The 122,993-nt window shown below is 43.6% G+C and overlaps 1 protein-coding gene across 1 annotated transcript; it reads right to left on the bottom strand.

The window, feature by feature from the left end:
- Window positions 1-28,244: 28,244 nt before the first annotated feature.
- LOC311144845 (BDNF/NT-3 growth factors receptor-like) lies at window positions 28,245-115,685 on the bottom strand (the record flags this gene model as incomplete). Its single annotated transcript, XM_084181002.1, has 18 exons — window positions 28,245-28,430; window positions 28,917-29,075; window positions 45,297-45,543; window positions 51,326-51,498; window positions 54,264-54,394; window positions 60,022-60,207; window positions 95,571-95,670; window positions 97,459-97,496; window positions 97,932-97,943; window positions 98,177-98,203; window positions 99,361-99,663; window positions 99,881-100,013; window positions 104,385-104,521; window positions 106,184-106,332; window positions 106,667-106,735; window positions 110,678-110,749; window positions 110,862-110,936; window positions 115,486-115,685. The coding sequence occupies 18 exons, from the start codon at window positions 115,683-115,685 to the stop codon at window positions 28,245-28,247; spliced, it is 2,397 nt and encodes a 798-aa protein (XP_084037128.1).
- Between the last annotated feature and the right edge of the window lie 7,308 nt (window positions 115,686-122,993).

Below are 122,993 nucleotides of genomic sequence, written 5' to 3'. Positions count from 1 at the left end.
AAACTATTTTGAATTTTACGCGGCATAGTTGTCAACCCTCTTGACCGTAAGGGAAACTGATACATTTTATGATTCATATTGGATATTTTAAGCCATTTATGATTTTTTATTGGTGGCAGACAAACTATACTGAAGAATATAAACGCAACATGTAAAGTGTTGAAATAAAAGATCCCAAGAAATGTTCCATATGCACAAAAAGTTCATTTTCCTCAAATTTTGTGCACAAATTTGTTTACATCCCTGTTAGTGAGCATTTTTCCTTTGCCAAGATAATCCATCCACCTGACAGGCGTGGCATATCAAGAAGCTGATTCAACAGCATGATCATTACACAGGTGCACGTTGTGCTTGGGACAATAGAAGGCCACTTTCAAATGTAAGGAGTATTTCTGTCTGTAATAAAGCCCTTTTGTGGGGAAAAACACATTCTGATTGGCTCAGCCTGGCTCCCCAGTCGGTGGGCCTATGCCCTCCAAAGCCCACCCATGGCTGCCCAGTCATGTAAAATCCATAGATTAGGGCCTAATTTATTTATTTCAATTGATTTCCTTATATGAACTGTAACTAAATAAAATCTTTGAAATTGTTGCATGTTGCGTTTATATTTTTGTTTAGTATATAAAAAACGTTAAAAAACTTTTTTCGTCATTCTCCATCAAATTTGCTTGTTTTTTAAGATAAATAAAACCAGATCTTTCCTGAATAAGTTCCTCGAACTCCTTTTATTTTGCGTCTAAACTATTCAGTACTTCTGGAGAACATTTTTCAACACCATTGATGTGCAATTTTAGTTATTCTATTTCTGCTGTAAGTATTTTCTCTGTTGACTGAATTTGTTTTTGTTTTTGGGATGAAAATGAAATTGAATGGCCCCTAAAGACACACTTAAAGGCATCCCATATTATAGATGGATCCGCTGAACCTGTATTATGCATGAAAAAATCTGTTGTGAACTCTTTAGTTGATTGATTGATTGAATTTATTTGACAATTTGTAAAATACATACATAAGGGCGCTCCAGCCGGTGACACCTCCACATACAATTTAAGAAAATCATCAAGGATAACACAATAAAGCTTAACAGCTTATTTCCATTGTGGTCCTTTTGAAGAGGGAAGGGGGAACAGGGAATGCAACAAGGTTAAGCAGCAATTGTAATGGCAACGGACAATGACAGACAAAAATTGATGTTTGTTTCATAACATTAGATAATTAGTACAATTTCCTTTCCTAATAAACAACTATGGACAGGTACATCTCCCTTGTCTCACATACCCTTAATATATAAAACAATCAATACCTAATATATACAAGACAATCACAATATATTAAACAGCAGGCACCAAAAGGCAGACCATATGCTATCCCGGGTATTTCCTTCTCAGCCACGTACTGTAATCTCTTTGAGTGCCAGAGTGTGATAATTGGTAGTATGTTTGCCTTTACGGTCTATTGATGTACTTAATACTGTGTTGTAGTTCCCTACCATTATAATAGAGTTATTAAAATTTTGGAGACTAAATCGATTATTGTAAATATTTTCAAAGAAGTTAGGATCGTCATTATTCGGTCCATATACAGTGGGGGAAAAAGTATTTAGTCAGCCACCAATTGTGCAAGTTCTCCCACTTAAAAAGATGAGAGGCCTGTAATTTTCATCATAGGTACACGTCAACTATGACAGACAAAATGAGAAAAAAAATGAATTTATTTGCAAATTATGGTGGAAAATAAGTATTTGGTCAATAACAAAAGTTTCTCAATACTTTGTTATATACCCTTTGTTGGCAATGACACAGGTCAAACGTTTTCTGTAAGTCTTCACAAGGTTTTCACACACTGTTGCTGGTATTTTGGCCCATTCCTCCATGCAGATCTCCTCTAGAGCAGTGATGTTTTGGGGCTGTCGCTGGGCAACACGGACTTTCAACTCCCTCCAAATATTTTCTATGGGGTTGAGATCTGGAGACTGGCTAGGCCACTCCAGGACCTTGAAATGCTTCTTACGAAGCCACTCCTTCGTTGCCCGGGCGGTGTGTTTGGGATCATTGTCATGCTGAAAGACCCAGCCACGTTTCATCTTCAATGCCCTTGCTGATGGAAGGAGGGTTTCACTCAAAATCTCACGATACATGGCCCCATTCATTCTTTCCTTTACACGGATCAGTCGTCCTGGTCCCTTTTCAGAAAAACAGCCCCAAAGCATGATGTTTCCACCCCCATGCTTCACAGTAGGTATGGTGTTCTTTGGATGCAACTCAGCATTCTTTGTCCTCCAAACACGACGAGTTGAGTTTTTACCAAAAACTTATATTTTGGTTTCATCTGACCAAATGACATTCTCCCAATCCTCTTCTGGATCATCCAAATGCACTCTAGCAAACTTCAGACGGGCCTGGACATGTACTGGCTTAAGCAGGGGGACGCGTCTTGCACTGCAGGATTTGAGTCCCTGGCGGCGTAGTGTGTTACTGATGGTAGGCTTTGTTACTTTGGTCCCAGCTCTCTGCAGGTCATTCACTAGGTCCCCCCGTGTGGTTCTGGGATTTTTGCTCACCGTTCTTGTGATCATTTTGACCCCACGGGGTGAGATCTTGCGTGGAGCCCCAGATCGAGGGAGATTATCAGTGGTCTTGTATGTCTTCCATTTCCTAATAATTGCTCCCACAGTTGATTTATTCAAACCAAGCTGCTTACCTATTGCAGATTCAGTCTTCCCAGCCTGGTGCAGGTCTACAATTTTGTTTCTGGGGTCCTTTGACAGCTCTTTGGTCTTGGCCATAGTGGAGTTTGGAGTGTGACTGTTTGAGAACTACTCTGAATGTAACAGGGATACGACTATGGACCTGACAGGGAAACAGGCTCTGGGCCTGACAGGAAAACTGACTGAGAGCTAGGTGAGCGGTAGAGCTCTGGACGTACTGGGGGAATCGGTACCTCTGAACCTAGCAGGGCAGGAGCCTGATGACCCACCTGTGCTAGTGACTGAGGACTGGCTAGGGCTGGAGACAGCGGACCTAGTACGGCTGAGGACTGAGGTCCTGGGGCTGAAGTCCAGAACAGGTAACTTGTGGCCTAGCAGGGCAGGAGGCTGAAAGCCTGGCTGGCTAGGGAGCTGCTGGCTGACTAGGTCAGGAGACAGCGAGCCTGGTGCAGCGAGCTTTGGGCCTAGTAGGGCAGGAAGCTCTAAACCTGGCAGGCTAGGCAACTGCCTACCAACTAAGACGGGAGGTTGCGATCTGAGCAGGGCAGGAGTCTACAGACCTGCAAACGGGGAAGCCAATTTAGGGCTTAGCATGGCAGGGGGCTATAACTGTGGCGGGATTAGGGAGCTGCATACCCGATAAACCAGGGGGCCGTGATCCGAGCAGGGCAGGAGACTGTAGACCTCCCGGCGAAGCAAACGTGGGGCCTAGCTGGGTAGGATACCTAGGGCCTGACAGAGCAGCAAACGTATAGGCTGCTAGCGCAGGGGACTGTGGACTGAGGACTGGGGCCCTATAACTAAGGCAGCAGTCCAGCGACCTAAGCCAGAAGCGTGTGAGCCTGCAACTGGGGCCAGGGACTGAGGGCTGGGTACGACCGGAAACTGAGCTTACTGGGGGGGGTGGGGGGGGGGGGGACTCTAGACCTACTGCGATGGTAGGATACACTGGATCTACTTTAGGGGCAGGACACTCTACACCTGGGCACTCTACACCTACCAGGTAGGCCAGAAACGGACATTCTAACCATACCATGGGGGCAGGGAACTCTGACTCTGACTGTAACCCTACCATAGGGGCAGGGAACTGGACATCTAGGTCAGGGGGGACATCAAGGGTGACTTCTGATGGGTCACCCGGGGTGATGTCTGACGGGTTCCCCATGGAGAGGATTGGAGGGTCCCTTGAGGCGAGGTCCGGAGCTAGAAGGGTGCTAGCAGGTGGGGCCAGCAGGGACCCCAGGCTTGGGACCGGCTGAACGTCGAAGGCAGGACGGGTCTGATCGAACCAGGCTGTGGCTGGAGAGGCCCCAACGTCCGGGCTGCACTTGACATCTGCAGGAGCTGCAGGCTGTGTCTCCAACCTAGGAGCCAGTTAAAAATCCACTGCTGGCTTGGGGTCTGGGCCAGGAGCAAGGAGGGGCTCCCGAGCGAGAGCAGGTTAAGTCGTATGGCTGCAGGTTCCAGGGCAGCAGACAGTCGAACCTGGGCCACCCGAGCGTCAGTCTCAACCAGCAGGGATTCCCACTGGAAGGAGAGGACGACTCCGCAACGGCAGCAAGTACAGACCCTATAGCAGCAGCTGGCTGTGGCTCCACAACTGGAGCGGGAGTCTCCTTAACTATGGCTAGTCAAGGCTGTAGCTGAGGGGGGTGCAGACCTTGGTGTGGTAAACTCTGTATTCTGGAGTTGTGCCAATCTGCTGGGGAGCTAGGTTGCTCTGGAAAGTAGAAGTGGACCCGGCGCTCTGGTGGCTCAGGCCGGGGGGGCCTAGCAGGACGTTGTTCGGTGGAGCAGCTGGCACTCCCAGCGCTCTCGTAGATATGACGTAGGCTCCTGCCAGAGGGCCTGGAGCAACAACGATCTGGTGAATAGTTGGGCCACCTCGGGACGTAGTGGAAGTCCCAACGGTCCCGTAGAGGTGGTGAATGCTCAGGCTGGGAGGGCATGGAGTTGTGTCTCTCAGGGGAGTAGCCGGGTCAACTTGGGGAGTATAGGCGGTGGTGGAGCTCCCGTGGCGGTGACGATGGCTCTAGCCGGGGAGGCCTAGAGCGGTGATGGTCAGGAGAGTAGCGGCGGTAATGGTGCTCCCGTGGCGGTGTCTCAGGCCATGAGGGCCTAGAATACGCCCTCCTGATCTCTTCCTGCTCATGACGCAGGTCCTCGTATTCCCTCTGCAGCTCCAAACTGGAAAGGGTGTGGTCACTCCATGACCACAGAGGAGGCCTGGAGCAGGGCTGGTAGTCTCTTAGATGAGAGAGGTGTGTAAGTCCTTGCAGTTCATCTTCCTCAGGTACATGACGGCTTCGTGTGGCGGTGTGGGCTGAGGTGGGTGATGACTCAACATCACAACTATAGTGATCTTAATCTGGCTCGAAGGACTATGAAAAAACAGCTAGCTGGAGCTCATCTGAGTGGTTGGCTTTGGATGCTCTCACCTGCTATGTACTAATGCTGATTATGAAAGGTTCTGACTTGCTACAGGCTGTTCGGCAAGAACAGTACGGATGCTTCTCAGTCCAGGACTTTTATTTGTCTTCATCATCACCACACATAGTATTAACCCCCACACACTCTTCAGTCACTCAGGAATTGACTTTTGTTTTTTCTTGGATGCACGCACAATGTTCCTAGAGTAAACAGTCAACTTGGTCATCAGCCAAAACTTGTGTCTTCTTCTTGTAATGACATAAACACTCTGGGCAGGTGCAATGTCCATGTGTGCATCCAAGCACGCTGACTGGCTGGAAATAATAACCTTTTTTACAGTCACCTATTCACATTTCTATCCCCCTCTCCACAAAAACGCACTTTCTGCTTTCTGTTGGAGTATTCTTGGCTTTCTCTGTACAATGTGGGATGAATCGCAGTCTGCAACACATGCACGCACACACACACACACAACGTTGGGAATGATGTCATGTTGCAGGTGCAGCTTGGGGGGATTAGGGCGTAAATAGAGGTTGTCATTGCGTTAATACCAACAATTAGAGCACATCATTATCAGCTTCTTCTCTGACTAGGATCTCAGTTGCAATTGTTTCATTGTGTGTATGCCTGTTATCCGTAATGACACATTTCCGCCAGGATATTTCCAACTTCTGTTATTCTCATTTGTTATGCAAATGCATCTGATTTATCCAGGATGTCTTTGAGATATCTCAAGTATCTCTGAATTTCACTGAAAGGTTACTTGAATTTCGGGATGAGAATAAACTAAGATTTGATGACAAATGAAAAAGTCAAATATTTGACTACATATGGATGAGTGGTGAATTGGTCACACTTACTGGTATGAGAACGTGAACCATGCTTCTATGAATGATAGTAAAAGATTGAGGAATACTTTCATAGTACTGATGACTTTTCACTTCAACCAACAGATGGCGTCTCTAACTTCCTCTCAACACAAAATGAACTTTTTGTTCTAGTTCCTTCTCCCAACACAAGTACGCACATGCCCATGCACGCACACACACGCACACACACACACACACACCACACACACACACACACACACACACACACACACACACACACACACACACACACACACACACACACACACACACACACACACACACACACACACACACACTTCTCTAGTCTGAAAACCATCAAACAAATGTTTCCATGGTGATGCTGTGAACATTCATTAAGCTGTCTCTCTTGAGCTCCAGTCAAACTGCCTTCATTAGCATTGGAGGCACCACATCTGCTAGGACACACATACACAAGTGCGCAAGCGCACACACACGTTCACACAAACGTACACACTACGCACATCATCTCAATGGAGAGGCACAGAGGTACAGGGGTGCTCTGTAGAAGAGAGGTTGAATGGGGACAAGAGGTCCTCGACTTCCCCCATTCATTTTCCTCCTCTCCCTCCACTTTGTCCTTCCTCTTCTTCCTTCCACTCCACCTACACTGTAAAAAAATTCAACTTAGAAAAGTCCATGTAGCTTATGTTGACTGACATGAAATTGCAGTGCACCGCGTTCTCAATGCAAATTTTTTAACAAACATCCATCTGTAATAATAGGCTTTAATCTGTTACATTCACTGATACAAATGTACTCTAAATTTGACCACTAAGATATTTTATATTATACAATTCTGTGACTCTGCGAATGGTTGTCCTCAAGAGCTTTTGACAGGGATTCGGTGGTCCCTGGAAATGAAAAGCTTGGGAACTGCTGCTCTAATCCAATGATTTCTGCTTAATGTGAGTTGAAAAACAATGTTGCATTAACTTAAATATTGAAGTTTGCATTTGCTACACATATACTGTATGTTAGCAGAACTTTCCTGCCCCAAAGTTGAGTAAAGTAGAAATTGTGTTGCAGCTGGTTGCCTTAATTTTTTTAATTGACTCAACTTCACATTTTTTACAGTGGATAGAAGCCCCCTAAAAGGAACATCCCAGTTCTCTGGCCATATTCAGCCAGAGTACAGTCGTGGTCAAAAGTTTTGAGAATGACACAAATACTAATTTTCACAAAGTCTGCTGCCTCAGTTTTGATGATTCAATTTGCATATACTCCAGAATGTTATGATCAGATGAATTGCAATTAACTGCAACGTCCCTCTTTGCCATGAAAATGAACTTAATCCCCAAAAAACATTTCCACTGCATTTCAGCCCTACCACAAAAGGACCAGCTGCCATCATGTCAGTGATTCTCTCATTAACACAGGTGAGATTGTTGACGAGGACAAGGCTGGAGATCACTCTGTTATGCTGATTGAGTTAGAATAACAGACTGGAAGCTTTAAAAGGAGGGTGGTGCTTGAAATCATTGTTCTTCCTCTGTTAACCATGGTTACCTGCAAGGAAACACGTGCCGTCATCATTGCTTTGCACAAAAAGGGCTTCACAGGCAAGGATATTGCTGCTAGTAAGATTGCACCTAAATCAACCATTTATCGGATCATCAAGAACTTCAAGGAGAGAGGTTCATTTGTTGTGAAGAAGGCATCAGGGCGCCCAAGAAAGTCCAGCAAGCGCCAGGACTGTCTCCTAAAGTTGATTCAGCTGCGGGAATGGGGCACCACCAGTGCAGAGCTTGCTCAGGAATGACAGCAGGCAGGTGTGAGTGCATCTGCACGCACAGTGAGGCGAAGACTTTTGGAGGATGGCCTGGTGTTAAGAAGGGCAGCAAAGAAGCCACTTCTCTCCAGGAAAAACATCAGGGACAGACTGATATTCTGCAAAAGGTACAGGGATTGGACTGCTGAGGACTGGGGTAAAGTCATTTTCTCAGATGAATCCCCTTGCCGATTGTTTGGGGCATCCGGAAAACACCATGTCTGGAGAAGACAAGGTGAGCACTACCATCTGTCCTGTGTCATGCCAACAGTAAAGCATCCTGAGACCATTCATGTGTGGGGTTGCTTCTCAGCCAAGGGAGTGGGCTCACTCACATTTTTGCCTAAGAACACAGCCATGAATAAAGAATGGTACTGTAATATCTGAACATTCCAGAACTTGGCTCTGCTTGTGGAAACATCTGGAAAACATTACTATAGGGGCCCCCTAAAACAGAGGAGAGTCTGCTATGTAGAGGCCAGGGATTGGTCTATTAAAACCACCCATATTATGTTACATGGATATAAATACCATGTTTTTGAGCAAAGGATGGAGAGAATAACATATTAGAGATTGGGTCAGTTGTTCTCCGGACTTCTGCAGGAGTCTGTAAATTGATACTGTAATCTTTGATGTAATAAACCGTTCTAATCAAGGACAGTGTCAGCGGATTTCTTGTCATCACAGCATATCAGCATCGTTGTCTCAACACCACAGAATGGCGACGAGGATCTTTGGGACGTGTTGCGTCTCTCCAGTGTTCCATTCCTGAGCTACGATGTGACTCCCGCTCAAGACGCCGGCAGGTAAGGTGAGATTTCTCACAATTTTGGGCGCTGGTCGGTTTGTGTGCTGTGTGTGTGCGTTGAGGAGATGTACCGTTTAAAAACTTGTGTGTGCACCTTGCTCTTATTTGCTGTGTGATGAGAATCCGTTCTAAGTTTCTAAATTTGTTTGCGTTGGGAACAACGCAAACAGGGGGGAGTGTCTATAGGAATTGATAACACTGGGCACAGGGATATTTGGCTTGAATACAATTAAAGGGAAAATGAATAGAATGAAGGAATAGAATAAGGAACTAAGGAAAAAAGTATACTTTTAGGACGTCGCTGATTTAAGGAAGCCCTCAAACGAGGCGATCATTAGGATGGGCCGAAAATCCTGAAAACTCACTTGGTTGATTTTTAAGGTCAGTTCTGGGAACTGGAGTTTGTGGTAGATACATTCCATTGTAAGTTACCTCTCGACAAATAGTTGACGAGGTATGTGTTTGAAGTAACCTCTCATTGTGGTCCTCTGTAGCTCAGCTGGTAGAGCACGGCGCTTGTAACGCCAAGGTAGTGGGTTCGATCCCCGGGACCACCCATACAGAAAAAATGTATGCACGTATGACTGTAAGTCGCTTTGGATAAAAGCGTCTGCTAAATGGCATATTATTTATTATTATTATTATTCATTGAATATCTGCAACTCGAGGTAGCAGAAATTTAGGAAGGAACGATGAGAAATAAGGAGCGACGGTAGCATGCTTTAGAGGACCGTATGAATGGATGCATTCTTTTCATGTGTGTGTGTTAGGAAAGAGAGTGTGTGTGTGCGCAAAAAACAAAAAAAAATAAAAATAAATAAAGACGTCTCTGTTGTGTTTCAGCTGTGTGTCGACTCATGTTATGATAAGATTTATGTTAGAGATATATACATATATATGTTTTGGTTGAGAACAGGGGTTTTAGTTTTTTGTAAGGAAATATGTTAGTTAAGGTTAAAATCTTATGAGTCTCTATAAAAGAGAATGTTTAATAATTGTTAAAAAACTATGAGCCCCCTGGGAGGACGTTAAGGTTAAAACCTTGTATGAGTCTCTATAAAAGAGAACATTTAATAAGTGTTAAAAGACTATGAGCCCCCAGGGAGGACATTATGATTGTATAGAGATGATTTGTTATGGATAAGAAAATAACTATAAATCTGCAGATTAGGATAAGTGAAGTTAAGAAACTTCGAAGTAGGATTTGTGTTCTATGTTCTGTGTTGGTTTGTGAGTTTTGTTAAGTGTTACTGTTTGTCTGTGTTGGAAATAATGGAGGGACAGCTGGTCTGTCTGCTTTCTGTTGTTTAGCTTGGAGAGAGCTGCTTGGGAGAGCTCCTCTCACTCTGAAATCGCACTGGTGAATGAGCTGCGCATGCGTGGGATTTTATGAGTTTAGAGTTACGCAGAGCAAATATACCACTCCCCTGCCTGCACTGAGCTGCTGTGACACCAGAATTAGTGCTACAGACAGAGAAGAAAGGGGGAGATTTTGAATACATACGGATAAAGTATTCTATTTGATAAGTGGCTGTTGCTTAACTATGAAACTATTTAATTGAGATCTATTGAATTTATAAATGAGAGATTTGTTGACGGATTAAAAATAAAAATAATTAAATAAATAAATAAAACAAAAATGTTATTGCGCTATTTATAATATTCCTGAGTTAAGCTGTTTGCTTATTTCTTAGCGCGAATGTGAACATAGGTATGCATAAAATACTAAATTGTTGTCTGTTTCCTTTGTTCTCCTGTCATGTGAGAGACGAGAAGGAGGAGACAGAGAGAGAGAGAAGGTGCTGACCAATGCGTCACGCGACAGTGTGTGCTGCCCCGGATCCAGTCCAATCAAGGCCAGTACTGCTCTGTTCACAAACTTACTTTCCCATACAGGATATTGTGTGTGCCTAGCATATTTCATGTTGTGACAATTTAACAGGGACTTGGCAACAGACTGATCAATTGATATAATTAAGAATTGCACATTGGTGTTTTTTTGTGCATGGGTTGGTTTGATTAGAGTTATGTTGGAAATCCAGCACTGACATTATTCTGTAAAATTAAGGTAATTGGGTGATTATTAAGCAATTGGTTTGTGAGTGCTGTAGTGTTGCTGGATTACAGGTCTTTCTTTTTTGGATTGCTCTGAAGTTGACTACTTTCCTTTACTTTTCCTGATCGGATGTGGTAAGATTGCCACTAATCAATAATTTGGTAAAATAAAATAAAATAAAAATGAATAAATAAATAAATAAATAAATAAATAAATAAATAAAAATAAATAACTATATTGATAAATTACTTAATTAATTAATTAATTAATTAATATACATTTAAAAAAAGGAGGGAAACATTAGCTACGTAGTCTAAAGTATTTTTTGGTTTACAAATTAATTGGTTTAAAATAATAATAATAATAATAATACAATAATTCACAATAAAGGAATATAAAAGAGTTGTTACAATGGGGAAAAAGGACATAAAAACTATGAAAGTAATTACTCCTGTTGATGTAGTACAAAATAGTAATCCTCTAGTTAATGGTATTGCAAGGTTTTCTGGAAAATTGAATAAACGTTGGCCTGACATTGAACAACCATGGCCAGTGGAAGGGACTCTTAACCCAGACGTCATCAAGATAATGAAAGTGCTTGTATCCACATATAAGGCATATCAAAAGAAGGGGAAAAAAGGGGAACAACGTAAAGAACATAGACAAAGAGAGCTGGGTGTTCTTAAGCTGTTTGAAAATGAAGGACAAAAACTGATAAAAGATACAAAAGATAAAAGAGACAGAGGTATAGAGAAAATGGTAAAAGAGGTGAAGGTGACAGAAAAACTAATGGCAGAAGTCAATACACCTTTCTCACGTACGGATTCAGCAAAAAGACCCCCACCTTACGAGGAAGAAGTAGAGTTTAAGGACGTCTATCCTCAGCTTCCAGTGATCATTCAGGAGGGTGATTATTGCATCAGAGATGAAGATGAACGAATAATAGAGAGAGGACAAGCAGAAACGACCATAAAGATGAATCCAAACTCCAAAAGTAAGAAGAAAACGAGATGTCTGGAAACTAAGGGTGGAGTGACGTTCAGGAGGATGGAACTTGAAGATGAAGAGGATGATGATCAGAGTGATTCAGAAGAGATCATGGGTGGATATGACCCTGTGATCAGACGGAGGTTGGCCAGAGCGGAAAGAAGGGGTGATGGAAGTTGGAAGGAGAAGAATACAAGAGATTCGAGTTCTGATGAAAGTGAAGATGAAGACAGCGATAAAGATTTGGATATTAAAGGTGCTTCATATTCAAGAGGATTTTATCCTACAATGACTAGCACAGAAGAAATAGAAAAAGATATAGACTGATGCGTATCATGCCTGGATAAGGCCAATAATTTAGAAGAAGTAAGAGAACTGGAAGAACAACTCAAGAAGCTGAAGATACAGAAGAAAAAACTGCTGAAAAAAGGATCAAAAGAATTGGAGAAGAGGTATACATTGAGGCCAAGACAAGGGAGCACAAGTAAGAAGATGATGCCAGTGATAATTTGAGGACAGAACCTGGAGTATAAGCCTTTGCAGAATACCGATATGTCAGATATACTTGAGAAGCTGCCTACTCTTCAAGATGGAGCATATCCTTGGATTTCAAAATTGGAAGAAATTACGGTGGGAACACAGTCTGCCATAGGAGACATTAAGAGACTTTTGGCTAATCTCCTTGGGATTCCAGGTATGGGAGAAATTTTTCAGGGAGCTGGACTTCGGTGAATGATCCTGAATTGTTGGCTGCAAGTAGAAATCGGCTGTGGAGAGCACTGAAAGATACGTTTCCAACAAATGTGCATCCTGACAACATTCTGATTGACCCACTAGGACAACAAGAAAATCCGAGAGCCTATGTGTCAAGAGTTCATCAAGTGTGGAGAAATATTACCGGAAATGATCCAGCTGTAAGTCAAATTGAGCAGTCAATTTTGAGAGCTAAACTGCAGATGGGACTGCCCTCACCAGTAAGGAGCAAACTGGCAGAGGTGGTTGGACTTGGAAGCATGACAAAAGGTGTCTATACAGATCATATAGCCCATCAAGTGGATCTGTACCGGAAAAAGGAACACAACCAGAAAGAACAGGACCAAGAAACTCTCAGAAAACTCAATCAAATACAACTGGTGGAGAATAAGAAGGAGAAGAAACAAGCTTTGGTTATGCAGAATCAGTGTGCACCAAATCAACAATCACTGCCACAGCTTCAACCGAACCAGTTCCAACCGCAATTGTTCCAGCCACCAATAGCGGTACCAGTTGTTTCATATCCACAGCCAGTTTCTGGACAGACACAGAATTGGAGAGGAAGAGGACGAGAAGGCTTAGGAAGAGGAAGAGGAGGAAGATTTAAGCCATACTTCCAGCAATCTTCAGAAGTGTGTTATAATTGTGGACAGGTTGGTCACTTTGCTCGTGAGTGTAATGGGCCAGGAGGAAACACCAGAGGGAATTTCAGAGGAAGATACAGGGGCCAGTCAAGATCATCTGGAGGACCGGTGAACCCTTATAGGGGCCCGGAGCAAGGATTCTAGGGGTGCCCAGAAGATCCGAAAGGGGGGTGTCAGCTGGTAACATCAGGACCGGAAAAAGATCCAACAATTGAGGTGAAAGTAAACAAACGACCATTGGAAGTGATGGCGGATAGCGGAGCTGCTTTTACCTGTGTTCGGCCTGAAGATGCTACACATCTCCCTATGTCCAATCAACTAATTAGGACAATCGGATTTGAGGGAGTGAAACAGCTGATTCCTCTTACGGAACCAATTGAGCTCTGCTATGAAAATCAGAAAATTACAATACCCATACTGGTATCAGAACATACACCTATTGCATTGTTGGGAAGAGATGCATTGTGTAAATTGAACTGTACAATAAAATGTACACCAGACGGCTGTCTGGTAGAAGTGCCAAAGGAAAAGGTTTACCAATTGTTGATGACGACAGAGATGGATTCTTCTTCAGTATTCTGGATTGGAAATCTCAGTGAAGATTTTTTGAAGCAGGCTAAGATATGGGAGAAATTCATTGTGGCAAACATGCCAGATGCGAGGCTTCCAGAATATCCATTTCATTGTACGCTCAAGTATTTCAAGAATGCTTCCCAATCGAACTCAGAGGAATGGTTGAGTCATCAACCAAAGAAAGTTCAACTCAGCTCATGTTGCATAATTTTAGGACCACAAGGAGCAGCTATGAAGATAAACTCAGACAATTATCTGGATAAAGAATTTGAGATTGAGAAGAGTGTGCCATATGTGACCTTGTTGGTTTCTGAAGGCTATGAGTAGAAGCAAATAGGAGAAATGATGACAGAAGCAGAGAAAGCTGTTTTCGTACAGATGAAAGAGAATTTGGCGATTTGGAGGAGTGAAGATCAGCGATTTCTCAAAATCATGATCATGTTGCAACAAATTCCAGAATGTTTGTGGTCTCAACACAGTACCGATATTGGACTTGTGAAATCAGCCCAACCGGTGAAAGTTGAACTTCGACCAGGAGCCAGACCTCCTTGGAAGAATCAGTATCCATTGAAAGATGAAGCAATCCAAGGGATCGAACCACAAATTGAAGGACTTTCGAAAGCAGGTGTTTTAAGGACAACAAAAAATCCTCAGAGTAACACACCTTTGTTCCCTGTGAAAAAACCAGATGAAACTTATTTTGTGGTTCATGATTTGAGAGCGGTGAATGAGGTAGTGACTGACTTTCCAGCAGAAGTGACAGACCCGCATACCTTGTTAGCCCAAATTCCTCCTGATGCGACACATTTTACGGTGTTAGACTTACAGTGGGGGAAAAAAGTATTTAGTCAGCCACCAATTGTGCAAGTTCTCCCACTTAAAAAGATGAGAGGCCTGTAATTTTCATCATAGGTACACGTCAACTATGACAGACAAAATGAGAAAAGAAAATCCAGAAAATCACATTGTAGGATTTTTTATGAATTTATTTGCAAATTATGGTGGAATATAAGTATTTGGTCAATAACAAAAGTTTCTCAATACTTTGTTATATACCCTTTGTTGGCAATGACACAGGTCAAACGTTTTCTGTAAAGTCTTCACAAGGTTTTCACACACTGTTGCTGGTATTTTGGCCCATTCCTCCATGCAGATCTCCTCTAGAGCAGTGATGTTTTGGGGCTGTCGCTGGGCAACACGGACTTTCAACTCCCTCCAAAGATTTTCTATGGGGTTGAGATCTGGAGACTGGCTAGGCCACTCCAGGACCTTGAAATGCTTCTTACGAAGCCACTCATTCGTTGCCCGGTCGGTGTGTTTGGGATCATTGTCATGCTGAAAGACCCAGCCACGTTTCATCTTCAATGCCCTTGCTGATGGAAGGAGGTTTTCACTCAAAATCTCACGATACATGGCCCCATTCATTCTTTCCTTTACACGGATCAGTCGTCCTGGTCCCTTTGCAGAAAAACAGCCCCAAAGCATGATGTTTCCACCCCCATGCTTCACAGTAGGTATGGTGTTCTTTGGATGCAACTCAGCATTCTTTGTCCTCCAAACACGACGAGTTGAGTTTTTACCAAAAAGTTCTATTTTGGTTTCATCTGACCAAATGACATTCTCCCAATCCTCTTCTGGATCATCCAAATGCACTCTAGCAAACTTCAGACGGGCCTGGACATGTACTGGCTTAAGCAGGGGGACACGTCTTGCACTGCAGGATTTGAGCCCCTGGCGGCGTAGTGTGTTACTGATGGTAGGCTTTGTTACTTTGGTCCCAGCTCTCTGCAGGTCATTCACTAGGTCCCCCCGTGTGGTTCTGGGATTTTTGCTCACCGTTCTTGTGATCATTTTGACCCCACGGGGTGAGATCTTGCATGGAGCCCCAGATCGAGGGAGATTATCAGTGGTCTTGTATGTCTTCCATTTCCTAATAATTGCTCCCACAGTTGATTTCTTCAAACCAAGCTGCTTACCTATTGCAGATTCAGTCTTCCCAGCCTGGTGCAGGTCTACAATTTTGTTTCTGGTGTCCTTTGACAGCTCTTTGGTCTTGGCCATAGTGGAGTTTGGAGTGTGACTGTTTGAAGTTGTGGACAGGTGTCATTTATACTGATAACAAGTTCAAACAGGTGCCATTAATACAGGTAACGAGTGGAGGACAGAGGAGCCTCTTAAAGAAGAAGTTACAGGTCTGTGAGAGCCAGAAATCTTGCTTGTTTGTAGGTGACCAAATACTTATTTTCCACCATAATTTGCAAATAAAATCATAAAAAATCCTACAATGTGATTTTCTGGATTTTTTCTTCTCAATTTGTCTGTCATAGTTGACGTGTACATATGATGAAAATTACAGGCCTCTCTCATCTTTTTAAGTGGGAGAACTTGCACAATTGGTGGCTGACTAAATACTTTTTTCCCCCACTGTATGTGGTGCATTTTTTAGTGTTCCACTTGGTGTAGAAAGTCAGGGTTTATTTGGGTTCACATATAAGGGACAGTTCTATGAGTACAGTCATTTGCCACAGGGGTACAAGCATAGCCCCCACATTTTCAATAAAGTACTGAAGGATGATTTGGTAGGGATAGATCAGATACTGCAAAGCACTGTCATTCAGTACGTCGATGATATAATTATCTGCTCACAGAATAAGGAAACATGTCATAGAGACTCAATTAAATTGCTACAGGTATTGGCAGAAATGGGGCATAAGGTTTCACAGAAAAAGTTGCAATATTGCCAGGAGAATGTTGTTTATTTGGGTCAGAAAATAACGCATGGACACAGAAGCATTTCGGACAGTCAATTGGAAGCTATTCGTAAGGCTCCGAAGCCTAGAACTGTCAGAGAGATGATGACATTTCTTGGTATTGCTGGTTATTCTTCAGCTTGGGTTGAGAGCTATACTATTTTGACGGGACCTTTGAGAGCTATGGTTAAGGATACTGGAAGTTGTCAACTCCATAGCAATCTTTCCTGGACACAGGAAGGCCATGTGGCATTTGAAACGATCAAACAGAGGTTGCAGGAGGCACCTGCACTCACACTACCAGACTACTCTAATCATTTTTTGCTATATGTGTCTACTTCTACTGGAGGTAAATATGCATGTGCAGTTCTTTGTCAGCTGACAGGCACAGGGACGAATCCTCAGCCTATTTCCTACTACTCTACTGCCTATTCAGAAGTAGAACTAGGGCTACCACTGTGCTACAGAGCAATGGTGGGAGTATATTCAATGTATGACAAAGCATCATTTGTTATGATGGGTTACCCAGTAACAATTCTTACCCATCATAGTCTCAGAAATCTTCTGAACTATGGGAAATATACATTGACAATGCCTAGGCTCAGAGACTATCATAGGCTTTTAGAGAAGGAAGATGTCACCCTAGTGAGGTGTGATATGGTGAATCCAGCCGAGAATTTGCCAACTTCAGAGGATGGTGAGCCACATGATTGTGTCCAAGAAGCAGAGAAATACTTGAGGCTTTGATCAGATTTGCAAGCCTTTCCATTACGTGAGGCAGACCTGAAGTATTGGACTGATGGGTCTTGTTATCGTGTGGGAGATAAATTGTGTGCTGGCTATGCAGTAGTTAAAGCCCAAGGAACTGGATTTGTTGTTGAAAAGGCTGAAGTAATACCACAGCCTGCGTCTGCACAACTTGCTGAACATGTTTGTTAGCAGAAGGAAAGCGAGTGACGATTTACACTGATTCAGCATATGCACATAGTGTATGTCATTTGTTTGGAGCAGTGTGGAAAGGTCGAGGGTTTAAGAAAACGGATGGTCCTCTGATACAACATCATGCGCAAATAATGAAACTGTTGCATGCTATGATGAAGCCTAAAGAGATAGCGATAGCTAAGTGTGCAGCTCATAAAACAGATGTGTCAAAAGTCACACAAGGGAACAAAGCTGCTGATGAAGCTGCAAAAGCCATCACAGGAGCGGACAAATTGGGAAAAGTTTTTCTGGTCACTCATGGAGTGGACTTGGAAGACAAAATTACGCTTAAGGATGTGATTTTGATGCAGGAAGCTGCTTCTGCGATCGACAAACAGTTATGGCTAGACCGAGGTGCCGTCAAAGATGCTACTGGTCTTTGGAGAAACCATGAGGGTTTGATAGTAGCGCCTCTAGACCGATTAGGTCTGATGATTCAGGAAGCACATGGGTTAGCTCATGTTGCAAGGGGGGAGGTTAGGAGAAAGATCACAAAGGAGTATGGTTTTTGGGCACCATATTTGCTTGAACAGGTTGACTATGTCATAGGGAGGTGCACAATCTGTCTGAAAAATAATGTTCACAGGGGTGTGACTGTTCTTCCTGGTCACATTCCTACACCGAGAGGTCCTATGCGTGAGTTGGTTATCGACTTTGTTGATATGATAAAACCAGTTGATGGGAAAAGATACATGTTGGTGGTTGTAGATAGATTTTCACGATGGCCGGAGGCCTGTCCAACCAAGCGAAAAGATGCTCAATCGGTTGCCAAGTTCTTGTGTAAAGAAGTCATAAGCAGGTGAAAAGGGAAATGGCGCAATTTCATAGTCTGGAATCCTACCATTGGAGGATAAGTCTAGGAAAGAAGTGGGGACTTGGACTTTTTCCATGGTATGGTGTAACATTTTTGGCAGATCACATTGATAATATTACCTATACTTTGCAGGGTTTTGCAAATGAAACGATACAAGGGTTTAACCTTCTGTCAAATACTCAAGGAAGTCACAGACTGACGCTGTTAAAACATGACATGGCTCTTGACTATATTTTAGCCAAACAAGGTGGCTTATGTTTGGCTATGAACTTGACGGGGGATGATTGTTATACTTTGATCCCCGAAAGTTCCGATAATATCACTAGTGTTAAAGATGCATTGAAGAATATAAGGGATGCGTTTGGTCGATCTGAAGGAGCTGGATGGTCAGCGAAGGCTTGGTTGCAAGATCAGTTAGGCCCAGCGGGAGCAGTGATAGTTCAGATTTTAGTAGCAGCTCTTGTAGCGCTGTGTGTGATGTTTTGCTTTTGTACTTTGTTATTGACTTTTGCGAAGGCTATGATATTGAGATGGGTTGGAATTGTGATGCCTGGAGACAACACTCAGATGCCGTTGTTAACTGTTACTGATCTAGATGGAGATAAACAAGTGGGACTGGATGGAGTATTGATGGATAGATATCCATTTTGAATATCCGATCATTTTTCACGTCTTTACATATTATTGTGATATTTAGTATTTTTTTATGAATCAAAGGGGGGAAATGGAATGTGATTCATTTTTATATATCATTTTTATATTATTGTTGAAATTGATGTTTTAATTTGCATGTGTTGTTTTGCAAAAGATACTGGTTGGTGTTTTATTTTCTTCCAGAAGCATATGGGGGAATGTGTAGAGGGGATTCAAATACTCAAACATGGACAATATGAATGGACTGGAGGAAGTGGAACAAGGAAGGTGTGAAAATGTTCAGATTCCATCATCGACGTTGCATTGAAAGTCGACACTGCTGAGGAGATGCAGTGTAGTGGACTACATTCCAGTGTCTGCAATGATATATATATATAGACATATTTGCATGTGTAATACATAATTTGTGTCATATTCTTTCTGTATTAATTTTTGAAGAATTATGTTTTCTGTTGTTGGGTACATGTGGGGACCTCAGATGTTTTTGTTTTTTTCGTGGATGCTTAGGGATATTGGGTCTAGGCAGGGACAGAGAGAATCCACAGGAGGGTCCGATGGGTCGACCAGCCTGAATGTGGACATTTTTGATTGTATTTTGTTTTCTGAGGCTTTCATGTGTATTCAATTGCATCATAGTTTAAAATGCATTGATAAAGATTTATAAATTGATCTGGAGTACTTAGGTGGTCGCCTGGGGCAGAGGGGCCGTGAGAGAATTTTACTGTCTTGATTGATTGATGGATATTTGGAAAGAAAGCTGCCAGACAGGTTTTTCGCTCTTACACTTCATAAAAATTTGTTCACACTACATACATTTTGTTTTATTGTTAAAGTTACACAAGATTTGTCATAATCCTATTCTTTTTGTTTTCGAGACTTAATTAGTCTCGAAGGGGGGAAATATGTAGTATCTGAACATTCCAGAACTTGGCTCTGCTTACGGAAACATCTGGAAAACATTACTATAGGGGCCCCCTAAAACAGAGGAGAGTCTGCTATGTAGAGGCCAGGGATTGGTCTATTAAAACCACCCATATTATGTTACATAAGATATGAATACCATGTTTTTGAACAAAGGACGGAGAGCATAACATATTAGAGATTGGGTCAGTTGTTCTCCGGACTCCTGCAGGAGTCTGTAAATTGATACTGTAATCTTTGATGTAATAAACCATTCTAATCAAGGACAGTGTCAGCGGATTTCTTGTCATCACAGCATATCAGCATCATTGTCTCGACACCACAGTACCAACAAATCCTCCGAGAGCAACTTCTCCCAACCATCCAAGAACAGTTTGGTGATGACCAATCCCTTTTCCAGCATGATGGAGCACCTTGCCATAAGGCAAAAGTGATAACTAAGTGGCTCGGGGAACAAAACATCGACATTTTGGGTCCATGGCCAGGAAACTCCCCAGACCTTAATCCCATTGAGAACTTGTGGTCGATCCTCAAGAGGCGGGTGGACAAACAAAAACCCACAAATTCTGATAAACTCCAAGCATTGATTATGCAAGACTGGGCTGCCATCAGTCAGGATGTGGCCCAGAAGTTAATTGACAGCATGCCAGGGCGGATTGCAGAGGTCTTGAAAAAGAAGGGTCAACACTGCAAATATTGACTCTTTGCATAAACGTAATGTAATTGTCAATAAAAGCCTTTGACACCTATGGAATGCGTGTAATTATACTTCAGTATACCATAGTAACATCTGACAAAAATATCTCATAACACTGAAGCAGCGAACTTTGTGAAGACCAATACTTGTGTCATTCTCAAAACGTTTGACCACGACTGTACATCAGATATTGTACACTACTGAATGGGAGTACAGTATGTCTGAATAAGTGTGTGGAGCTAGTATGGTGAATGATTATTTGGTTGTGGAGGATTTGCCATAGAGATATAGCAGTATGAGGACAGTGTGTGTTGACTATTTACTTGTTTGAATGATGTCCTGTATACATAGACAGCTTTTCCTCTGTGTCTCTCTGTGACATTGATTTGAGTTTATGGCCTCTCTCTCTGCCTCACTACACTGTGCACTGATTAAAAGTCTTCTTTATGAGGGCAGAGTGCTGAGTCCAGAGATTCAATGCTTTGCACACCATGGAGAATCGTACTATCCCTCACTCTTGCCCTTACACACAGCACATGCACGCGTCCGCACCTACACGCACACACGCACGCATGCAGCACACACACCGACACAGGGAAAGAGTTGACCCTTTATACATTTTCTCATTTAATTTTCGACAAAGGTTTTGTTCAATGTAAAAAGACAATAGAGCTACTTATTAGACACAAAAAAAATGGATTAGCCCAACTGTTTCTTAATTGCGTAAGGGATTTAGAAACTCTCTCGAAACTTCATCTGCACCTTGTCAGACCCCATTGTGATTACTGTAATTGGGTTGGCTCATGTGTATGTGAGAGCACAGGATCTAGAGGCTGGTCACACCTTAATAAACAAGCTAAAGCCGAAGCCTTCATTAGCCCTTTATAAGGTATCATAAGTATTTACATTTTGTTGCGTTACAAAGTGGGATTGAAATAGATTTAATTGTGATATTTTGTCATTGCTCTACACAAATTACTCCATAATGTCAAAGTCAAAAGAACATTTGGCACATTTTTACAAATTAATAAAAATTAAATAACTAAAATATAGTTATTGCATAAGTATTCACCCCCTTTGTTTTGGAAAGCCTAAATTAGTTCAGGTGTAAAACTTGGATTAACAAATCACACAATATGTTACATGGACTCACTCTGTGTGAAATAATAGGGGTTAACACAATTTTATAATGACTACCCCTTCCTCTGGACCACATACATACAACATCTGTAAGGTTCCTCAGTCAAGTATTGAATTTCAAGCACAGATTCAACTGCAATGACCAGGGAGCTGTTTGAAAGCCTCATAAAGAAGGGATGTGATTGGTAGATGTGTAACAATAGCAAATCAGACATTGAATATCTCTTTAAGCATGGTCAAGTTAATAATTATGTTGTGGATGATGTATTAAACCACCCAGACACTTCAAATATGCAGTTGTCCTTCTGAATTGAGCTGCAGGACAGGAAGGAAACCGCTCAGGCATGTCACCATGAGGCCAATAATGATTTTAAAACAGCTACAGAGTTCAATGGCTGTGATGGGATAAAACTGAGGATGGATCAACAATATTGTAGTGACTTGACAATAATGACCTAAATGGGTGAAAATAAAAATAAAAATATACAGAATAGAGATATTCCAAAACATGCAACAAGGCACTACAGTAATACTTTTAAAAAGGCAAAGCAAAGGAATACACTTTTTGGCCTCAATGCAAAGCCTTATGCTTACCAAGAAGACAGTTAGTGTTCCTGAGTGGCCAAGTTACAGTTTTGACTTAAATCTGCTTGGAAATCTATGGCAAGACTTGAAAATTGCTGTCTAGCCATGATCTCCAACACCTTGACAGCCTGAATAATTTTGAAAAGAATAATGAGCAAACATTGCACAATCCAGGTGTGCAAAGCTCTTAGGGTGGAATTTTGACCAGAGTTAAGTACGCATAACTGGAAAGTAATTCCCTTTTTATACACCTTTCTCTCTATGCATATTCTGACTTTGAACTTTAGCATGAGAATATCCTGCTATTCACCCGCTATTCGTTTGCGGTGGAGATCGAATAAATGAAGGTGTGGTGGAGGTCTGTCTACATATTCTGATCTTGACTTAATTCCCTAATAATTACACCACCTTTACGCACCAGGAAACCATGAATAAGGTCTAGCGAACCTACTGGTTCCAAGTTGAAAAAGCATCTAGCTTAGTGGGTAAGAGCGTTGTGCCAGTAACCGAAAGGTCGCTGGTTCTAATCCCCGAGCCGACTAGGTGAAAAATCTGTCGATGTGCCCTTAAGCAAGGCACTTAACCCTAATTGCTCCTGTAAGTCGCTCTGGATAAGAGCGTCTGCTAAATGACTAAAATGTAAATGTAAAATGAATCAAACCACCGCTTTCTTTCTTTCGTGCGTAAAGGCATCTACAAGATCAGAGTATTTTTAAATCTACCAATTGGTGCTGAAATGGAGACAAATATGCATATATTTAGATGGCTTTCTTAAATTGATCCCTAATATTCTGAACCCTTCGGAAAGTATTCAGACCCCTATACTTTTTCCATATTTTGTTAAATTACAGCCTTATTCTAAAATGGATTTAAAAAATAAAAATAAAATCTACACACAATACTCCATAAAGACAAAGGGAAAACAGGTTTTAAGAAATGTTTGCAAATGTATTCAAAATAAAAAACAGAAATACCTTATTTACATAAGTATTCAGACCCTTTGCTATGAGACTCGAAATTGAGCTCAGGTGCATCCTGTTTCCATTGATCATCCTTGAGATGTTTCTACAACTTGATTGGAGTCCACCTGTGGTATATTAAATTGATTGGACATGATTTGGAAAGGCACACACCTGTCTATATAAGGTCCCACAGTTGACAGTGCGTGTCAGAACAAAAACCACGCCATGGGGTTGAAGGAATTGTCCGTAGAGCTCCGAAACAGGATTGTGTTGAGGCACAGATCTGGGGAAGGGTACCAAACATTTCTGCAGCATTGAAGGTCCCCAAGAACACAGTGGCCTCCATCATTCTTAAATGGAAGAAGTTTGGAACCACCAAGACTCTTCCTAGAACTGGCCGCCTGGCCAAACTGAGCAATCGGGGGAGAAGGGCCTTGATCAGGGAGGTGACCAAGAACCCGATGGTCACTCTGACAGAGCTCCAGAGTTCCTCTGTGGAGATAGGAGAACCTTCCAGAAGGACAACTATCTCTGCAGCACTCCACCAATCAGGCCTTTATGGTAGAGTGGCCAGACAGGAGCCACTCCTCAGTAAAAGGAACATGACAGCCTGCTTGGAGTTTGCCAAAAGGCACCTAAAGACTCTCAGATCATGAGAAAGAAGATTCTCTGGTCTGATGAAACCAAGATTGAACTCTTTGGCCTGAATGCCAAGCGTCATGTCTGGAGGAAATCTGGCACCATCCCTACGTGAAGCATGGTGGTGGCAGCGTCATGCTGTGGGGATGCTTTTCAGCGGCAGGGACTGGGAGACTAGTCAGGATCGAGGCAAAGATGAACGGAGCGAAGTACAGAGAGATCCTTGATGAAAACCTGCTCCAGAGCACTCTGGACCTCAGACTGGGGCAAAAGTTCACCTTCCAACAGGACAATGACCCTAAGCACACAGCCAAGACAACGCAGGAGTGGCTTCGGGACAAGTCTCTGAATGTCCTTGAGTGGCCCAGCCAGAGCCCGGACTTGAACCCGATCGAACATCTCTGGAGAGACCTGAAAATAGCTGTGCAGCAACGCTCCCCATCTAACCTGACAGAGCTTGAGAGGATCTACAGAGAAGAATGGGAGAAACTCCCCAAATACAGGTGTGCCAAGCTTGTAGCATCATATTCAAGAAGTCTCGAGGCTGTAATTGCTGCCAAAGGTGCTTCAACAAAGTCCTGAGTAAAGGGTCTGAATACTTATGTAAATGTTGTGTTTCAGTTAAAAAATGTTTTTTATAAATAAGCAAACATTTATAAAAAACTGTTTTTGCTTTGTCATTATGGGGTATTGTGTGTAGATTGATGATGGGAAAAAACAATTAAATCAATTTTAGAATAAGGCTGTAACGTTCAAAATGTGGAAAAAGTCAAGGGGTCTGAATACTTTCCGAAGGCACTGTATTGTAGTGAGTCTGTCGACAAAATTCAAACTAAAAGGTACACCGTATTTAAAGGGATGTCTTAAGATAAATGTACTGAAAACCCTATTGAATAAAAACTCCAGGAGAAAATCTGTTGGACAGCAAGTGGGAGGGTTGTCAGTGGTTGAAGGAAATGTATTCCGAGTGAGCACGGTAGCCACAACTGCAGAGTGTGTTACGTGACTGAATAAGGTACATTTTAATACCAAATACTGAGAAGTGAGTAGGAAAGGCATAAATTCCTAAATCTGAATCAGCCCATTAGAAACTTTCACAGCTGTAACTGCTGCCAAAGGTATTTCTAACATGTGTTGACTCAGGGGGGTGAATACTTTTCTAATCAAGGTATATTAGTGTTTTATTTTTCATTTGATATTAGAGTATTTTGTGTAGACTGTTGACAAAAAATGACAAGTAAATCCATTTTAATCCCACTTTGTAACACAATACAAAAGTGAAGAAATCCAAGGGGGGTGAATATTTATGATAGGCACTGTACATACTTCTCAAATCATTTTTAAGCAAATGTCACAGTATAAAGGGTTGTATAAAGCTTATGCCACAGCTTATAAAGCTTATGCATAGATGTAAGGACCTGTTATATCACCCTTACTGTGACATTACAACTGATTTGTGAAGCCAGTTTATATACATAAATTATAGCTCTTTTAAAGTGTAATCTATAGGCTACTGTACGCAAACACTCCAACACACACTCATTGTGCTAACATTCCCTCATTCACACAGAGACACCAGATCTGCTCAGGATGAGGTAAGACATTACACTTTTATTAATGACACCGTATCACAACAGTCTGGTCCGTTCATCGAGAGAAGCAGATCACATTATTATTACACACGTTATGAGAAACTCCAGTCACAGCACTGAGACTAAAGCCTTCAGAGCTGGGTCATATACACACTCCTCTCACTGACCCATCAGGGATGTCACAGTTGGACAATGTAACCGCTGGGAGAGAACGAGAAAGAAAGAGAAGATACATTAGAGAGAGGAGAGGTTTGTAACTATACAGCAGGTCACTTGTTAAGGGTTGTGATTGTCAGTCCCTTTTGAGGTGTCAATTTTTTAGCAAAGAGATCGATAGCACTGCGATTGGTGCCGCCCATTGCCTAGAGCCTATTGGTAGGCGGAAATGGTTTGAACCTCCAACAGAAAGGATTCTGGGTAGGCTCCATAATTAGTCACAGCAACTTGTCCAGGATGTAGAGTAAACTCAGACTGGGTCCATTGTGATGGAAGAGAGCCACATAGAAATGTCTTCCAGTGCAGTTCTCTGATAGATAATTCACCATTGCCATATCCCACTTTAGCCTGTTCATGTAGGCTATTTCCACATAGCGCATTAAGAGTGGTTTGTTAGTTCGATGGACACATTTGTATTCACACAGTGCTCTTTCTCACACTGGCAGTTATTTCACTGCCAACTACACTCACACTGAAGGTCGTTGCACACAATGTTGCTTTGTTTTACACAACATTATTGTGTAACCAATATTGAATACCTGTAAAGCATTTTTCCATTTGCTCTTGCACAGAAAGACATCCATTCTCTTTGTGGAATGGATGGTATTTATTGGACCTAATGTATATTTCAAGTGGCAGGCAGGAAAATGCAACAAAGACTGTGTGCATGGGCCCAAACAGACACACACAGTCTACGTCTGAAATTACACCCTCTTCCCTATATAGTGCACTACTTTTGACCACAGCCCAATGTGGGCCCAAGTATTGCACTATTTCGGAGGCACACGCATAATCAATTAGATCACTCACTTTAAATTTGAGTCAGGCCTCGATTCAGACCAAATAATTGACTTAGACCTCAGAAACGTCTCATAAAAAATTTATAATTTTTTAATAACATAATAAATAAGAACACAAATATCAATACCATCAAGTACTGAGCATATGACCAAACCAGTAAAATGCAATCAGTTACAGAAACATATGACAATATCATGATACTCAAACAGTCTTGAATGAAGTTATTACATCTGAATAAGTCTGCTTATAGTGTGTCTATGATAATGACAGTGTAAACCACATGTAAGGTACTGTATGTGAGTGTAGGCTTTTGATCTTGAAAGTCTGTAGGTGAGCCTACAGTTGATATTGAATGTGTGTAAGAGAAGGTTTTGTGTGTGGTGCCCGTGTGTGTGTGTGTGTGTGTGTGTGGTTGAGGAACCCACCATAGGAATGCGAGGTGTGTGAAGTAAACAGCTGTGGATTCTAAAACCGACAAGACCGCACGATGATGGATGTTATCTCTCTATTTCCCTGCAGACATTCAGGCCTCCTCCCTCCCTCTCTCGCTCTCCACTCCTCTCCATCTCGCTGTCTCTCTCTCCTCTTCTCTACTTCCTCATCTCCTTTCCCTCTCTCCCATAAAACAATACGTCTTAAATGTCTGAGGGGAGACTGTGCTAATGTCCAACATTAGCTCCTTAATGAAATATACATTACACCATTACTGACGAGGGCTGGGGCTGCGTCGCTAAAGCACTGTGGGGCTAAAATAATAAAACATGCAAAATTCAATTTCCTTCAGAAGCCTTTTGAGTGTGTGTGTGTGTAGTAGGGGGTGGGGGATGTGTGTGTGTGAGTGCCATGATCCTACCACAGTTGACCCAACCACGCCTAAACGGAGATCCTCATCACTGACCATGAAAGGGCCATCTGACACAGACCCCGCCCATACTCTCTTTCTCAGTATTGTCAGAGAATGTTGGACACATAAATCGATAAATGACATGACATCAGCACTTGACATGGGAATTGAAACATCTTCATCCCCCAAAATGTATCAAATACCCTCTTTTGTGTACATAGTCACAGACAAAGACTACAGACAGACTGAGCTGAAGAACACCCATTGGGGAACAGCCCCAAATCTCCCTTTTAAGTTTACTTTCATCATTGCTTCAGTTATACAGTAGCATTTAATTTGTTGCTGCTCGTCAGCATGAGGGGAAATACTATATCTTGTTATGTCATGTCTTGTTGACATGAGGGGAAAATAATAGTCTGGTTGCTTCCATGTCTCCTTACATGGCGCAATGCATCGCAACTCTTTGCAGGACATTGCAGGGTCCGATGTCTGGTAGATGTATGTCCTCTATGTACAGAGAAGAATCCGCCTATCTGCAGTGGAGGCACCTCTTCTGGACCTAAGGGGTTTTATTTACAGAAGGAAGGAGTTTCCAGAAACCAGTTGGACCAAACGGCACTGCCTGCTCGTATAGAGCCCTCAGCCATTTACTGTGGAATATTTAGCCCCAGTTAAAAAGCCTTTGTAGCGATGGGAGAAGCCTTCCCACTGCAAACCATTCTTAACGTCTCTTGAGCAGGAAGATGGTGGGTAAAGAGATGCATGAAAGAGTAGAAGTAGGTGGAAAGTAAGAGAGAGAGAGAAAGGGGAGGGCACAAGGGAACAGTTGGGGAATCTTCTGATTGCCTTAAAGAGTTTGATCGTAGCTTTAAACACACACTCAAGGACAGGCGCATCAATAGACACACACGTACAGGCACACACTCATTCCCTCTTGTATTGTACAGCCACGTGCATGTTCGCACGCACGCACACACGCCACAACACACACGCACACACGCCACAACACACACGCACACGCACACCCGCTCAGCCCAGGATGTCCAGGTAGACAGGAGAAGCTTTGGCTAGGTTGAGCAGTAGGCTGTGGATCTCCTTGATGTGGTGTCTCATGTGAGGCTCTCTCTGCCAGCACCCCAGCATCAGGTCGTACACCTCTTTGGGACAGGTGCGAGGCCGCTGCAGGACACGCCCCTGTGTAATACACTCAATCACCTGTGGGTGGTGGGGGGGGGGCACAGGGGCAGATACATGGGGTCAGTGTCAGAATCACTTCAATTAGACCACAAGTAGACATACAAGCTCCATCTTGCCAGCTGATAGGCCAGATTTAATTGTCTTTACATTTCTTACTCTCCAATACTCTCAGACCTACACATATAGGCTTAGGCTAAAGCTTTACCAAAGGAATGGATGTGAGGGTTTAGAATAATATTCCAGTTAGGGAGTTAGGTTGGAGGTAGCCTGGTAGTCATACACAAAAATGTATGCACGCATGACTGTAAGTCGCTTTGGATAAAAGCGTCTGCTAAATGGCATATTATTATTATTATTATAGTCTGTTCTGCTTTTTGCCACCTCCTCATGGAACTGTTATAAGGAGGTGGCAAGAGAGCAGAAACAGACTGGCACCCAGGCTAGGATGGAGGTAGAGTATGGTCAGAGGGTTAGAGTTAAGGTTAGGTGAGAGGTGAGACTGACCTCGTTGTTGGAGAGCTGATACCAGGGCTGTTTGCCGTAGGTGAAGATCTCCCAGAGGACCACGCCCAGACTCCACACATCACTCTCTGTGGTGAACTTCCTGTACATGATGCTCTCTGGAGGCATCCAGCGGATGGGCAGCATGGTGTGACCGCCCACCTACACCAACACACACACATACACATACACACACAGTCAGCCTGGACACTGTTCTGCTGTACACACATTTTTTTTAACGGTACAGAGATGTGAATTTATTTGCTGTGAAACAACTTGTTAAAATGATCATTTAACATTAATGACCTGCAAATTACTTGTTTATTTCTTTGGAATTCATTAAATCAAGTGCAACTAGGCATCATTTGGTACCAAGTCACCAGTTGTGTTGAATTCTTTAAAGTACACTGAACAAAAATATAAACGCAACATGTAAAGTGTTGGTCCCATGATTCATGAGCTGAAATAAAATATCCCAGAAATGTTCCATTCGCACAAAAAGCTTATTTCTCTCAAATTGTGGCCACAAATTTGTTTACATCCCTGTTAGTGGGGTTATGGTATGGGCAGGCATAAGCTACGGACAACGAACACAATTGCATTTTATCGATGGCAATTGGAATGCACAGAGATACCGTGATGAGATCCTGAGGCCCATTGTCGTGCCATTCATCTGCCGCCATCACCTTATGTTTCAGTATGATAATGCACGGCCCCATGTCGCAAGGATCTGTACACAATTCCTGGAAGCTAAAATTTGTCCCAGTTCTTTCATGGCCTGCATACTCACCAGACATGTCACCCATTGAGCATGTTTGGGATGCTCTGGATCTATGTGTACGACAGCGTGTTCCAGTTCCCGCCAATTTCCAGCAACTTTGCACAGCCATTGAAGAGGAGTGGGACAACGTCCCACAGCACACAATCAACAGCCTTATCAATTCTATGCGAAGGAGATGTGTCACGCTGCATGAGGCAAATGGTGGTCACACTGACTGGTTTAAAATGATTATCCGTAATCATGGTAGCAAGTCTACATGAAAATGGTAAAAAGCAACAAAACCTGAAGTTTCGGAATGGCCTAGTCAAAGTCGAAATGAGCAGTTCATGCTTGAAAACCCACAAATATCGCTGAGTTAAAGCAGTTCTGCATGCAAGAGTGGGACAACATTCCTCCCCAGTGACGTGGGAGACTGATCAACAACTACAGGAAATGTTTGGTTGGAGTCATTGCAGCTATAGGTGGCACAACTAGTTATTAAGTGTAAGGGCGCAATTACTTTTTCACACAGTATGTCATTGTTGTGTTATTTGTTCACTCAGGTTCCCTTTTATCTAATATTATGTTTTGTTTGAAGATTTGATAACATTCAGTATCAAAAATATGCAAAAGTAGAGAAAATTAGAAAGGGGGCAAATACCTTTTCACAGCACTGTATAAGTGAATTTGTCCCAATACTTTTAAAATGGGGGGATTATGCACAAACATTTCTAAACGGTTCCTTCAAATTAAAGCTGACAGTGCAATTTAACCTCATAGTCATTGTCTCATTTAAAATCCAAAGTGCTGGAGCACAGAGCCAAAGCAACAACAAAATTGTCAATGTCCCAATACTTTTGGAGCTCACTGTATATACTGTAGTTCTACACACAATACCCCATAATGACAAAGCAAAAATAGGTTTTTAGAAATGTTTACAAATGTATAAAAAAAAAAACTGAAATATCACATTTACATAATTATTCAGACCCTTTACCCAGTACTTTGTTGAAGCACCTTTAGCAGCGATTACAGCCTTGAGTCTTCTTGGGTATGACGCTACAAGCTTGGCACACCTGTATTTGGGGAGTTACTCCCATTCTTCTCTGCAGATCCTCTCAAGCTCTGTCAGGTTGGATGGGGAGCATCGCTGCACAGCTATTTTCAGGTCTCTCCAGGATTGTTTGATCGGGTTCAAGTCCGGGCTCTGGCTGGGCCACTCAAGGATATTCAGAGACTTGTCCCAAAGCCACTCCTGCGTTGTCTTGGCTGTGTGCTTAGGGTTGTTGTCCTGTTGGAAGGTGAACCTTCGCCCCAGTCTGAGGTCCTGAGCGCTCTGGAGCAGGTTTTCATTAAGGATCTCTCTGTACTTTGCTCTGTTCATCTTTCCCTCGATCCTGACTAGTCTCCCAGTCCCAAAGAGTTCAATATTGGTTTCATCAGACCAGAGAATCTTGTTTCTCATGGTCTGAGTCCTTTAGGTGCCTTTTGGCAAACTCCAAGCGGGCTGCCATGTGCCTTTTACTGAGGAGTGGCTTCTGCACCATCGAGAGCATCCTGACTGGTTGCATCACTGCCTGGTATGGCAACTGCTCGACCTCCGACCGCAAGGCACTACAGAGGTAGTGTGTACGGCCCAGTACATCACTGAGGCCAAGCTTCCTGCCATCCAGGACCTCTATACCAGACTACTGAACATTTAATAAAATGGCTACCCAGACTATTTGCATTTTACTGCTGCTCTTTAATTATTGTTAATTTTTTTAATCAATTGATTTGATTTGATTTGTCTGGCCACTCTACCATAAAGGCCTGATTGGTGGAGTGCTGCAGAGATGGTTGTCCTTCGGGAAGGTTCTCCCATCTCCACAGAGGAACTCTGGAGTTTATCAGAGTGACCATCGGGTTCTTGGTCCCCTCCCTGACCAAGGCCATTCTCCCCCGATTGCTCAGTTTGTCCGGGCAGACAGTTCTAGGAAGAGTCTTGGTGGTTCCAAACTTCTTCCATTTAAGAATGATGGAGGCCACTGTGTTCTTGGGGACCTTCAATGCTGGTACCCTTTCCCAGATCTGTGCCTCGACACAATGCTGTCTCGGAGCTCTACGGACAATTCCTTCGACCTCATGGCTTGGTTTTTGCTCTGACATACACTGTCAACTGTGGGACCTTATGTAGACAGGTGTGTGCCTTTCCAAATCATGTCCAATCAGTTGAATTTACCACAGGTGGACTCCAATCAAGTTGTGGAAACATCTCAGGGATGGTCAATGGAAACAGGATGCACCAGAGCTCAATTACGAGTCTCATAGCAAAGGGTCTGAATAAGGTATTTCTGTTTTTTATACTTAATACATTTGCAAACATTTCTAAAAACCTGTTTTCGCTTTGTCATTATGGGGTATTGTGTGTAGATTGATGAGGAAAACATTTAATTTCATCCATTTTTGGATGAACATAACAAAATGTTGAAAAAGTGAAGGGATCTGAATACTTTCTGAATGCACTGTATGTCCATGGATTCATGGTCAAGAACAGTGTGGGGTTGAAGGCGAAGCCAACATCCAGTGAGTGTACTGTGTCGCATTTATTTATTGTTGTTTGTTTAACACATTCTAAAACGTGGAGTAGTTTGAAATATTAATGCTGCGCTCCTGATCTTAGTGACTGCAACTTTTTTTTACAGTTTCCTAACAGCAGTGTGTGTGTGCGTTTCCAACAGGGGTTGGAACAGGTTCTGAAAACTGGAAAATATTTTTACAAAAAAATGAGGAACAGAATCAGAACCGTGAACGAAAGTGAGCTATACTGTTCTGGCATGGGAACCGGTTAATAATGTTATTTTACATTCCTGGCATTTTTTTCCAGTCCCACAAAAAAAACGTACACAAAGCGCCTATGCAAAGCCCTCAGTCTGTCACTCAGAAACTTAATCCAGTGTCTGCCTGCCAGCTAAAAATCTTTGCCAGTGTGTGTCCGTGTGTAGGCTACGTGTCCCTCCCCCTCTGAAGCATAGCCTACTGACGTTACAAGCGTGATTCAGAAATTAGGGAAAGAGATTTTTAATTAGAGAAAAATTTATTAACTTTTTCAATTCTAGTGAAGGATACTATAGTTATCATGTTTCACAAAAATGTATTAACTACAAAAAGGTAAGACACACAATCTTGTTAGCTAGCCAGCTAGCTAGCTAGCTCTGGTCCAACGTTAAGCCAACTTTCTGAAGTTCAAAGACATTCAAAGTTTCTTTATAGAAGCCACTCCTCTGTAGGTATAATTCTGTGGGCTTAATTAAGATAATGCATGTCATGACAACAAGATGCCCAGTGCTTCAAGCCAATCCTACTCCTACACCCTCTTTCACTCTCTCCACACCCGCAAAATTTCAGTCAGATCTCTCACCCTACACTTGTCTGTCCAATGCATATAAATAGCTTGCCTGCTCCATAGCAAGCTGCTCTATCCGCACTTATTGGTGAAGTAATTTAATGTTGGTCTAAAGGTTTAAAAAGGAACAGGTTAAGACATTTATTTTGCTGGTCAGAACAGTGGAACGGAATTTTGGTTCCAACCCGTTGTGTGTACATGTGCATAAGTGAGTGTGTGTGTGCTTGTTTGTGTTTATATCTGTGTGAGCGTTTGAGTGTTTCTTTGTGAAGAAGCCCCTGATTAATTGTTGTTAACATCCTGGGTTCATCAAATATTAAGAAAAGCACTCTCTCTCTCTCTCTCTCTCTCTCTCTCTCTCTCTCTCTCTCTCTCTCTCTCTCTCTCTCTCTCTCTCTCTCTCTCTCTCTCTCTCTCTCTCTCTCTCTCTCTCTCTCTCTCTCTCTCTCTCTCTCTCTCTCTCTCTCTCTCTCTCTCTCTCTCTCTCTCTCTCTCTCTCTCTCTCTCTCTCTCTCTCCTGCTTGTCTGAGCCAGAAAACCTCAAAGAAGAAGAAAAAATGACGAATTGTGAGTTTAGTGGAGTGACCTCAGAGGCCGTGGTATCCATGGCAACCAGGCGGGTTTGAAAGAGCGCTTTTGGGATGCTTTAGGCCGGCTGCGTGGGAGGGGCTTCACTAGGAGGCCCCTCCCCCTCCTTTTTCCAGTAGACTGAATTGAGTTGCCCTGTGTTTCTATGGAGATCGTCATTCCAATGGGAATCACTGTGTTTCTTATACCCAGGAGTGGGTATAACGAGCCTTGTCTGTCAGTCTGTAATTAAAAAGCATACAGATTTGTGTAGTCATATGGATTAAAGAGAAATGATAAAAGAGGCTGCTCTTTAAGTACAATTCGGTAACTTTTTTTCTGAGTGTGTTCGTGCGTCTGAATTGCACTAGTGAATAGGGTGCCATTTCAGATGCAACCACTGTCAGGCATAATCTCTAGACAGGAAGCAACTTGTGCTGGTCCACCTTCTGATCCCTCCTATGACATCATTGGGGAGGGAGCAGCTCTCAGTCTATTTCTCAGCATCTCTCTTTCTATCATTGGCTCCTTTCTCTTTTCTAATTACTTTCTCTCCACACTCGGTCCCTTCTCTCAACCTCTTCACTCTAAAGCCCCTCTTCTCTTTTCTCCTGTACCCCTCCTCTCTTGCATCTTTATTTGTGTTGATTTCTTTGACTCACTCTTCATTTCGCCTCCCCCTCTCTCTCCCCATCTCTCTCTCTCTCTCTCTCTCTTTCCCTCTTTTTCTGTCTCTCTCTCGTTCTCTGTAGTATTGGAGCTGCATACTAATAGAGTTCTTTAATTACTTTTTGGATAGGGACTGTCTGATATAACTTAAGCTATGTGCTGCCTTTGCCCATTGCTATGGTGACACTCCAGTGGTTAATTGTACTGAGAGGAGTGTGTTTCTGAGGGGTGTGTGCAGGGGGATAGTAGTTGTATGTCGTCATACACTAACTAATAGATAGTGAAAGCAAAGAGACAGAGTAACACAGCACAAGCCAAGGTCAGCTCCTACAATATATCTCAGTGGCATGTTCTGGCACTTCATAGAGAGGTGACCAGACAGAGACAGACAGAGAGAGAGAGAGACGGGGTGAGAGAGATAGAGGAATGAAGAGAGGGATTAAGAGAGATCCAAAGACAGAGACAGGGAGACACTATTAGAGCCAAGGGTGGGTGTTGTTTAGGGCCCTTTTAGGATCCTGTCAATCATGTTAATCCATAGCAGAGCACAGACAGACAGAGCTCTCAGCTGTCCATCCGTCTGTCTGTCGGGGATATGTTACATACATTTGTGTACATCCATTTAGTATTATGTGTTACGTTACAAATTAAATAATGGTCTGGTTACTTAACATAGAAACGAAAGTAGATAGGTTGGTCGGGGAGGATGGGTGGCCGTATAATGCGTCCGTCCAGCGTGTTTGAGTCGTGTTGGGGACAACTGTAGCATTTTAGTTAACTCTTCCCTTAACCCTTTCCTAACTTAAACTTAATTATCCTAACCTGCTACGTAATTTCTCCTAACCAGCTATGTAATTCCTCCTAACCTGCTACGAAATTCCTCCTAACCTGCTACGTAATTTCTACTAACCTGCTACGTAATTCCTCCTAACCTGCTACGTTAATTATCCTAACCTGCTGCGTTAGTATCCTAACCTGCAGTGTTAGCCGCTAACGTTAGCCATAAATGCTTACATGCAACAAGCAGCCTGGCCTCAGGGCAAGACGTATAATACTATACATCCTCCAAGATGTATGATAAATTACATCATCCGATTCATATGATATTGTATGGCCGGGTAAGACATTTACATTACATTTTAGTCATTTAGCAGACGCTCTTATCCAGAGCGACTTACAGGAGCAATTAGGGTTAAGTGCCTTGCTCAAGGGCACATTTACGTCATTTAGCAAACGCTCTTATCCAGAGCGACTCACAAATTGGTGCATTCACCCTATAGCCAGTGGGATAACCACTTTACAATTTTTTTTTGGGGGGGGGGTAGAAGGATTACTTTATCCTATCCCAGGTATTCCTTAAAGAGGTGGGGTTTCAAATGTCTCCGGAAGGTGGTGAGTGACTCCGCTGTCCTGGCGTCGTGAGGGAGCTTGTTCCACCATTGGGGTGCCAGAGCAGCGAACAGTTTTGACTGGGCTGAGCGGGAACTATGCTTCCGCAGAGGAAGGGGAGCCAGCAGGCCAGAGGTGGATGAACGCAATGCCCTCGTTTGGGTGTAGGGACTGATCAGAGCCCGAAGGTACAGAGGTGCCGTTCCCCTCACTGCTCCATAGGCAAGCACCATGGTCTTGTAACGGATGCGAGCTTCAACTGGAAGCCAGTGGAGTGTGCGGAGGAGGGGGGTGACGTGAGAGAACTTGGGAAGGTTGAACACCAGACGGGCTGCGGCGTTCTGGATGAGTTGTAGGGGTTTAATGGCACAGGCAGGGAGGCCAGCCAACAGCGAGTTGCAGTAATCCAGACGGGAGATGACAAGTGCCTGGATTAGGACCTGTGCCGCTTCCTGTGTAAGGCAGGGTCGTACTCTCCAAATGTTGTAGAGCATGAACCTGCAGGAGCGGGTCACCGCCTTGATGTTAGCGGAGAACGACAGGGTGTTGTCCAGGGTCACGCCAAGGCTCTTCGCACTCTGGGAGGAGGACACAACGGAGTTGTCAACCGTGATGGCGAGATCATGGAACGGGCAGTCCTTCCCCGGGAGGAAGAGCAGCTCCGTCTTGCCAGGGTTCAGCTTGAGGTGGTGATCCGTCATCCATACTGATATGTCTGCCAGACATGCAGAGATGCGATTCGCCACCTGGTTATCAGAAGGGGGAAAGGAGAAGATTAGTTGTGTATCGTCAGCGTAGCAATGATAGGAGAGGCCATGTGAGGATATGACAGAGCCAAGTGACTTGGTGTATAGGGAGAAAAGGAGAGGGCCTAGAACTGAGCCCTGGGGGACACCAGTGGTGAGAGCACGTGGTGCGGAGACAGCTTCTCGCCACGCCACTTGGTAGGAGCGACCGGTCAGGTAGGACGCAATCCAGGAGTGAGCCGCGCCGGAGATGCCCAGCTCGGAGAGGGTGGAGAGGAGGATCTGATGGTTCACAGTATCAAAGGCAGCAGACAGGTCTAGAAGGACAAGAGCAGAGGAGAGAGAGTTAGCTTTAGCAGTGCGGAGAGCCTCCGTGACACAGAGAAGAGCAGTCTCAGTTGAATGACCAGTCCTGAAACCTGACTGGTTTGGATCAAGAAGGTCATTCTGAGAGAGATAGCAAGAGAGTTGGCTAAAGACGGCACGCTCAATAGTTTTGGAAAGAAAAGAAAGAAGGGATACTGGTCTGTAGTTGTTGACATCAGTGGGATCGAGTGTTGGTTTTTTGAGAAGGGGAGCAACTCTCGCTCTCTTGAAGACGGAAGGGACATGGCCAGCGGTCAGGGATGAGTTGATCAGCGAGGTGAGGTAGGGGAGAAGGTCACCGGAGATGGTCTGGAGAAGAGAGGAGGGGATAGGGTCAAGCGGGCAGGTTGTTGGGCGGCCTGCAGTCACAAGTCGCAGGATTTTATCTGGAGAGAGAGGGGAGAAAGAAGTCAAAGCATAGGGTAGGGCAGTGTGAGTAGGACCAGCAGTGTCATTAGACTTAACAAACGAGGATCGGATGTCGTCAACCTTCTTTTCAAAGTGGTTGACGAAGTCATCCACAGAGAGAGAGGAGGGGGGGGGAGGGGGGGAGGATTCAGGAGGGAGGAAAATGTGGCAAAGAGCTTCCTAGGGTTAGAGGCAGATGCTTGGAATTTAGAGTGGTAGAAAGTGGCCTTAGCAGCAGAAACAGATGAAGAAAATGTAGAGAGGAGGGAGTGAAAAGATGCCAGGTCGGCAGGGAGTTTAGTTTTCTTCCATTTCCGCTCCGCTGCCCGGAGCTCTGTTCTGTGAGCTCGCAATGAGTCATCAAGCCACGGAGCTGGAGGGGAGGACCGAGCCGGCCGGGAGGATAGGGGACACAGAGAGTCAAAGGATGCAGAAAGGGAGGAGAGGAGGGTTGAGGAGGCAGAATCAGGAGATTGGAGGGAGAAGGATTGAGCAGAGGGAAGAGATGATAGGATGGAAGAGGAGAGAGTAGTGGGAGAGAGAGAGCGAAGGTTGCGGCGGCGCATTACCATCTGTGTAGGGGCAGAGTGAGTAGTGTTGGAGGAGAGCGAGAGAGAAAAGGAAACAAAGTAGTGGTCGGAGACATGGAGGGGAGTTGCAGTGAGATTAGTAGAAGAGCAGCATCTAGTAAAGATGAGGTCAAGCGTATTGCCTGCCTTGTGAGTAGGGGGGGACGGTGAGAGGGTGAGGTCAAAAGAGGAGAGGAGTGGAAAGAAGGAGGCAGAGAGAAATGAGTCAAATGTGGACATAGGGAGGTTGAAATCCCCCAAAACTGTGAGGGGTGAGCCATCCTCAGGAAAGGAACTTATCAAGGCGTCAAGCTCATTGATGAACTCTCCAAGGGAACCTGGAGGGCGATAGATGACAAGGATATTAAGCTTAAATGGGCTAGTGACTGTGACAGCATGGAATTCAAATGAGGAAATAGACAGGTGGGTTAGGGGAACAATTGAGAATGTCCACTTGGGAGAGATGAGGATTCCTGTGCCACCACCCCTCTGACCAGATGCTCTCGGGGTATGCGAGAACACATGGTCAGACGAGGAGAGAGCAGTAGGAGTAGCAGTGTTTTCAGTGGTAATCCATGTTTCCGTCAGCGCCAGGATGTCGAGGGACTGGAGGTTAGCATAGGCTGGGATGAAGTCAGCTTTGTTGGCAGCAGAACGGCAGTTCCAGAGGCTGCCTGAGACCTGGAACTCCAGGTGTGGGGTGCGTGCAGGGACCACCAGGTTAGAGAGGCAGCAGCCACGCGGTGTGAGGCGTTTGTGTAGCCTGTGCAGAGAGGAGAGAACAGGGATAGGCAGAGGCATAGTTGACAGGCTGTAGCAAATGGCTACAATAATGCAGAGGAGATCGGAATGAAATGAACTAAACATCTGGAAGAGGAGAGAGCAGGGCCTCCCTCACCAAAACTTCCACCTCAGAAACTATAATTGTTTCACTGAACCACCCGAACAAAAACTCTCCCAACTTCCACCTTTAGAAATCAGAATTGTTGTGAACCACAGCGGTTCAATGTTTAAAGGAGTAGACTCAACCCACTTTATTCAGCTAGCTAACTATGACACCATAGCTAACTAGCATGCTAGCATCCAATAACACACAGTTTAGCACCAACACTTGGTCACAACAAACCACCAATAGTGTGTTAACACACTAAGCAGATAATTCGTGTCCGTGTCTAGTTCCTTTCATAACGCAGCAATAATTAAACGTTGGCTAGCTTAGCACAAATATATTGTATTTAGCTGCCACAGTACAGCATACAATGGCTACTGTGTTGACTCTGTTCGAAAAACGGCTAGCTAGCTAGCTTCGTGCTACACCGAAGACAATGCCAACCTACAGTAACTACCCACAACAGCCCACGATGCCTAACTATGACACCATAGCTAACTAGCATGCTAGCATCCAATAACACACAGTTTAGCACCAATACTTGGTTACAACAGACTACCAATAGTGTGTTAACACACTAAACAGATCATTCGTGTCCGTGTCTAGTTCCTTTCATAACGCAGCAATAATTAAACGTTGGCTAGCTAGCATAAGTATATTGTATTTAGCTACTACAGTACAGTTAGCTGGACACATGATACTATATGTCCTCTAATTCGTATTCCATTGGTAATGTAAAATATCCTACTAAAGCAAATCAAATTTACATTCCAATTCCTACGAATTGACCTGAGGCCGGGTTGAATAGTAACCACTCTACTACTGATATCTATACACTGACATCTATGAATAAGGCCTCTACAGTGTTGCTCAACCTCCCCATTGGGCACAGTCCATACAGGATGTTGCTGCTGACTGACCGATCCATCAGTTAGTTAGATACTTGATTAGTTAGTTCACTGCAAGCAAGAAAACCTACATCCAGAGGCTGCTTTTCTGGTTGCCGGCGATTTTAATTTTGCATCACTAAGACACGTGATGCCCAACTTCCAACAACATGTCTCCTTCGCCACTAGGGGCAATAAAGTCCTAGACCACTGTTATTCTACCCATAAGCAAGCATACAAGACCCTCCCTCGTCCGCCATTCGGCAAATCCGATCATGACTCCGTACACCTGCTTCCTGTTTACAAGCAGAAACTCAAACAGGAAGTACCCGTGACTTGAGAAATGGTCACCAGAATCAGAGATTATGCTACAGGACTGCTTTGCTAGCACTGATTGTAATATGTTTCGAGACTCCGCCGATAACATTTACAAGCTAACCGCCTCCGTCACCGGCTTCAGTAGAAAATGCATCGGCGACATTGTCCCCACGGTGAGGGCTCGCTGCTTCCCCAATCAAAAGCCCTGGATTAACATTGAGGTTGGTGCTAAACTAAAGGACAGGGTTACCGCACACAAAGCTATCGTAGACAACCCTGAGGCTACGGTTGAGGACAGGAATACGTACAAGAAGATCCGCTATGACCTCCGCAGTCATCAACCGAGCAAAAGGACAATATAGGAATAAGGTGGACTCTTATTACACAGGCTCTGCCGCCCGCCACATGTGATAGTGTGTAGTCCCCTGTAGCTCAGTTGGTAGAGCATGGCGCTTGCAACGCCAGGGTTGTGGGTTCGTTTCCCACGGGGGTATGCACTCACTAACTGTAAGTCGCTCTGGATAAGAGCATCTGCTAAATGACTAAAATGTAATGTAAATGTAGGGGCTACAGTCCATTACGGATTACCAAGAAAGACCCAACCGTGATCTGCCCAATGATGCCTCTCTACCAGACGAACTCAATGCATTTTATGCAAGATTTGACAACAATAACATTGGGCCGGGTGTGAGGGCCGTCACCGACCCAGAGGATTGGGTGATCTCCCTCTCAGAGGCCGACGTGAGAAAGGTCTTTCAATAGGTCAACACCCGCAAGGCCTGATGGGATTCCAGGGCGCGTTCTCAGAGCATGCGCAGAACAGCTGGCAGGCATATTCAAGGTAATTTTCAACCTCTCCTTACAGACTAGGGTCTGTAATCCCCGCTTGTTTTAAGATGACCACCATCATTCCTGTCCCCAATAACTCTAAGGCTTTATCCCACAATGCCTACTGCCCTGTAGAACTCACTTTTGTAATCATGAAGTGCGTTGAGAGGCTGGTTATGGCACACATTAACTCCACCATCCCAGACACCAATAGACACACTCCAATTTGCATACCGCCCCAACAGATCCATAGATGACGCAATCTCAATTGCTCTCCACACTGCCATCACCCACCTAGATAAGAGGAATACCTATGTGAGAATGCTGTTCATTGACTACCGCTCAGTGTTCAACATCATTGTCACCTTCAAGCTTGTCACCAAGCTTCGGACTCTGGGTCTGAACACCTCCCTCTGCAACTGGATCCTGGACTTCCTGACAGGCTGATCCCAGGTGGTGAGGGTAGGCAACATCACCTCCGCCACACTGACCCGCAACACAGGAGCCCCACAGGGGTGTGTTCTTAGTCCCCTCCTGTACTCCCTGTTCACCCATGATTGCGTGCCACGCATGACTCCAACACCATCATCAAGTTTGCTGACGACACGACGGTGGTAGGCCTGATCACCGGCGACGATGAATCAACCTACAGGGAGGAAGTCAGTGACCTGGCAGTGTGGTGCCAGAGCAACAACCTCTCCCTCAATGTCAGTAAGACCAAGGAGTTGATCGTGGACTACAGGAAACGGGGCGGGCGAGCACGCCCCCATCCACATCAACAGGGCTGCAGTGGAGCAGGTCGAGAGCTTCAAGTTCCTCAGTGTCCAAATCACTTAAGACTTAAAATGGTCCAAGCAAACATGCACAGTCGTGAAGAAGGCACGACAGCGCCTCCTCCCCCTCGGGAGGTTGAAAATGTTTGGCATGGGCCCTCAAATCTCTAAAAGTTATACAGCTGTACCATTGATAGCATCTTGACTGGCTGCATCACTGCCTGGTATGGCAATAGCACCACCCTAGATCCCCTGGGCAGTTCTTCCTGCCATCCAGGGCATCTATATCAGGCGGTGTGGAAGGAAGGCCCGGAAAATTGTTAAAGACTCCAACCACCTAAGCCATAGACTATTCTTTCTGCTTACGCACGGCAAGCGGTACCGGGTCATCAAGTTTGAAACAAACAGGCTCTTGAACAACTTCTATCCCCAAGCAATAAGACTGATAAATAGCTAACAAAATAGCTACATGGACTATCTGAGTTAACCTTGTATCTTTATTGACCTTCTATTTTTATTTTTGCACTGTCTCTATACACACTCACAGGGCCCTACACACTCACACACACACTCACTCCATCATCTGCTCACTCACACATAATATGCACATACTGTACATTTATACTGACTCTACACACACGCACACCCACTCACATACAAATCAAATCAAATCAAATTGTATTGGCCACATGCGCCGAATACAACAGGTGCAGACATTACAGTGAAATGCTTACTTACAGCCCTTAACCAACAGTGCATTTATTTTTAACAAAAAAGTAAAAAATAAAACAACTACAAAAAAAGTGTTGAGAGAAAAAGAGCAGAAGTAAAATAAAATAACAGTAGGGAGGCTATATATGCAGGGGGGTACCGGTGCAGAGTCAATGTGCGGGGGCACCGGCTAGTTGAGGTAGTTGAAGTAATATGTACATGTGGGCAGAGTTAAAGTGACTATGCATAAATAATTAACAGAGTAGCAGCAGCGTAAAAGGATGGGGTGGGGGGGCAGTGCAAATAGTCCGGGTAGCCATGATTAGCTGTTCAGGAGTCTTATGATCTGAGGACCCATGCCAAATCTTTTCAGTCTCCTGAGGGGGAATAGGCTTTGTCGTGCCCTCTTCACGACTGTCTTGGTGTGTTTGGACCATGATAGTTCGTTGGTGATGTGGACACCAAGGAACTTGACGCTCTCAACCTGTTCCACTACAGCCCCGTCGATGAGAATGGGGGCGTGCTCAGTCCTCTTTTTTTTCCTGTAGTCCACAATCATCTCCTTTGTCTTGGTCACGTTGAGGGAGAGGTTGCTGTCCTGGCACCACACGGCCAGGTCTCTGACCTCCTCCCTATAGGCTGTCTCATCGTTGTCGGTGATCAGGCCTACCACTGTTGTGTCGTCGGCAAACTTAATGATGGTGTTGGAGTCGTGCCTGGCCATGCAGTCATGGGTGAACAGGGAGTACAGGAGGGGACTGAGCACGCACCCCTGAGGGGCCCCCGTGTTGAGGATCAGTGTGGCAGATGTGTTGTTACCTACCCTTACCACTTGGGGGCGGCCCGTCAGGAAGTCCAGGATCCAGTTGCAGAGGGAGGTGTTTAGTCCCAGGATCCTTAGCTTAGTGATGAGCTTTGAGGGCACTATGGTGTTGAATGCTGAGCTGTAGTCAATGAATAGCATTCTCACGTAGGTGTTCCTCTTGTCCAGGTGGGAAAGGGCAGTGTGGAGTGCAATAGAGATTGCATCTGTGGATCTGTTGGGGCGGTATGCAAATTGGAGTGGGTCTAGGGTTTCCGGGATAATGCTGTTGATGTGAGCCATGACCAGCCTTTCAAAGCACTTCATGGCTACAGACGTCAGTGCTACGGGTCGGTAGTCATTTAGGCAGGTTATCTTAGAGTCCTTGGGCACGGGGACTATGGTGGTCTGCTTGAAACATGTTGGTATTACAGACTCAGTCATGGACATGTTGAAAATGTCAGTGAAGACACTTGCCAGTTGGTCAGCACATGCTCGGAGTACACGTCCTGGTAATCCGTCTGGCCCTGCGGCCTTGTGAATGTTGACCTGCTTAAAAGTCTTACTCACATCAGCTACGGAGAGCGTGATCACATAGTCATCCGGAACAGCTGGTGCTCTCATGCATGCTTCAGTGTTGCTTGCCTCGAAGCAAGCATAGAAGTGGTTTAGCTCGTCTGGAAGTCTTGTGTCACTGGGCAGCTCGCGGCTGTGCTTCCCTTTGTAGTCTGTAATAGTTTTCAAGCCCTGCCACATCCGATGGCTTCTGGTTGGGGTATGTACGTACGGTCACTGTGGGGACGACATCATCGATGCACTTATTGATGAAGCCAGTGACTGATGTGGTGTACTCCTCAATGCTATCTGAAGAATCCCGGAACATGTTCCAGTCTGTGCTAGCAAAACAGTCCTGTAGCTTAGCATCTGTGTCATCTGACCACTTTTTTATTAACCGAGTCACTGGTGCTTCCTGCTTTAGTTTTTGCTTATAAGCAGGAATCAGGCGTTTTCCTGTTGATTTATGGCCTTATACAGCTCATTCAGTGCAATCTTAATGCCAGCATGGGTTTGTGGTGGTAAATAGACAGCTATGAAAAATATAGATGAAAACTCTCTTGGTAAATAGTGTGGTCTACAGCTTATCATAAGATACTCTACCTCAGGCGAGCAAAACCTCGAGACTTCCTTAGTATTAGGATTTTGTGCACCAGCTGTTTTTTACAAATATACACAGACCGCCACCCCTTGTCTTACCGGAGTCAGACGTTCTATCCTGCCGATGTAGCGTATAGCCCGCTAGCTGTATGTTATCCATGTCGTCGTTCAGCCACGACTCGGTGAAACATAATATATTACCGTTTTTAAAGTCCCGTTGGTAGAAAACCGTAATCTTAGGTCATCCAATTTGTTCTCCAATGATTGAAGATTGGCTAATAGGATTGATGGGAGCGGCAGTTTACTCGCTCGCCGTCGGATCCTTACAAGGCACCCGGACCTACGTCCAAGATATCTCAGTCTCTTCCTCATGTGAATGACAGGGATTTGGGCCTTGTCGGGTGTCTGTAGGATATCCTTCGCGGCCGCCTCGTTGAATAAAAAATATTCGTCCAATACGAGGTGAGTAATCGCTGTCCTGATATCCAGAAGCTATTTTTGGTTATAAGAGAGACGATGGCAGAAACATTATGTACAAAATAAATTACAAATAACGCGGAAAAACACACATAATAGTACAATTGGTTAGAGGGCTGTAAAACGGCAGCCATCTTCTCCGGCGCTGCTGCTACTCTGTTTATCTTATATCCTGTTGCCTAATCACCTTTCCCTTATATATATATACCGCCATCAATCCAGTATCCCTGCACATTGTAAATATGGTATTGGAACTGACCCTGCATATAGTATGCTTACTTACTTATTGTGTTCTTCATATTTCTTATTATTTCTTGTGTGTTTTTTCTAGTATTACATTGTTATTGATTATTGCATTGTTGGGTTTTGAGTTTGCAAAAAAGGCAGTTAAGTGTACTTGTGCATGTGACATAAAAAATGTGAAACTTGAAATTCAATGAGTGCTCGAATACTTGTTTTTATTGTAGCAGTTCTGAGGAGGACGAAGACTATAGCCTGCTGGTCCTGTGGAACATAGAACATTCAGAAACACTGCTCTATACAGCTTCCATCTTCTAATCATCTCCTAGGTATTGAACATACCATGCCCAGGGCCTACTGATCGAGTCATGCCCATGCAGGGAGAGAGAGAGGCCCATGCAAAGGGGGTAATAGGAGGCCAAGAAAAAAGAGGGCGACACATACACTTACCCTGTAGTAGTCCGTACTGTACACGTCTCGGGACATGCCGAAGTCACCGATCTTCACCAGCAGGTTCTCTCCCACCAGACAGTTACGTGTGGCCAGGTCTCGGTGGACAAAGTGCTGGGAGGCCAGGTAAACCATGCCTGCAGCGATCTGCTGGGCGATGTGCAGCATCTGGGACTGGGTCAGCTCCACGGGTCGGTTTGTCGGACCGTCACCCATCATCACAGAGTCGGGACCGTGAGCCCTACAGAAGGAGAGGAGGGGAGAGAAAATACATTGAAATTACAAATCACCACCAGAAATGTGACATCCCATATGTTTCTTAGAACTTAGTGAGAGCATGGTTGTTCTATTGTTATTTTGCATACAACTTTCCCACAACTTCCTAGGAATGGTGCAGGATAGTTGCTTGGCTTAGAACATTCTCAGCATATGTAGCCCTTTTCTGCAGTCAATGGCTATTGGCATTACACACCTGGCTAAAAGATTGCTGTAGCTCTGTTGGAATCACTTTTATAGATAACTTTGACACCTTCTGGAAACAGAAGATACTCTACAGGAATGACGGAATCGATCCAAATCATCTTGGCTCCTGGACTCTGTCCACGCATTTCAAGGCTGCGTTGAGACAATGACTTATCAATGACCCAAGACCAGCTCAGTTAATCCCTACCATTGTGACGCTGAGTTGTCATAATGCTGTATCAAATGTACATTATCCTAGGGGCATTGGCAGACACAATGTAAGTAACTTAATGTATGTCCCCCTAACTGCCCTGAATACCTCTGTTGATCCTACAGCTATTGTATGCAGTAATCATGTGCCTATGAACTAGAGTTACACTGTTAGCACTGAGGCGGAGTGCCCTAGTAGGAAGTCCACTGTGTGCAGCTCACCGTGCACTATCAGCTCCAATACAAATAATGTGAGCAAGTCTACTTCTGATAAGCTTCCCAGTAAAGCATTAAAAACAATCAAGCAACCCAGAAAAGTCCTAAAAATAGCCCATACTACCATATGTAGCCTAAGAAACAAGGTTCATGAAGTCAATAACTTGCTTTTAACAGATGACATTCATATTCTGACTATCTCTGAAACTCACTTAGATAATACCTTTGATGATACAGTGGTAGCAATACATGGTTATAACATCTACATAAATGACAGAAATGCCAATGGGGGCGGTGTTGCGGTCTATATTCAGAACCACATTCCTGTAAAGCTTAGAGAGGATCTCAATGTTAAATACTGTTGAAGTAATATGGCTACAGGTTCATCTGCCTCACCTAAAGCCCATTCTTGTGGGAAGCTGCTATAGACCACCAAGTGCTAACAGTCAGTACCTGGATAATATGTGTGAAATGCTTGATAATGTATGTGAAATCAACAGAGAAATATATTTTCTGGGTGATTTAAATATTGACTGGCTTTCATCAAGCTGCCCACTCAAGAAAAAACGTTGAACTGTAACTAGTGCCTGCAACCTGGTTCAGGTTGTCAGTCAACCTACCAGGGTAGTTACAAACAGCACAGGAATGAAATCATCAACATGTATTGATCACATCTTTACTAATGCTGCAGAAATTAGCTTTAAAGCAGTATCCAAATCCATATGAGGTAGTGATCACAATATAGTAGCCATATCTAGGAAAACCAAAGTTCCAAAGGCTGGGCCTAATATAGTGTATAAGAGGTCATACAATATGTTTAGTAGTGATTCTTATGTTGATGATGTAAATAATATTTGCTGGTCTGTGGTGTGTGATGAGGAGCAACCAGACGCTGCACTTGACACATTTATGAAATTGTTTATTCCAGTTACTAATAAACATGCACCCATTAAGAAAATGACTGTAAAAACGGTTAAATCCCCTTGGATTGATGAGGAATTTAAAAATTGTATGGTTGAGAGGGATGAGGCAAAAGGTATGGCAAATAAGTCTGGCAGCCCAACCGATTGGCAAACGTACTGCAAATTGAGAAATCATGTGACTAAACTAAATAAAAAGAAACTATACTATGAAACAAAAATAAACGATTTAAAGAATGATAATAAAAAGCTTTGGAGCACCTTATATGAAATGTTGGGAAAAAAGGCAAACTCGGCTCCATCATTCACTGAATCAGATGGCTCATTCATCACAAAACCCACTGATATTGCCAACAAATTCAATGATTTTTTCATTGGCAAGAATAGCAAACTTAGGCATGACATGCCAGCAACAACTGCTGACACTACACATCCAAGTATATCTGACCAAATAATGAAAGTGAGTGTGGAAGAGGTGAACAAATTATTGTTGTCTATCAACAATGACAAGCCACCGGGGTCTGATAACCTGGATGGAAAATTACTGAGGATAATAGCAGACGATCTTGCCACTCCTATTTGCCATATCTTCAATTTAAGTATACTAGAAAGTGTGCCCTCAGGTCTGGAGGGAAGCAGAAGTCATTCTGCTACCCAATAATAGTAAAGCCCCCTTTACTGGCTCAAATAGCCGACCAATCAGCCTGTTACCAACCCTTAGGAAACCTCTGGAAAAAATTGTGTTTGACCAGATACAATGTTATTTTCCAGTAAACAAATTGACAACAGACTTTCAGCATGGACAGCACTTACACAAATGACTGATGGTTGGCTGAGAGAAATTGATGATAAAAAGATTGTGGGGGCTGTTTTGTTAGACTTCAGTATGGCTTTTGACATTATCGATCATAGTCTGCTGCTGGAAAAACGTATGTATTATGGCTTTACACCCCCTTCTATATTGTGGATAAAGAGTTACTTGTCTAACAGAACACAGAGGGTGTTCTTTAATGGAAGCCTCTCCAACATAATCCATGTAGAATCAGTAATTCCCCAGGGCAGCTGTTTAGGCCCCTTACTTTTTTCAATCTTTACTAATGACATGCCACTGGCCTTGAGTATAGCCAGTGTGTCTGTATGCGGATGACTCAACACTATACACGTCAGCTACTACAGCGACTGAAATGACTGCAACACTTAACAAAGAACTGCAGTTAGTTTCAGAATGGGTGGCAAGGAATAAATTAGTCCTAAATATTTCCAAAACTAAAAGCATTGTATTTGGGACAAATCATTCACTAAACCCTAAACCTCAACTACATCTTGTAATGAATAATGTGGAAATTGAGCAAGTTGAGGTGACTAAACTGCTTGGAGTAACCCTGGACTGTAAACTGTCATGGTCAAAACATATTGACACAACAGTAGCTAAGATGGGGAGAAGTCTGTCCATAATAAAGCGTTACTCTGCCTTCTTAACAACACTATCAACAAGGCAGGTCCTACCTGGATTACTGTTCGGTAGTGTGGTCAGGTGCCACAAAGAGGGACTTAGGAAAATTACAATTGTCTCAGAACAGGGTAAACATGAAATATGACATTTACATAAGCATTCAGACCCTTTACTCAGTACTTTGTTGAAGCACCTTTGGCAGCGATTACAGCCTCGACCCGTCTTGGGTATGACGCTACAAGCTTGGCACACCTGTATTTGGGGAGTTTCTCCCATTCTTCTCTGCAGATCCTCTCAAGCTGTGTCAGGTAGGATGGGGAGTGTCGCTGCACAGCTATTTTCAGGTCTCTCCAGAGATTTTCGATCAGGTTCAAGTCCGGGCTCTGGCTGGGCCACACAAGGACATTCAGAGACTTGTCCCGAAGCCACTCCTGCGTTGTCTTGGCTGTGTGCTTAGGGTCGTTGTCCTGTTGGAAGGTGAACCTTCACCCCAGTCTGAGGTCCTGAGCGCTCTGGAGCAGGTTTTCATTAAGGATCTCTCATTAAGGATCTCCCACCACCATGCTTCACCATAGGGATCGTGCCAGGTTTTCTCCAGACTTGACGCTTGGCATTCAGGCCAAAGAGTTCAATCTTGGTTTCATCAGATCAGAGAATCTTGTTTCTCATGGTCTGAGAGACTTTAGGTTTTGCAAACTCCAAGCGGGCTGTCATGTGCATTTTACTGAGGAGTGGTTTCCGTCTGGCCACTCTACCATAAAGGCCTGATTGGCAGAGTGCTGCAGAGATGAATGTCCTTCTGGAAGGTTCTCCCATCACCACAGAGGAACTCTGGAGCTCTGTCAGAGTGACCATCAGGTTCTTGGTCACCTCCCTGACCAAGGCCCTTCTACCCCGATTGTTCAGTTTGGCCGGGCAGCCAGCTCTAGGAAGCGTCTTGGAGGTTCCAAACTTCTTCCATTTAAGAATGATGGAGGCCACTGTGTTCTTCAATGCTGCAGAATTGTTTTGGGTACCCTTCCCCAGATCTGTGCCTCGACACAATCAAGTCTCGAAGCTCTACAGACAATTCCTTCGACCTCATGGCTTGGTTTTTGCTCTGACATGCACTTTCAACTGTGGGACCTAACATAGCAGGTGTGTGCCTTTCCAAAACATGTCCAATCAATAGAATTTACCACAGATGGACTCCAATCAAGTTGTAGAAACATCTCAAGGATGTTTAATGGAAACAGGATGCACAAAAATAGCTAAAAATCAGTTTTTGCTTTTTCATTATGGGGTATTGTGTGTAGATTGCTGAGGATGATATTTTATTTAATCAATTTTAGAATAAGGTTGTAACGTAACAAAATATGGAAAAAGTCAAGGGGTCTGAATACTTTCCGAAGGCACTGTACATTGTAATATTGTTGTATGGTGGTATTATACATTTTGTATCGTAGATATGTAGTGGTGTAATAATGTTATATGATGTACTGTTTTATCTTTTGTTTTATGTGTAATGTAAGTGCCTTAGACGGTCCAAATACTGCCTTAGCAACAGCTAACGGGGATCCCTAATAAATACAAATGACCAAAATCACCCTCTTTGGCCTCATGGGTGGACTGTTATTCATCTTTTTCATAATGTCATAATTCATCAAGATTATTTCCAAAAACCCGATAAAATCCGGTGTTTCTATGTCAAACAGTTTTGTTACATTTCAATCTTCTGTGATGTATATACAGTGTAATATTGGGATGCAAACTCAAAATGGAATATAAATAAATAAAATAAAATAAAATATATTTCAACTCTATATCTGACATGGTACAGGTGTCTTCTTTTTTTTTAACCATAACCATGTGTGTGAGGTGTATACTTTTGTTTCAAACTAAATTTGTTTAAGACTGCAGTAATTAAGGAACTTGACAAAAAAATATATATATATATTTGAACCAAACTTTTCCTAAAAGTTCAAACATGGTTACATTTATATTTCAATGAGGGTAATGTTCTAGAAACATTCTCCATCTGATTTGACATTGGGAATGTTCTCAAATAGTTCATAGAACGTTAAGAAACAACATTCTTCTGTGGGAATTTCAGTACTTCAGCATAATGTTTCATAAAGGTTTCCTCATGGTTCTATTTAAAGTCATGTTCCAAATTGTTCCGAGAACATTAAGAAAACTTTCCATAAAAACCACAAGGAACTTTGGTAACATTCAGAAAACGTTCTAAGAATGTTATTTAAAAACATATACATTCCGTTCTCAGAACGTTAAGAAAACTTTCCATAAAAACAACAAGGAAACTTTAGTAACGTTCAGAGAATGAGAAAAACATATATATTCTGTTCTCAGCAACAACAAAACTCTCTCTATCCTCTATCTTGTTAAGTGTGTTCAGGTATGTTGGCCGCGCCTGCCGCCCACTAATTGAGCGCTTTGTTTACTTTGAAATGGGGGCTGTTTGAATAGACTAAAATGAACAGCTTTGTATGTGTAAATTAACATGGCATGCTAGCTTCATCCTGGTGTCGCAGTGGACTAATTCCATCAATAGAGAACAGAATATTATAGGTTTGAATCTCACTGATGCCGTGTCACAATAAAAAATTAATTAGGCATGATTAATGCTAAGGAAATGAATTTCCATCTGTCCTATCTGTGCTTGGAGTTTAAAAAAGTTAACCCAAAATAAGCTAGCAGTGTCATTAAAAGTGGGCTTTTATGCAGTATATGCCTTATTTGAACATGCCCAAAGAATGGTTTACCTGAGGAACTTGTTGAGGTCCCCGTGCTTCATGTACTCAAACACCATGATGAGGGGATCGCTCTCCACACACACACCGTAGAAGGTGACGATGTGCTCGTGCTGCAGGTTGGTCAGCAACTCGGCCTCTCGGTGGAAGTCCTTCCTCGCATTCTCACTGGCCTCTTTCAGGGTCTGAACACACACACACACACAAAGGTTACTACCTACGTTTACTCAGAACTCACTACATGCACACTGAGTTTGAGAAATGTTTACTGAGAGGGTAATATTCTGCCATAAGATGTTTTTGGCTCAAGTGCAGACTTAAAGTAAAAATGAGTTAGAGAAACCTAACCATAGCCCACAATGTTAGCTTATTGGCAATGACCAAGCAGAGGTGATGTATCCTTGATTACTGTGACATTGTTTACAGAAGCAGTGTTGTTGGTTCTCGTGTTCTGATCTTTGCTATTTTCATGAAATCTGTCATAGCGATAATAGTGCAGAGGCAAATGCGAGAGAGAGAGAGAGAGAGAGAGAGAGAGAGAGAGAGAGAGAGAGAGAGAGAGAGAGAGAGAGAGAGAGAGAGAGAGAGAGAGAAACAGAGAGGGATGAAGAGAGAGAGTTTCAGGAAATGTAAGTGATATGGGCCAATATTCATATCTACAGAAATATATAGAAAATATCCTGAATGAATAATTTATTTGGTCCTACAGATAGTGGGTATATGAGTATATAGGGTGTTTTGTGCTTACAGAGAACTGAAGGGTCCGTTTACAAATAGGAACAGGAGAGAGCTAAGGAAGCCAAAGGCTGACCCTCTGTTCTGACCCCCAGCTTGAATACTGAGATGCCAGAAAAATTGGTTAATCCACCGCCATGTTCAACTAATTACATTCCAGGAAACAGGACTCATCATTATGATCAGAACAGAAATGGACTTGGGCAATGTTCCCTCAAATAAAATTGTCACTGAACAAATTTCAGGTCTGCTGAGCGCAAACCTGAACGTTGTGAAAATTCTGTAAAACTGAGGCTGTAGCTGCTTTAAGTTACAGTTTTAACAGTGGCCAAGTAGGCTACTCTGGCTTTTTTATCATAATGCAGGCCTACCAGAGTGGTCTACCATCAAAAACAATGGAGAAAATGCATCCCATAATATTTTAACATGGAAATAGCTGTTCTACCATTCAGCCTACAGTAGCTGCCAATGTGTGGTGTTCAATGTAGGCCTACATTCCATGAGACTTTAGAAAAAAAAAACATTAAGGGCTTGACATTAACCTGTTTATCCACTTGTTTGATGCAAGAAACCACTTTACAAAATAAAATGCATTATTATTCCCATACCATTATTACAGAGAATCAGACAAATTATGCTACCCTCTGCCTATTGGCTACTTAGCTTATTCAAGCCTGTCTCAAAATACAACACTGCCCCTTTAAGACAAAAAAAGCTCTTTAACTGACTCACTTTTCAAAGATGTCTAGAAATGTACACGTTTTGTGCTCTTGTAGGAAGCAATTACGCCCCTGTTGCTGACTACAAATTATCTATAACTGGGCTAATAGCTCACTAACTAGCAAAGGATATGAAATGTGCTACATGCAGCTCTTGCTTTGATCTCAAAACAAGCACATCTACTCACGACCACAGCTGTAAACACAGTCCAGTTCAAAGTAAATGGCACAGATCCATCACAGGAGGTTGGTGGCACCTTAATTGGGGAGAACGGGCTCGTGGTAATGACTGGAGCGGAATGGTATCATATACATCGAACACATGGTTTCCATGGTTCCCAGGTGTTTGATGCCATTCCATTTGTTCCGTTACGGCCATTATTATGAGCCGTTCTCCACTGAGATCCATATATGGTAATGTTGCATATAGGCCTTCTGCAGCTCTGATTGGTTATGCCGCACCGGTCTGTGTAGAGTACAGGATGAGTCTTGCACAATAGAATCCTAGTCCGATGCGTTCTGCCTACAACAAAATCTCTTGCATAGTTTGTTTTGTTTCAGTATGTTGCACTGAATGTGGCTAATATTACGTTGATTCGATCACAATTGCCACAGTAAAGGGGAACGTTGATAGTGTTAACTAACAGGGAAAACTCTAGAAAGTTGAGTGAAGTTCAATCTTGTGCTTCTCTCCGTGGGCTGATAGTTCTTCTGCGCTCTGCATGGCAGTCCCTGGGAGCGGCAAGGCAGTCTAGGGCTACTGCACGTCCGTGCACGAATGACCCAACATTGAAGTGCTTCTTTTTACGAATTCTGAAGTTTGTTCACACATACAGTAGAAGTTTGTTCACACATAGCTTTCAGGAAACTCACCCCTGAACGTGATTTACCTATGATATTGTATGACCGCGAGGACATTGGTGCGTTTGATTGCCTGTGTGACTTCTAGCATCTTTTCATGACTGCCAATGCATTAGCTAATATCACTAATATTACTGTTCTGTATCTTGATCGATGGCTCCCTTGTGTATTTTTCCATAAACATGGTAGCCTAGCCTATATTGCTGCATGCCTGTCCAATGTTTTCTTGTAAAACCATTACCATTAGTGGATATGAGTATGTTAGACCATAGAGACGGCAACTTGGAAAGTGCCAAGTCACATCTATCATCTTCAATGGCAGGTTGCTAGTATATACAGAAAAGCCCCACTTCACACTTAGAATACTGTGGGAGTCCCACAGTGGGACACAGAAAGGACAGGAAGTCAGGGGGAGGGGGTTTCTTTCCCATCATGTCATGTATTTTTTGTGAAAACTCTCCAATAAGATCTCGTTTCACCACAGACTTGGAATGCTGGAATTCTTGGTGGAAGCATGCTATTGGCAGATTTTCTTACAGGACTGTTAGGGGGTTAGGGGTTAGGAGTCCATTTGGAAATTGGCCAAACAATGTAGCCTACAGTAGGTTGTGATAGACAGTAATGAGCAGTGTTACCTTGACAGCCACCAGGATCTTGTCGAGCTCAGGAGACAAGTTATAGCACTCGGCCAGGAAAACCTTGCCAAATGCCCCTTCTCCCAACTCCCTCTTCAGCACTATATTGTGCCTCTTGATGTGCTGGACAACTGCAAGACAGAGAGAACCTTTATTACGGATATCAGTGTGACTTCCTAAAATGGATGTATCATAGATGGTAAGAGATGGCTGATGGTTGGATAAGGGGACTGGGAGCCATCATTGGTTGCACCGAATGATCTATCTACTATTTTATTTATATTTATGGTGGTGAGCTGTATTGTCTAATCACTGTATTTTCAACTGAAAGTGAGTTTTACTATAGTGGGAATCGTCAAAAATTTATGTTTGAAAGTCTATTTGAAACAGCGATTTTTGACTGAACAAATGCTGAGATCAGGCTGGTGGTAATAAAGTAGCAGGCTTTTCCCAGTGCTTTCTCCCAGAGCGGTTTTCATGCAGCCATATACTGTAGATGCTCTGCACCCACTTAACTCAACCAAGGCCTCCCTCTACAGCGCGAGGAAAGTGGAGAACACCAAAACATATTCATCAGCAGGTTACTGTCTTCAGAGAGAAAAATAGTGGACCCGGACACAAACCATCAAGATTTATTTCTGATCTGATTAAGAAATGCATTCGAAGGAAAGCTCACCACTCAGGCTATTGCATTACAGAGGGCTAGACTTTGAAGCTGCATCGATCTGCACTAACTTACTGACAACCATAACCCAATATTATGTAAAGAGACAGGGAGAGAAAGAGCCTAGGCCATTAGACCAGCACATACAGACTCAAGACCTGAGCACAGCTTTGTGTGTGTGTGAACCTGATGACATCACATCTGCCAAAACAACAGCTCAGGGAATTAATTACATGTAAGTTCCCACAGTTCCCAGAACATCTATCCACAAAAGCCACAACTCGTTACCATTGCTCACTAATTATCTTCTTTCCCAAACATAATAGCATGGTTACACAAATACTTTCAATTTAAAACTCACTTATTTTCACCATTACAACCATTACATCCATACAACTCAACAATTACCGCCAATTAATGTACAGTAAATGTGCATTTACACAACCAAACTCTACACATGTACTCTTTTATCATTCTCTGTAAGTATGTAATATATACATGTCAACAAGAGGCATGTTCCCTGTCCAAATCCACCCCACTTCCACTGTCTCTCATCCTCTCTAGTTTCAGCTAACTAGTTGTGCTTTTCCAAAGCCTCACTTCTGGATGGTGGGATAGGGGTTGGCTTTAGACTTTAGTCCCTGTGTTCTGATGTCATGGGTGAATGGGAGAATTTCCACAGGAGGACAGCCCTTCTGCAAGTAAACATCCTGGTAAAAATACATTTGTGAATCAAATTTTCCAGTACAATGTTAATCCTTCTAAACCCAGAGACCAGGATGGAGAGAACAAGAGGAAGAAACAGGGGTTGAGAGAAGAGTAGACTGCACTAGCAAAGGAGGAAACCTCTGTTGCGCCGGCCTTTAATCTTTCAGTTGCAAGACATGCAAGTTGACAGTGCATTTGTATCTGTGAGTGTGTCTATCAGCCGGTGTGTGTGTGTGTGTGTGTGTGTATGTGTCTCTCCCGTTCTTAATGAGCTCTGTCCACTCTAATGGAGTGGACAAACTAATGGAGGCCATTGATAATTTTCTAAGATATTAGAGTCACACCCACACCCCTGACAGAATACCTTACCTACACTGTTTATCTCTTCCTCATCAAAGTGAATACCACATTTACAGACACACATGCGCGCGCACACGACCACACACATATACTAAGTTGTACAGTATTGAGTGTCATTGACTGACATTTTATGAATCTATTTTTTGGGGCTGCAGAGACCAGTCAGACCACAGCCTTCTCTCCATTGACCCAGACAGGAGAAGAAACTGGAGACAGACATGCACATACATGCACACGTGCACACACACATACACACACACACGATTTGTTCTTCTATCCTCATGGGGACCTAAAATTAATTTCCATTCAAAATCCTAATTTCCCTAACCCTTACCCTAACCCTTTTCTTACCATAACCCTAACCCTAACACTAAACATAACCTTAACCTGTAACCCTCACTCAAACCCTAAACCTAACTCCTAACCCTAATTCTAACTCTAATTGCAACCCTAACACTAAACCTAACCCTTAATTTTAATATATCCTTTGTCCTCATGGGGAGGTGGGAAATGTCCCCACGAGGGAAAATTGTCCTTGTTTTACTATGTTTGTGGGGACTTTTGGAGATTTTAGGTCAAAAACTATAGATTCAATGGTTGTAAAGATGGGGAGAGGTCTGTCCGTAATAAAGAGACGCTCTGCTTTTTTGACACCACACTCCACAAAGCAAGTTCTGTAGGCTCTAGTTTTGTCTAATCTTGATTATTGTCCAGTCGTGTGGTCGAGTGCTGCAAGGAAAGACCTAGTTAAGCTGCAGCTGGCCCAGAACAGAGCGGCACATCTTGCTCTTCATTGTAATCAGAGGGCTGATATAAATACTATGCATGCCAGTCTCTCTTGGCTAAGAGTTGAGGAGAGACTGACTGCATCACTTCTTCTTTTTATAAGAAACATGAATGTGTTGAAAATCCCAAATTGTTCCATAGTCAACTTACACAAAGGTCTGACATACACACTTACCCCACCAGACATACCACCAGGGGTCTTTTCACAGTCCCCAAATCCAGAACAAATTCAAGAAAGTGTACAGTATTATATAGAGCCATTATTGCATGGAACTCCATTCCATCTCATATTGCTCAAATAAACAGCAAACCTGGTTTAAAAAAACAGATAAAACAACACCTCACAGCACAACGCCTCTCCCCTATTTGACCTAGATAGTTTGTGTGTATGTATTGATATGTACGCTACGTGTGCCTTTAAAAAAATGTATGTAGTTCTGTCCTTGAGCTGCTCTTGTCTATTCATGTTCTGTATTATGTCATGTTTCGTGTGGATCCCAGGAGGAGTAGCTGCTGCATTTGCAACAGCTAATGGGGATCCTAATAACATTCCAAATACCTTAGACCGCTGCGCCACTCGGGAGGCCAGCCAATAAATTTTTTGAAATAAAATGTCAGTCTGTACAACTTCGTGTGTTTGTGTGTGTTTGTCACACACACACAGAGAGAGAGAGAGAACGCGTCCTGTCCCACTCAACACATTTTATCAGCAGCTCCAAGGCCATTTCCATAGCAGCAGAGATGGTGTTGCTATGGCAACCCATGCATACGCACATTCAGGTGTGGGTTCTTAGATGGCATCTAAAATATGTGTTGGTGTAACAGATTCATGGTCACATCAGCACTCAGATCCCCTGAGATCTCCTAGTCTGCAGGTTACTCTTCTTCGCTACAAATCAAATAAAATTGTATGTCACATGCGCCGAATACAACAGGTGTAGACCTTACAGTCAAATGCTTACTTACAAGCCCTTAACCAACAATGCAGTTTTAAGAAAAATAAGTGTCAAGTAAAAAATAGATAACAAAAAATTATTAAAGAGCAGCAGTAAAATAACAGTAGCGAGGCTATATACAGGGGGTACTGGTACAGAGTCAATGTGCGGGGGCACATGTTCGTCGAGGTAATTGATCACATTAATGGAGAGGTTGTTATCCTGGCACCACACGGCCAGGTATCTGACCTCCTCCCTCTAGGCTGTCTCATCGTTGTTGGTGATCAGGCCTACCACTGTTGTGTCATCGGCAAACTTAATGATGGTGTTGGAGTCGTGCCTGGCCATGCAGTCATGGGTGAACAGGGAGTACAGGAGGGGACTGAGTACCCCTGAGGGGCCCCCGTGTTGAGGATCAGCGTGGCAGATGTGTTGTTACCTACTCTTACCACCTGGGGGCGGCCCGTCAGGAAGTCCAGGATCCAGTGTTTAGTCCCAGGGTCCTTAGCTTAGTGATGAGCTTTGAGGGCACTATGGTGTTAAACGCTGAGCTGTAGTCAATGAATAGCATTCTCACATTTGTCCAGGTGGGAAAGGGCAGTGTGGAGTGCAATAGAGATTGCATCATCTTTGGATCTGTTGGGGCGGTTTGCAAATTGGAGTGGGTCTAGGGTTTCTGGGATAATGGTGTTGATGTGAGCCATGACCAGCCTTTCAAAGCACTTCATGGCTACAGACGTGAGTGCTACTGGTCGGTAGTCATTTAGGCAGGTTACCTTAGTGTTCTTGGGCACAGGGACTATGGTGGTCTGCTTGAAACATGTTTGTATTACAGACTCAGTCAGGGACAGGTTGAAAATGTCAGTGAAGACAATTACCAGTTGGTCAGCGCATGCTCGGTGTACACGTCAAGGTAATCTGTCTGGCTCTGCGGCCTTGTGAATGTTGACATGTTTAAAGGTCTTACTCACATCGGCTACGGAGAGCGTGATCACACAGTCATCCGGAACAGCTGATGCTCTCATGCATGCTTCAGTGTTGCTTGCCTCGAAGCGAGCATAGAAGTAATTTAGCTAGTCTGGTAGGCTCGTGTCACTGGGCAGCTCGCGGCTGTGCTTCCCTTTGTAGTCTGTAATAGTTTGCAAGCCCTGCCACATCCGACGAGCGTCGGAGCCGGTGTAGTACAATTCAATCTTAGTCCTGTATTGACGCTGTGCCTGTTTGATGGTTCGTCGGAGGGCATAGAGGGATTTCTTATAAGCGTCCGGGTTAGAGTCCCACTCCTTGAAAGCGGCAGCTCTACTCTTTAGCTCAGTGCGGATGTTGCCTGTAATCCATGGCTTCTGGTTGGGGTATGTACATATGACGTCATCGATGCACTTATTGATGAAGCCAGTGACTGATGTGGTGCACTCCTCAATGCCATCAGAAGAATCCCGGAACATTTTCCAGTCTGTGCTAGCAAAACAGTCCTGTAGCTTAGCATCTGCATCATCTGACCACTTCCTTATTGATGAGTGCTTCCTGCTTTAGTTTTTGCTTGTAAGCAGGAATCAGGAGGATGGAGTTATGGTCATATTTGCCAAATGGAGGGCGAGGGAGAGCTTTGTACTCGTCTCTGTGTGTGGAGTAAAGGTGGTCTAGAGTTTTTTTTCCTCTGGTTGCACATTTAACATGCTGGTAGAAATTAGGTAGAACGGATTTAAGTTTCCCTGCATTAAAGTCCCCGGCCACTAGGAGCGCTGCATCTGGATGAGCGTTTTCCTGTTGATTTATGGCCTTATACAGCTCATTCAGTGCAATCTTAATGCCAGCATTGGTTTGTGGTGGTAAATAGACAGCTACGAAAAATATAGATGAAAACTCTCTTGGTAATAGTGTGGTCTACAGCTTATCGTGAGATACTCTACCTCAGGCGAGCAAAACCTCGAGACTTCCTTAATATTAGATTTCGTGCACTAGCTGTTTTTTACAAATATACACAGACCACCACCCCTTGTCTTACCGGAGGCATCTGTTCTATCTTGCCGATGCAGCGTATATCCCGCCAGCTGTGTGTTATCCATGTCATCGTTCAGTCACGACCGGGTAAAACATAAGATATTACAGTTTTTAATGTCCCGTTGGTAGGATATCCGTGATCGTAGTTAGTCTATTTTGTTATAGTAGGCTATGTCTGGTCAGAATATGTTGTTACCCATTGAAAGGAACTGGTGGTGAAAGAAAGCCATTCATATGGGTGTCGCATACTTGTCTCCGTGCGTGTGTGTGTGTGTGTAAGCCATGGTCTTGTTGTACTACTCACAGGTGTCTGATTTAAGCATGCTGTTGCTGCGGAAGTACTGAGGGTTCTCGATGACGGGGATCTTGGTCATGCCGATGATGACGGCGTCTGGGCCCATTTCAGAGGAGGACGGAGTGTTACTGCCGTTGGACACGTGGTGGAGAGGAGAGGCTGAGTCGTCATCGTTACTGATCACAGACGATGCACCTGAGAGAGGAGAGAAAGCGAGGAGAGTGGAATTAAGTGTGAGAGAGAAGGTAAAAGAGAGGAGAGAGATGAAGAGAAGAGATGAAGAGAGGAGGAGAAGAGAAGAGAAGAGAAAGGGAGAAGGGAGAAATGGTGTTTGAGGAAAATGAAAGTGGAAGAATGAAAGAAACAAATGGAAGGGGAGGCATGTTTTTGTCTTAGCAAAAAGCACAAATCTCAATTACATACCAATCACCACACCTGTCCTTGTTCATTGTCAAAACCCATATCCAAAGCACGTAATACAGGTTTAACGTCATTTTATATGCAATGTTACAAGAGGTAATAATCAAATATTGTTAAATAGTACATTCTGAGTACATTTTGAATTGTTACTGTCTAGGATTTCATTGGTCTCCTCTGACCCACCAACAGAAAAATTGTCTTTAAAAGGGAAATCTGTGGTTCAAACAACAACAGTGTATTCCCCACCACTGTTTCGGTAAACATTTTTAAGTTTTACATTCAGCAGACGCACTTATCCAGAGTGACTTACAGGAGCAATTAGGGTTAAGTGCCTTGCTCAATGGCACAGACAGACTTTTCACCTAGTCCACTCGGGGATTCGAACCAGCAACCTTTCGGTTACTGGCCCAACGCTCTTAATCACTAGGCAACTTTCCCCCTCCCGTAAACAGCTAAGGGATGGGGCTGGAGAAATGTAACCACTCTCAAATGCATAGACAGCTATGGATGCAAGATCAGACAATAGAACTAAGCTCATGAGGCATTTATAGTCAAGTTCCTCAAGATCATATATCATGAATTTACAAGTCTATGAATGGATTTGGCAATTGCAAATTACCTCTTTTAAAAAAAAAATTATTCAATTGTATTTATGTATCCCCTCATGGGCAATAAATGTACAGCAGTAGTTAAGGTCATGGTGACAGAAAGTGTGTTGATAGAGTACTTTGTGAATGTGGAGAGAGAATGATGGTCTGACGCTGAGCCTGTGCTCATTCCTTTGTTGTCCATCATTTCTCTGTGGACCAAACTTTGTTTCTTCTCTGGTTTCCACTTCCATCCCAAAAGAAATAATTAAGCTCTTATTCTCATACACCCAGTCTCAATCTCTAAACACGAACACATACACACGCCCAACAGTGTTGTTTTTGGAGCAGTAGAGTCATGGCAGTGGTGCATTCCTAAGAAGGAGGAGGCAGTTGAAAAGGACAGAGAAAACAAAGCAGGATTGTCTCTCAGCAGGCTTCTAAGGTTGTGTGTGTGTGTGTGTGTGTGTGTGTGTGTTTGTATGTCTGTGTGCTAGTGTGTGTGTGTGGGTTGATGCTTCCATGCATGCACCCTGATCATTGGATTGTGGTGAAAAATGACTGGTATGTTCCTACAAGTCAAAGCACAGGTCTGTCGAAAACAGTCACTGCATTGTGTTGGAAGGAAGCACAATAACCCCTGACACATGACAGCAGCACTCATGAAAAGTATTGTAGCGACCCTTACCAAGGTAATAAAGAGGCAGTTATGATCTCCCTCAAGAGGGTTAAGCCTAGTGGAGCAGTGGTTAGCAAGTTAACTATCCCGTAATGGGATGATTTACCCTATTTCATATTGACTAAGGCCAGGAGTTTTTCCTCACCATGACATCTGACCAGTAAAACCTCTATAGGGGTCCTAGTTTATGACTAAATGCGAGCCTTGCCTCCTGGCGGTTTGAGAATCCAACTAAACTTTCCAATCTCATAACACCGGACTTCTTTCGTCCTGCCTTTCTTTGCTGGGCTCCCGTGGCTTCTCTCTGCTACTTGAGGTTCAAGCAGGGCGAGGACACTAGCACTCTACAGAGGAGCTCTTTCATTCTCCACCACTAATGTGTTGAGTGGTTTCTCCGCAAACAGGCTTCTCTCTCCCATGTGGGTGCTCAAATTATGTGCCACCATTATGCCCCCCTCTCCACCTCCATCCTCAGGAAGAGCCATGACGCCACCATATTGTAAAGTAGTGGCTGCACTTCAATGCATTGTTGAGACTGGAGAGGCGTCCATCTTGGATCTGACTGGACCCCACTGTTCTGGGCAGTGGAGCCACTACTGCTCTGACTGAGAGCAGTGATCCTCTGAGCACGGCTGGTCTAATCAGGTTGACCTGCAGTGCACAGCCTGGTAGACGACAGGCAGTTGGATGATGTATATGACTTACCAGAGACCGTGACGTCAGGAGGCCCACATACAGGCCTCTCTGAACCCCACAGAAACACACTCTAGGCCTGACACAATCTGAGAGTAATGAACTTCTCCTCGTTCTGTATCTCAATCAAACGCCAGATACTACAGTAATTAGCGAGTTACGGTTTTCAGCCAAGACATTAGAGGGCATGTGCATAAAAAAAACACACACACAGCATCCCTAGCAGGTTATTGTCTGTAAGTGAGTGTGTATGTGGGGGGGCTGCTCACTTTTAATGTGAGGTCCGGGGTCAGATCGTTATAAATTCTATTTAGCCTGGAGGAGGGAGGGGAGGGGAGGGAATGGGGCCACAGAGCAGGTCGGTGGGCCGCGGGGAGTCGTTTGGGGCTGGGGGGTGTAGGTAAAAGCGTAAGTGGGGTCAGGTTCTGACCTAACACCATTTAACAGACAGAGAGCTGCTCCGCTGCTGGGGTGGGGTGGGCTGGCTGGCTGGCTGGACTGGGGGGTGACTCCATCACTATATCAACCAGCTCTCACAGTCTCACATCAGAATTAGACGTTCATCCATGTTTCTCAAACGTCAAATGTTGAAGTTGTTCCAAACGTCAAATTTCAAAGTGTTTAAGGTTAAGTTCAGGCATTAACTCCAAATTCTTAAGGTTAGGCATTAACTCTGATTGGTTAAGGTAAGCGTTAAGGTTTAGGATAGGCTTAAAACAAAAATCTCATAAACAACTTTCTATCGCTGGATTCGAACTTGCAACCTTTGGAATCAAAGGCAGATGCTTAGTGGCCGGTTTCCACATCATCTCCCGACGTCCTCAGACATGGACGGACGTCGAATACTAACTTGTATCACCGGTGACCTGGCTGACTATATTGATCTCCTCTGGCTCGCTGGGCGCGCTTCCTTAGACAGACAGACAGCAGCAGAACATTTATTGGACATGGGGTTTAAGGGCTGCTGGGGTTATGGACATGTGGAGTGTATTAAACGGTTTAAAATGGCATTATGTCTGGGTTGTTAAAATTAGGTGAGATGCTGAGGAGATTGAACGTCCATTTCAGACGTGCTCAGTGCTAACCGGCAGTGATGTCGAGTGACCGGCAAAGTGTCCTGTCACCACTCTGGTCCACTGACACTCCCCTATCAGCCACCCCCGTGCCCTCCAGCAGGGTAACACGATCATTTTGCTCTCTAAATGCACCTCTAACCCCGCTGAACACAGGAAGTGATCTATCAATCTCACATACACTAAGGAAAGGAGGGGTGGAGGGTGAGAGAAAAAAGGGTAAGGAGGAATGCGAGGAGAGGGGGAGGGATAGAGAAAGGAAGGTTATGAGCAGGGAGAGATGGAGGGAAAGGAGATAGGCAGGGGGTTGATGGGCAAATTAATGAATTGAATAGGGGGAGAGAGAGAAGACTAATGGAGATAGAAGGAAGGATACAATTTCATTTACACTGCAATTTAAATACAGGCTCTGAATCCAGCCCTCTCAGTACCTGCCAGAACAGGACCTAGCTGCAGTCAACAGCATATCAGATTCCTAACCAAACACCCCCTCCATGTAAAAATAGAGATTTCTCTTGCTCTCTTTCTCTGTCAGTGCTTTTCTATTTTTAATAAACAAACCACATTCACCTTCTCATATGCCACTAGGAAACCAGCTCACCTCCTCCCACTCAACACAAGCAAAGGTGACGAGAGAGAAGGAAAAGGAGGGAAAATGGAGTAGAGTGGAGGGAGGAGGAATAATGAAAAGGGAAGAGAAAGAGAGACAGGCAAAGAACATAAATTGTTCATCCCTATACTGTTTGACATTTTGACAATCCAGTCCGAGTGTCATTGAGGGCTTTGAATTGCCCCCTTTCAGCAACTGTGTGTGTGTGTGTGTGTCAGTCATGTCCATGCTGCGCTCATGGCCTGTGTGTGGTCGGAGTGTGTGGATGGGCTTCTACAAAACCCAAACACACACTCTGGAGAGGGGGAGGAAGGACAGAGAGGGAGGACACTTGAGAAAAAAGCATTCACTTCAATGATGTTAAGTGACTACTAATATACAGTTCCATTTGTTTTTATTGTCTACGAGTGAGCCTCAATATGCCTCTTGGATATGACGTAAAAACACTACAGAAATCAATCCCATAATGTATAGCACAACAACCACATAATACACTTACAAGAGGCTCTTGGCCCTGGATATTCCAGCAAGCAGCCTCTATAAAAACATATTTTATATTGTATATCGGAGTGTACACACATATTCCAATAGAAAAACAACCATAAAATGAAAAAAAGTGCAATCAAAAATGTGATTTTCCTATGTTTTATTTATATGTGATCCACCACCTCAATTCGGTCTTATGTAGCAACATTTTAAATGTTTTTTTTTTTTTACATTGGATAAAATTACAGACTTCAAAATGGTATATCATACACTGCAGTTGAGTAAGAATGGGAAAGTAATTCTGCTTTGAAAGTAGATAAACTTGTAACCCCACTTTTGAGAAAATGGCCCTTGAATGTTTTGGTACACCTACTGGAGAGCTCTTCTTTGTCTACACCCATTCAGCATCATTCACACCCTCTTAAACCTTAGCCCCACCCGTCTCTTTAAGGATTCACATGTGAGGCCATGTGCTAAACAGAGTAAGGTAGTGTAGTAAACAACCAAAAATGTCAAGACTAAAAGTGGTGAAAGTAGTAGCAAAAAGCAGTAGTAAAAATACACGTTATCTAGTACTTGGCCTATATCCTAATCTGACTTCGGTGCAGGTCATGTTGTTCTTTACATTACCGTCTGTGGTAAACACACATTATATCAAATAAAAGCTATGTTTATTTGTCAAATGCACAGGATACAAAAGGTGTAAATGGTACAGTTAAATGGTTACTTGCATATTTGCATAGTAGAAATATCAAAAATAGATAAAAATATTGTATAAATATTAGATGATGCTTACCCGACACACTTGCCTAAATTAATGGGTAATGTGAAATAAATGCTATAACCACTCCCCAGCCACATCTAGCTAAGTGGATGGGTCGCTATTATCTAGACATGTACACATGTTCATGAAATACAATAGATGGCCGTAATCACCCCCATGTAATCATCTGACGAAGTGAAATCTTATGTATAGACATGTAGCTAGCTAGCTAGCTTGCTAAACAACGAACATTAATCCAAACCCATATCTACAGTACAAACGGATTGTCATAGCTAGCCGCCATGCATGAAATGCTGTTGTATGAATCTGCAGGTAGCTAAATCTAACCAACTAGGTTCAATGTTAGCTAGCTAGCTAGCTAACATTAGGCTATAACTAGCAATACAAATGACTTTCTGAGATACAAACAATATTACTACACAGATCATACACGTAACCAATGTTCCCTCTAAGCTGCGGGCAGTAGCCCCGAGACTGCCGCGCAGCTCCCCCGGGACTGCTGCGCAGAAATATCGGCCCACAGAGAGAAGCACGAGATTTAACTTTACTCAACTTTCTAGAGCAATGGTCACCAACTGGTTGATCGTGATCAACTGGTCAATCTCCAAGGTATTCCTAGTCTATTGCCAAACATTTCTGTAAAAAAAACAACGGTAAAGCCTTGTGTTCCTATTTTGTTTATTTGTCTCAAGGCTGTTGGCGGTAGGCGCACCCGATTCAGCTGCCCTGCGTGCCGGGTAGGCGAACTGTTGCCATTTTGAACCATTGCATGTGTCTGAAGGTACAAAGTCTGCCTTCCTGGCGGGCCCAGAGAGCAAATTAAGTGCGCTATAGGCCTACCGCTAGCCAATTGGATGGCTCAGATGACCATGTCCGCAGTAACGTAGCAGGCATAAAAGAAAGCTACAGCAAAGTTGATACTGTGAGATTTCAAAACGTTTAAAACCATGACTAGAGAGAGACTGTCAACGAATACAGCAAAGAGATGCTGTTTCTATGAGTGAGTTTATGTTTAAGTTCTTACTCAGCAGTCAACACTTTGTATTCAACACTTTTATAAGTAATGCATGAGTAGGAAAGTGTATCTATAGGCTTGCATTGTTGTTATTATTGGTGGCTTTTTTAATATCGAGGAATATTTCACTTTCTTTGTTCATAGGAGTAACAACATGAATTTGTGTAGGAGGCAGAAATAATGCGGTGCGACTCGAATTTCACCAGATGTAAGATGGTGTCCCTTTTTGGTCAATGTCAGTGGAGGAAAGGGAGAGCGGAGGGATGTTGAGAGGCGGCCCCTCAGTCTGCTGCTCTCTCCCTCCGCTGAGACTGACCATCAGATGCAGGCACCATCAGCCCAGTAAAATAAATTATTTAAATGTATGCTCACTCAGCTGTGCTTCCCAAGTTTTTTATTTTATTTTATTTCACCTTCATTTAACCAGGTAAGCCAATTGAGAACAAGTTCTCATTTACAACTGCGACCTGGCCAAGATAAAGCAAAGCAGTGCGATAAAAACAACAACACAGAGTTACATATGGGGTAAACAAAACAAAGTCAAAAATACAACAGAAAATATATATACAGTGTGTGCGAATGTAGTAAATTATGGAGGTAAGGCAATGAATAGGCCATGGTGCAAAATAGTTACAATTTAGTATTAACACTGGAATGATAGATGTGCACAAGATGATGTGCAAATAGAGATACTGGGGTGCAAATTAGCTAAATAAATAACAATATGGGGATGAGGTAGTTGGATGGGATAATTACAGATGGGCTGTGTACAGGTGCAGTGATCGGTAAGCTGCTCTGACAACTGACGCCTAAAGTTAGTGAGGGAGATAAGAGTCTCCAGCTTCAGAGATTTTTGCAGTTCGTTCCAGTCATTGGCAGCAGAGAACTGGAAGGAATGGCGGCCAAAGGAGGTGTTGGCTTTGGGGATGACCAGTGAGATATACCTGCTGGAGCGCAGACTACGGGTGGGTGTTGCTATGGTGACCAGTGAGCTAAGATAAGACAGGGATTTGCCTAGCAGTGATTTATAGATGACCTGGAGCCAGTGGGTTTGGCGACGAATATGTAGTGAGGGCCAGCCAACGAGAGCGTACAGGTCACAATGGTGGGTAGTATATGGGGCTTTGGTGACAAAACGGATGGCACTGTGATAGACTACATCCAATTTGCTGAGTAGTGTTGGAGGCTATTTTGTAAATGACATCGCCGAAGTCAAGGATTGGTAGGATAGTCAGTTTTACGAGGGCATGTTTGGCAGCATGAGTGAAGGAGGCTTTGTTGCGAAACAGGAAGCCGATTCTAGATCTAACTTTTGATTGGAGATGCTTAATGTGAGTCTGGAAGGAGAGTTTACAGTCTAACCAGACACCTAGGTATTTGTAGTTGTCCACATACTCTAGGTCAGACCCGCTGAGAGTAGTGATTCTATTCGGGTGGGCGGGTGCAAGCAGCGTTCGGTTGAAGAGCATGCATTTAGTTTTACTAGTGTTTAAGAGCAGTTGGAGGCTACGGAAGGAGTGTTGTATGGTGTTGAAGCTCGTTTGGAGGTTTGTTAACACAGTGTCCAATGAAGGGCCAGATGTATACAAAATGATGTCGTCTGCATAGAGGTGGATCCGAGCATCACCAGCAGCAAGAGCAACATCATTGATATACACAGAGAATAGAGAAGGCCCGAGAATTGAACCCTGTGGCACCCCCATAGAGACTGCCAGAGGTCCAGACAACAGGCTCTCCGATTTGACACATTGAACTCTATCTGAGAAGTAGTTGGTGAACCAGGCGAGGCAGTCATTTGAGAAACCAAGGCTATTTATAATAATAATAATATGCCATTTAGCAGACGCTTTTATCCAAAGCGACTTACAGTCATGCGTGCATACATTTTTGTGTATGGGTGGTCCCAGGGATCGAACCCACTACCTTGGCGTTACAAGCGCCGTGCTCTACCAGTTGAGCTACAGAGGACCACATTTAGTCTGCCAATAAGAATGCGGTGGTTGACAGAGTCGAAAGCCTTGGCCAGGTCGATGAAGACGGCTGCGCAGTACTGTCTATTATCGATCGCGGTTATAATATAGTTTAGGACCTTGAGCGTGGCAGAGGTGCACCCATGACCAGCTCGGAAACCGGATTGCATAGCAGAGAAGGTACGGTGGGATTCGAAATGGTCGGTGATCTGTTTGTTAACTTGGCTTTCAAAAACTTTCGAAAGGCAGGGCAGGATGGATATAGGTCTGTAACAGTTTGGATCTAGAGTGTCACCCCCTTTGAAGAGGGGGATGACCGCGGCAGCTTTCCAATCTCTGGGGATCTCAGACGTTACGAAAGAGAGGTTGAACAGGGGTTGCGACAATTTCGGCGGCTAATTTCAGAAAGAAATGGTCCAGATTGTCTAGCCCAGCTGATTTGTAGGGGTCCAGATTTTTCAGCTCTAACTGGTGCTTGCTAAGGGGCAATGGTAATTAGCCAACGACAACAGCCATTTGGTTGCAGCTAGCTGGTTGCGATGATCCGGCGCTAGGGTCCAGTGATTCCGGCAGAAAATCCGATATGCTCTGGGTCAATAGCACGCTGTGCAGACTGGCCGACAAATTGTCTAGGCTAGAGCTAGAGCTGGCTGGTGGGTAGTGCAGGCCACGGACAATGGTGAAGACGCTAACGGTGGCTAATAGCAAGTAGCCATTCGGTTGCAGCTAGACTAGTTTCAGCTTAAGGTTCTTGATAAAAGTTGTAAAGAAATAATAGAATCCTTTCCACGTTGGGTGAGGCGGGTTGCAGGAAAGTAGATTTAGTTAAAGAATGAAAAGTACAAATTGAGAAATATATACAATAATAATAATAATAATATGCCATTTAGCAGACGCTTTTATCCAAAGCGACTTACAGTCATGCGTGCATAATTTTTTTTGTGTACGTGTGGTCCCGGGGATCGAACCCACTACCTTGGTGTTACAAGCGCCGTGCTCTACCAGCTGAGCTACATACAAAATAGACCAAAAAAACTATTTACACAAGGACACAGAAAAAAACACGACCGCACTGCTACGCCATCTTGGATAATGAATGGAGTAATACAACAACGGATCTATTACCGGTGTGATCATATAGCCTACCTCAAATTATGCATTGGCAGGGCAATTCAAGCAAAGCCAATATGCGGTGATAATGTATTTGGCCTATAGCTTACTGCACAAACCTCATTGCTACAGTACTGTTTTTAATTGGTTAATGGTGAGCGGTAGATCTCGGCTTGCATTTTGACTCAGTGACCTTGACTCAGAAAAGGTTGGTGACCACTGTTCTAGAGTTTTCCCTGTTAAAACTATCAATGTTTCCCTTTACTGTGGCAACATACCAAAACGAACTATGCAAGAGATTTGGTTGTAGGCAGAACGCATCGGAGTAAGATTCTATTGCATTGACATGCACTACTCAGCCCGTACTCTACACAGACCGGTGTGGCATAAACAATCAGAGCTGCAGTGGCCTATATGCAAATAGACCCATTGCCATATACTGTATGGATCTGTGCCATTTACTTTGAACTGGACTGTGTTTAGAACAGCTATTTCCATGTTAAAATGTTATGGGATGCATTTTCTGAATTGTTTTTGATGGTAGGCCACTCTGGTAGGCATACATTATGATCAAATAGCCACAGTAGCCTATATGGCCACTTAACAATTTATCTTAACGTGTCTACAGCCTCAGTGTTGACAGTAAACGCGATTGAAGTTGCACCGAATTTTCAAAACGTTCAAGTTTGCACTCAGCAGACCTGAAATGTGCTTAGTGCTGAAAAAAATTAGAGGGAACATTGCACGTAACGTTAGTTAGAGAGCAAGCAAGCTAACGTTCGCTAGCTAGCTAACAGTACTTTTTAACTTGCAATGAAAATGAATTAGAAACATACCGTGCATATATTTAGACCCCTTGACTTTTTCCACATTTTCTTACATTACAGCCTTATTCTAAAATTGATTAAATTGTTTTTTCCCCTCATCAGTCTACACTCAATACCCCATAATGACAAAGCAAAAATAGGTTTAAATTTTCTTTGCAAATTGATTGAAAATAGAAAACGGAAATATCACTCTTCAGACCATTTACTCAGTACCTTGTTGAAGCACCATTGGCAGCGATTACAGCCTCGAGTCTTCTTGGGTATGACGCTACAAGCTTGGCACACCTATATTTGGGGAGTTTCTCCCGTTCTTCTCTGCAGATCCTCTCACGCTCTGTCAGGTTGTATGAGGAGCGTTGCTGCACAGCTATTTTCAGGTCCCTCCAGAGATGTTTGATCGGGTTCAAGTCCGGGGTCTGGTGGGCCACTCAAGACATTCAGAGACTTGTCCTGAAGCCACTCCTCGTTGTCCTGTTGGAAGGTAAACCTTCGCCCCAGTTTGAGGTCCTGAGCACTCGGGAGCAGGTTTTCATCAAGGATCTCTCTGTGCTCCGTTCATCTTTCCCTCGATCCTGACTAGTCTCCCAGTCCCTGCCGCTGACAAACATCCCCACAGTGTGATGTTGCCACCACCATTCTTCACCTTAGGGATTGTGCCAGGTTTCCTCCAGACGTGACGCTTGGGATTGAGGACAAAGAGTTTGATCTTGGATTCATCAGACCAGAGAATCTTGTTTCTCAGGCCACTGTGTTTGTTCGTACCCTTCCCCAGATCTGTGCTTCGACACAATCCTGTCTTGGAGCTCTACAGACAATTCCTTTGACCTCATGGCTTGGTTTTTGCTCTGACATGCACTGTCAACTGTGGGACCTTATATAGACAGGTGTGTGCATTTCCAAAGCACGTCCATTCAATTGAATTTACCACAGGTGAACTCCAATCAAGTTGTAGAAACATCTCAAGGATGATCAATGTAAACAGGATGCACCTGAGCTCAATTTCGAGTCTCATAGCAAAGGGTGTGAATACAAGGTATTTCTGTTTTTAATTTGAATACATTTGCAAACATTTATAAAAACCTGTTTTCGCATTGTCATTATGGGGTATTGTGTGTAGATTGATGAGCATTGTTTTATTCTTATTTTAATTTTAGAATAAGGCTGTAACATAACAAAATGTGAAAAAAGGGAAGGGGTTGAATACTTTCCGTATGCAGTGTATAATATCTGAAAATGTTGCTAGACTCTTACCCGTATACATGGATGAACGCTTGTTTGGCCTGTTGTGTCAAGTCACTGCAGTTCACACTGACCATGTGCAGAAAGTAGTCCATCACAACTTTTTCCCACTGATCTATGTCGTTAGCACGTGCTAAATTCAGGTCAACAATGTTGTTGAGGGCAGTAGCAACACTTTTGCAGTTCTCCATGGCTAACGTTATATCTTTCAAAAAAGCAGCTGTAGCAAGGATTATGTACACATAATGAGCAGCTCATGTTATAGATAGAAGCATTTTACATGGCAGACCAATCTGATCTCATCTCTCGGCATGTCCATCCCATCCATTATCTCAGCCAATCATGGCTTGGGAAGGTTCCTGTCTTTTTCCATAACTAAACCAACTAGGCTCATAATTATTTAACACATTTATTCATATTTACAGATGGCATACAAGTTTGTTATTAAGGCACATGAAAGTTAATATGTTCCAGAAGGCATTTCTACCAAAAAACTAATATTGATGAAAAATGTTTTTTTTTTTTTATGTTCAAATGCCTCTCCTGTGAAGTAGTGATGTGCGACATATGCCTAGCTTCCTGAAATGGGTCACATATATTTCCACACTTTGAGGGAATAATACTATGAAATTGTGAAATTGTGAAAATGATGATAATGCCATTTTAGTGCAAGAGCTGTTTGAAAAGACCGTCTGAAATTTCAGCCTGTTTTGGTAGGATGGAGTTTTGGCCTGCCTGTTGACATCACCAAGCGGTAAATTTGTTAATAGACCAATAAGAAAGAGAGTTTCAAACCTCTCTGCCAATAACAGCTAGTTTTCCCCTCCCCACTCAGAAATTGCTCTTTGCTAAGAAGATATTTTTATTAATTTTTTAACATTTTAATTGAAAACAATCACAGTAAGGTACTTAATTGTTACCCAGAAATGATTTGATATCGAGATAAAAACGGCTGGATTAGACCTTTAAGCTGCACTTCCATTTTAATAAATGTTAATACAGTATTTCTCTTTCTTATTGTTAGAATGACTATTTAATTTATCTTAAAAAATATATAGCACTTAAATAAGTACAAATATGTGCGAAACATGTTGATATACTATATGTCCTGGTAACAGAAGGTTAACGGTTTATGAAAACCTGTGTTTTATTTTCCATGGAAGTGTAACGGTGTGTATCTGTATCTCATGGAAGCTGTCTGAGAAAAGCGTCTCAACAGTGACCCTGTGTAAGATCTTCAATTAAATACATCAAACCTGACTTCCATTTGAACTGCAGCTTTAATGAGTGTGTGTGTGTGTGTGTGTGTGTGTGTGTTGCGTGCATTTGACATTTTTGTGTATATTGAAAGTATTGTGGGTAATGAAATGTAGGTTGTTGGTATGACCCTGTATATGTATGTTCATGTATTAGCATGTGGAGATATGTATTTGTGTGTGTTTTCTATGTTTGTAAATGTGTAAAGTAGTATGTGCATGTACAAAGTGTGTATGTATGTATGTATTTATGTGTGTGTGTGTGTGTTGTGTGAATACACGTCTGTCTGACGCAGAGTTGGAGTGCTGGGGGAATTCTACTGTGATGATTAATTTAACACACAGTCTTCCAGAGTTATATGTTTAATACATGAGATCTCAGCACAAGAGTGCTGAGACAATGTTAGGTGGAGTGTGTCTGGGAACTAACATATATCTCACTATGGCCACACCTGTTGGGGGAGGCTGTATTGGGTGGTGGTGGTGTGTGGATGTGGGCCAGATGTAGGTTAATGGCTGTCTCATCTCGGCCCCTCTGTTCTGCATTATTCATCTACATAGAGGCTTTCAGGGTCTCACCCCCAGACCTCCTGCTGATTGGATGGCCGGCGCCTCTACTGGGCCTATAGCTCACCTTTACTGTGCAGTGTACACCTCAACCACCACACTGTATTTACATGACACCATCCTGCTAGTTGTCTGTTCCACTTGTTGTTTTTGTCTGTCAGCTTGTCTGTCTGTTTGTGTTTGTGAGTCCGTCTCTCCTAGCGCCCAACCACCTCCACTGGAACATTATGAAATAACACAAAGCCTGAAGAAAAACACAGACACAATACATAAAATGAGCAGCAACATAAAGGACAATGGTGAAATCATAATCATGACAATGATCATAATAAAACAAATGATATATAAAGCATGGATGATTATAAATAATATATTCAAATCATATCTAAATGTAAAACATCCCCCAAAAGTAGAAAGTAGGTCCCAGTTGCTGGTAGACAGTAGTGCTTAGTATAGTTAGTGGGATCAATAGCATTGAGTGGTGGGTTAAGGCCGTTTAGTGAATTAGTCCTTCAGTGCAAGGGCAGATGAAAATATACAGTATATTTAGATATACACTGAGTGTACAAAACATTAAGAACACCAGCTATTTCCATGACATAGACTGACCAGGTGAATCCAGGTGAAAGCTATGATCCCTTATTGATGTCACTTGTTAAATCCACTTCAATCAATGTAGATGAAGGGGAGGAGACAGATTAAATAATTACTTTTAAGCCTTGAGACAATTGGAGACATGGATTGTGTATGTGTGCCATTCAGACGGTGAATGGGCAAGACAAAATATTTAAGTGCCTTTGAACGGGGTATGGTAGTAGTAGGTGCCAGGCGCACCGGTTTGTGTGAAGAACTGCAACGCTGCTGGATTTTTCACGCGCATCAGTTTCCCGTGTGTACCAAGAATGGTCCATCACCCAAAGCACATCCAGCCAACTTGACACAACTCTGGGAAGCATTGGAGTCAACATGGGCCAGCATCCCTATGGAACGCTTTTGACACCTTGCAGAGTCCATGCCCTGACGAATTGAGGCTGTTCTGATGGCAAAAGGGGAGGGGAGGGGGGGTGCAACGCAATATTAGGAAGGTGTTCTTAATGTTTTGTACACTGTGTATATACAGTTAGGATGTGAATGGATGAGATTGTTAAAAGATTAATCCTATTTAACAGCGCCAGGCTAAACAGTACTATCAGCATGGTGTTCAAGGCATTCAAACCTGTCTTTGCCTTATTTTATACAAAATCTTTTAAAAGAACGCTTTGTCTTTTCAGCTCATGAACGGATGGGACAAATTCAACTTTAACCGTTTTACCTCTCACCGAGGCGCAGCATCAAATGATGCAAAATACATCATACCGGCTGTATTTCTGTGGTTTTAAAGTTATATATCTTGAAAACTTGATTTCTTACATGCAAAACATTTTAGGACTATATCAGTAATGTACTAATGAAACAAATACCAAAATATATTTTTGGGGTGGAATTTTCCTTTATCCACGACAGATAAAGTGACACATTGCCCCCCCCCCCCCCCCCAAAAAAAAGATGTATCTTCTCAGACTTTTATGGCAGTCACACAATGGTTGCCCCCTGGTTTGTTATTGGAAATTAATCGGGTGTCAGAACAGGAGCTGACACAGATGATTATTATTATTTTCCATCTGCCTGGGAATGGATGAGTGGCGGAGTGAAGAGCGAGTATCCAGCCAAAAGCAAACCCTCATCGCCATCATGTTGATAACTGGAATAGTAAGGAGGGATCGGAATGTGTTTCGTTCCTGGTGTCGAAACCATCAACTGTCTTGGAAAGACACGCCATGGGAGAGAACAGAATCTGCTCCACACCTCACACAAAGATGTTACAGATAAAGATAAAACCACTAATGGCAGCAACATCAACATCTCATACTTGGGCCCTTCTCAACACAATGAGTAACGATAACTTGGCTATACACAGTGGGGGAAAAAAGTATTTAGTCAGCCACCAATTGTGCAAGTTCTCCCATTTAAAAAGATGAAAGAGGCCTGTAATTTTCATCATAGGTACACGTCAACTATGACAGACAAAATGAGATTTTTTTTCTCCAGAAAATCCCATTGTAGGATTTTTAAGGAATTTATTTGCAAATTATGGTGGAAAATAAGTATTTGGTCACCTACAAACAAGCAAGATTTCTGGCTCTCACAGACCTGTAACTTCTTCTTTAAGAGGCTCCTCTGTCCTCCACTCGTTACCTGTATTAATGGCACCTGTTTGAACTTGTTATCAGTATAAAAGACACCTGTCCACAACCTCAAACATCCGTGTAAAGGAAAGAATGAATGGGGCCATGTATCATGAGATTTTGAGTGAAAACCTCCTTCCATCAGCAAGGGCATTGAAGATGAAACGTGGCTGGGTCTTTCAGCATGACAATGATCCCAAACACACCGCCCGGGCAACGAAGGAGTGGCTTCGTAAGAAGCATTTCAAGGTCCTGGAGTGGCCTAGCCAGTCTCCAGATCTCAACCCCATTGAAAATCTTTGGAGGGAGTTGAAAGTCTGTGTTGCCCAGCGACAGCCCCAAAACATCACTGCTCTAGAGGAGATCTGCATGGAGGAATGGGCCAAAATACCAGCAACAGTGTGTGAAAACCTTGTGAAGACTTACAGAAAACGTTTGACCTGTGTCATTGCCAACAAAGGGTATATAACAAAGTATTGAGAAACTTTTGTTATTGACCAAATACTTATTTTCCACCATAATTTGCAAATAAATTCATAGAAAATCCTACAATGTGATTTTCTGGAAAAGAAATTCTCATTTTGTCTGTCATAGTTGACGTGTACCTATGATGAAAATTACAGGCCTCTCTCATCTTTTGAAGTGGGAGAACTTGCACAATTGGTGGCTGACTAAATACTTTTTTTCCCCACTGTACATGGCAGTGGAGGCTCCTCAGAGGAGGAAGGGGAGGACCATCCTCATCAGTGAATTTCATTTAAAAAGAATAGAGAAACGTGAAAAAAGTTATCCTTTTTAGATAAAACTGTAAATACATTAATGTAACCAAATAATTGATTAAATCACACTGTTTTGCAATTAAGATCTACAGTAGCCTCAACAGCACTCTATAGGGTAGCACCATGGTGTAGCCGGAGGATAACTAGTTTCCGTCCTCCTCTGGGTACATTGACTTCAATTCAAAACCTAGGAGGCTCATGGTTCTCACCCCCTTGGTCCTCTGTAGCTCAGCTGGTAGAGCACGGCGCTTGTAACGCCAAGGTAGTGGGTTCGATCCCCGGGACCACCCATACACAAAAATTTATGCACGCATGACTTTAAGTCGCTTTGGATAAAAGCGTCTGCTAAATGGCATATTATTATATTATTATTATTACTTACAGAGTAATTATGACAACTTCCGGAGGACATCCTCCAACCTACCAGAGCTCTTGCAGCATGAACTGACATGTTGTCCACCCAATCAAAGGATCAGAGAATGAATCTAGTACTGAAAGAAAAAGCTACAGCTAGCTAGCACTGCAGTGCATAAAATGTGGTGAGTGGTTGACTCAAAGAGAAAGACAATAGTTGAACAGTTTTGAACAAATTAATTTCTTTAAAAATGAAGAAGCAAGAGAGAGTGAGAGAGATATAACTAGCTATATTTCATTGTATTTATTTTCACTTTCACTTAGCTAGCGAATGCAGCTAACTATTTTAGACTACTCAAACACCCGGCTCAGAGAGGGATGCTATGTTATCTAGCTGGCTTTGGCTCTCCAACACTGGAACTCTTCCAAGTCAAGGTAAGCTTTAGGTTTTAATAATTTATTGCCACCGGGATCCACCGCTGTAACTGCTAAACTGCTTGCTGACTGTGCACTGTACTGCATGATTGTAGCGGGTTTACTAATGTGTTAGTTCTAGTAGCTATGTTGACTAGCTATGACGTTAGCTAATATGGCAATATTAACGATGTAGGCTGTCTGTAGAGGTTAGAGGTTATGATATGAAGGTTTGGCTTGGAAAGGTTTTTTCGCCTGGTCACAGACAGCTGATTTGTTGTGCACTGAAGTCCACAAGCGAAGGGAAAAGCTGAGAAGAGGAGAGCGTGTAGATGCGAGAAGGAATTCTACAACTAGCAAAATGATCATGCTGTTTGTATGTGGCTGCTATGAAAGTAAACTGTGTTTACGTGTGATCAGGGGTGGTCATTACGCCAATTCTGTTGAAAAACGTTTCTTAAACGGAAGCAAACGGAACGAAATGGGGATAAATATACCTGAATCTGTCCAATAGAAACTCTCGTTTGCAACTGTTAGATTAATGATTACACCCTAGATCAGCTAGATACAAGCAAGAGTGTGCAAGTCAGTATTGAATGTGTCACTGTCTGTCACCTTGATTACACTTAATTTTTATCTCGACCTGTGCACTACATTGTAAACTTTCATCATAGGCTAGGTTGTAGCAACCTCATGATAGGTATAGGGAACATTTTAGTGTAAGGGATCGGGGGTTGGCTGGGTCTAGACAGAGTCTGACACTTCCCCGATCTACTGAGAGGGGGAGTCATCAGACTCGATCTGGTTCACCTGAGTTCTGAGCACACCTTATATCCTACCCTAATTACGGACAGGTGTGCTCAGAACTCAGGTGAACCAGATCGAGTCTGATGACTCCCCCTCTCAGTAGTCAGGAGCCGGCCCTGGGGAGGGGGATACTGTAAGGGATCGGGGGTTGGCTGGGTCTAGACAGAGTCTGACACTTCCCCGATCTACTGAGAGGGGGAGTCATCAGACTCGATCTGGTTCACCTGAGTTCTGAGCACACCTGTCCGTAATTAGGGTAGGAATTAAGGTGTGCTCAGAAGTTCAGTCGGTGCGAGGTATTGTTCCATTGTGACTTGCTAAGCGTTTTGTTCCGAGAGAGAGAGAGAGTTTGTTGTTTTTGATTACCCGTGTATCCGACCTGTGCCTTGTTGTTTGACTCCCCGAATTGCTTAATCCTCTACTTGTCTACCCCAGTGATTACCGTTCTCTGATCCTGTGCCTGTGACCTCGACTACGACTAAGCCCGCTCCTTTGGTACCTCTGCCTGTCTATGCCTGAACCGGTTTTGACCACAGCCCGCCCGACTACGATTAAGCTATTCCCTTGTCTGTACTCTAATAAAGCATCGCTATTCTGCGATTGGATCTTACCACTCTGTCCGAGTATTCATTACAGAATAACTCGCCATTACCATGGATCCAGCGGAATTACAGAGGCGATGGGAGATACAGGAGAAACGGATGGATGAACTCCTACAGCTACTCCACGCTGGTGCGGCTGAAGGCACCACACCGAGCACGGTCAGTCCTCGTCATGCACCTCCGATTTCTCTACCTACAAGGTACGACGGGGAACCTGGCAAATGTCAGGGGTTTCTACTCCAGATGTCCCTGTATCTGTCATATAATCGTACTATGTTTTCCGATGACCGTAGCAGGGTGGATTTCATGATTTCTCTGCTAACGGGAAGAGCACTGGATTGGGCTACTGCGCTTTGGGCAGCTGAGGTCCCCGAGCTGAATGCGGAAGTTCAGTTCAAGAGACTGTTTCAAGAGGTGTTCGACCACCCAGTATCTGGGCGTAGTGTGGGAGACCAACTATGCGAACTTCAGCAGGGCCGTCGCACAGTAGCCGACTACGCTTTAGAGTTCCGTACTATAGCAGCCGGTAGCGGATGGAGCGAGACTGCTTTGCTCACAGTTTTCCGAAGAGGGCTGCGCAAAGACGTACAGACTGAGTTGGCTTGTCGAGGAGATATCACTGCGCTACATGAGTTTATCAAAATAGCCATCTCTATTGATAATCTTATAGTGCAACACAAGGCATCCACTGTTCGGGAGCCCTCGATCACTGGTCCTATGCAATCGACAGAGCGGAGGAGAGAATCTGAGGAGGAACCTATGCAACTGGGACGGTCACCTCTACAAGGGTCGGTGAGACAACAACGTCGGCAAGACGGACTATGCCTGTATTGTGGTCAGTCGGGTCATTTCGTTCGTCAATGTCCGGTACGACCTAACCGTACCCCAGGGTATCGCCTCGGAACTGCCAAACCGGTGAGTGAGACTCCCGTTTTGAACATTACATCTAAGCAAATGTATGTACCTGTTACCTTATCTGTCGGAGAGAAAGTGCGCAGGTTGGAGGGACTTATTGATTCCGGAGCGGCGGCCAGCTTTCTGGATATGGGTCTTGCTGAGGAGTTGGGAGTTCAACTTATCCCAATTCAACCTCCCCTGCGAGTCAACGCGCTAGACGGTGAGCCCATGGGCACTGGGTTCATTACGCACCGTACCGGGGAGATCAAGTTACAAGTGGGCTCCCTGCACCATGAGAACATCATTCTGTTCGTCATCTCCGCTCCACGGGAGCCGCTAGTCCTCGGCCACCCCTGGCTCGTTACCCATGATCCGGTCATCTCCTGGAAATCTGGCGATATCACGGCTTGGAGTGAGGTATGTAGGGCTGAGTGCCTCATTTTACCTTGCAAAACGTCTACTGTGGAGGATGCGAAGGGTGCGGTGTCTACTGTTGTTCCTACAGAGTACCAGGATTACGCACAGGTGTTCTCCAAGGAGAGGGCTACCGTGTTACCACCGCATCGGGCCTGGGATTGTGCAATTGATCTGCTATCCGGGGCAACACCTCCTCGCGGACGAATCTACCCTTTGTCACAGCCGGAACGGGAATCAATGAGCAAGTATATTGATGAGGCACTTCAGCAAGGGGCCATTCGCCCATCTACGTCTCCCGCGGCATCCAGTTTTTTCTTTGTTAAGAAAAAGGATGGCGGACTGCGTCCTTGTATAGACTATCGAGGTTTGAACGATATCACCATTAAAAATCGTTACCCCCTTCCTTTGATTCCAGCAGCCCTCGAGCAGGTGGGGCAGGCCTCCATCTACAGTAAACTGGACCTCAGGAGTGCGTACAATCTGGTGCGCATTAGAGAGGGGGATGAATGGAAGACCGCCTTCATCACCCATCGAGGACATTATGAATATTGTGTCATGCCCTATGGACTTACTAACGCGCCCTCTGTGTTCCAGGCGTTCATGAATGACATTTTTAGGGACTTGATTGATCGCTTCGTCATAGTGTACATTGATGACATCCTAATCTACTCTAACTCTCTGAGAGAACATGTGTCCCATGTACGTCAGGTTCTGGACCGACTCCGCCAACACTCTCTGTTCGTGAAGGCCGAGAAGAGTGAATTCCATGTCACAACGATTTCCTTCCTTGGGGCCATACTCACTCCCGACGGGGTAAGACTGGATGAAGCCAAGGTACAAGCTGTACGAGACTGGCCGCAACCCCAGACGGTGAAAGAGCTTCAGAGATTCTTGGGGTTTGCCAATTACTATAGACGGTTCGTGCGTAATTTCAGCACAACCGCAGATCCCCTGTCGGCGATGACTAGCCACAAGGGTCGTGGACTGAAATGGACGGAGGAGGCAGTGCGGGCTTTTGAGACATTGAAACAACGATTTACCACCGCTCCCATTTTATGTCAGCCGGATCCTACCTTGCCGTTCATCGTGGAGGTGGACGCCTCGGAGGTTGGAGTGGGAGCAGTGCTATCCCAGCGCCAAGGTGAGCCGCCCAAATCACGACCCTGTGCTTTTTTTTCTAAGAAGCTGAATCCGGCCGAGCAGAACTACGACGTGGGAAATCGTGAATTACTGGCGGTGAAGTTAGCACTGGAGGAGTGGAGACATTGGCTGGAGGGAGCAGCTCATCCGTTCCAAGTGCTCACGGACCACCGCAATCTGGAGTATCTTCACAGTGCTAAACGACTGAACTCCCGACAGGCAAGGTGGTCTTTGTTCTTCAACCGTTTCCAATTCACTGTTTCTTATATTCCCGGGTCCAAGAATTGTAAGGCGGACGCGCTTTCCCGACGGTTCGAGCGCGCTGACAGACCGGTTGAACCAGAACCTATCCTCCCCATGAGTTGCCGTGCTGGTCCTGTGAGGTGGGCTATCGATGACGCTATTCAGGAGAGCCTACAAGCGGAACCAGCCCCTCCAGAAACGAAGGTGTTTGTACCAGCTCCGCTTCGACCTCAACTGATGGAATGGTGCCACACGTCGCTAGGATCTGGTCATCCCGGAATCACTCGAACTACACGACTCATCAGTCGAAAATACTGGTGGGATTCCCTCACAGATGACGTCAGAGACTACGTATTATCCTGCCCAGTATGTGCTCAGTCCAAGGCGCCTCGAGCACTACCGGAGGGTAAGCTGATGCCATTGCCAACTCCTCAACGACCCTGGTCGCACATTGCGATGGACTTTGTTACCGACCTACCAGAATCAGAGGGCCATACTGTAATTCTCGTGGTCATCGATCGATTCTCAAAGATGTGTCGGTTAGTACCCATGACCCGTTTACCTAACGCCACTCAAATGGCGGAGACTATGCTTAACCAGGTGTTCCGGCAGTTTGGTGTTCCAGAGGATATTGTTTCCGACCGGGGACCCCAGTTCGTATCCCGGGTTTGGAAGGCCTTCTGCGAACGCTTGGGCATCTCGGTGAGCCTCACCTCCGGGTATCATCCCCAGGCCAATGGGCAGACAGAACGGCTCAACCAGGAAATTGGGAAGTATCTACGGCAACAATGTTCGCGGCAGCCGCAAGAGTGGAGCCGATTCCTTCCTTGGGTAGAGTATGCTCAGAACTCACTCATTCACACCTCCCTACGTCTAACGCCCTTTCAGTGTGTTCTAGGGTATCAACCACCCCTGTTCCCGTGGGATACCGCACCCGGGATGGTACCGGCGGTGGACGAGTGGTTCCGTCGGAGTGCGCAGGTCTGGGAGACGGCCCACCAACATCTCAGTCAAGCCTCACAGCAGCAAAAGACCTATGCCGACCGACGCCAGAGACCTACTCCCACTTATCAACCCGGGCAACGAGTGTGGCTGTCTACCCGAGACCTGCGGTTCCGACGGAGCTGCAAGAAGCTCCAACCCAGGTACATTGGTCCCTTCAAAGTACAGAGACGTATTAACCCTGTCACCTACCGTCTGTTACTCCCTCGACACTACAGGATAAACCCTACGTTCCACGTCTCCCTGCTGAAACCTGTCCATTATAGCCCGATGTATCCACCAATCGCTCAACAACCTACTACACCACCTTTGGAGGATGAACAGGACACCACCTATACAGTCCACGAGATACTGGAGTCAAGACGGAGACGAGGGGGCATCGAATATCTCGTGGACTGGGAGTGATATGGACCGGAGGAACGGTCCTGGGTTCCTGCTAAGGACATACTAGACCCCGCTCTCAAGGCCACTTTCCACACTGAACACCCAGATCATCCCGGACCCCGACCCAGAGGAAGACCACCCGGTAGAGGTAGAAGGCCGTCAGGAGCCGGCCCTGGGGAGGGGGATACTGTAAGGGATCGGGGGTTGGCTGGGTCTAGACAGAGTCTGACACTTCCCCGATCTACTGAGAGGGGGAGTCATCAGACTCGATCTGGTTCACCTGAGTTCTGAGCACACCTGTCCGTAATTAGGGTAGGAATTAAGGTGTGCTCAGAAGTTCAGTCGGTGCGAGGTATTGTTCCATTGTGACTTGCTAAGCGTTTTGTTCCGAGAGAGAGAGAGAGTTTGTTGTTTTTGATTACCCGTGTATCCGACCTGTGCCTTGTTGTTTGACTCCCCGAATTGCTTAATCCTCTACTTGTCTACCCCAGTGATTACCGTTCTCTGATCCTGTGCCTGTGCCTGTGACCTCGACTACGACTAAGCCCGCTCCTTTGGTACCTCTGCCTGTCTATGCCTGAACCGGTTTTGACCACAGCCCGCCCGACTACGATTAAGCTATTCCCTTGTCTGTACTCTAATAAAGCATCGCTATTCTGCGATTGGATCTTACCACTCTGTCCGAGTATTCATTACATTTAGTACCATGTAGTAGCCTAAACCTACTGATGTTACATTGAGCTGGGTGAATGGAATATGAATGACAGTCATCCAATATGCTGTAATAGAAATAAGGCCATCCTCATTTTAAAAAATCTTCCTCCCTCATCATAAATGTCACCGATCGCCACTGATAGACGGGGTACCAGTACCGAGTCGATGTGCAGAGGTACGAGGTAATTGAGGTAGATATGTACATATAGGTAGGGGTAAAGTGACTAGGCAACATGATAGTTAATAAACAGCAGCACCTAAATACCCACGCATGGTAATCTTCAAACTGTGGAACTATCAGACCAAATTTCTGAAGGCACAGGGAGAAAGGACGGCCGGTCCATTCGACTCGTCCAGGACCTGTCTGCTAGGTTGAGAGAGAAACGCAAGGAATACATTCCGATCAGACAGTCACTGGAGGAACAGAGGATCAAGTCTCAGCTCCGCTTCCCGGCAGTGCTGTGGGTGTGGAGGGGAGCGCAGAGGATAGAGTTCACAAGCACCGATGAAGCCCTAATCAAGCTACAAGCTTGGCTTGGGACAAGCTTGGCTTGGATGGGCAAGGGTGGGTAAGGATGGGTTGGGAAAAACTTGGCTTGGGTGGAGTGAAGGGTGTGCAAACTGAGAGGGGGAGGTGGAGAGGGATGGTTTAGCTTGGGAGAGAGAGAGAGAAAAAAAATATTTAACTATAGTACAATGTAATTGTATTTATTTTTCTGACTTGCAAACGTGCTTTAAAATGAATAACTGTTCTGGACAGATTAGGAGAGGATGTCGAGTCATTATTATTCTTTGTCATTATAGCTCAGAGTGGAGAGGGGCTCTATCCGGGGGATTGAGACAGAGTGACTGGGAGGACATCAGACACTTCTCTGAAGTATGTGTGGGGCCTCCACTCATCTCACGTCAGTCTCTTGGTGGACTCACTCTCCCCTTTAAATTTACAAGGTAATACAAATACAAACTGACCACAGTACTTAAGTGACAGTCTTTCTCCAATGACATACAGTGCATTCGGAAAGTATTCAGACCCCTTGACTTTTTCCACATTTTGTTAGGATTCAGCCTTATTCAAAAATTTATTGATACCCCCCCTTCTTGGGTATGACGCTACAAGCTTGGCACACCTGTATTTGGGGAGTTTCTCCTATTCTTCTCTGGAGATCCTCTCAAGCTCTGTCTGGTTGGATGGGGAGCGTTACTGCACAGCTATTTTCAGGTCTCTCCAGAGATGTTTGACCGGGTTCAAGTCCGGGCTCTGGCTGGGCCACACAAGGACATTCATAGACTTGTCCTGAAGCTACTCCTGTGTTGTCTTGGCTGTGTGCTTAGGGTCATTGTCCTGTTGGAAGGTGAACATTCGCCCCAGTCCGAGGTCCTGATCGTTCTGGAGCAGGTTTTCATCAAGGATCTCTCTGTACTTTGCTTCGTTCATCTTTGCCTCAATTCTGACTAGTCTCCCAGTCCCTGCTGCTGAAAAACATCCCCACAGCATGATGCTGCCAACACCATGCTTCACCGTAGGGATGGTGTTAAGTTTCCTCCAGACGTGATGCTTGGCATTCAGGCCAAAGAGTTCAATCTTGGTTTCATCAGACCAGAGAATCTTGTTTCTCATGGTCTGAGAGTCTGTTAGGTGTCTTTTGGCAAACTCCAAGCGGGCTGTCATGTGCCTTTTACAGAGGAGTGGCTTCTGTCTGGTCACTCTACCATAAAGGCCTGATTGGTGGAGTGCTGCAGAGATGGTTGTCCCTCTAGAGCTCTGTCAGAGTGACCATCGGGTTCTTGGTCACCTCCCTGAACAAGGCCCTTCTTCCCCAATTGCTCAGTTTGGCCGGGCGGCCAGCTCTAGGAAGAGTCTTGGTGGTTAAAAAACTTCTTCCATTTCAGAATGATGGAGGCCACTGTGTTCTTGAGGACCTTCAATGCTGTAGAAATTGTTTGGTACCCTTCCCCAGATCTGTGCCTTGACAATTCCTTCGACCTCATGGCTTGGTTTGAATTCAAGTTGTAAAAACTCCAATCAAGTTGTAAAAACATCTCAAGGATGATCAATGGAAACAGGATGCACCTGAGCTCAATTTCGAGTCTCATAGCAAAGGGTCTGAATACTTATGTAAATAAGGTATTTCTGTTTTTTTGTTTTAATACATTTCAAAACATTTCAAAAAACCTGTTTTTGCTTTGTCATTATGGGGTATTGTGTGTAGATTGATGAGGGAAAAAAACAATTTAATCATTTTTAGATTAAGGCTGTAACATAACAAAATGTGGAAAAAGTAAAGGGGTCTGAATAATTTCCGAAGGTACTGTAATCCACAGACAGTACATTAGGAGAGGAGTTGGAGCTTAAAAGCCCTACATTTTTACATTTTAGTCATTTTAGCAGACGCTCTTATCCAGAGCAACTTACAGTTAGTGAGTGCATATATACAGTGGGGAGAACAAGTATTTGATACACTGCCGATTTTGCAGGTTTTCCTACTTACAAAGCATGTAGCGGTCTGTAATTTTTATCATAGGTACACTTCAACTGTGAGAGACGGAATCTAAAACAAAAATCCAGAAAATCACATTGTATGATTTTTAAGTAATTAATTTGCATTTTATTGCATGACATAAGTATTTGATCACCTACCAACCAGTAAGAATTCCGGCTCTCACGGACCTGTAAAAGATACAGGGATTGGACTGCTGAGGACTGGGGTAAAGTAATTTTCTCTGATGAATCCCCTTTCTGATTGTTTGGCGTATCCGGAAAAAAGCTTGTCTGGAGAAGACAAGGTGAACGCTACCATCAGTCCTGTGTCATGCCAACAGTAAAGCATCCTAAGACCATTCATGTGTGGGGTTGCTTCTCAGCCAAGGGAGTGTGCTCACTCACAATTTTGCCTAAGAACACAGCCATGAATAAAGAATGGTACCAACACATCCTCCGAGACCAACTTCTCCCAACCATCCAAGAACAGTTTGGTGACGAACAATGCCTTTTCCAGCATGATGGAGCACCTTGCCATAAGGCAAAAGTGATAACTAAGTTCCTCGGGGAACAAAACATTGAAATGTTGCGTCTATGGCCAGGAAACTCCCCAGACCTTAATCCCATTGAGAACTTGTGGTCAATCCTCAAGAGGAGGGTGGACAAACAAAAACCCACAAATTCTGACAAACTCCAAGCATTGATTATGCAAGAATGGGCTGCCATCAGTCAGGATGTGGCCCAGAAGTTAATTGACAGCATGCCAGGGCGGATTGCAGAGGTCTTGAAAAAGAAGGGTCAACACTGCAAATATTTACTCTTTGCATAAACTTAATGTAATTGTCAATAAAAGCCTTTAACACTTATGCAATGCTTGTAATTATACTTCAGTTTACCATAGTAACATCTGACAAAAATATCTAAAAACACTGAAGCAGCAAACTTTGTGAAGACCAATACTTGTGTCATTCTCAAAACTTTTGACCATGACTGTAGACATAGAGGACAGAGAAAAGCCAACCCCAGATATAATTTGGGATGCTTTTAAGGCGTACATTAGGGGAATATAATCTCATACTCTGCAAAAGTTAAATCTGAGTTAGAAATTAAAAGCAAAGAAAAAGTAATCAGTCTCTTAGAAAAAGCCCATGAAAATTATTACAAGGTAAAGAAGAAAATATATATTTTTAACTTAAGCAGGAATATGATATTTTACCTTTCAAGAGAGACAACAACTACAGGTTAAACTCAAATAGAGCATACAACTTAATGGCAAATAAACCTGGTAAAAATCACACAGCCCTCAAAAAACGAATACACGCCAAACCAGTTATAATTTTCAATGATAAAGATAATAATTAATTAGAAACAACAATGCGATTAATGGCTATTTTAAAAGCTTCTATGAAAAGCTATATAAATCAGATTTAAACAACAGCTAGACTGATCCTAAAGCCTTCTTACACTCAACAATCCTGAAGCAATTATCAGCAGACAAAAAATTATCAATAAAAACAGAGATCACCCAAAAATAAATATTAGACACTGTTAAAACATTAGTGCCCCAGAAAAGCACCAGGAATGGCGGCTTTCCCATAGAATTCTATTTAACATTTTGGGACAAAGTAGCGCCCCTATTTACACAAATGAAAACACACGTCACTAAATTCAGTTATTTCAGTTATATTAAAACCAGTAAAATCTGGAGAGTCCCCTGCTGATTGCAGACCCATAAGTTTAATAAATTGTGACAATAAATTAATTACAAAGCTGATAAGCAATAGAATAGCAAAAGTCTTACCAAAAAATATTAATAATCAGTAGCAGCAGGGTATGTGATGTGTGAAAAAAGTTAGTGCAAATTAAGAAGGTCAATGCAGATAGTCCGGCGGGTGTGTGCGATGTTGATTCAGTCTTTGAGTTTGGCCGACATGAATGATTCATATTTGAACCAGGGCTGGTTATGATGTGCGTATGCATGGTAAAGCATGCAGTGGGTTTCTGGGGCCATCCCCCTCCTGTGTCATATTGCAGTCCTCCTGAAAACTACAATCCCACTCAACACTGTTCAACACAGCTCACTACATTCAATAGAACTCAACACTACCGTACCTCAGCCACACATTTTAGAAACACAAGACCCTGATCAGCAGAACAACACTGAATACTTTGATACTCACTCAACAAAGATTAGTACACTATATATATACAAAAGTATGTGGACACCCCTTCAAATGAGTGGATTCAGATATTTCAGCCACACCCATTGCTGACAGGTGTATAAAATCGAGCCCACAGCCATGCAATCTCCATAGACAAAAATTGGCAGTAGAATGGCCCGTACTGAAGAGCTCAGTGACTTTTAACGTGGCACCGTCATAGGATGCCACCTTTCCAACAAGTCAGTTTGTCAAATTTCTGTCTTGCTAGAGCTTCCCCGGTCAACTGTAAGTGCTGTTATTGTGAAGTGGAAACATCTAGCAACAACAACGGCTCAGCTGCGAAGTGATAGGCCACACAAGCTCACAGAACGGGACCGCCGAGTGCTGAAGCGCGTAACATGTCAAATTAATCTGTCCTCGGTTGCAACACTCACTACCAAATTCCAAACTGCCCCTGGAAGCAATGTCAGCACAATAATTGTTTGTTGGGAGCTTCATGAAATGGGTTTCCATGGCCGAGCAGCCGCACACAAACCTAAGATCACCATGCGCAATGCCAAGCGTCGCCTGGAGTGGTGTAAAGCTCACCGCCATTGGACTCTGGAGCAGTGGAAATGCCTTCTCTGGAGTGATGAATCATGCTTCACCATCTGGCAGTCCGACGGACGAATCTGTGTTTGGCGGATGCCAGGAGAATGCTACCTGCCCCAATGCATAGTGCTAACTCTAAAGTTTTGTGGAGGAGGAATAATTGTCTGGGGCTGTTTTTCATGGTTCCAGTGAAGGTAGATCTTAACGCTACAGCATACAATTACATTCTAGATGATTCTTTGCTTCCAACTTTGTGGCAACAGTTTGGGGAAGGCCCTTTCCTGTTTCAGCATGACAATGGCCCCGTGCACAAAGTGAGGTCCATACAGAAATGGTTTGTCGAGATCAGTGTGGAAGAACTTGACTGGCCTGCACAGAGCCATGACCTGAACCCCATCGAACACCCTTGGAATGAATTGGAATGCCGACTGAGAGCCATGCCTAATCGCCCAACATCAGTGCCCGACCTCACTAATGCTCTTGTGACTGAATGGAAGCAAGTCCCCACAGCAATGTTCCAACATCTAGTGGAAAGCCTTCCTAGAAGAGTGGAGGCCATTATAGCAGCAAAGGGGAGACCAACTCCATATTAATGCCCATGATTTTGGAATGAGATGTTTGATGAGCAGATGTCCACATACTTTTGGTCATGTAGTGTATTTTAGTACACTCTGTCCCAGTTTTACTATTTAGTATTCAGCAGTACCTTCCCTGAATGCTACTAACTGCAGCTGATTTCTCCCCACTACTGAACACTCAGTACAATAGTCAGCCATGCCATTCCCAGCAGTCCTGCATTAGGCCTCCTGCACATAGAGGAGCAATGATCTGCTGAGCCCTGTAACTCAGGACACACACACACACACACACACACACACAGACAGAGCGCATGAACAAGTCTGCTGACCTTAGCGAAGCAGTGTGATGGAAAGGGATAAGATTCGATAGGCCATGAGCGAGGAATCCGCTTCAGACAGGCCTGAGATCAGTCGATCAATGAAGCTCTATCTGGGATAGTGCTGTTCCCAATTTATCAATATTAAAGTTTCAAGTTTTATTAGTCGTATGTATGGAATACACATGGTATACACCATCCAACGAAATGCTTATTTGCAGGTTCCTTCTCAACAATGTAACAACAATAATAAATAATAAGATATGAACATAAAGTAAATGGCTCAGTAGAATAGAATAAACATTTAAGCATAAGTATAATACAGGAAGGCACAATTTATAGTCAAATATTTACATCTGTTTTGGGGAAGGGGGGATAGGGGGCAAGTGTTTAAATTGTGCAGTATTTAGCAATCATTATAAGAGTCTGGTATCAGCAGTTGTGAGGTGTCTGTAGCGTGTGTGTGTGTGAGTGAGTGCATGTGTGCTAAAGTGCGGAGAGTCAGTGCAGGTGTTCAGCAATCTGATGGCTTGTTTATCAGACCTCATGCTCCGTTACAGTCTGCCCGACGGTAAGGGAGTAAACAGCACATGGCTGGGGCTGGTGAGGTCCTTGATGATGCTGTTGGCCTTCCTCAGGCACCGTTTCGAGTAGTTGTCTTGAATGGGTGGGAGCACGGTCCGAGTGATGTACTGGGCCGTCCTCACCACCTGCTGGAGGGCCTTGAGGTCGTGGATAGAGCAATTCCCGTACCAGGCCGTGATGCAACCGGTCAGACGCTCTCGATGGTGCAGAGGTAGTATTTGGAGAGGACCCGGGGTGGCATGCCAAATTCCTTCAGCCGCCTTAGGAAGTTGTGCCCTCTTGACAAGAGTGGTGGCGTTGTTGGTCCATGTCAAGTCCTTGGTGATGTGGGGCCGAAGAACTTAAAACTGCTGACTCTCTACTGCAGTCCCGTTGATGTGGATTGGACATGTTCCCTCAACAATCAACTCCTTTGTTTAGCTCTTTTCTGCTGTAGTGCAGTTCCAAATTGCACAGCCCAGCGCTCTGTACAGAACTGTGACTGCACAGAAACAATGTGGTGGTGAATTAGAGGTGGACAGAGGAGTACCTCAGAGCAACATGACACATAGCCGCTCGATAAATACAAACTAATTATAGGACATTTACAATGCTGCCAAAATGATCAAGGTCCACCATAAAGGCCATTGACGCAAATAACAACTTGTTCAGGGAAAGCAGGAGGAGTGAGCCCAAGTAAAAACTCATGATGTCATAGGGCCAGGAGTTTTTCCTCTCTATGTGGCCTGAGCAGAAAAAACTGCTCTAGCAATTTGAATAGAAGGTTGTCACTAGGCCATGCGGTAATCCTCAAACACACTCAGCAACAACGAGACATTTCCTGTCGCTATGGGAGAGGAAGGAGATCTGCTGTTTCCTGTCCAGTCGGCACCTCTCTCTCACACACACATTGACCTCTGACCTCTCAAGTGGGCACTTTATCTGTGATTGACCGAGGATAGATGAGTGACGCCAAAAACCCACAGGCTGTCACAAAAGCATTCCACACACATCTCAAGCACTCAGGGGGAACAGTGTGTGTGTGTGTGTGTGTGTGTGTGCCTGAATCATGCTTGCATCCTACCAGGTATCGAGACATTATTGCATGGAACTCCCTTCCATCTCATATTGCTCAAATGAACAACAAACCTGGTTTAAAAAAATAGATAAAGCAACACTTCACAGCACAACGCCTCTCCCTTATTTGACCTAGATAGTTAGTGTGTATGTATTGATATGAAGGCTACGTGTGCCATTTTAAAATTGATATAGTTCTGTCCTTGAGCTGTTCTTGTCTATTAATGTTCTTTATTATGTCATGTTTCATGTTTCGTGTAGACCCCAGGAAGAGTAGCAGCTGCTTTCGCTACAGCTAATGGGGATCCTAATAAAATACCAAATACCTAGGTCATCTGCGTACTTCAAGATGGATAGCCCATTAAGCTAAAGCTCCTGGTCTTTGGCAAGGTTACTCATTGCCGTTGTGCCTGTGAAGTTCCTCCACTACATGTGCTTGTGGGCCTCTGAAGACCTCTGGAACCATGAGCCCCATTCTGTACAGATCCTATTCCCCATAGGGGTAGTGCAGGTAGTGAGGTAGGTCCATGAGGGCAGGTGTTTGATAATTGAACGGGGCCTAAGTGTGCACTGCAGGAGGAGGAGGACACGCAGAGTGAGCATGCTCTATAGAGTCCGATCAGAGATACTTCTGACCTTGAGAGAGATGTATTGATCGTCCGGCACTCTTCCAAACCCAGAGAAAACTGATACCTGCCCTCCTGAATCATTGATAAGCATACAGGAGTGCTCTCTCCCTCTCTCCCTCTCTCGTCCCTGATAGCTCTCTCGCTGTCGGTCTTTCTCCGCTGCTCTTCTCTCTTTTTTTCAGTTCCAGAGGAAGTTCAAAGAGGTTAGGTCTGTTTTGTCATGAAACGACATATTTGTAAAGACCAATTCCAAGTGTTCAGACAAATATTCTAATTTAAATGTATTTTGGCAAACAAACAGATTTAGAAGGGACATTTTACCAATACCTGACAATCGCTTTTCTCTGACACCCACCACAGATTTTTTTCTTAGGACTTATTCTATCTATACAGAGACTACATTTTCTGAGTTGGTAACACAGAAATCGGACTCCTTAACACTCTGGACACACACACACGCATGCATGTCAAATCAAATCCTATTTTATTTGTCACATGCGCCGAATACAACAGGTGTAGACCTTACAGTGAAATGCTTACTTACAAGCCCTTAACCAACAATGCAGTTTTAAGCAAAATAAGTGTTGCGTAAACAATAGATAGGTAAAAAATAAAAGCAGTAAAATAGTAGCGAGGCTATATACAGGGGGTACCGGTACAGAGTCAATGTGCAGGGGCACCGGTTAGTCGAGGTAATTGAGGTAATATGTACATGTAGGTATAGTTAAAGTGACAATGCATAGATAATAAACAGAGAGTAGCAGCAGTGTAAAAGAGGGGGTGGGGGGTGGGGGACAATGCAAATAGTCCGGGTAACCATTTGATTAGCTGTTCAGGAGTCTTATGGCTTGGGGGAAGAAGCTGTTAAGAAGCCTTTAGGACCTAGACTTGGCACTCCGGTACTGCTTGCCGTGCGGTAGCAGAGAGAACAATCTATGACTAGGGTGGCTGGAGTCTTTGACAATTGTTAGGGCCTTCCTCTGACACCGCCTGGTATAGAGGTCCTGGATGGCAGGAAGCTTGGCCCCAGTGATGTACTGGGCCGTACACATTACCCTCTGTAGTGCCTTGCGGTCGGAGACCGAGCAGTTGCCATACCAGGCAGTGATGCAACCAGTCAGGATGCTCTCGATGGTGCAGATGTAGAACTTTTTGAGGATCTGAGGACCCATGCCAAATCTTTTCAGTCTCCTGAGGGGGAATAGGCTTTGTCGTGCCTTCTTCACGACTGTCTTGGTGTGTTTGGACCATGATAGTTTGTTGGTGATGTGGACACCAAGGAACTTGAAGCTCTCAACCTGCTCCACTACAGCCCCATTGATGAGAATGGGGGCATGCTCGGTCCTTCTTTTGCTGTAGTCCACAATCATCTCCTTTGTCTTAATCACGTTGAGGGAGAGATTGTTATCTTGGCACCACACGGCCAGGTCTCTGACCTTCGGAATAGGCTGTCTCATCGTTGTCGGTGATCAGGCCTACCACTGTTGTGTCATCGGCAAACTTAATGATGGTGTTGGAGTCGTGCCTGGCCATGCAGTCATGGGTGAACAGGGAGTACACGAGGGGACTGAGCACTCACCCCTGAGGGGCCCCCGTGTTGAGGATCAGCGTGGCAGATGTGTTGTTACCTACCCTTACCACCTGGGGCGGCCCGTCAGGAAGTCCAGGATCCAGTTGCAGAGGGAGGTGTTTAGTCCCAGGGTCCTTAGCTTTGTGATGAGCTTTGAGGGCACTATGGTGTTGAACGCTGAGCTGTAGTCAATGAATAGCATTCTCACATAGGTATTCCTTTTGTCCAGGTGGGAAAGGGCAGTGTGGAGTGCAATAGAGATTGCATCATCTGTGGAGCTGTTGGGGTGGTTTGCAAATTGGAGTGGGTCTAGGGTTTCTGGGATAATGGTGTTGATGTGAGCCATGACCAGCCTTTCAAAGCACTTCACGGCTACAGATGTGAGTGCTACGGGTCTGTGGTCATTTAGGCAGGTTACCTTAGTGTTCTTGGGCACAGGGACTATGATGGTCTGCTTGAAACATGTTGGTATTACAGACTCAGTCAGGGTTGAAAATGTCTGTGAAGACACTTGCCAGTTGGTCAGCGCATGCTCGAAGTACACGTCCTGGTAATCTTTCTGGCCCTGCAGCCTTGTGAATGTTGACCTGTTTAAAGGTCTTACTCACATCGGCTACGGAGTGCGTGATCACACAGTCGTCCGGAACAGCTGATGCTCTCATGCATGCTTCAGTGTTGCTTGCCTCGAAGCGAGCATAGAAGTGATTTAGCTCGTCTGGTAGGGTCGTGTAACTGGGCAGCTTGCGGCTGTGCTTCCCTTTGTAGTCTGTAGTAGTTTGCAAGCCCTGCCACATCCGACGAGCGTCGGAGCCGGTGTAGTATGATTCAATCTTAGTCCTGTATTGACGCTTCTGGTCTTTGGCAAGGTTACTCATTGCCGTTGTGCCATATTGACTCTAACAAACTATAAAATACAAAAACAACCTAAATCTACACACACATAGACAGTATAGAGTAAGAGACAGTATCTCTGATCCTTACTGTACACCATGTCTTATTTATGACAAAAGAGCAGTAGCAGGATGATATGAAAAATGCAAGCAACCATGTACACCCTTTTGTGTGTGTGTACTGAGGCGTCTAGAGAAAGTGTGTCTACTTGTCTCACTTTCACATGTCCCTGAACAGTTGACTGAGCACAAACAGAACAGGGCTCACTACATTCTCTTCACACCTTTCGTATTGCACATAATTGTACATCCATTCTGTCCTATGTGTGTGTGTGTCTAAAAGTGAAAATGTTTGTCTTGGGCATTTCAAGTCTCACATAGACTTTGCTTTTCGTGTGTATCATGCTTTTGAGTGACAGGAGTGTCACTTCCTCCACCAGAAAGGAAAGGATAGGAAATGCAGTGAAGAGCGAGAGACTCGAGGCAATGCTGAAACTCGAGCTAACTTCCTACTAAGATGCGCGCACACAAATACACACACGCGCGCACACACACATTTACGCACACACACACTGTACACGTATGCACTGCAAGGGAAGGTGTTGAGAGGGAGGAGAGGAATCGACGCCTCCAGTGGAACCTCATCCTCTACTTCCGCAGAAGAAAGGAGAAACCACTACTCCCTCTCTCCCGCTTCTTTCACACCTGTCCCCCTCAGAGGGGCAATAAATCAATCAGTGTCAAAATAACAGACCACATTGAGGCAGCTCTGGTCTTCCCAGACTCCTACATACACAATCTTATCCAAAATACACACACTCATACACACTCAGGTCGGGATTCAATCCATTGCAGACAGAGGATTTCAGGATAGCACTTTCAAAAATGGTTTTAGAAGCCATAGTCACACTTTGATCATCATTTTCCAGTATGGTTCAGAATTAGTACAAACTAAGAGATTAGAGTGAGAGTGAATTGACTCCTCCACTGTTTCTGCTCATGTCGGTTAGTATCTAAATCATCTTAAATAAGTTAGACAACAAATTGCGTTAGACAACAACAGCATCAGTAAAGACAGAGATGGGCTACAATGCAGCATTATCTGCATATTGGGACGCACAATAAAGTTTTGTGGGATGATTAGTGTGGAACAAGACATTGAGATGGATCAATGAGATCCAAATGCATGTTATTCACCAGCAACATCTGAGTACCTCTTTACCACCATTCAGACCCCACTCTATGGGTTAATCCCAAATGTCACCCTACTTCCTATACAGTGCCAGTGCCAAAAGAAGTGCACTATTTAGGGAATAGGGTGCCATTTCAGATTTGAGAGAAAGACCCTGTCTTTCAATGCTAATGATTGACATAGGCTACAGTAGTTTACTGTGTAAAGGGACTTACCTTTGATTCCAAACTTTGAGTTTCCCCCAAATTTTAGGATGACCAGCATCAAGAGGAAACCCGTGAAGGCTACGGCTGCAACCCCTACAACCACGTATATCTGAAAGAATGACATGGCTGTTGAGCTAGGACCACCACTGCAACTCCAAAATACAATGTGTCACAGTGTGTAGCCTACTACCACCAAGATACATGACACCTACCATATAAAAACATTAAACATACAGTGCATTCGATAAGTATTCAGACCCATTGACTTTTTCTACATTTTGTTAAGTTACAGCCTTATTCTAAAATGGATTAAATAAAATGTTTTCCTCATCAATCTACACACAATACCCCATAATGACAAAGCGAAAACAGGTTTTTAGAAATTGTTGCAAATAAAAAACAGAAATACCTTATTTACATAGGTATTCAGACCCTTTGCTATGAGACTCGAAATTGAGCACAGGTGCATCCTGTTTCCATTGATCATCCTTGAGATGTTTCTACAACTTGATTGAAGTCCACCTGTGGTAAATTCAATTAATTGGACATGATTTAGAAAGGCATTGTCCGTAGAGCTCCGAGACAGGATTGTGTCGAGGCACTGATCTGGGAAAGGGTACCAAAGAATTTCTGCCAAGAATAAAGTGGCCTCCATCATTCTTAAATGGAAGACGTTTGGAACCACCAAGACTCTTCATAGAGCTGGCCGCCCGGCCAAACTGAGCAATCGGGGGAGAAGGGCCTTGGTCAGGGAGGTGACCAAGAACCCTATGGTCACTCTGACAGAGCTCCAGAGTTCATCTGTGGAGATGGGAAAACCTTCCAGAAGGACAACCATCTCTGCAGCACTCTACCAATCAGGCCTTTATGGTAGAGTGGCCAGGCGGAAGCCACTCCTCAGTAAAAGGCACATGAAAGCCCGCTTGGAGTTTGCCAAAGGGCACCTAAAGACTCTCAGACCATTAGAAACAAGATTCTCTGGTCTGATGAAACCAAGATTGAACTCTTTGGCCTGAATGCCAAGCGTCACGTCTGGAGGGAACTTGACACCATCCCTATGGTGAAGCATGGTGGTGGCAGCGTCATGCTGTGGGGATGTTTTTCAGCGGCAGGGACTGGGAGACTAGTCAAGATTGAGGGAATGATGAACGAAGCAAAGTACAGAGAGATCCTTGATGAAAACCTACTCCAGAGCGCTCAGGACCTCAGACTGGGGCGAAGGTTCACCTTCCAACAGGACAACGACCCTAAGCACACAGCCAAAACAACGCAGGAGTGGCTTTGGGACAAATCTCTGAATGTCTTTGAGTGGCCCAGCCAGAGCCCGGACTTGAACCCGATCGAACATCTCTGGAAAGACTTGAATATAGCTGTGCAGCGACACTCCCCATCCAACCTGACAGAGCTTGAAAGGATCTGCAGAGAAGAATGGGAGAAACTCCCCAAATACAGGCGTGCCAAGCTTGTAGCTTCATACCCAAGAAGACTCAAGGCTGTAATCGCTGCCAAAGGTGCTTCAACAAAGTACTGAGTAAAGGGTCTGAATAATTATGTAAATTAGATATTTAATTTTTTAAATATATTTATTTATAATTTCTAAAAACCTGAGTATTTTGTGTAGTTTGATGAATAGAACAAGGCTGTAACATAACAAAATGTGGAAAAAGTCAAGGGGTCTGAATACTTTCCGAATGCACTGTAAATGTATGAAACATAAACATACTGTCAACTATAAACACACTATATAGTACTATTAATAATATAGTACTGGTAAAAAATACTATATTAAAACATTAAATACAAATGTATTGCTCCCACAACAGCACTGCTCCCACAACAGTTTAAGGCTCACACAAACACAAAACAAGCACATAAGGTGTCTTCGAGTGTGACTTACAGCAACTCTGTCTTCTGGTGGATCTAGAGGTGTGTCATCTGTTTTCAAAGAGAAGAGAAGACAGCAGATGCTAAAGTATCCCTCATTTAAAAAATGTAGTTCATCAAATATGTCTGTCCCTGTGGGTAACACGTGTACCTACATATTTCCCTCATTAAAATGCAAATCAATTTATAACATTTTTGACATGCGTTTTTCTGGATTTTTTTGTTGTTATTCTGTCTCTCACTATTCAAATAAACCTACCATTAAAATTATAGACTGATCATTTCTTTGTCAGTGGGCAAACGTACAAAATCAGCAGGGGATCAAATACTTTTTTCCCTCACTGTATATATGGGTTGGGTTATAAATGTGTTATGAAGTCCTTATGAAGGTACCCTTCAAGTAAAGTGTTCCCTCTATGAATGTGTCAGGGTGACTTTGAAAGCTCTGCTGTGTGAATCGGTCATGAGAAGGGACAGTGACTATACCTGTAGTTGGGTCTGTGGTGCCCAGAGACAGTGTGACATGAGGAGAGAGAAGAGAAAATAAAGTATTAACACTCTATAACACAAAAAGCAAAGCTCAGAAATCAGTTTCCAAAGCATTTCTCAAGTCAATAATCCTCAGGACATATTTTATTCATAAAAAGGAAAGAACAATGTTTAATTCTAAATAGTTCAATGAGTAATTTAGACAGTCAATGTTCCATGTAAATATTTGAACAGCAACTCACCATAGTAAAGAGGTTCTGTCACTGTTCCTGTTGGGTAAAATAAAAAAAGCACTTGATTGATCAATAAAGGTCATAGATTAGTTAAGAACTCAGCTCACCTGCTTGTCTAGGTCTTAATTGGACACCAATTGAAAATATACTGAACAAAAATTTAAACGCAACATGCAACAATTTGAGTTACAGTTCCTATAAGGAAATCAGCCAATTGAAATAAATTCCTTAGGCCCTAATCTATGGATTTCACATGACTAGGCAGGGGCACAGCCATGGGTGGGCCTGGGAAGGCATAGGCCCACCCACTCGGGAGCCAGGTCCAGCCAATCAGAATAAGTTTTTCACCACAAAAGTTTCATCAGCTGTCCAGGTGGCTGGTCTCAGACGATCCCGCAGGTGAAGAAGCCAGATGTGGAGGTTCTGGGCTGTCATGGTTACACATGGTCTGCGGTTGTGAGGCCGGTTGGACGTACTGCAAAATGATCTAAAACGACGCTGGACACGGCTTATGGTAGAGAAATGAACATTACATTCTCTGGCAACAGCTCTGGTGGACATTCCTGCAGTCAGCATGCCAATTGCACACACCCTCAAAACTTGAGACATCTGTGGCATTGTGTTTTGTGACAAAACCTCACATTTTAGAGTGGCCTTTTATTGTCCCCAACACAAGGTGTACCTGTGTAATGATCATGCTGTTTAATCATCTTCTTGATATGCCACACATGTCAGGTGGATGGATTATCTTGGCAAAGAAGAAATGCTCACTAACATGGATGTAAACAAATTTGTGCACAGAATCTGAGAGAAATATACTTTTTGTGCGTATGTAAAATTTCTGGGATCTTTTATATCAGCTCTTGAAACATGGGACCAACACTTTACATGTTGTGTTTATATATTTTTCAGTCTAATTACCGTAACAAAAACTAACAGACACACGGCCCTCAAGGAATTGAGTTTGACACCCGTCCTATGTGCAATTCGACCCCTAGCTCCTAATAACTTGAGTAGATCTGAGAGGATTGGACAGATAGGTGTAAACAATATGGTAATTGCTCAGTCTTACCATTTGATAGGCCAGGGGGAGTTGTTGCCATATTGCAGACTATCCAATCCTCTCAGATTGAAACAAGTGGGATAGGGGTTGAATTGAGATTCAGAAAGTGGTTACACTACACAACACATACCTCCCTCAAAGGGGTCGCGCATGAAGTGGGCATCGACGGTCTTGCGGTCCTGTCCGTACTTGTTGCTGGCCAGCAGGGTGTACGGTCCGTTGTTGATGTGTGTGGGGCTGTCCAGCTGCAGGCAGCCGTGGTACTCCCTCTCAGAGAAGTCATGGATCATGGTCATGATGTAGGGTCCCTCATTGACCGGCTCCCCGTTTAACAGCCAGCGGAGCTTGGGCTTTGGGTTCCCAGACATACTGAATGGGATGCACCAGTGGTGGTCCTGGTAGGCATCGCTCAACTTACTGATGTTAGGAGGAACTGAGAGAGAGAGAGAGAGAGAACGGGTCAGTGAGTTAGCGGGTGAGGGAGTGAGTGAGTGAGTGAGTGAGTGAGTGAGTGAGTGAGTGAGTGAGTGAGTGAGTGAGATAGGAGAAGCCATAGGAGGGGGAAAAAGAAGCGGGAACGAGTTAAGGTAGGTATTATTCTCATTCTTTCCCCCTCTTGTCTAGAGATGTGAGTCATGTTTGGAACTCACAGAGGATGTTGAGGAGAACTGTGGACTCATTCTCGCCCACAATGTTCCCAGCACTGCAGGTGATCTTACAGTTGTTGTCCAGGGAGGAGAGGTTATAGAGATGGAGCTCAGACACCTGGCCTGAGGCCTCTATCTGCAGAAGAACACACAGAGACACAGTGAGTCAGGTACCCATCTCATCCACACTACCAATGCTTTTACACGTCAACAGTTTTTTTTGCAAACACAATACCTGTTGCTGGTTATTAGTGATATTGTAAAATCATGGTTTACCATTTATAAACAGATATCCTTCCCTAGTATTTGTTGATTATTTGGCATCGTGTTGGCTCTTCTGTATGAGAACCTACAGTTGAAGTCGGAAGTTTACATACACTTAGGTTGGAGTCATTAAAACTCGTTTTTCAACCACTCCACAAATTTCTTGTTGACAAAGTATAGTTTTGGCAAGTCGGTTAGGACATCTACTTTGCGCATGACACAAGTACATTTTCCAACAATTGTTTACAGACAGATTATTTCACTTATAATTCACTGTATCACTATTCCAGTGGGTAAGAAGTTTACATACACTAAGTTGACTGTGCCTTTAAACAGCTTGGAAAATTCCAGAAAATGATGTCATGGCTTTAGAAGCATCTGATAGGCTAATTGACATCATTGGAGTCAATTGGAGGTGTACCTGTGGATGTATTTCAAGGTCTACCTTCAAACTCAGTGCCTCTTTGCTTGACATCATGGGAAAATCAAAAGAAATCAGCCAAGACCTCAGAAGAAGATTGTAGACCTCCACAAGTCTGGTTCATCCTTGGGAGCGTTTTCCAAACGCCTGAAGGTACCACGTTCATCTATACAAACAATAGTACGCAAGTATAAACACCATGGGACCACACAGCCGTCATACTGCTCAGGAAGGAGACGCGTTCTGTCTCCTAGAGATGAACGTACTTTGGTGCGAAAAGTGCAAATCAATCCTAGAACAACAGCAAAGGACCTTGTGAAGATGCTGGAGGAAACAGGTACAAAAGTATCTATATCCACAGTAAAACAAGTCCTATATCGACATAACCTGAAAGGCCGCTCAGCAAGGAAGAAGCCACTGCTCCAAAACCATCATAAAAAAGCCAGACTACAGTTTGCAACTGCACATGGGGACAAAGATCGTACTTTTTGGAGAAATGTCCTCTGGTCTGATGAAACAAAAATAGAACTGTTTGGCCATAATGACCATCGTTATGTTTGGAGGAAAAAGCGGATAACTTGCAAGCCGAAGAACACCATCCCAACCATGAAGCACGGGGGTGGCAGCATCATGCTGTGGGGGTGCTTTGCTGCAGGAGGGACTGGTGCACTTCACAAAATAGATGTCATCATGAGGAAGGAAACTTATGTGGATATATTGAAGCAACATCTCAAGACATCAGTCAGGAAGTTAAAGCTTGGTCGCAAATGGGTCTTCCAATTGGACAATGACCCGAAGCATACTTCCAAAGTTGTGGCAAAATGGCTTAAGGGCAACAAAGTCAAGGTATTGGAGTGGCCATCGCAAAGCCCTGACCTCAATCCTATATAAAATGTGTGGGCAGAACTAAAAAAGCGTGTGCGAGCAAGGAGGCCTACAAATCTGACTCAGTTACACCAGCTCTGTCAGGAGGAATGGGCCAAACTTCATCCAACTTATTGTGGGAAGCTTGTGGAAGGCTACCCGAAACATTTGACCCAAGTTAAACAATTTAAAGGCAATGCTACCAAATACTAATTGAGTGTATGTAAACTTCTGACCCACTGGGAATGTGATGAAAGAAATAAAAGCTGAAATAAATCACTCTCTCTGCTATTATTCTGACATTTCTAAAAAATAAAGTGGTGATCCTAACTGACCTAAGACAGGGAATTTTTACTAGGATTAAATGTCAGGGATTGTGAAGAACTGAGTTTAAATGTATTTGGCTAAGGTGTATGTAAACTTCAGACTTCAACCGTATGCTAAACAAATGGTGTTACACACCTAGATTAGCTAGTAGCATTATAGGCCAATGCTAGTAAATAAAAGCCTTGGTGTTAAAAGATCTGCAATATGCCAGATGAGGGTAGGTCCTTTTAGGATCCCTGTTCACCTCATTCAGCTGCTTGTCTAGGTAACACGCTGTTGCTATACCTCTGCCATATACTCAGATGTGTGAGTTTATAGGCGTTTTGCCCTGTGTTTGAGACGTTTTGCCTTAGTCCTCCTCGAGTTGAGGTAATTTTGCTGTTGGCCAAGTAAGTTTGTTTTTCAAGTTAATTATTTTTGTCAAAACATTTTCTGCATTTGTATATTTTGGATCCAGTCTTCTCATCAACTTTACTGTTAAAGATGGAATCTGCAGTAGGGGAAACATCACCACTGTCTGCCCCACTGCCGTTACTGTTTATTTTTTGTTGACGAAGCTGAGGTGAGGAGCGTCGCACAACGTGCAACATTTTTTTGGAATACATATTCTGCTGTTCTATCACGTATGCAATGATGTCAGAGGGGGGAAAACTGTGTTCATTGTTTGCAGTACTTACAGTGAGGGAAAAAAGTATTTGATCCCCTGCTGATTTTGTACATTTGCCCACTGACAAAGACATGATCAGTCTATAATTTTAATGGTAGGTTTATTTTAACAGTGAGAGACAGAATAACAACAAAAAAATCCAGAAAAACGCAGGTCAAAAATGTTAGAAATTGATTTGCATTTTAATGAGGGAAATAAGTATTTGACCCCTCTGCAAAACATGACTTAGTACTTGGTGGCAAAACCCTTGTTGGCAATCACAGAGGTCAGACGTTTCTTGTAGTTGGCCACCAGGTTTGCACAGGATCTCAGGAGGGATTTTGTCCCACTCTTTGCAGATATTCTCCAAGTCATTAAGGTTTCGAGGCTGATGTTTGGCAACTCGAACCTTCAGCTCCCTCCACAGATTGTCTATGGGATTAAGGTCTGGAGACTGGCTAGGCCACTCCAGGACCTTAATGTGCTTCTTGTTGAGCCACTCAAGAAGGTGGCTCAAGAAGTGTTTGGTCGTGTGTTTTGGGTCATTGTCATGCTGGAATACCCATCTACGACCCATTTTCAATGCCCTGTCTGAGGGAAGGAGGTTCTCACCCATGATATGACGGTACATGGCCCCGTCCATCGTCCCTTTGATGCGGTGAAGTTGTCCTGTCCCCTTAGCAGAAAAACACCCCCAAAGCATAATGTTTCCACCTCCATGTTTGATGGTGGGGATGGTGTTCTTTGGGTCATAGGCAGTATTCCTCCTCCTCCAAACACGGCGAGTTGAGTTGATGCCAAAGAGCTTGATTTTGGTCTCATCTGACAATAAAACTTAAACCAAGTTCACCTATGAATCCTTCAGATGTTCATTGGCAAACTTCAGACGGGCCTGTATATGTGCTTTCTTGAGCAGGGGGACCTTGCGGGCGCTGCAGGATTTCAGTCCTTCACGACGTAGTGTTACCAATTGTTTTCTTGGTGACTATGGTCCCAGCTGCCTTGAGATCCTCCCGTGTAGTTCTGGGCTGATTCCTCACCGTTCTCATGATCATTGCAACTCCACGAGGTGAGATCTTGCATGGAGCCCCAGGCCGAGGGAGATTGACAGTTATTTTGTGTTTCTTCCATTTGCGAATAATCACACCAACTGTTGTCACCTTCTCACCAAGCTGCTTGGCGATGGTCTTGTAGCCCATTCCAGCCTTGTGTAGGTCTACAATCTTGTCCCTGACATCCTTGGAGAGCTCTTTGGTCTTGGCCATGGTGGAGAGTTTGGAATCTGATTGATTGATTGCTTCTGTGGACAGGTGTCGTTTATACAGGTAACAAACTGAGATTAGGAGCACTCCCTTTAAGAGTGTGCCCCCAATCTCAGCTCGTTACCTGTATAAAAGACACCTGGGAGCCAGAAATCTTTCTGATTGAGATGGGGTCAAATACTTATTTCCCTCATTAAAATGCAAATCAATTTATAACATTTTTTACATGCGTTTTTCTGGATTTTGTTGTTGTTATTCTGTCTCTCACTGTTCAAATAAACCTACCATTAAAATTATAGACTGATCATTTCTTTGTCAGTGGGCAAACGTACAAAATCAGCAGGGGATCAAATACTTTTCTTCCCTCACTGTATTTGTTGTTGTAATATCGCAAACAGACGTGGCAGTTTCACCATTAAAGATTCCAGCTTAAAATAAATACCACTTATTTTTGCACCTGCTGATGGGTAGGGCCAGGAGTTTTACTTGAATAGGAAAAAATCTGGGCCCAAGTTAGAGGCCCTAGTAACAAGGGCACAGAGTTTTTCTTGGTCAGGTCATGTGGTCAGTAAAACTCCTGGCCCTACTCATGGGTGTGTCTAAAATGGTACTCTATTCCCTATATACTGCACAACTTTTGACCCGAGCTCAATTTACAATGAATAGGGTGCCATTTGAGACGGGGCCATGTGCTTTTTGGTGGGGGGCGGTGTGGTGACTGACCTCATAGTAGGAGATGAGTGGGGTCATTTTCCAGATGAGCTCAGGAGAGGGCTCTCCGGAGGTGTTGCATGTCAACACCATATCAGCACCCTCCTGCACCATCACCTTGGACGGGCTCAGAGTCGCCATGGGAACCACTGCCAACGACAACGAAGGGGAGATTCAGTACCATCTTTGTTAAAAATCACAGCACACACACAGCGGTGGTCACACACAGATTCCAACTCCATGTGTCTCGCAACTCCGATAAAATTGATTGGACACTGTCTGGAGCCTCTCTAAAGGGAGACAACAACACATCCGACGGTGGAGGGGAGGGGACTGTGACCTGACTGTGACCTGACTATGTGTCCAATCAGAAGCTTGGCTGCCTCTTAGCCGTGGCCAATGGCATGGGAGCGTCTGGCGAGGAAGGGCCAATGTCTGTCGAAAGTCCTGGCTGATAAAATTGACAGATCTCTTATCTCCACTCAGGGACGTCGCCAAGACTCTTAACAGCATGGCAACCCTCTCAATCATTGTAAAACCAGAAAACGATTCATTTCAGCACTCAGAGCGCAATATCAGCCCTTACCATCTTAAGCACCTCTCACACAAGCACTGCCAGCTGGCACAGTATGCCTTTACAATGTGTCCATCTTTAACAAAACACCCCGTGGACTAAACTGGTTACAATGGTTGTATACTGGTTGTAACCCATTTTAGACACTAGTAAAACCTACAGCATCAACATCTCCAATATAAATATTGATAGGCAGCAGTGAAGGCCATATCTCAGCCTCAGATAACCTCTGCATCCAACACATCAAAAATACTGCACTGAACTGTGGATGTCATATAGTACAGGATGACAGAGAGAGAGAGGGAGAGATGAACAGAGAGATTAACTGAAAACGACAGAGAGATTCCCTGAAAGTGAGATGGTCAGAGAGAGAACGGCAGAGAGAAAGGGGGGTTGAGGGGGTTCTCATTGTTTCTGGCTGCCTGGCAGCCCTGGGGTATCGTACACACGCCTCTCCCATGTGTCGTCTTCATATGTCACTCATAACGGAGTCCCCCTGCCGTCTCTCCAGGGGCCCGCACGTAACCGTGGCGAAGGTGAAAATAGCATCCTAATGGAGTGGAGGCTGGACAGCCGGATCAATAAGTGTTATCAATGTCATTATATAGTCTCCTCTGTACCCCAGAGCACACTAGTACAGGCCCAGGTTCCTCTGTGTTAATGCACACTGGTGAATGTTACTGAGTGGAAGGGGGAAACTGATCCTAGACCAGCTTTGGTTTGTGGGTACGCATAATGGGCAAATGTAGCATTAGGATACAGCATGTGAATCTAAGGACAGTTTCCTTTATTCAGCAAAGCCATTAAAGGGATAATTTTCTGACATTGTAACCCAACCTTAACTGTTTTCTTACCTCGAAATGAGTTATGTCTATGGCTTAGAATTGTAATACAAGCTCTACGGAAAGCCCTGTAAAGTAAACAATGCAAGAACACTATTGAGTTTAGGGTTGGAAGGGAGTTGACTCTCTGGGTATGAATAACGAGGGCATGTTGTTCCAAACGAGCCACTTTAAAGAATGACTGTCCGTGACATAAGTTCTCTCTAATGAAACTGGATCTCCTATGTCCAGCGTTGCCCACTCTCCATTACGACCATTCTCCCTCAAGCCATTGTGACCCTAATGTCTCTGACAGTAAACCCGCTCTGACAGGGGGGAGGGTGGGGTGGGGGGGGGGGCATTATTAGGATGGGAAGGATACATTTTCAATATAAAAAATGAAGTGGGGCCATTACTGCAGTGAGGGAGTTTGAGCCTGGTCAGGGGTTTCCTCCCGCCATCCTCCGCTATACATTGGAGCTCCTGAGCATCGGCCTCCTCTCCCAGCCATAGCTTCATCCACATGATCTCACAGGAACAGTGCAGCGGGTTCCCAGAAAGAATCCTACACACACAGAAACACAGCGTTGAATGTTGAATCACACACACTGACACCAACACACACACATGCACACATAAACGCATGTACAAGCACAAAGAGATGCGCACATAAACGCACACACACACTAATGTTTTTGGGATCCATGATGACACATTGTCAATCAGGGGTACATAAAACACTGCTGAAAGAGGGGGAGAGCTAAAAAGGGAGAGGGAGGTAGGGAGAGAGAGAGACAGAGACAGAGACAGAGACAGAGACAGAGACAGAGACAGAGACAGAGATAGAGACAGACAGACGAGTATAAGAGTGAATACAGTTGATTTAAAAAGCAACTCACAGATTTGATATGTTTAAATGTCGAAATATCCTCCAAGACAGAGATGACAGGTTGTTGTCTTTCAAATTCCTGTCAATCAGAATTAACATTATTATCAATGCTAACAAAATATCCAAAAGAAATGCTAAACTGTACAACCATTCCAACAACTGATCCTGGGCAGTTCAACATCTAGTTTTCATTTGCATTTGGTTGAGTTGTCAACTAATGTGAATTCAACGTGAAATCAACAAAACATTTCACCCTGTCAATGGATTTAGGTTAAAAGTTGGGTGAAAAAAAGATGAAATTCAAGACTTTTTGCAAATCCAATCAGTTTTCCACGTTGATTCAATGTCATCGCATTTCATTTTTTGATTGAAATGACATGGAAACAATGTTGATTCAACCAGTTTTTGCCCAATGGGTTGTCTGTCTTACAGTAAACAATTATTTTTGTAAGAACTCTAGTTTGGCCTTCACATTGAGATACAGTGGGGAGAACAAGTATTTGATACACTGCCGATTTTGCAGGTTTTCCTACTTACAGTGGGGGAAAAAAGTATTTAGTCAGCCACCAATTGTGCATGTTCTCCCACTTAAAAAGATGAGAGAGGCCTGTAATTTTCATCATAGGTACACGTCAACTATGACAGACAAAATGAGAAAAGAAAATCCAGAAAATCACATTGTAGGATTTTTTATGAATTTATTTGCAAATTATGGTGGAAAATAAGTATTTGGTCAATAACAAAAGTTTCTCAATACTTTGTTATATACCCTTTGTTGGCAATGACACAGGTCAAACATTTTCTGTAAGTCTTCACAAGGTTTTCACACACTGTTGCTGGTATTTTGGCCCATTCCTCCATGCAGATCTCCTCTAGAGCAGTGATGTTTTGGGGCTGTCGCTGTGCAACACGGACTTTCAACTCCCTCCAAAGATTTTATATGGGGTTGAGATCTGGAGACTGGCTAGGCCACTCCAGGACCTTGAAATGCTTCTTACGAAGCCACTCCTTCGTTGCCCGGGCGGTGTGTTTGGGATCATTGTAATGCTGAAAGACCCAGCCACGTTTCATCTTCAATGCCCTTGCTGATGGAAGGAGGTTTTCACTCAAAATCTCACGATACATGGCCCCATTCATTCTTTCCTTTCAGTCGTCCTGGTCCCTTTGCAGAAAAACAGCCCCAAAGCATGATGTTTCCACCCCCATGCTTCACAGTAGGTATGGTGTTCTTTGGATGCAACTCAGCATTCTTTGTCCTCCAAACACGACGAGTTGAGTTTTTACCAAAAAGTTATATTTTGGTTTCATCTGACCATATGACATTCTCCCAATCCTCTTCTGGATCATCCAAATGCACTCTAGCAAACTTCAGACGGGCCTGGACATGTACTGGCTTAAGCAGGGGGACACGTCTGGCACTGCAGGATTTGAGTCCCTGGCGGCGTAGTGTGTTACTGATGGTAGGCTTTGTTACTTTGGTCCCAGCTCTCTGCTGGTCATTCACTAGGTCCCCCTGTGTGGTTCTGGGATTTTTGCTCACCATTCTTGTGATCATTTTGACCCCACGGGGTGAGATCTTGCGTGGAGCCCCAGATCGAGGGAGATTATCAGTGGTCTTGTATGTCTTCCATTTCCTAATAATTGCTCCCACAGTTGATTTCTTCAAACCAAGCTGCTTACCTATTGCAGATTCAGTCTTCCCAGCCTGGTGCAGGTCTACAATTTTGTTTCTGGTGTCCTTTGACAGCTCTTTGGTCTTGGCCATAGTGGAGTTTGGAGTGTGACTGTTTGAGGTTGTGGACAGGTGTCTTTTATACTGATAACAAGTTCAAACAGGTGCCATTAATACAGGTAACGAGTGGAGGACAGAGGAGCCTCTTAAAGAAGAAGTTACAGGTCTGTGAGAGCCAGAAATCTTGCTTGTTTGTAGGTGACCAAATACTTATTTTCCACCATAATTTGCAAATAAATTCATTAAAAATCCTACAATGTGATTTTCTGGATTTTTTTGTCTCAATTTGTTTGTCATAGTTGACGTGTACCTATGATGAAAATTACAGGCCTCTCTCATCTTTTTAAGTGGGAGAACTTGCACAATTGGTGGCTAACTAAATACTTTTTTTCCCCACTGTACAAAGCATGTAGAGGTCTGTAATTTGTATCATAGGTACACTTCAACTGTGAGAGACAGAATCTAAAACAAAAATCCAGAAAATCACATTGTATGATTTGTAAGTAATTAATTTGCATTTTATTGCATGACATAAGTATTTGATCACCTACCAACCAGTAAGAATTCTGGCTCTCACAGACCTGTTAGTTTTTCTTCAAGAAGCCCTCCTGTTCTCCACTCAATACCTGTATTAACTGCACCTGTTTGAACTCGTTACCTGTATAAAAGACACCTGTCCACACACTCAATCAAACAGACTCCAACCTCTCCACAATGGCCAAGACCAGAGAGCTGTGTAAGGACATCAGGGATAAAATTGTAGACCTGCACAAGGCTGGGATGGGCTACAAGACAATAGGCAAGCAGCTTGGTGAGAAGGCAACAACTGTTGGCGCAATTATTAGAAAATGGAAGAAGTTCAAGATGACGGTCAATCACCTTTGGTCTGGGGCTCCATGCAAGATCTCACCTCGTGGGGCATCAATGATCATGAGGAAGGTGAGGGATCAGCCCAGAACTACACGGCAGGACCTGGTCAATGACCTGAAGAGAGCTGGGACCACAGTCTCAAAGAAAACCATTAGTAACACACTACGCCGTCATGGATTAAAATCCTGCAGCGCACGCAAGGTCCCCCTGCTCAAGCCAGCGCATGTCCAGGCCCGTCTGAAGTTTGCCAATGACCATCTGGATGATCCAGAGGAGGAATGGGAGAAGGTAATGTGGTCTGATGAGACAAAAATAGAGCTTTTTGGTCTAAACTCCACTCGCCGTGTTTGGAGGAAGAAGAAGGATGAGTACAACCCCAAGAACACCATCCCAACCGTGAAGCATGGAGGTGGAAACATCATTCTTTGGGGATGCTTTTCTGCAAAAGGGACAGGACGACCGTATTGAGGGGAGGATGGATGGGGCCATGTATCGCGAGATCTTGGCCAACAACCTCCTTCCCTCAATAAGAGCATTGAAGATGGGTCGTGGCTGGGTCTTCCAACATGACAACGACCCGAAACACACAGCCAGGGCAACTAAGGAGTGGCTCCGTAAGAAGCATCTCAAGGTCCTGGAGTGGCCTAGCCATTCTCCAGACCTGAACCCAATAGAAAATCTTTGGAGGGAGCTGAAAGTCTGTATTGCCCAGTGACAGCCCCGAAACCTGACGGATCTGGAGAAGGTCTGTATGGAGGAGTGGGCCAAAATCCCTGCTGAAGTGTGTGCAAACCTGGTCAAGACCTACAGGAAACGTATGATCTCTGTAATTGCAAACAAAGGTTTTTGTACCAAATATGAAGTTCTGCTTTTCTGATGTATCAAATACTTATGTCATGCAATACTTATGTTGCCTTCTCATCAAGCTGCTTGCCTATTGTTCTGTAGCCCATCCCAGCCTTGTGCAAGTCTACAAATGTATCCCTGATGTCCTTACACAGCTCTCTGGTCTTGGCCATTGTGGAGAGGTTGGAGTCTGTTTGATTGAGTGCGTGGACAGGTGTATTTCATACAGGTTAACGAGTTCAAACAGGTGCAGTTAATACAGGTAATGAGTGGAGAACAGGAGGGCTTCTTAAAGAAAAACTAACAGGTCTGTGAGAGCCAGAATTCTTACTGGTTGGTAGGTGATCAAATACTTATGTCATGCAATAAAATGCAAATTAATTACTTAAAAATCAAACAATATGATTTTCTGGATTTTTTTAGATTCCGCCTCTCACAGTTGAAGTGTACCTATGATAAAAATTACAGACCTCTACATGCTTTGTAAGTAGGAAAACCTGCAAAATCGGCAGTGTATCAAATACTTGTTCTCCCCACTGTAAATGTTGCCTTAGGCCTATAGAAGCCACTCACAGATACTGAAGTTTGAGGTTGTTCTGGAAAGCCAGTCGAGACACATAGGTCAGCCGGCTGTTAGTCACAGTTCTGCAAAGCAAATACACACAAAAACATGATCATATTGCACTATTAGACCAGTGACAATCTGGGCCCCATCATGACCACAAGTATAAGATATCACATAACATAACAGACTTACAGATTTGTGAGGTTCCGGTAATAATGCAGGTCTTTGTCATTGATGGACGAGAAGCTACTCTGATTTGCAATATATCTGTCAAAAATGAAATGGAGAAAAAAAGGTTAGATAACAGAAGTAGGGGCAGTAAGCCCAGTGAACAACAGATGCACAGCAGCACATTTCAACAGATATAAATTCTTAAGAGTCGATTGACGCACCCATGCGCCAATGTAATTAACATAATATTTAAAAATCCCCATCAAAATCTGTCTGTTTAAACTAGAGATATCATTTTTTGTATGGGCTGCATCTCAATCCACCACATCAGCCTATGTCGGCCTTCCGCATCTGCTGTGGAAAGTAGCAGAGCTACAGCGCTGTTTGTCAGACCAGGAGACATCCCGAAAATCGGTCCTCTCATAAAAACGTCTGTAGCGTCTGAACGGTTTGGCCTACAAACTAATACGACCCCCACGGGACTCGTTTGAAGTCGGTACTGTCAATGTGCCAACTTCTGTCTGTAGCATCCGAACCGTTTGGGCTACAAACTAATATGACCCGACTATGGAAAGGGGAGACTCGTTTTGCTCTATGACCCCCACAAGTGTCACAGGACTCACTGAAGGTAACCCAGTACCGGTTTTAAAATGTTATGGAAGTATGGAAGTAGGTTTGTGACCACAAAAAAGGGGTTAAATAAAATATGTACAGTGAATATAAATATAAATGCAACATGTGAAGTGTTGGTCCCATGTTTCATGAGCTGAAATGCACTGTTAGTGAGCATTTCTCCTTTGCCAAGAAAATCCATCCACCTAACAGCTGTGGCATATCAAGAAGCTGATTAAACAGCATGATCATTAAACAGGTGTACCTTGTGCTGGGGACATTAAAAAGGCCACGATATAATGTGCAGTTTTGTCGCACAACACAATGCCACAGATGTCTCAAGTTTTGAGGGAGCATGAAATTGGCATGCTGACTGCAAGAATGTCCACCAGAGCTGTTGACAGAGAATGTAATGTTCATATTTCTACCATAAGCCGCCTCCAACGTCGTTTTAGAGAATTTGGCAGTATGTCCAACCGGCCTCACAACCGTAGACCACGTGTAACCACGCCAGCCCAGGGCCTCCACATACGGCTTCTTCACCTGCGGGATCGTCTTAGACCAGCCACCTGGACAGCTGATGTAACTGTGGGTTTGCACAACCGAATAATTTCTACACAAACTGTCAGAAGCTGTCTCAGGGAAGCTCATCTGCATGCTCATCGTCCTCATCAGGGTCTTGACCTGACTGCAGTTTGGCATCGTAACCGACTTCAGTCGCCAAATGCTCATCTTCGATGGCCAATGGCATGCTGGAGAAGTTTGCTCTTCACGGATGAAGACAGGATTGTGTCAAGGCACAGATCTGGGGAAGGGTACCAAAAAATGTCTGCAGCATTGAAGGTCCCCAAGAACACAGTGGCCTCCATCATTCTGAAATGACTCTTCCTAGAGCTGGCCGCCCGGCCAAACTGAACAATCGGGGGAGAAGGGCCTTGGTCAGGGAGGTGACCAAGAACCCGATGGTCACTTTGACAGAGCTCCAGAGTTCCTCTGTGGCGATGGGAGAACCTTCCAGAAGGACAACCATCTCTGCAGCACGCCACCAATCAGGCCTTTATGGTAGTGTGGCCAGACGGAAGCCACTCCTCATTAAAAGGCACCTAAAGGACTCTCAGACCATGAGAAACAAGATTCTCTGGTCTGATGAAACCAAGATTGAACTATTTCGCCTGAATGCCAAGTGCCACATCTGGAGGAAACCAGGCACTGCTCATCACCTGGCCAATACCATCCCTACGGTGAAGCATGGTGGTGGCAGCATCATGCTGTGGGGATGTTTTTCAGCGACAGGGACTGGGAGACTAGTCAGGATCGAGGGAAAGATGAACGGAACTAAGTGCAGAGAGATCCTTGATGAAAACCTCATCCAGAGCGCTCAGGACCTCAGACTGGGGCGAAGGTTCACCTTCCAACAGGACAACGACCCTAAGCACACAGCCAAGACAACGCAGGAGTGGCTTCGGGACAAGTCTCTGAATGTCCTTGAGTGACCCAGCCACTCGTACTTGATCCCGATCTAACATCTCTGGAGAGACCTGAAAATAGCTATACAGCGACGCTCCCCATCCAACCTGACAGAGCTTGAGAGGATCTGCAGAGAAGAATTGGAGAAACTTCCCAAATACATGTGTGCCAAGCTTGTAGCGTCATACCCAATAAGACTCGAGGCTGTAATCGCTGCCAAAGGTGTTTCAACAAAGTACTGAGTAAAGGGTCTGAATATTTATGTAAATTTGATATTTCAGTTATAAATGTTTAATACATTTGCAAGCATTTCTAAAAACCTGCTTTTCCTTTGTCATTATGGGGTATTGTGTGTAGATTGATGAGGGGAAAAAACGATTTAATCAATTTTAGAATAAGGCTGTAACGTAACAAAATGTGGAAAAAGTTAAGGGGTCTGAATACTTTCCGAATGCACTGTATGTCCGAAAAGTATATATATTTCCTGAGCTTAGTTATATCTCCTAGATGTAGGACAGACCCTTCAAAACCTTATTCCTTATGATTATTTTGTTTTACCTACAGGCGTAAAGGCCGATACGTAAAGCTTATTAAAGAGCAGTGATCCTAGCAAGAGTGGTGTTCGGGTTTCTTCTTCTTTGTCACCTACAGGGGTCCTGGAATTCAGAATCAAATCACTAAATGATCCATGGTATGACCATCTTAAAACAATTCCATATGTTAGGTTAGTAGACTTTTAGAGGTTACTAACATGATTTTTGAATGACTACCTCATCTCTGTACCCCACCCACACATGCAATTATCTGTAAGGCCCCTTTCAGCAGTGAATGTTTAGGTGTTTTTCAGTGATGGGAGTTTTTGTTCCAGATTTTTGTCAAGGTCATTTGAAAATACAAATTTCATAAATAGACTGATGAATGTCAACATATAGGATAGGCCCTAACTCAAGTCGTCTACTTCTTGTCATTTTTAACAGTCGACTATTCCAGATGAATACATTAATTCAATATTTTATCAAATATATATTTATAATTATATATCTTTTTTGTATATGTTTACACTGTAATCTTACAGGAGAGGCTATGCATCAAAGGGTCTGCTATGGTCTTGACAAAGAGACGCTCACATCGTGTCCTCAACATTATGCATTCTAAACTGTACTTTTGATTCTCCGTCTTCATTTAGGCTATGATCAATCTGAAAACAGCTCAAACGTGGGTGGAAATGTATTTAGTCTAGGCCAATTCATTGTTTTCACAATAGAAGAAAAATTGCCTAGACTATAGCTTAATATTTAAACATTACAGAATATAAAATAGTAGGCTTTTGGGCGCATTGTCTTTGCAAATATTTGGACTACTGAGTTTCTGCGGGAGTAGGACTACACCTCTTCCCGGGGTCACGGTGGAGCATCGATCGGTACCGATCAGTATCCCTCGCGGTCCAGTCGTGCCCACCGCTCTCACACTGACATACACACTCGAGCACGTGTATACACACACACACACACATTTATTTTCCTAACATCACTGCTGCAAAACTATAAAATAAGTTTTATTAGCCAATTCAAATAGCCTAACTGTTGACTGAGAATTGGCCATTCGATTGAACCTTCAATTCTACTCATTGATAGTCTAAAATGCATAGGCTTTTTTCACCTCTTTATTGTTTGCCGATTAGGCAGGTTATATCTGGTCATTCCACCAATTGTGTGCCTTTTGACTAGTGTAACTTGGTTTTAAAAAACGTTTGATTTCACCAAATGTTTACATTCTGTCATAAAGAGCACATGTTCAACTCAAAAAACAAATTACTATAGTAAGTGCCTATTAAGAAACAAATAAAGTAACAGGGTTGACGATATCATCTTAAAACAGCCATACATCCCCTTATGACAGGGGAAATTGAAGTTTGTTGTGTGTAACAGGAAGGGGCAATTGAAAGTAAGCTTCACAACAAACAAAACATTTGTTAAAACATTTCCAGCCTGTCTATCTATGGGTAACAGGGTTGACATGTTATGTTTGACCCGCTCACTTTTCCACCACAAAACACCAGAACATGGCCAAAAAGAGTAGAACCAGCTCACCTGCTTTTACACTGTGGTTTGACTATTATATGTATTAAAAAGGAATAGTTTCACTACATTAAAATTAGAGTTCAGTTCATGTAACAGGCTTGACCTTAAAATGAGGGACATATGTAAATGAATCACTAACCACATGAAATAAATAATAATCTTCAGAAATGACTGTCAAAGCAACAAAATAACTAGGGCTTTACAATGATGGTGTAAATTTTTTGAAATGTTGGGACTATGTGGATACGAATCTTCCCAGGAGGCACTTTAGCAAATCTTTATTCAGATGTATTGAATTCTCCATGTGGTCTATATTAAAGGACAATTTAATGAATATAATAGGCTTTTACAATTCGATATTGGTGCACAATTGCTACTTAAAACATCAAAGTGACTCAAAAGGCACTCATTTCATGGAAGACCCATCTGTTATAGGCCTAGGCCTATATGTTGGGTCCCGTGATGGATCATGGACAGTGACTCACATGTCTGTAATGTTGTCCATCTCCAGCTCCGACTGCAACACGGGGAAAGCCATGATACCCCGCTCCTGGTCCACACAGGCGATCCTGGCTCCGCTGCAGGTGCAGGACGCGGGGCAGGCGGCCCCGAGCCTCCACAGTTCCATTAGTACGCAACACAATCCCAACAGAAACACCCCACTACACCTCCGAAAGGCGCTCATCTCGGCTCCCTCCATGCCCGACCAAGGACCGCTCGGATCAGCCAAGCTCCAGCAGAAAAAGACGCTGTCAGATGCTCAACCCAGAAGAGCATGCACAAGCCGCTCTCCGCGCAAATGGGTGAGATGCTGAAAATTGGTTTATCCGTTCTGTCCTTCTCCACAAGAATCCAGTCAGTCACTCAAATTCACATTGAGACACCGACGTGTGTGTATGCCAAGGATTCCTTCTCTCTCGCTCGCTCTCAGACAGATGACACTGGCACTGATAATTCCACACAAAACCCTATGTCCTGTGCAGGTCTGCCAGATGCAGAGCCGTGGACGAATAGATCATGAACAGAGACGATGGAGCCGAAAGCGCACACCATTTATTGTTACGTTGTTCAAGCAGTGCACTGAGGAGGAGGCGGCACGGGTAGGCCTACCAACATCAAAACATGCAGTATGTTATAGATCGCCGTCAAGAATACGCCCTCTAGCCATTGTTTTAGTTCCGATTCCACGCTGATTGTTCCAGATGGCAAGGGGTTAAAGGGCTCTCGTCCCTGTCATTCACCGGCGGTCTTGTGTTTAGCCTACAGTAGCCTACGTGTCTCTGTCCGACGAGATGAGTTGGTGTCCTTGTAGGCTATAACGGACAAATAGCATAACATCGGACATGAGAGATATGGGGCTGGGTTTACAGCCAAAGTGTATTCGAATAGAAAATCATGTGTTAATTAAAAAACGAAATGACAGCGCAGGTGTGCATCTGCTTCAATTGCATTTGATTTATCCCACTGGCACATCGGGGCAGTCACCAATCATTCCCTCTTTAGCCGCCGTGTACCAGCCTCCATCACCTTATTAAATCATTACGCTCCATTACATAACCATAAAGATTTTAGCCGGCATGTACTGAATCAATAACATGTCATATGTAGTGGAGGGACATTGAAAAGACATCTAAAAGATATGTTCATTTTAGGTTCTAAATGAAGCTTTGAAAAGACATCTTCTCTGAACATTGAAATCAGGTTAATTTTCGGTTCTGAATGAAATGAGAAAATATGAATTTCCTTGATGCTGAAAATACGTATTTTCTGGATGTTTAAAAAAATATATTTTCCAGATGTTTAAATCAGGTTACTTTTTGGGTCTGAATGAAATAGAAAACAGGTAATTTAACCTACAGAAGTTGAAAATATTTATTTTTGGTCATTGACTGTATGGCCAAATTTCAACTGCACATACAGTGCCTTCAGAAAGTATTCACCCCTTGACTTAGTTCACATTTTTATGTGTTACAGCCTGAATTAAAAATGGATTAAATATGTTTTTTTTCCCACCCATCTACACATGATACCCATAATGACGAAGTGAAAACATGTTTTTAGAAATGTTTGCAAATGTATTGAAAATGAAATACAGAAATATCACATTTACATAAGTATTCACACCCCTGATTCAACACTTTGTAGAAGCACCCTTGGCAGCGATTACAACTGTGAGTCTTTCTGGGTAAGTCTCTAAGAGCTTTCCACACCTGGATTGTGCAACATTTGCCCATTATTATTTTCTAAATTCTTCAAGCTCTGTCAAACTGGTTGTTGATCATTGCTAGACAACCATTTTCAGGACTTCAAATAAATGTAAGTCAAAATTGTATCTCGGCCAGTGTGGATTTGGCCTTGTGTTTTGGGTAATTTTCCTGCTGAAAGGTGAATTCATCTCCCAGTGTCTGGTGGAAAGCAGACTGGACCAGGTTTTCCTCTAGGAGTTTGCCTGTGCTTAGCTCCATTCCATTTATTTTTTATCCTGAAAAACTCCCCAGTCCTTAACGATTACAAGCATACCCATAACCTGATGCAGCCACCACTATGCTTGAAAATATAGAGAGTGGTACTCAGTAATGTGTTGTATTGGATTTGCCCCCAAAATAACACTTTGTATTCAGGACAAAAAGTGATTTGCTTTGATAATTTTTTTGCAGTATTACTTTAGTTCCTTGTTGCAAACAGGATCCATGTTTTGGAATATTTTTATTCTGTACAGGATTCCTTCTTTTCACTCTGTCAATTAGTTATTCAATGTCTGTTTTTATTTTTACCCATCTACCAATGTGCCCTTCTTTACGAGGCATTTGAAAACCTCCCTGGTCTTTGTGGTTGAATCTGTGTTTGAAATTCACTGCTCGACTGAAGGACCTTACAGATAATTGTATGTGTGGGGTATAGAGATGAGGTAGTCATTCAAAAATCATGTTAAACTCTATTATTGCACACAGAGTGAGTCCATGCAACTTATTATGGAACTAAGCAAATATGCACTCCTGAACTTATTTAGGCTTGCCTTAACGAAGGGGTTGAATACTAAATTACTCAAGATATTTCAGCTTTTCCTTTTTTATTAATTTGTTTTTTTTTAAATGAAACATAATTCTACAGACATTATGGGGTATTGTGTGTAGGCCAGTGACCAAAAAAATAGCAATTTAATCAATTTTAAATTCAGGCTGTAGCACAACAAAATTTGGAAAAAGTCAAGAGGTGTGAATACTTTCTGAAGGCACATTCTCAATGAAGTAAGCATTATATCGACATAATTATTGTTAAATCCATTTAATATAGGAAAGAGGAGCCAACTGAAGATTGCAATATAGAATATTTATTATTGCTCCCATCTGTCACATGCACTTATGTTAGCTTTTTTTTAAGCTTTAAAACCGGCAGTGATGATGTTCAAAGTAGTCCAACCTATAGAATAAATCAACAGACCACTTCAACTACAATAACATTCTCAGTAACGGTTACATAAATATTTGTTTCTTGTTATGACTGTGATAACTTGTTGTTTAAATACCTAAGTTGAATGCACTGACTAAGTTGCTTCAGACCAGAACAAATCTGAACGAATCATAGACATCTAAGCTATGTTTCAAAGTTTGAACAGCACAGTACAGTACGGTGCAGTTCAGTACAGTAGAGCACAGTAGAATACAATACGGTACGTTACAGGACAGTAGAGTTTTATTCAGTAGAGTAGAGTACATTACAGTACGGTACAGTGCTATACAGTATAGTTTAATTCAGTAGAGTACAGTAGAGTACAGTAGAGTTCAGTACAGGACGGGATGAAATCTGAACCAAACATAGACAAAAAAAAGAAGTCCAAAAGACGCTAGTGTCCGTCCGTGCTTAGTGGGTTGACATATCACACACACACACACACGCGCGCACACACACTAGTTCTGAGTCCCGCGCTCTCCCCATGTGCAGATACGATGTGACGTGCGCAGTGACGCACAAGATGTAGCCTATGTCTGTATTGAGGACCATATGCCTAATTACCGAGCTGAATCTGTCTCAACAAATCTATGGGGGTGTCTCCAACTTGGGTTTGAGCACAGTACGGTGTGCATATCAAATCAAATCCAAGTTTATTGGTCACGTACACAGTTTAGCAGATGCTGTAGCGGGTGCAGTGAAATGCTTATGTTACTAGCTCCTAACAATGCATTAAATGTCAAACAGTACACAATAATCAATTTTTTCCCCAACAAGAAATCAAGAAATGTCGCTGTAATAGTAATCCAACAGCACTAATATGTTTACACATTGTAGCTCAGTTACATCAAAGATGATATTTTATATTGACAAGATAGTCGAGTGACCGCTCTAACAATGGAAATACATGTCCTCAAAGATGGAAGCACTTTACTGTCTTTTGATGCAAGGCAGTGGGGGGAGGAGGAGAGATCAGGTGGGACCATTCAGCAAATGAGAGGGCAGATACGCGTGTGAACAACAGGCACAACTCTGATATAAAGTCGTATTTTTTTTAAGTTGCCGAAATGCCAGGTGCTTCCACTTACATCAGTGCATTCATAACAACCTAACCATTACGAAACTTCTATTCGATCAAATAAGTCTCAAGTAGGAAATTAGCAACTACATTTTTTGTTGGCCAAATTCGACACTCGCTTACTGAATTTCGACACTCGCTTACTGATACACAAATTCCTCACATCGTGGTCTTATTTCCATGGAAAGATTTTGGGCGGAGTAAACCCTCTCGCTTCGCCTCTTCCTCTCTGGTTCCATGCTTCAAAATTATGTGCCATGTGATGATAGGCACACGCCTGCCTGGGCCTATCAGAATCCTGTTCTGATTTGGCGCCAGTGCACTAACCCTCTCTCACCTTGCTTGGGATAAAATACAGAGCAGTTTAAACTCATGTGTTAAAATTTTTGGGAGGGAGGCCTATTGGAAAAAGAGGTGAGTTTGTGTGTGGAGGGAGGGGCTGTGAGTGAGTGAAATGGAAAAGCATTAGGGGAGAATTGTGGGACGTTTTATTAGTGGTCTCTGGCTCTTGCACCGGAACTGGATTAACTGAATTGGTGCGTGCCGGGGAGCTCCACCCCACACTACACCGCCTCAAACGTCTTTTCCAGATATTCTGTCAAATGCTCCAGGGAAAATAGTCCACATCAATCATCCAACGTGATAACAATTGAATGGTAAACGTTGATAAACCGGATATTATGTAGATAAGCAGTAGGCCTGTTAGCCTATTCATTGTAATGGCTAATTACAACAGCCCTGAGTTAACTCGCAAAATGGCTTGAAAATATGCCATGAATGGCTCTGCTTATAACTAACTTCCCCTCCATCTGTGGTATTATGTCCCAAAATTGGCCTACAGCTTGGACTGGCAAATCAAGTCTATTTCCAAGCTAGTTTATCGCCATGGTACCAAAAACAAGACAAATCATGTACTGCCCCTCTGTGGCCATTGAGAAAGAATGCATGCCCACAAAGTAGATCACTGGGTAAGAAAAAACCTTGTAGGCTATTGTCCTGAAGCTATGGCTATCTTTGTGGCTGCATCCAATGAGTGACAAAAATATCCAATATTTGTTTAAAGTAAGATCTTAATTTCTATATTAATGGTTCATATGGGCATAGTGTAATATATTAAGCTAATGATGAACATCTTATTTTATTGTTTGTTTCATTTATTCAGAGTCCTTGATTTTTACTATGCAGACTTTGAGTTGATTAATATTTCAGACATTGCCCAATTATCCACTGGTGTTTGATGTGGTGTCATTAAAATGGACTTGGGTGCATACTTAACTACTCATGACACTGCAGACCAATATCTGTCAAGTTTTGGCTATGCCAATCTTCCTTTCATGGCCTCTGAAATGGAGAAACCAACGACAAGCTGGATCTCATTCATATTGCTTTCACTTCTCTAAACCCTTCAGATCAGGGCAGTGTTCATAAGGGCACACAACGGAAAACATAGAAAATATTTTTGGGAACAGTCCGTTTTCTTCAGTTTGGTGCTAAATGAACACAACCTAGTTGTGACAAAGCGACAGAGAGACAAGGAAAGTAAAACACAGTCTGAAAACATCCCACTGGGCACAGAAGTCAATTCAACGTCTATATAGGTAGAGAACACTGAACAGAACAAGGCTATGGCAATAACTACATTTTGACAAAAATGCAGATAGAGCCTTATAGTCTCAAGCTCTCGCCATGTCACTGCCTATTTCGTTTGTTTATTTAGCAAACAAGACAGCTCATAATCCAGTGCCTTTATCACAGTCAACAAGCAGTCGTTTTATTTTTAAGTCATCACTGTATGTCTAATAAATCATTATGTGTGTCTATTCATGAAAACAATACACACATATGTATTATCATTAATTTCCCTGAGCCTCCTTTTGCAATTGAAACGCTAAGTCTGATCGTGTGGGCATGTTAATACAAATGTAAATATATTTACATACACAGCCCAGATTGGTGGATAGGAACGTGTATATATATATACACACACACTACCAGTCAAAAGTTTGGACACACCTACTCATTCAAGGGTTTTTCTTTATTTTGACTATTTTTTACATTGTAGAATAATAGTGAAGACGTCTATGAAATAACACATATGGAATCACGTAGTAACCAAAAAAGTGTTAAACAAATCAAAATCTATTTTATATTTGAGATTCTTCAAATAGCCACACTTTGACTTGATGACAGCTTTGTACACTCTTGGCATTCTCTCAACCAGCTTCATGAGGTAGTCACCTGGAATGCATTTCAATTAACAGGTGTGCCTTGTTAAAAGTTAATTTGTGGAATTTCTTTCCTTCTTAATGCATTTGAGCCAATCAGTTGTATTGTGACAAGGTAGGGGGATATACAGAAGATAGCCGTATTTGGTAAAAGACCAAGTCCATATTATGGCAAGAACCGCTCAAATAAGCAAAGAGAAACGAAAGTCCATCATTACTTTAAGACATGAAGGTCAGTCAATCTGGAAAATGTCAAGAACTTTGAAAGTTTCTTCAAGTGCAGTCGCAAAACCATCAAGTGCTATGATGAAACTGGCTACCAGCCTCAGCAATTGCAGGCCAAATAAATGATTCAAGTAACAGACACATCTCAACATCAACTGTTCAGGGGGGACTGTGTGAATCAGGCCTTCATGGTCGAATTGCTGCAAAGAAACCACTACTAAAGGCCACCAATAAGAAGAAGAGACCTGCTTGGGTCAAGAAACACGAGCAATGGACATTAGACCGGTGGAAATTTGTCCTTTGGTCTGGAGTCCTAATTGGAGATTTATTGTTCCAACCGCCGTGTCTTTGTGAGATGCGGTGTGGGTGAACGGATGATCTTCAAATGTGTAATTCCCACCGTAAAGCATGGAGGAGGAGGTGTTATGGTGTGGGGGTGCTTTGCTGGTGACACTATTGGTGATTAATTTAGAATTCAAGGCACACTTAACCAGCATGGCTACCACAGCATTCTGCAGCGATCTGCCATCCCATCTGGTTTGCGCTTAGTGGGACTATCATTTGTTTTTCAACAGGACAATGACCCAACACACCTCCAGGCTGTGTAAGGGCTATTTTACCAAGAAGAAGAGTGATGGAGTGCTGCATCAGATGACCTGGCCTCCACAATCTCCCGACCTCAACCCAATTGAGATGGTTTGGGATAAGTCGGACGGCAGAGTGAAGGGAAAGCAGCCAACAAGTGCTCAGCATATGTGGGAACTCCTTCAAGACTGTTGGAAAAGCATTCCAGGTGAAGCTGGTTGAGAGAATGCCAAGAGTGTGCAAAACTGTCATCAAGGCAAAGGGTGGCTATTTGAAGAATCTCAAATATAAAATATATTTTGATTTGTGTAACACTTTTTTGGATACTACATGATTCCATATGTGTTATTTCATAGTTTTGATGTCTTCACTATTATTCTACAATGTAGAAAATATTAAAAATAAAGAAAAACCCTTGAATGATTAGGTT

Source organism: Coregonus lavaretus, assembly GCF_964263955.1.
Source record: "Coregonus lavaretus genome assembly, chromosome: 17".
Lineage (NCBI taxonomy): Eukaryota > Metazoa > Chordata > Actinopteri > Salmoniformes > Salmonidae > Coregonus > Coregonus lavaretus.
The sequence above is the reverse complement of the archived record's forward strand: the minus strand, read 5'-3'. Positions and strand labels throughout refer to the sequence as shown.